The sequence below is a fragment of the Taudactylus pleione genome, unplaced genomic scaffold, assembly GCF_031769625.1.
Source record: "Taudactylus pleione unplaced genomic scaffold, aTauple2 ptg000087l, whole genome shotgun sequence".
Lineage (NCBI taxonomy): Eukaryota > Metazoa > Chordata > Amphibia > Anura > Myobatrachidae > Taudactylus > Taudactylus pleione.
Window position 1 is genome coordinate 4,956,884 of NW_028284489.1, and position 144,179 is coordinate 5,101,062.

At 42.9% G+C, this 144,179-nt stretch overlaps 1 protein-coding gene across 1 annotated transcript; it reads left to right on the plus strand.

Moving 5' to 3' along the window:
- The first annotated feature begins 24,560 nt into the window (after nucleotides 1-24,560).
- On the plus strand, nucleotides 24,561-88,907 carry TMEM59L (transmembrane protein 59 like). Its single transcript, XM_088469002.1, has 8 exons — nucleotides 24,561-24,757; nucleotides 49,522-49,627; nucleotides 52,890-52,984; nucleotides 63,846-63,995; nucleotides 67,290-67,398; nucleotides 81,066-81,177; nucleotides 83,676-83,793; nucleotides 87,919-88,907. The coding sequence occupies exons 1-8, from the start codon at nucleotides 24,593-24,595 to the stop codon at nucleotides 88,078-88,080; spliced, it is 1,017 nt and encodes a 338-aa protein (XP_088325128.1). The 5' UTR covers nucleotides 24,561-24,592; the 3' UTR covers nucleotides 88,081-88,907.
- Nucleotides 88,908-144,179: the final 55,272 nt, after the last annotated feature.

Below are 144,179 nucleotides of genomic sequence, written 5' to 3' on the forward strand. Positions count from 1 at the left end.
TACATTGAGAGGACTTTCAAAATTGTCGTAGAAAAAAAACAGCAAAAAAATAATAAGCTAAATAGTTCGCATTTTTACAAGGGGGAAGAAGGAAACAAAAGTGCGCTAAATAGTTCGCATTTTTACAAGGGGGAAGAAGGAAACAAAAGTGCGCTAAATAGTTAGCATTTTTACAAGGGGGAAGAAGGAAACAAAAGTGCGCTAAATAGTTCGCATTTTTACAAGGGGGAAGAAGGAAACAAAAGTGCACTAAATAGTTCACATTTTTACAAGGGGGAAGAAGGAAACAGAAGTGCGCTAAATAGTTTGCATTTTTACAAGGGGGAAGAAGGAAACAAAAGTGCGCTAAATAGTTTGCATTTTTACAAGGGGGAAGAAGGAAACAAAAGTGCGCTAAATAGTTCGCATTTTTACAAGGGGGAAGAAGGAAACAAAAGTGCGCTAAATAGTTTGCATTTTTACGCTCTGAAAAAAGCCCAAAAAATCCTTACAGAGTCAAAAATATGCGAAGAACAATACATGAACATTTTATAAACCAGTTATAATCAAAACTTACCAATACACGATAAATAAGTCACAGTCCAAAAACTTCTTTGGGGCCCTGCCAAAAAAAACTAAAAAAACACATAAAGAATATTTATGGAATAATCAAAAACATTTTGTGGAGCCATAATTTAAAACAGGATAACGTAAAAAAACTTACTCCCAAAAGATATAAATTTCAGAAATAACCACAAAAAAAAAAATGCGAACGGAAATTTAGGATAAAAAATGCGCCTCGAAACCACTCCAAAAGAACGCCTCCAAACAGCAATCCCTCCAACAATACACTCCTACACATGAAACCTCCAACAATCAACACCAGCCACCTCGTCTCGAGTCGCAAAAAGCCATAAATAGTGTTTCGTTTCCCGCTCAAATTAAGGACGAATCATAGGAATGCACAATCAATGATGCGGTCGAAAAATAAGGACGCATGTATAAATACGTCACTGAAAAACACAAACCGTCTGGTGTAGTTCAAGCTTTTACAAGCAAAATGGCTACAGACCAGCCAAACAATGGCCAAGAGGCGGCCGGTAAGTATTTCTCTCTTTTGTAATCAAGGATTATTAAGAACCAGAATATATTGAAAGTTTTACATCCAAAATTCTTTTAATTTAATGTAAATAGGTGTTGAGGATGATATGGAAGAGGCTGCTGGTCCCAGTGTTCCAGCCAAAGCTGCAAAAAAGAAAAGGCAGCCACAATTCACAAGAAAGGAGATGGAGGTTTTGGTTCAGAAGTGTGTGGACATCCTGCCACAGGCAGACAGGAATATGGGTGTAAGCCAGAAGTGGAGAATGTGGGAGGAGATAGCCAGTGCTGTCACTAGGGTGGGTGATTATGTCCGTCTAGCCCGGGATGTCAAACGACGTTAAGTAAAAACTTTAACCCCAAAAAAAAAACAGGGTCAAAAAATGCAGGAATAATGCCTACTTTTTCACCCACAGATGGCAAGACTTCAAATATTGCCTGAAGCAAAAAATGGCTGACAGGGCGAGGCATGCAAGGGGGACAGGTGGGGGTCCCACTCCTGTGTCATTGGAGTTGAATGATTTGGAAGAGCTGGCACAGGGGTGTGTGCAGGATGTGGAGGTGTTTGGCGTGTCCAACATGGATACGGACATGCCAGACTTTGCGGCTCCTCATGTTATCCCAGGTAAATGTTGTGATGTAACCAACTCTGAAATGTTATTGTGACAATATGTAGATTGTAATGTTCCTCTTTTCTCTTTTATCTCACAGAGACACAGGCGGATGAGTCTGCTCCAGAGGGGAGCCTTGGCCGCAGAATTTCTGCTGGCTCTGCAGGGGAGGAACCAGTACATCCGGCTGAGGACCCTGCAGAAGCCAGTCCAGGGCAATCCCCCTCGCAGGCAGTGGCACTCCTCACAGAGCTCAATTTTAAATCGGATTACCATACGGAGATTCTGCAGAGGATGGACGCCAGTCTGCTACGGGTGGCTGAGGCCCTGGAGCAAAATGCTGCTGCCAACGTGACCATTGGTCAGGCCCTGGGCCAACATCAGAATCGCCAATGCCCTGGAGCAGCTCGTTCGCCAGCACATGGTGGAGCCGACCTCCCTTCCTGCCGGAACATCTGGATCCTCCACCTCTGGCACAACAACAGCCATTCCTCCAAATGTGCCTAGCCCTGTGCCTAGTCCAGAGGCCACAACATCTGCCTCTGGACAGGCCAGCAAGAGGACATCCCGGACCCGGTCTGGCGCCCACCCTACCCCAGCCAAACGGGGAAAGAAACAATGACAGCACTGGCTACTTTTCCCACATTCCTTCTGTGCTTGCCCCATATTCCTTAAGGGCCAAAACTTCCCTCTCCTCTCTTGTGAATTGTTTTTAATTTGTTGTTTATTTTTGCCCAAAACTGGCATTTTTTATTATAAAAATGAAAAAAATATTAGTGGGTAACAATGACCCCAAACTTTTAAGGCAAAATGCACATGATTTGTGCAAAAATGTGTTGAGTAAATAAAAAAAATTACAAATGTTCTCAACTGTATTGTGACATTATTTGAAAAATGGTTTAGAGTTAATCCTGTACAACAAGCCAAAAACTAAAATCTTATCAAAATAAAAAAGGTTTTAAAAAAAAAGTTAAAAAAAAAAGGTTTAAAACAAAAAATTGAAACAAAAAGGTTTAAAAAAAAATGTTTCTTTAAGGAACACTTTGAAAATAAAAAAAAAATGCAAATTCTCCAGGCCAATGCAAAAGGTTACAATACACACAAACATGATGACAATATTGTTACAATATCACAAAACCCCCCAAAAATTGTAAAGAACATACCTTAAAATATACGCTAATTGATTGTGTAATCCTGAAATTAGCAGCTGAGATTTTCACCTGCGTACGGTTTTGTGCTAACCCAAAAAAAAATTTTCAAAACACATTACAAGCTGGTTTTCAATCAAAAGTTGATTGTTTTTCGGAGAAGCCATGATAAATCGAAGAAACATCGAGAAGGCCCGGACCAGAGGACAAGACCATCACAATTGTGGTCGAGTAATCCACACCCCAAGCTGTGCGAGCAGTTTGAACGGAAAGAGGATCAGCCAGTGACGTATGACTTGGTACGAACACATTTGACGTTCGCATGAGCTAATTTATGTACGCCCCAAAAATGCCTCGCCACGCCTGCGTTTTCCCATCTCCACCCCCGTCAACGCCCAAAAACAGCCTGTTCTGTCAATCACATTTGACATGTCACTTCCTGTTCGCAATTTGCCGAACGAGTGAAAAAAAGCACGCAAACTGCCGTACGCACATGCGCAGTGTTACACCGATGCATGCGCGGTTTCTCAACATCGGAATGCAACGAGCGTACTGCTGCTAACGAGCGGCTCTGAATGAGGGCCTTAGTCCTCTGAAGCTGGGGCTCCAGGAGCAATGCTCCTGGACCCCAGCATTGAGCCCTCCGAGGCTCCTTAACAGACCACACAGGTGAAACAAATGAAAAAACTTTTTTCCACACCCGATGCCTAGCGCCGTTAACATATTTACAATGGGCGCCTAGCTCCTATACATTTTAAATATGGCATGCGCCATGGGTTAACCTCTTCAGTGCCGGGGCCACCATTTACCATGTGAGGCCGGAATGGGTATGAAGTGCCGATGGCTGAATAGCCAGCAGACCAAAGGAAGAAGATCCTGACAGGGCAGACAGTACTCTATCCCTACCCCTCTCCCCCCTAACCCTAATGGTGGGTACACACTGGGCGATTTTAATGAAAGATCAAGCGATTACGATATTGTAATCGCTTGATCATTCATAAATCGTTCAAATATCATTCAACCCAATGTCAAAAACGACCAGCGATGCGTGCTCCCGCAGTTCGTTTTCGACATTGATCATCGCGGCTACTTGCAGCACGATTAGGACGATATCGTTATCGTTATCGTTTAATTGCTCGGCATGTAGTACATGTTTTTTACCAAACGATCAAACGATAATGATAGAGATAACGATTAGGCACCGCGCGGAGAGCCAGACACAACCATGACTACTATTAAAGAAGAAGGAAGTTTGCTGCGCGTGGTCCTGCCTAAAAAAATGGTAAGTAAAGTCCCCCACTGTCCACCAATGTTTTTGGGGTCATTGCTAGAGAGGCATAAGGGGCAGCATAAGTACTGGGGGCATTGCAGCAGCAAAGGGGACTCTGCATAAGGGGCTTCAAAACTTTTGGGGGCATTGCACAGCATGTGGGGTGGGGCAGCATTAGTACTGGGGCCATTGCACAGTATGTGCGGGGCGGGGCTGCAGTAATACTGGGGGTATTGCACAGCATGGGTGGGGGAGCTGCAGTAATACTGGGGGCATTGCACAGCATGGGAGGGGGAAGGGGGGGCAGCATTACTACTGGGGCCATTGCACAGCATGTGCTGGGGGGACCGCAGTAATACTGGGGGCATTGCACAGCATGTGGGGGGGGGCAGCATTATTACTGGGGCAATTGTACAGCATGTGCTGGGGGGGACTGCAATAATACTGGGGGCATTGCACAGCATGTGAGGGGGGAGGGGGGCAGCATTACTACTGGGGCCATTGCACAGCATGTGCTGGTGGGGGGACTGCAGTAATACTGGGGGCATTGCACAGCATGTGGGGGGGAGGGGAGGCAGCATTACTACTGGGGCCATTGCACAGCATGTGCGGGGGGGACTGCAGTAATACTGGGGGCATTGCACAGCATGTGGGGGGGGAGGGGGGGGCAGCATTACTACTGGGGCCATTGCACAGCATGTGCTGGGGGGGACTGCAGTAATACTGGGGGCATTGCACAGCATGTGGGGGGAGAGGGGGGTGGAGCAGCATTACTACTGGGGCCACTGCACAGCATGTGCTGGGGGGGACTGCAGTAATACTGGGGGCATTGCACAGCATGTGGGGAGGGAGGGGGGGCAACATTACTACTGGGGCCATTGCACAGCATGTGGGGGGGAGGGGGGAGCAGCATTACTTCTGGGGCCATTGCACAGTATGTACTGGGGGGGGACTGCAGTAATACTGGGGGCATCGCACAGCATGCGGGGGGAGAGAGGGGGCAGCATTACTCCTGGGGCCATTGCACAGCATGTAGGGGGGAGGGGGGTGGAGCAGCATTACTACTGGGGCCATTGCACAGCATGTGCTGGGGGGGACTGCAGTAATACTGGGGACATTGTACAGCATGTGGGGAGAGGGGGGGCAGCATTACTACTGGGGCCATTGCACAGCATGTGCTGGTGGGGGGACTGCAGTAATACTGGGGGCATTGCACAGCATGGGAGGGGGGAGGGGGGGCAGCATTACTACTGGGGCCATTGCAAAGCATGTGCTGTGAGGGGCTGCAGTAATACTGGGGGCATTGCACAGCATGTGGGGAGGAGGGGGGGGAGCAGCATTACTACTGGGGCCATTGCACAGCATGTGCTGGAGGGGGACTGCAGTAATACTGGGGGCATTCCACAGCATGTGGGGGGAGGGGGCAGCATTACTACTGGGGCCAATGCACAGCATGTGCTGGTGGGGGGACTGCAGTAATACTGGGGGCATTGCACAGCATGTGGTGGGGGAGGGGGGGCAGCATTACTACTGGGGCCATTGCACAGCATGTGCTGGGGGGGGATTGCACAGCATGTGGGGGGGAGGGGGGGGCAGATTTACTACTGGGGCCATTGCACAGCATGTGCTGGGTGGGGGACTGAAGTAATACTGGGGGCATTGCTCAGCATGTGGGGGGGAGGGGGGTCAGCATTACTACTGGGGCCATTGCACAGCATGTGCTGGGGGGGACTGCAGTAATACTGGGGCATTGCACAGCATGTGGGAGGTGGAGGGGGGTGGAGCAGCATTACTACTGGGGCCATTGCACAGCATGTGCTGGGGGGACTGCAGTAATACTGGGGGCATTGCACAGCATGTGGGGGGAGGGGTGGCAGCTTTACTACTGGGGCCATTGCACAGCATGTGCTGGTGGGGGGACTGCAGTAATACTGGGGGCATTGCACAGCATGTGGGGGGGAGGGGGAGCAGCATTACTACTGGGGCCATTGCACAGCATGTGCTGTTGGGGGGACTGCAGTAATACTGGGGGCATTGCACAGCATGTGGGGGGGAGGGGGGGCAGATTTACTGCTGGGGCCATTGCACAGCATGTGCTTGGTGGGGGACTGAAGTAATACTGGGGGCATTGCTCAGCATGTGGGGGGGGAGGGGGGGCAGCATTACTACTGGGGCCATTGCACAGCATGTGCTGGGGGGGACTGCAGTAATACTGGGGCATTGCACAGCATGTGGAGGGGGAGGGGGGTGGAGCAGCATTACTACTGGGGCCATTGCACAGCATGTGCTGGGGGGGACTGCAGTAATACTGGGGGCATTGCACAGCATGTGGGGGGAGGGGGGGCAGCTTTACTACTGGGGCCATTGCACAGCATGTGCTGGTGGGGGGACTGCAGTAATACTGGGGGCATTGCACAGCATGTGGGGGGGAGGGGGAGCAGCATTACTACTGGGGCCATTGCACAGCATGTGCTGTTGGGGGGACTGCAGTAATACTGGGGGCATTGCACAGCATGTGGGGGCGAGGGGGGGCAGCATTACTACTGGGGCCAATGCACAGCATGTGCTGGTGGGGGGACTGCAGTAATACTGGGGGCATTGCACAGCATGTGGGGTGGGAGGGGGGGCAGCATTACTACTGGGGCCATTGCACAGCATGTGGGGGGGAGGGGGGAGCAGCATTACTTCTGGGGCCATTGCACAGTATGTGCTGGGGGGGGACTGCAGTAATACTGGGGGCATTGCACAGCATGTGGGGGGGAGGGGGGGCAGCATTACTAAGGGGGCCATTGCACAGCATGTGCTGGGGGGGCTGTAGTAATACTGGGGGCATTGCACATCATGTGGGGGGGAGGGGGGGAGCAGCATTACTACTGGGGCCATTGCACAGCATGTGCTGGGGGGGACTGCAATAATACTGGGGGCATTGCACAGCATGTGGGGGGGAGGGGGTGGAGCAGCATTACTACTGGGGCCATTGCACAGCATGTGCTGGGGGGGACTGCAGTAATACTGGGGGCATTGCATAGCATGTGGGGGGGAGGGGGGGGCAGCATTACTAAGGGGGCCATTGCACAGCATGTGCTGGGGGGGTCTGCAGTAATACTGGGGGCATTGCACAGCATGTAGGGGGGAGGGGGGGCAGCATTACTAAGGGGGCATATCTTTATTTTGTGTTAAAAAAAATATATATCTTTTTTTTTATTCTTATATAATTTTCAGATACGCCTTCTTCAAAAGACACAGTTTTTTGGACAGGATTAATTGAGCTATATCAAGCTAATGAGTGCCTCTGGAGAAGGGTAAAGACTACATGAATAGAGTGATGAAAAATGTGGCATTTGAGAAACTACACCAATACAGTACAGAATATAAGCGTGATGTGACCATTGAATGGGTCAAGAACAGAATCCAGGGTCTGCGAACCGTGTTTTTGAAGGAACACAAAAAATACTTGGAATCGCAAAGATCAGGAGCAGGGGTAGCTGAGGTGCGAAAGCCATCGCTATGGTACTACGACCTGCTGCTGTTTACCTTGGATAAAGAGCCAAGTCAAAGTTCCCGGAGCTCGCTGGTGCCACAGTCACCAGATGTGGTACCACAGGACACCGTGAGTCAGGATGCTGTAAGTTTTTTATTAAAATTTATTTTTTAAAAATGTAACATTTTTTAATAAATCTAAATTTATTCACATTTTTTAAATATAAATCAGACGGGAAGCCGATGGTTGGAATGCCAACCATCGCCTTTCCAAATGTTTAAACCCTGCAGTGGATAAAAGCCAGGCGTCGTAATCCCGATGCCTGACCTACGCATGAGTCCAGACGCATGGTATCCCGGTCACTGCTAAGCCGGACAGGGATAGTTGTGGGGGGGAATGATTGTTTAAGGGTTCCTGGGGGGAGGGGGATTGGGCTCTTAGAGCACTGCCCTGGGAGGTATAGGGTAAGGCTGGGGAAAGGGGGAGCTTCAGGTTAGGCACCCTAAAGGAATGGTAAGGTGGGGTAATTGTAAAGGGTTTCTTACAACTACAAACATTTGACTTTTTAATCCCTGTTTTTTTGGATTTTTTATTGTTTATGGCACCAGAAATGCGGGAGTGGGTCATTTATGTTTGAATATAATTTAAGCATGTGCTAACCATAACATTAAGTATGTAATATTTTTTATTGCCATTTATTCGCGTTTTTTTGACCAGAGAGTTTTATATTTTGCAGGTTTGTGAGTTTTTATTGGTAAAAAAAAATTTTTTGAAATAAACCTTGCCTTTTTATTACAACTTTTTTTTTTAATGTTTAAATGGTTGATGTAATTTTTTTTTTTATCATTTCTTTTAAGTTACTGCTGGCGGTAGAGGACCCGGTGTCCTGCGAGCCCCAACAAGTGGAAGTCCCTGTGCGTGTGGCCGAGACGCCATCCAAGGCGCCCGCTAAGAAGCGGAAAGGGACAACACAAGCATCCACTTCGGGAACGTCAAGGAGTGATAAGTTTCTAAAACATGCGGAGGAGGTTCTTTCCAAACCCCCGGATGAAAATCAAATATTTGGCCTAAATCTCGCCAATGAAATGCTGACCATTCCTCCGGAACAGGTCAAGCCTTTCAAGCGTCTGGTTTATAAGGTATTGGTACATGCTATTGAGGGGGACTTGAGTATGGCAAGTACCATTGTTTTAAATAACAGACAGCAGCCAACCCCAACGGCCACCTCACCATTCCAGAAGAAACTTACGCAGATCCACAACATGAAAACCCTTCTCCGTTACAGTCCCACCCCTTTTCTTTGTCGCATACCCCCTCGCCCCCTTCTGCCTTTCCCAGTACTTCATCCAGTGGTGTTCACGCAGCACTGGGCAGTGCTCGCACCACTGTATTTGGCGAAGATGAATTTTTAAATATGTAAATTGTTATAAATGTGGCAGTTATTTTTTTCCATTTTTTAAAAACTTATCACTCCTTGTATTGATTTGGTTCTTTGTTTCATGGTGGACTGTAGCATGGTCGTAGTACAATAGCGATGGCTACTCCACCTCATGTGCCCCTGGTTTCTTGTTCTTTGTGATTCTAAAGTATTTTTTGTGTTCCCTCAAAACCGGGGCCCAGATCCTGGATTCTGATCTTGAACCTGTTGCAATGTTCACATCAGGAATATTGTTCTGTACTGTATTGGTCTATTGTTCAAATGCCTTATTTTTCACACTCTATTTGTGTAATCTTGTCTCCAGAGGCACTTAAAGTCTTGATTACACTCAATGAATCCTGTCCAAAAAGTAAAAATTTTTTTTTTACTAAAGTTAAAAATTTGTGTGGTCTCTTATTTAACGGCTTATTAAAATCGTAATGTAATAATGTGTTATTTAGGGTACTTAGGCTTATTGAACACATAGATATTTTTATATTACCTAAGGGCCTGATTCAGAGCCGCTCATAAGCGGCCGCTCGTTTGCTCCGAGCGATGTTTGCCCAACTGCGCATGCGTACGGATCGTAATACGCATGCGCGAACCAGTCAGTGCGGTCCGAAAATCGTTTGTTCGCTAAATAGCGAATGCCTGCTATTTTGAGTGACAGAATGAGGCGTATGTGGGTGGTAACAGGGGAAGGTGCTTGAAAACGGGGAGTGGAGATCAGAACGCAGGCGTACTTAAAGGTCAATACGGGTGTTTTATGGGTGTGCATAATTAATACAGCAGCGTCATTGACCACGTCACTGGGTTATTTTATAGCCAGAACTGCTTGCAAAATTGTGGTAGCAAAAACCAACCACAAGAATAGTGAGCAGTTCATACCCTGGTCGATGTACTCGATTAATCTAATAAATAGCGGACATGACGTAGGATGCGAGCTGCCAGGGGGCGTAATTTTTTAAAACGACCGCAAGTTTTGTTCGCTCGTTCAGACATAGAGGCGTGAACAGATCGCAAAGAGCGAACGGTTCATTTGAATAGCCACCCCTATTTTCTGAACGAGCGAGCGCAAATAGCGTCCAGCTCTGAATCAGGCCCTAAGTGTATGATTAGGTGTATTTTTGGTTTTTCCTTTGACATTTAACAACTGTGTACTCAAGAAGTTAAACATGCCAGCAGTTTTTTTTTTTTTAATTGACTGGTAAAGAATTTTAAATTTACATGAATTTTTACAGACACAATTAGATTACCTATATAATATAATGTAGATTTGTTAACACCTTACAGTCCCAAATCTCCCATCTACTGTGTAACTTTGTCAAATTGCTTTTGAGGTAAATTCCCCGAAAACATTTACCTCGAATACTATGTATCCCCCGAATGTATAAAGGAGGGACCGCAGCAGGTATCGCCGATACCTGCTGCGGTCCCTCATTGCCGCCAGCAGCCGCCTCCCCCATAGGTTTCTATGGGGGATGCGATGCTGCCAAATGTATCAATATCGGGAATGCTTCGCATTCCCAATATTGGCAACAGCAGCTACCGCCATCTGAAGATGGCGTTAGCCGCTGTGTCCTATGGGCTCTTACCATCATTTTAGCCGGCGGAGGGATCTTCCTGCCTGAACGCTTGCCGTTTGTAGGCAGCCCCACTGACATCATCAGTAATGTCACTGGGGAGCTTCCTGCTCTGGGGCTTAAGGTTGATGAGACCCTACCTTAGGGTGTTGTCATTAGCCCCAAAGGTCGCGATGGTCTTGACCATTGCAACCATCACCAATAGCGGCCGTTACAGCGGTGGGTGTTGACCCACAGCCTAACCGGCGACATGGAGGTGGCCGTTCAGGGTGCAAGCGGCCGCCCTGTTTCAAAATGAAAGCTTGCATCCTACGACCGCCTCTGAATTTGGCCCTAAAACTGAATACTTAACTTTCATGATTAAAATTCGTTTTAATGGCCACTATAGTATTTCTTATTCTAAATTTGCAAAAAGTTATGTTACAAAATTAACATGCAAAAAAAAACACAAGGTGAAATTTTTTTTATAAGTTTTCAGTTTTTAAAAACATCAAGAAACCTAATTCCAGATTATATTTAAACCTGCCATGAAACGGCACCTTCTCCATTTAAATAATTCAAGTATTTCTCTCTGACCTCTTTTGCCCAGGCAGAGGCAGCAGAGGGAAATCTTGGGGGATTTAGAGATGTTAGGACAATATTTTCCTCACTATGGTCAATATTTTCAGGCAATGAGTTTGTGGCAGGCGGTTGTCCAATTTTTTGGCACGAAGCAAATTATGTAGGGCACAACATGCCAAGACAAGCCACTCGATTTTGTCTAGCCTGAAATTTATACAAGTATGGAAAATGCGAAACCTATTCGCCATTATGCCAAAGGCATTCTCAACAGTGCGCCTCGCATGCGATAGTCTGTAGTTAAAAATTCTCTTTTCAGGTGTTAATGTCCTTTGAGGAAATGGCCTCATTAAATTTTCATTAATGCCAAATGCCTCATCGGCAACGAATACAAAATTCAAACCATATTTGGTTTGCGAACCTGAAGGTATGTTTAACTGATTGTTCATTAATCTAAAAAAAGACGGTCTCTCGGAAAGAGCCACCGTCTGAAGACCTTCCATTTTTGCCAACGTCAACAAATAAAAATTGATAATTGGCATCCACGACCGCCATCATAACCATACTAAAGAATCCTTTGTAATTGAAGTACAAAGATCCAGTGTTTGCTGGTTGTGTTATCCGGATGTGTTTCCCATCTATGGCGCAGCCACAATTTGGGAAGTTCCACTGGGTCTCAAAATCGTTGGCAATAGCTTGCCATTCCTCGACAGTCGAAGGGAACTAGAAATAGAGAAAAAAAATCATAACATATTTTAAACATTACATTTATACATTTACAGGGGTATTCATTTTGGTGCGAAAAGTTCTCTTATGTTAAAATTTTGAATTGAAGACATCTTTGTCGCTAGTTTTGCTATAACACCGTATTCAGGCCCTGATTCAGAGCCGGACGCTCTGACCAGAGCGCTCGTTCTGAATCAGGGCCGTCCTAGCTAAAAATGGAGCGGCCTCGTGGACGCTCGCATAGCTGTTACCACCCACAGCTTATGCTAGCGTCCATGATGATGGTCGCGATGGTCAAGACCATCGTGACCATCAGGCTTGCGACGAGACCCTTGTGGTAGGGTCTCATTGCCGCAAGCCCAGGAGTGCTTTTGGCTCTATCAGAGCCAAAATCACTCCCACTGACATCACTACTGATGTCAGTGGGGCCGGCTTCAGACGGTAGGCATTCCCATTGGAACGCCTCCATCTGGCAGCTACGCCCCCGGCACGCCCACCAAAGGGGGCGTGCTGTCACTCAACATCGACAGCACGCCCCCTTTGGTGCAAGACCCGGAGCGACAGCTTGGCTGTCGCTATCTGAGTCTCGCGCATGCGTACGACGGAGCTCCCTCCATCGTGCGCATGCGCATTTGGGTACCATCGACCCGCTTGCGAGCGTCTTGCGCTCGCAAGAGGGTCTGAATGAGACCTTCAATTCAATAGATTTTTCTCAGGTTACAAAAGTATTTGAAAAAAAACGGGGATAAATTTTCACCATTGAATATGTGATGAAAATTATTTCACAATTTGGTTTAAGGGGTGCAGGTTTAAAAAAATTAGCCAGCACCCTTTTGAATGACCCCTTGAAACCATCTGTGTCAAAAAGAATTAAAAAAAATTAGGGATACCACAAACAAATCAGTTTAAATTTGAGGGGACTTAAATAAAACTTTTTGAGGGACAAAGTTTCAAAATTTCTTAAATTTACTGTGGGGGGTTCCTAAGTTTGTCTCAGCTGTTTTTTTTCATTGCAGGTGCTTGTGTCAGGTATTTTTTTTACTAAATTTTTTAAAAGTAGTTTAATATATTTTTATAATATACTCAACTCCATTTTCAAGTAGCCCTAATTTGATGAGCATAGTAGTTTTTCTCTAAAAAGAATTCTAAATGCTCTTGACCTTAGTAAAAGCTGAATTTATGCACCTGCCGTGGCTATTAGAAACCACAACTTCCTTCAGTAGTTTAAATTTGGGGGTCCCCATAGTGATCCCCTTTGCCTACACGTCTTGTCGGGGGTCCCATAGAATATTTACCTCAAATTCACTTTTTTTAAACCTGTTAAATAAAAACTTGAAATATGGTGCTAAAAAAATGACATAAGGTCCCCACCCAAAAGACAAACCAGCCCCAGGCTTGCCAGCCAGTGGTGGTTTATAAAAATACGGGGAAAAAAATGTGTAGGATTCCACCGTATTTTTAAAACCACCACCAGGCTGCATGGACTAGTGCTGATTTTAAATATAGGGGGCAAAAAATATGTGGGGTACCCCCTATATTTAAGACCAGCACCAGACCCAAACGACTGGGGTTTAATGCCACAGGCCGGAGACCCAATCACCAGAGCTCCAGGTCCAAAACATTACACCCCAAGTTGGTCAGCGCAAGCCGGTGAGCTCGGGGGAGTCAGGGACCCCCCCAAAAATTGGCCCCCCTCTCAGGGTCCTGGGCGAGTCACACCATGTTGGAACTGTCAGTTGCCGGAGACAATCAGCGGGCGCTCTACAGTCAGCGCTGGCGCTGATTGGCTCACAAGACTGCTATGCCCCGTTAAGTGACAGTAGCTGCCATTTGGGAGGTTTCTGTATGTGTGGCAACACACATACAGATAGCTGCGTTCCGTGGGTCATGTAAGGATTTTTTTTGGTTTTAACAAAACCAAGGATTACTGCGGAGACCAGCGCTGGATGTAGGTGAGTATGAAATCTTTCTTGCAGGGCCATGGTTTTGGGAAATCCTACGTGGACAAGGGTACCAAACATCTGGTATAGGTAAGTATGTGTGAATGGGTAGGTGTGTGTAATAAAATCTAAGTTGACACGGTGTGTGTTTTTTGACTTTTTTTAACTATTGTACTTTACAGTGAAGTTACAGGTGCCGCATGTCTGCTTGCACTTGTAGTTCCACAAGTGCAAAATGGCAGGCATGCTGGCACTTGTAGCTCCACTGTAAAGTACAATAGTGTGACATTATTTTGGCCCCATTACCGCCATACCCACCACTCCAGGGGTATGGGGATGAGCCCCAGGCTTCAGCATAAGCCTGTGGTACTCGGGAGAGGGGGGAACCTTTTTTGGGGGTTATATAATCGGGATATAATTTGGGAGCAGCAACAGCAAAGGCAGAGGATGGATAAACAGCTATTTATATAGATTTGGGAGTAGATATAGTAGGGAGCAGTAGCAGGGATATACGACTGGCATGCACCTATTTAAACACATTTTAGAAGACATATAGAAAGAAGTAACAGATTTAGGAGATTTGTGACAGGGTTATTAAAATTTAAATACCTTAAAGTACTCCGGCTTGAGGACGTAAAAGATGGCTTTGCAGGTCTCCGGAATAATAAGACCCAAAGCCTGCGGTGAGATGAGTGTCCCAAATTTCAGGTCGGCCAAAGATCTCCCTGTAGCCAGGAAACGCAGTGTCGCAATGAGCCTCTCCTCTGCAGGAATGGCTCTACGCAACCTGGTGTCCTGCCTTATGTATGTACGGAGTCACCAAGGCCAGTATTTCTTGAAATGTTGAATCGTCCATTCGCAAGAAGTTCCGGAAGTCATCCGGGTTGTTCTCGCGAATCTGCATGAGCAGCGGCATATGAGAGAACGAATCCCTCTGCTGCAACCACTCCTTCGTCCAGCATGAATGAAGCCTTCTCCTCTTCTCATTCCTCTCCTGGTCACTTATCACCACCACTCCTGCATAAGCAACCATCAATCGATAACGGTACGTATCCATCACGACAGATAGTACAGACAGTTTGTTTAAAGCCAAAGCAATAACAAACCACAGCAATTAGCTAAGCAACAGCGTTCAGCAAGGAATACACCAAACCAAACTAGCCACAGAGCATAAATGCAGTAATTTAAAATGGCCGACACAATTTTATCACCTCATGATAGCCCTGCCCACATTTTTTTACATTAAAAATAATAAAGCCTCATAAATACAACCAAAGAGACCATAATATTATTAATCTGAACTATATCGCTGATCGTTGATAAAATCGTTTGAAAATCGTTTGCATAAAGTCGTTTAACGATCAAAGAAAGATCATCCAAATCATTCAGCGATATCGTTCAGGCTGAAAATCATTCATTCTCCCTTAGTGGTGCTTAACCCTAACCTCCCCCATAGTGCCTCACCCTAGCCTCTCCCTGGAGGTGCCTAACCCTGACTCCCCCGCTTACAACACCCTAAACCTAACCCTCCTGGGAGGGTCCCTAACCATAACTTCCCCCCGTGGATGCCTAACCATAATCCTCTCCCTTGGAGTGCCTAACCCTAACCTCCTCCCTGCTCCCTAAAGCTAACCCTCACCTCCCCCCCCCCCCGCAGGGGCGCCTTGACTTACCACATTCAGTCCGGCGTTGGGATTAAGATAGGCATTGGTATTTTGACGTCTATTGTAAAAACCTTGTCGGGATTCGGATGTCGGTATTGAGACCTCTCACAACTACATCTCATGTGGCCGGCCTCCGGCTACAGAATTGCATAAAGATGGGGAATAAAACAGCTATCATTCCGTAGTAAGTGCCCGTCATTCCACATTATGTGACATGTATAGTAGATTACAGGTATATGGGGACGCATATAGAAAGGAAAAAGTGTGTGCGCTTATTATTATCCTTTATTTATATGGCGCCACAAGTGTTCCGCAACGCCTTACGTAGCACATAGAACTAATAGGTGAACAAGAAACAAGTAACTTACAGTACATTACAGTGCAGGACAAGGACACGACTTATATACATTGCTGAAATAGTGATTAAAGCACTCACAATAAGCTGCCAGGAGTTGGCAGTCCCGTGTTAGGTGCCCTAATGGGGAGTAGAGAGTAAAAGAAAATGTAAAGAGAAGCACATGAGGGAAGATGTCCCTGCTCATGAGAGCTTACATTCTAAGGGGAGGGGCAGACAGACAGGCGTGACACAGAAGGGGAAGATAGGAAGGAAAGAGCATGAGGTGGGTTAGGATGAGTGCTGAAAGGCCTTGATGAAGTAGTGGGTCTTGAGAGCCCGTTTGAAGATTTGTAGAGAGGTGGAGAGTCTGATAGGGAGAGAGAGAGCATTCCAAAGGTAGGGAGCAGCACGGGCAAAATCTCGGATGCGGGAGTGGGAGGAAGTAATCAGTTGGGAAGAGAGATGGCATGCATTAGTTGAGCGAAGTGGACAGGCGGGAGTGTGAAGGGAGAGAAGGTCAGAAATGTATGCAGGAGAGGATTTGGTGAGGGCTTTGTAGGCGAATGTAAAAACCTTGAATTGGCATCTGAAGGGGAAGGGGAGCCAGTGTAGGGCTTGAAGGAGAGGGGAAGCAGATGTAGAACGTCTGGAGAGGAAGATGAGTCGAGCAGCAGCCTTGAGAACAGATTGTAGTGGAGAGAGGTGAGAGACTGGGAGGCCTGCTAGGAGAAGGTTACAGTAGTCCAATCTGGATATGACCAGTGAGTGGATGAGGGTTTTGTGGCATCCTGGGTGAGGAAGGGTCTTATCCTGGAGATATTTTTTAGGTGAAAACGGCAGGACTGCGAGAGGTGCTGAATGAGCGGTTTAAAGGAGAGGGAGGAGTCTAGGATAACTCCAAGACAGCGCACTTTGGGGCTAGAGGAGATAGTTGTGCCATCAATAGATAATGAAATTGTGGGAAGTGATGTAGTGGAAGAGGGTGGGAAGATGATCAGCTCAGTTTTAGACATGTTAAGTTTAAGAAAGCGCTGGGACATCCACGAAGAGACAGCAGAGAGACAGTTGGAGATGCAGGTAAGGAGCAAAGGGGAGAGCTCAGAGGTGGAAAGGTAAATTTGAGCATCATCTGCATAGAGATGATATTGGAGGTCAAAGGAGTTAATGAGTTCACCTAAAGAGGATGTATATAGGGAAAAAAGGAGAGGCCCAAGAACAGAACCTTGGGGAACTCCTACTGTTAGTGGAAGTGGAGGGGAAGAGGAGTCATGAGAGGACACAGCAAAGGAACGATCAGAGAGGTAGGAGGACAGCCAGGAGAGGGCAGTGCCACGTAAACCAAAAGAGTAAAGGATTTGCAGAGAGAGGGTGGTCTACAGTGTCAAATGCAGCAGAGAGGTCAAGGAGAATGAGCAGAGAGTAGTAGCCCTTAGATTTGGCAGCAAGGAGGTCGTTGCTGACTTTCATGAGGGCAGTTTCAGTGGAGTGGAGAGAATGGAAGCCAGATTGAAATGAGTCAAGGAGGGAGTGGGAGGAAAGAAAGGTGGTAAGGCGGTTGTAGACAATACGCTCAAGGAGTTTGGGAGCAAAAGGGAGAAGAGATATGGGTCGATAGTTGGAAAGTATGTTAGGATCAAGGGTAGGTTTTTTAAGAATGGGGAGACAAGAGCATGTTTGAATGCAGAAGGGACAGTGCCAGATGACATGGAGAGATTAAGGAGGTGAGCCAGATGGGAACAGACAGAAGGAGACAGGTGGGAGAGGAGACAGGAAGGGATAGGGTCAAGAGGGGAGGTGGAAGGAGGGGAGGACCGGATGAGGGCCATGACTTCCTCTCCAGAAGCAGGGGAGAAGGATGTCAGAGTTGGTGAGACAGAAGGGGTGGGGTGGTAAGGGCAAGGAGGGGGAGGAGTGCTGAGGGTCTGATGGGATATGATGTCCTCACGTATAGAGTCAATTTTAGATGTAAAGTAGGTGGCAAAGTCGAGGGCAGAGAGCGAGTAGGGGAAGGGCAGAGTAGGGAGTTGAAAGTGGCAAAGAGACGCCAGGGGTTTGAGGACTGGGAGGAGATGAGGTTCTTGAAATATGTTTGCTTGGAGACAGGGCAGAACAGTAGGAAGAGAGAATAAATTTGAAATGGAGGAAGTCAGCCTTAGAGCGTGACTTTCTCCACTGACGCTCTGCAATTCTTGAACACTTTTGTAGGTATCTGGTGCATTTGGAATGCCAGGGTTGTGGTGTGGATCTGCGAGGGTGAGTAGTTATTGCTGGAGCAACAGAATCAAGAGCAGAAGGGAGGAATTGTACAGGGAAGTAGCTTGCTCAGGACAGGAGAGAGAAATGATAGGGGAGAGAAGAGAGTCCAGCAGGGAGGAACAAGCAACAGTGTCAATAGCCTCAATATTACACTTAGTAATGGTAGCCTTGGGAGTTAAAGGAGGGGAAGGAGAGCGGGATAGGTTAAAAGAGAGAAGGTGATGGTCAGAGAGGGGGAATGGGCAATTGGAGTAACCAGAAATATCTCAACGGTGAGTAAAGACCAGGTCAAGTGAGTGCCCACTCACATGGGAGGGTGATAAGGTCCATTGGGCGAGACCAAATGAAGAGGTGAGGGTAAGGAGTTTAGCTGCAGAGGATTCTGTGGGAATTTCAATAGGAATATTAAAATCACCTAGGATAATGGAGGGAAGATCTGAGGAGAGAAAGTGAGGGAGCCAGGAAGCGAAGTTGTCAAGGAATTTGGAGGGAGAGCCAGGGGGACAGTAAATGACAGCTACTCTGAGGTTTACTGGTTGGAAGAGGCGTATAGCATGAACCTCAAATGTGGGGAATGTAAGGGATGGTTCAGAGGGTATTAGCTGGTAAGAATAACTGGTGGCTAGAAGGACCCCAACACCACCACCATGGCGACCCCTAGGCCGGGGGATCTGCTTAGGGGAACATAGAAAAATCAGCATCTAAATGTGGAACATATGCACTGTTTTGATGCCATTTTTGCCTGGGATGGTGAATAAAACAGCTGTCATTCCATAGTAAACGGCTGTCATTCCGCATTATGTGACATGTATAGTAGGGTACAGGTATAGGCAGATGTATATGGAAAGGGAAAAGTGTGTGAGCTTAGGGGAACATTGAAAAATTGGTGTATTTATGTGGGACATACAGTATGCACTTTTTTAATGACAGATTTGCATGGGGATGGCAAATAAAACAGCTGTCATTCCGTAGTCGCGCCAGTCATTCTGCATCATGTGACATCAGGGCCGGACTGGGACTAAAAATAGGCCCTGGCATATAAAGAGCACACAGGCCCACATCGCATCAGCATATGTCTCCTGGCACTTCTTAGTCTATGCTCTTACAAATATAATTAATATTAGAATATACAAGTACACATCATTCTCTGTATTAAAATACATACAACAGAGCTCAACCTGCAGGGGATTCAAGCATGTGCCATAGTCAAACATTTGGTATTGTGTTGGTTCTGTTATTAAGCTGTGTACACACCTAAAGATAGATACATCTGTCCAATCCGTGTGGTGGAACAGAAAATCTGGTAATGTATAGGAGCAAATAACAATAGAAATTTGCTCCCAGATACTGGAAAGTGGACCAGATTTTCCTTCCCACCAGACAGATTGAACAGATATCTATAGGTGTGTACACAATTAGGTAAAGCTGGTACTTCACTGGTGTAGGTCACACACAAAGAAAGGGGAATTTTCCAAATTGACGAAGCCCTAGTTTAGCAGTTGTAGAAGATTAGATAGTGTTCACTGTAGGAAATTTTAGGGCAAAGGTGCTGAATGCAAAGGGCCCATCTGTGTACACCAAAGCAGAGCTGTAACTACTGTACATATTTTGAAAAAATAGCATTTCTGCGGCCAACCACAGGTGAAGCAGGGAGATCCAGGTGTGGTGGTCTCGTCGGGAAGGGGCGTAACCACATAATAGTACTCCCAATTCAAATTATGCCACACAGTAGTGCCTCTTAGTGACATTATTATTATCTTCTCTTCACTTTATAAGTGTTTCGCAGCGCCTTACAATGCACATAAACAAATAAGTAAACAAGAAACCAGTGACTTACAGTACAATACAGGACAAGAATATGCTGCATTAGCGAACATAGCACTCAAAATAAGCATCAGTAAGTCAGCAATCAAGAAAAGGGAAGAGGGCACTGCTCATGAGAGCTTACAATCTAAAGAAATTACACCGCACAGTAGTGCCCCTTCATCAAATTACACTGCCACAGTAGTGTCCCTTATTCACATTACGTCACACAGTAGTGTCCCTTTTTCACATTACATTACACAGTAGTGTCCTTTTTTCACATTACGTCACACAGTAGTGTCCCTTTTTAATGTTACATCACACAGTAGTGTTCCTTTTTCACATTACGTCACAGAGTAGTGTCCCTTATTCATGGTACATCAGTGTCCCTTTTTCACATTACATCGCACAGTAGTATCCCTTATTCACGTTACATCAGTGTCCCTTTTTCACATTACATCACGCAGTAGAGCCCATTCACGTTATGCCACCCAGAACCTATTCACGTTAGTAGTGCCCCTTTTACATTATGCTACACAGCAATGCCCCTTATACATTATGACGCACAATAATGCCCCTTATAACACATTATGCCACACACACAGTAATACCCTGGCATCTGCAGATGATGTCTGTTAGCAGATCATGAGGTGTCAGAAGATGGCGTCCAGTCCATCTAGTCAGCTTCAAACCCACCCCTGCCGCTCTTTTCATCCCTGGGCTGGCCGCATCATGAAGTCACCGCGGCTGCACATGACACTCCAGTGACTCCACCCTGTCCTCAGCACGGTGCCGCCGGGCAGTCCTGCTAGCAGCTCACAGGAGCTGTCAAATTACCACCCAGCCATTCCTCCCAGACTACTCACGGACCCCACCCTACCACGCATCTCATGCCCGACCGTGTCATGACCATAAGCAAAACTAGACGTTTGGTAATGGGTGGTCCCAGTTCCAGCCACTCGCCAGAACTTGTGTTACTTTGGAAGTTTGGCACTTTGTTTCATACCCCTTTTACACCAGAGCAAAAACCTGGGTTATTGCTGGGTCTACCCAGAACCTCCCCGAACTACTATAGCACTGTGAACTTAATACAAATGCTGTGAATGCCTAGGGCCATGGCACCTATGAGGTCGGGGCACTGTACTTGCATTCTCCTCATGTCACTGGGACTATTGCAGCACACTGGTAACTCCTCCCTTACAGGTGTATCAGTTGCGCTGTGATGAGCACCCCCTCTCACTTACTGCAGAGTTCTAGGAAGTGGCAGCCGTTCCCCAAACTCCACAAGCCGTGGGCTGCAGTACTCCTTGGGACAGATTCAGAGATGTATGGTAACCTGTTGGTTAGCATACATCTCCAATGGTGTGAGGACTGTGCATGCGCAGGATGTGTACTGTGCATGTGCAGACCTCCATCTGCAAGTTTGCTTGTAGTGTCTCCCAGCTGCAGCCTGACTGACAGGCTGTAGCATTTGGTACGCGGAGCAGGGGCGCTCCTGGCAACTGGGACATGTCGCCCCCTGTTTTCCAGGAAGGACAAGGCCAGGGAGATTTCTTGGCCACGCAAGTTACCAGGACCATGTCAGGTTAAGTAAATCCCAGCTTACAAAACCTGACCAAAGGGGCAACCATTGCAACTGATGGTTGCGATCAGTAGTGGTTCCAGAGGTGGTGCTGCAGCACAGTCCAAACTTCAAATAGGGGAGCCACACCAACTGTCTTTCCAAACACAGCTAATCATCACCTGCCGAGACTCGTTGGAAGTAGGTGTGGCTCCCCTATTTGAATTTTGGACTGTGCTGCAGCCCCACCTCTGGAGCCGCCACTGGTCGCAATGGTGATCCGAGGCAGCACAAACGGATGCTGCACTAGGATCTCTCAGGTGCAGAAAGGAGGTGCCCATTTCCGGTATTGCACAGCTGCTTCCTTGCGGCTATGTAATACCATCTGACATCACATGCACACGTGTGACTATCTCTAACAGGCTTCAGTTTTTTATAAGAAATATCGAACCAGTGAGTGCTGGACTTGCGCTATATATATATATATATATACACAGCCAAAGGTAAATAGACAGCGGCACTCGTTGCTATGGAAGAGGTTAAAGTCTATTGAAATACTCCATATATTAGGGCCTTTATATGAAGTATTGCAATACACTTTTTTTCAAAGCAACGAGTGCCACTGCTTTTGTTTACCTTTAACTGTTCAACTGTTTCAGCGGACACCATTGTAAATCACCAAGATTAGGGAGTGCTGGGCCGTTGGCTTTATATTTATATATATATACTGTATAATCAAAAAAATCCCTAATCTGCAGACTATACTCCCTTTTCTGTAGCAGCCAATATTTACTGTCACTTACCTCATAATAGCTTTGTGTAGTGTCCCCTCTCCTCTTCTCAAGGGACAAGCAGCTGTCACACTGGGTCTGAGGTCTTTACAGTTTACACATATAACTGGGGCTACCTGTGAAATGCTGATTCGGAGTCTTCCTGGTGATTGTGCAGTGCTCCTCCTCACTCAGCTCTTCTTCTTCCTTCGTGGAGCGTGGGTACACTGCACATACTAAGACTAAGGCCCTCATTCAGAGCCGTACGCTCTGAGCAGAGCGCACGCTCTGAATGAGGGCCGCCCTCCATAATTATGGAGCGTCCTCCTGGACGCTCGTATAGCTGTGGGTCACCACCCACAGCCTATACGAGCGTGCAGTTTGATGGCCGCGATGGTCTTGACCATCGCGACCATCGCCACTGCGAGCCGGAGCCTGCGGTTGAGTTTTTCAACCGCAAGGCCCGGAGTGATTTTGGCTCTATCAGAGCCAAAATCACTCCCACTGACATCACTAGTGATGTCAGTGGGCCGGCTTCTGACGGTAGGCGTTCCCTTGGGAACGCCCCCGTCAGGGTGGCACGCCCCCGGCACGCCCACCAAAGGGGGCATGCTGTCAATCAACATCGACAGCACGCCCCCTTTGATCAGACACAACGAGCGAAGGAAAGTCCTTCGCTCGTCACGTCTGGCGCATGCGCACGACGGAGCTCCCGCCGTCGTGCGCATGCGCAGTGCACAACATCGACCCACTTGTGCCCTAAGAGCACAATGTGACGTAGTCACGTTGCGCGCGTAATTGTGGGGAAAAGAAGATAGCTGTCAGGGGACATGCAGCTCGGGACAGGAGGTGGAAATACTAGTCTCAGTCCTCCCGGTCCTGACCAGAAGGGTCACGGCGGAGGCGAAGGTCAATTCAGTGGTCGCACTGTCGCATATAGAGTTGCCAGCTCACAGGAGCTGTCTGCATAGCGCCCGCCCAGATTCCCATTGCCATGGGGCTTGGCTGCGTCATGATGCGACAGTGTCATGACGTCATTACGCTATGCCGCGGCCGCTCATTAGTGCAAACCCCTTGCTGAGCATGGCACCACCTGGGAGGTAGTACTGCCGGGCCGGGTAAGCCTGAGCTCAGCCAAACCAGCCATCGGCCCTTCTGGCATTTGCCAGAAGCGCCCGATGGCCAGTCCGGCCCTGTGTGACATGTATAGTAGGTTACAGGTACAGGGTGACACATATAAAGGGAAAAATGTGTGCGCTTAGGGGATCATAGAAAAATTGGTGTATATATAGGGGACAAATGCATTGTTTTAATTACATTTTTGCCTGGGGATGGCGAATAAAACAGCTGTCATTCCATAGTAAGCGGCTGTCATTCCACATTAGGAGACATGTATAGTAGGGTATAGGTATAGGCGGATGTATATTGAAAGGAAAAAGTGTGTGAGCTTAGGGAAACATAGAAAAATTTGTGTATTCATGTGGGACATATGCACTTTTTTAATGACAGATTTGCCTGGGGATGGTGAATAAAACAGCTATCATTCCGTAGTAAGCGGCCGTCATTCCACATTATGTGACATGTATAGTAGGGTACAGGTATAGGGGGACACATATAGAAAGGGAAAAGTGTGTGCACTTAGGGGAACGTAGAAAAATCAGTGTATTTATATGGGACATATGTACTGTTTTGATTACATTTTTGCCTGAGGATGGCGAATAAAACAGCTATCATTCCGTAGTAAGCGGCCGTCATTCCGCATTACCTGACATGTATAGTAGGTTACAGGTATAGGGGGACACATATAGACAGGGAAAAGTGTGCGCTTAGGGGAACATAGAAAAATTGGTGTATGTATATTGGACATATGCACTGTTTTGATGCCATTTTTGCATAGGGATGGCGAATAAAACAGCTGTCATTCCGTAGTAAGCAGCCGTCAATCCATGTCATTCCACATGTAAAATATGTGAAATCATCTTAGCAAGAAGTGTGCTGAAGATACAGTTCATAGGTTTAAGATTTTTTTAAATATACAAAAAGGTTCAGTCTGCTCCCATTATAGTCAATTGGCATTCCGTTCATGCAGACCAGGCTGTCATTCCTTTTAGTACGTCCCGAATACGGCTGCTTTGTTGTGGAAAAAGGATTTAAAGTTACAAAAGCATACTGCATTGCATTACACACGTGATATGCTCCAGCTCTCTTACAATGATTCCATCTTCCCCAATTTGTACACTGTCATTGTACACCCCTCCTCCTCTCTCCCATAGTCCCTTTCACTAAACAGATGACGTCAAAATAGCTCTGACAGTGCACAGCAGTGCTGCTCTCCCTGTATCTCTACGGCTGGTGACTTGCCTCTGGATCCCTATATAAAGTACTGCAGGATGGGAGCCCCAGAATATTGGAGCTGCGACCTCAGCCTTCTCTTATCGCTAATAGTGGTAGTATCTGCAGTGAGTGCAGGAGATCCATTTGACGCCCAGCTAGGAGACATCACCTCCTGCAGCCAGCAGTGTCAGCTCACCTTCAAGCTTAAGATCTCGACACAAGTAAGTACTCTAGAAGCACAATAATTAACGCTGTGATGTTGCACAGTTGCACTCAGACATCCATGTTAAACTACAGTCGCACTATACATAGATGGTTAAATTCTGCGTGTTCGATTTATTTTGTTATGCTATTTTTCCTATTCTATCCTTCCATGCTTAAATTAGATCATATCTGAATTAACCTTTAATATACGCATGCCATTTTAGGATTGCGATTAAGATGGAGGTTATTGGCATATACCAGTTTTCATTGTAATTAGCAGGTAGATTAATAAATGTAACGTCTGTCTGAATAAGGTGTTTTGCTTTATTGCACGTACATACTGGTATTGTGTTTAAATCTCCTGAATATATGCCATGGCTTCCAGAGTGTCATGTTATTTCCTGCTTCTCTCATGTCTACACATTCTCAGTGGGTGTTTAATTGTACATCCTTAGGTTGAATATCACAGCAATCTCTTACCTACAAAAACGGTTTTGTACAAAATACCACTGAGGATAGATTTTATTACTTATGTAGACTTGATGTGCTTGATATTTTATACTGCAAAACAAAGTTGTTCTGCAGATTGCAATCATCCCGATCATCCTTTTCTGTGATCATCCTTTTAGTACATCCCTATTGCTTGGTTTGGGCATATGCCTACTAGATAATGCAATAGTTTATGGTATATGATGTATAGATATATTCTATAGTGATTAAAAAGCTAGGCATTAGAACAACCATGTTCTATGAAATGTCATTACTGGTCATTTTATTTCCTACACAGAAAACAAATGTACATTATTTAGTCCTTGATATTAATCTATTTATGTAGCTAGCCCACTTGCATCACGAATTCAGCAAAGATAGTACATGCATATAGCGATTGGCTAGGAACATAAAATAATTTGTTTAAATAATGGAATTGGTGTATAAACAATCAAAGCTATTGCCTGCCATTGCTGGACTATATTAGTCTATGTATGTAGGTCACGGATGTCTGATGTTTTTATAGTGTACAGTAGTTCTATTTGTTTCCTAGGTTTGTCATAAACAGAAAATTGCTTAAATATAGGTTATACTGTTTTATGTGTTAATATTAGTGCATATGAAAACAACCTAGTCACTGTCATTTTAGAAATTGTACAATGTCACTCTTCCTTGCTGTATATGTGCATTACCAATGTGATGTTTACATTATTTTAATACTTAGATATGAATGAATAGATCCCCCTCTGTGTCCAATGACAGGCCTTCAAACCTCCCCAAAAAGTCCTATGCACCCCTCACCCTCTCCAACCAGCTCCAGACTCTTCTCTATTTTGTATTGTGCTTGGACCATTGACATGACAAATACCACTTCCAAAAATGATGGTATGAAATTGCTTAATGTGGAAGCATACTTGTTAGCAGGACTCATTTGCAACATTGACATGGAACCTTAATACAAAGATAAACATTGGGCATATTAAACATAATCTCATGTAATTCACTGTCCAGAAGAGCAGTGATAACATTCTGAGATGAGATGTTTCCCCAGGTGCAATCTATAATACTCCATGCACAACCTACTTTTAAAATCCTTCCCACTCAGTATTAGAGATGGCTAGTGAGTGAGTGTCTCAACACACTGACTCGAATCATTCAGATGAGTGAATGATTCGAGTCACTCAGTGTTTGGTGAGTCGAGACACCCACCTCCCCTAGCCTCTCTGTCAGTGGTAGCTAGTGAATGGCAGCTCCGCCCCCTACACTGCTGATCCGACCTGATCATACTTCTACACTGTGTCAGATCAGCAGTGTAGGGGGCGAAGCTGTCAGCGACTCACTCTGCGTCGTGCAGCTACTGCCAGGGCTCAGGGCAGTGCACTGACTCTCCTGAGTCAGTGCAGAGGCTTGAGCTGGGCTGCGGGGGGCGGAGCTGTCAGCGACTCACTGAGTCACGCAGCTGCAGCCAGGGCTCAGGGGAGTTCACTGACTCAGGAGAGTCAGTGAGAACCCTGAGCTGTAGTGCTGGGCTGCGGGGGGGCGGAACTGTCAGCGATTCACTCTGAGTCGCTGGCTCCCCTGCTGGCTACAGCGCTGCTCTATCTAAAGAGCCGTGTCTCGAGACACTTCACTGAGTTGAGCCATGAGGCTCAACTCAGTGCAGTGAATTGATCTGCCCATCCCTACTCAGTATACTGCCACTCATCACATTGTACAAACTTCAGAAGTCAGTCCATCCCAAATAATACAAGTAGTAATATATGTAATGATTATCAACATTTAAATAGGTTACTGTTACATTTAATGTCCCCTAATTTAGAAATAGTGTGTGTGTGTGTGTGTGTGTATACATACATACATACACAAAACGGAAGAATGTGGGGGCGCCATATCGTGCATTAGCAAGATAACATTTATTGGCAAGTAAAAACAAGCAGAGCATGCGAACCACAACAAGCGGTTAACCACCGCAGAGTTTGACAGCAGAATAATGGAAAGGTGCTCCCGGCTGGCATCCTGAACATCTCCAGGACCCCTTCACCAGAGCACTAACCACAGAAAGACAGATCACCAGGCCACCCCCCTATGCATTTCATCACTAGGACTTCATCAGGAGGCTGGCTGGTGATCTGTAGAGGGCAGTTAAATAGGACTCATGAACCAATAAAAAATATGCAGCACAGCATTATCTCATTACATTAAATTAATTCATGAAATTCTTCATTAATACATATAAGCACATATAAAAACATATGCATGCATATAAACGCATATAAAAATACAATTACAGTGACATAATCCATACAATATCATATGAACATAATATTAGGAATAGTAATAAAATTAATAATAAAATTAAAAAGGACATATTATGCGGGACACTTTTAGAAAATTAGATGGTATGAATAATGCACTAGGTATAAAAAAGAACATGGAATCATTTATTCCAGGGATTTCTCCTCACATAATTAGTCTATCTGGAACATAACAAAATGAATTGGTACAATAAAAATTGGTGCAATAAAAATTGGTACCATAAAAACTGGTACAATAAAAAGCGTAACATAATACATTGATACAATTTACAACTGAGTGTAAAAAAGAACATAGAATCATCTGTTCCAGGGATTCTTCTCATGTAATTAGTCTATCTGGAACATAGCAACATTAATTGAATTGTAATATATATATATATATATATTTATTATATACAGTATATCAATGTTACAAATTCTTCACACTCCAGGGGAAAATGTATCAATCCTTGGAGAGAGATAAAAGTGAAGATGCCCAAAGCATCCAATTAGCTCCTAACTGTCATTTCATTTCATAGAATGTGCTAGATGAATGGTATCTCTCCTTGAGAAATTGAGTGAGTTGTGAGGTGTGCAGTCTCTTCAGCTGCTAGCTTACTTCCCTTCTGTTTCTTTTTCTGGTTTCCCACTTTGTTTTTTCTCTCTCCCTGCTGTTTGTCCTGCCGCATGCTCCTTTCAATATTCCTGTTCACTTTTCTTTAATTTATACTTGCCTACTGCTCATCTTATTGGGGTAAAGTTACTAACCATCGGTTTTGGTTCTATTGTTGCTGTGTAAAAAAAAGTAGTATTTACAATCTGTTGGCTTCAATTGAAAGTTAAAAACAGAATAAAAAAGAAAAAAATCCATAATTAGCTCCGGGACTTTTCGCCTAGGCTGGTATTGGAAAATATTGGAAAAAAATGGCATTGGGTTCCCCTTTCCAATAACCAGCACTAGGCTGAACCATCCAGCGGATATCACTATAGCAGGACACACACAGAATGATGCTCTCCTTCCTATAACATTAACCAGCCCCACACTGGTCAGCCCAGGGATGGAATCCCTAGGGAATTGGGGACCTTCCAAAAATGGGGTTCCCTATCCATGCACCCCTGGTGCCAGTGGTTGCAGGGGTAATGGTAATTAAAGTTAACTAATATTATTATTGACAGTAAAATGACCAAATACTCAAAATTGACCTTTTAGTAAACTTACCCCATTATCTCTAAACACAATGCTCCATTTCACTAGACTAGACTTTCCTGCAATCTATTCCTGAAAATAGTGATCTCTGTGGTCCTTACCAGCCTTTTAGAAGGACTAAGATGTCTATTTTGCCAGGCTGCAACAAAATGTTCACCGGAGCCCACAGCTGTGCACTAATACTGACCATTCTTTTGTTGCTGTAGTGATCAACAGCTGTAAGACAGAATATGTAGGTGAATTTATGAGCCAATTATATTTAGTGGTGCTAAATGCACAGAAGATTCAGGTTTTGAAGATTCAACAGGAAAGGACAGCTCCCTGGATTACAAGAAATGTGCAGTTTTAAGCATAATGAGATACTACCTAGGCTTCGTGAAGAACTTTGCCCAACTAAATCTCCATTTCAGCAGCTCCTTTGGTCATGACTGGTAACAGCCAAGGTGGACATGATAGACACCTTGCGAGTCATCGTGGCAACAGTCACACTTTACAACAGCCCGAACTCGCACAAAAGTGTTAGCAGCTCCATAGGGCTCCGAGCGAAATTGTGCAAATTCAAGCTTGGAGAGGGGTGCATGTTGAGCTGCCGGCATTTTAACGCCGCGGCAACGGCAACTTGCACTCTTCGCAGACAATTGGATTGACCCCTTTTTTTCTCATTTTTCCATTGGGCTGTTGCAGAAAATTCCAGCTACATCATAATGATTGAGATTGAGGTAATCACTACCAGCGACCTGTTGGATATTGAAACTATATTCAAACTTAAATAATATATTTCATGAAGCTTTTATTCTTTTTGAGGCACAGCACAATAAATTATAGTATTACAGATGCTTTAGATCAGTATGAAGGCATCATATAAATTAGTTTATTGAATGAACAGAACTCTTTATAAATGTATTTAAAAAATTTGCCTTTTCTCCAAAGTCATTCTGGTGTAATATAATTTGTTAAGCTATTGCAGCATGTCTAAAAGGTACATTTAATATGAAGTAAGTAATTACCTGTGATTTGCTTACATAGGTTCTAACCATGTTACATTGATGGTCCTAGCCTCGATCCTCTTTTTACAAACATTCTGCCTATTTAACTAAAAGTACAGTAGAATTACTATAAAAAGTATTCTAAAAGAAAATCAAAACCCATTGTATAACACAATCCACTGGCGTTTGTCCATTTAACCTGACTGTGGATGTTGGAGTATTGAATGTTGACCCTACATTACTGGTACAGTATTTTACCATTCACCGATCAGACAAACAGCATGAGAACATGCACACTCTGGCCCTGATTCAGACCCGCTCGCTAGATGCGGCCGCTCGCTCTCAGCGTATGGAAATTTTGCAAAGTGACGTCAAGGCAGCCGCTCGCTCGGCAAGGCATAAGCACGTCCACTTTGTCTTGGCGAGCGATCACTTTGTGTTTACAGATGCCCACCAGCCTGTCTTTAGCTGCCCACTAGCGTACGTCATCTCCAGGAAGTATATTCAAACATCGGTACATTGGGTTACATCTGACCGCAGGCTTGTGGTTGACTGTACCCTACCGCAAGCACTGCGAGCATTTCAGTGTATTATTCAAGCAGGTGACATGTACTATGACATTGCCTGTTAATTATGCATGCCCCAGAAACGGTGTGGAAACACTCTGGCATGCCTGCGTCCGCAACTCCACCCCCCCGTTACTACTGCCCTGCCCCTGTTACCACCCATAAACGGTCTTTCCTGTCACTCATTCCACTTGGCTGTCTTTGCAGGGTGAGCAAGCAAAATCCGATCCCTCGTACTAGTTTGCGCACGCGCATTGCGAACTACACGCATGCGCACATTAGCGAACATTGTCTGCAACAAGCAGCCGCTTGCTAGCGAGCAGGTCTGAATCAGGCCCTCTGTCTTATGTCTCAAACAGTGTAGTATTGATTACACTGGCTATGTGGGATTCTATATTGTAAGGCACAATATATGTTGAGAAATTCCAGCTGTCCGAGTAGAATTCCAACTTATGGCTGTGATTATGTAGATGCTGAGTGAAAAAGTCACTTCAATGGGGAATATTTTTCCTTTCCAGTACTGCAACACCTGGTGGAGGAGAGGATCTGCCCAAGTGCTACATGTGCAATTCTCAAGGGCAAAGAACAAGAGGATGCTGTGGTCCCCATAGCTTCTGAAGATGTCTTAAACAGACTTCTTTTGTTACCTGAATCATGATGTGTGCATTCTGATAACCAAATGGGCGGCCATGGTGCCTAAAAAAGGTTCAAAGTATTGGACAACTGTGAATACCAACTGAGAAAACTATACGCCACTGAGTGTACTCCATGGTCCCTATTTGATCAGAGCATGAGTTTCGAGTTTACTATTTGTCTACAACAATTGTGTGCATCACGATACCATGTACATGCCATTCTTCAGAGGATTGGACACACTCTATAGGGGTTTGAGGGCTGCAATGAGAAATGTGGTGCCTCGGAATTTTGGCTTCATCAGGACCATTGCTGTGTCACTTTGTTAGTCCTGGTCTCTGGAGCTTTCTACCTCTCACCCTCCCTCTTGGCTTCCTTGAATAGGGATCTATACCCTATCCTGATTCAAAGTAATTCTCAGAAAATCAAGTAAATTTGCTGCCAGTGTAGGAGAATCAGCCCTTAGTTGTTTTATAGCTCCTAAATATACAGCAGCTGGTTTACGTAGTTGAAAGACTTTTTGTGTGAGCCTCATGCACTTCGGATGTTGAATGTACAGATGTGTTCTCACACACTGTGGCTTCAGTCGCACCAAACAGCCCTCCTCGGTAAGTTCCGTGTGACTTGGCTGCACCAATCGTCTTTCTTGTTGAAAATATGCATCTTACTCGCATAAATAAAACAACTGGAAGTGACAAAACAACTTTGCTAGATTACACTGATCATCTTGATGTGCTACATATGTACATCTGTGCAAAAAATTCATCTGTGCAAATGAGTCTGAATCTGTATATGAAGTGCTACGATGCAGCGTCCGTGGCTTTTGCTCATGCCAAGTTTTGTTGTGCGATTTGTTTTCTTTTTAATGTGCATGCGTCTAAGTTTTATTGCACATGCATCCCCACTGTGTTCATACAGAGTCGCAGTTGTGATTTCAGACCTATGCACGGTGAAGTACATTGGGTGGTGACTGGGATGTGGCTATTCAGAAACACGAAGATGGTCCATCTTATGGGTCTGTTCTAGGAGTGTCATGGGATGTGTCAGTGAAAGGGGTTGCATACACAGATGCTTCACCATAGGAGGCCGTACTCAGATGGAAAAACTGTACATACCATAGGGCTGGTGCAAGTGTTGATGGTGCAACCGATGGTGGCATCGAAACACTAATCAATTGGTATTTCAGGGTCTACAAGATGGCGTCTTAGTCCTTGCAAATTCAACCACATATATGTGCACCAGGGAAGGGCTTTGTAGTGGTATTTACATAAATTCGTAGATGTGCGACCACCAAAAGACGCAGACATGGACGTGGATATGTCCAACTCAGAATCAGCCTCTTTGTGTTTCCAAATTCAAAGAGGACAAATGGAGACCCGAGGATCTACTGAGGGAGACCTATTGTTAAACCATACTCGTGAAACAGCCAGCCAGTAACTGAGAGCTTGGAAATTACACCTGACAACACTGTGTGGGACGTTAAGCATCCTGAACAAGGAGAAACATGTCTTGTCATAACAATAGTAATACCAGTGATCTACAGTATCTCCTAAACCATTCCGGAGGAAAGGCATCGCACCTGCTGGATTATAATATAGAGAGGGCAAGGATTTATTGTACACAGTAACGTAAGTATTCTGTCTGTCTGAGCCAGGATATGCAATTATAATTACAGAGGACTGGACTCCCACATAGACTCTCTCCCAGTTGCTAAGTATTAATGCACCAAAACTGCCAGCGGTATTTGTATTAGTGTGTGCTCCAGTGACCATTTTGTTGAGGTAGACTACAAATATCACTATATATAGGGATAGAGTGGGTGTAGGAACAGTCTAGTGAAAAAGAAAAATGTGTCTAGAAGTAAAGAGCTACATTGCAAGCAAGCAAATAAAAATGTGGTAGCAGAAAAGTAAATAAGATCAGTTGGACTAAGGCTATATTGAAAGGAGCTAATGCAAACATAATGGAAAGAGGGCCTGATTCAGCAGGCCAATTGTTACCTACTGCACATGCATAGCAGTACACAAGGAGGGACACACTCCACTGCGATCAGGACTACGATCGCAGTGACTACGCAGACCCATCACAGAGTGACTGACAGGAAGTGACCATTTGGGGTGGTGACGTGGGGTGGTCGGTGAAATGCAGGCATGTCAGTGCATTTGAAAGCCGTTACTTAGGTTGTGCTGCGATGGAATAGGAATTGCAGTGGATTAGCATATGATCATAGTGAGACTGCGTGTGTAATCACCCCGAAACCATTCTCAAGTGTGTATATTTAAATAATTTCTTGGATGGTGCCAAAAATAAAACCAATCATGCATCAGTCAACAGAAGGGCAAGAGCTGCAAATGAATACTAATGCTGTGTTTGCTGCCAGTCATGATAGTAATCCAACATCTACTAAAGGTGGTCAAAGAGAAGAAGGTTTAATTAAGGGAGCCTCAAATCTAAACAATATTTCACAATGGTAAAGAAAAAAAACATCACCTATAACAATAACAGTAACATTTACTACAGAAAAATTTTAAATTGCCAGCATACCATACACCACACGCAGTGGCAAGGAAAGGCTCAGCCCATGGCCTTTCTTTGCGAGTGGTGGTCCTGCTACTGCATTTTAGAAAAACACACAACTCAGTTGTAGAAGGACTTGTCTATATTTATTGTTAAATTAGAGGGTATTCAGCATGTAAGAGGCAATTTACTTCTAGGTGATGTTACATCACCTCGACTTCACCTCGTTTTCATCTGAACTTCATATATTTTCCTATGCAACCCTATGGGGTCCAAAGTGATGTTATGTTGAAGTGGAGGTGAAGCTGAGGTGATGTAATATCACCTGGAATTAAATTACCCATGTAAACGATTAAATATCCCCTTTAAGGCACTATATAAAATGTTGGTGCTATTGAAATGCTTTACATAAATAACCTTTTTGAAGTTTGTTGAACATAAATTATTTGTTATTTTTATTTAGTGTGTTGGACTGATTGGTAAAATATATTTTGTCTGGCAAGTATTGAAAAGATCTGCAATATAGATGGGGCATGAATTGTCTTTGAATAATCTATTTTCAGCTGAAAACAAAAAGTAATAATAAAAAAATAATAGTCTATATGTAACCTACATCATATTCACTTAATTATACATCTGGCCAAATATACTGTAATTTTGAGCAGCATGCAATGATACAAGTGATAGTGTGTCACAATATATTATGCTATAGAACTGTATTCTGTAGCTTGTGAAATGGTAAACATCTCATGATAAGGTATGTATAAGCATATGTATGTACATCCCGAAAGATAGTTTATACCACCTTCGCACAAAAACCTCAAATACTCATTTTTTTACCCGGCATTTGATGCACTCGCTTTTTTGCTGGTCCTAGACAGTACCCCCCTTCACACAGAAAAGCAAATTGCCGGATCGAGCATTTGGATCCGAAAATTTGCAATAAAAACCAGGGTCGAAGTCCCGGGAATTTTGACCCAGGCTGACCCTTTTACACAGAATGTTGTTTCGTAATGGCCGGATCCAAATGCTTGACCCGCCAATTTGCTTTTCTATGTGAAAGGGGTATTAGTGATTTCTGTATTTCAGTGTGTCTGTGGGCTTTATTCAGAGGCGGCCGTACGGTCTATGACCGCACGGCCGCCTCGATGTTTGTCTAGTGCGCAAGCGCACGAGGGAGCCGGCTCCTTCGTGCGCATGCGTGAGACCCGCTACGACCGACAGCGCCGGTCGTAGCGGGTCTCTTTCCAAAGGGGGTGAGCTGTCGATGTTGATTGACAGCTCACCCCATTTGGAAGGCAGGCCGGGGGGGTGGCAGCCCAAATGGAGGCGTTCCCATGGGAACGCCTGCCGTTTGGGGGAGACCCCACTGACCTCACTAGTGATGTCAGTGGAGAGCTTCCGGCTCTGACAAAGCCAGAAGCTCTCCGGGGCTTACGACAAGTGAGACCCTACCCTAGGGTCTCGTCGTAAGCCCCGATGGTCGCGATGGTCAATGACCATCGCGACCATCACCCTAGCGGTCGTTAGAGCTGTGGGTGTTAACCCACAGCCTAACGACCGAAACAGAGGCAGCCGGTCAGGATGCAAGCGGCCGCCCAGTTTCTGAGCGACCGCTTGCACCCTCCGACCGCCTCTGAATGAGGGCCAGTGTGTGTTGTACTTCAGAGTGCGTGATTGTACATTGGAACATTTCACATTTTTCTGCTTTCTGAAACACTTCATCTCAGATACTTTGTGTGTCACCAGTGGCACGTGTATGCGGCACCCACTTACTGTTGTACTGTAAGTAGGACATACCTCCCATCTGTGCAAAGTCCTTAAGCTGGGTACACACCTGGCCGATGAGTCGGCTTGACCTAACGATTGGTAAACAGACATATCGGGTATACACACCCGCCGATGATAGAATGATACTTTATATTGTTTGTCGCTAGATCGAATGATATATTGTTCAAGTGTGTACCCGCTTTACTGTCAATATGGTAGGAGTGCCCTGTGTTAGTTAGGACAGTCAAAACGTATGCTGTAATTGGGAGGAGCTCCTGTAAATTGAGATCTGGCTCTTGTCACATATTCCTACCAGGGGACAAACAATTTAAACCATGGACTGCCCTTGGAAACTGGATGTATGGTATTGGTCATCCTATTGAAAATGAGGGTGATGCTTAAATATTTACAGATTGGGTATAATCAAATGAGGTCAAGTCTTAAGATGATCACGGTGTGACTTCTTGTGTCCCAAATTTGTGGCGTGGAACAATCTGTCTATACATACATATAAAGTGAGAATCCATCTACTCCTAGTACACCTCTGAAAACAGAAAAGTTTAGAGACTATTTGAAAAAAACCCAGTCAGCACGCACTCATTTTTTTGCCCTTACCATATTGTGATTTATTATTGTCTGACTAGATATATATATTTTTTTTTTAGTATCCCAAATACAGTGTTCCCTTCTCTGTTATTTTCTTTGTAGGACACTGAATATTCATACAGTGTGTCAAACATGGAAGTTCATTTATAGGAAGCAGGATATATGCTTTAATTAAACGTCTTTATTGCTTGGCAACATTATCTAACATCAGAGAATTTTAGCTTTTAAAATAAAAATTAAATAAAACTCCCTGCTGTCTGGTCAAGTAGGCTAATAAGTGTGAACAGTGGGAGGTGGTGTTTGAATTATTCTATCAGCTCTAAACCTGCCGTGTTAAAAGTGTAATAGATAACAAAAAAAGTTAATGCATTTTAATGCACTCAAAGTTAAATGAAACATAATTTACGTAATCCTAATGGTATCATTGAGAGTGAGTGAGACACTGCACATTCAAGTGCAATATTTCAGCCCATATACAGATATGTCCTTATACACTGTTGCTGTAGTTGTGCCAATCAGCCCCTCTCAGTATGCTAGGTACTGTATCTTATGTCTCTGCTTGCACCAAAAATGTGTCTTAGTAACAATGTGACTAAGATGCAACAGGACATTGCACTGATTAATTTGATATATATGGAGTGCTACAATGCCACAGTAATGGCTTTTTCCACGTCAACTTCCATTGTTCTTCATTTACAGACTCTGTGGCACACAGATATACAAGTATCACATATCAAATTAATCAGTGTTGTCTCCTAGTGTGTTTTAATTGCCTCACATTGCTACTAAGACACATTTGCAAGTGAAAGAGACACTCACAGAGTCGCACAGGACCTGGCTCACTCACGCCAGGCATCTTGCTCCGCATGGCGTATTGAGGCTAGGTGTATGTGGACACATCTATACTTGCAAACGTGGCTTGCCCTTGCATTTAATATTTCCCTATTTCTTGTAGACTGAGGTTTTTTTGTTTTACTCTATTTTTGAATAAATTCTTTAGAAGTGAGCAAAGTTTCTTAATTTATTTAATTGTGGTTTGTTTGTCGTTCTTGATCATCAATAAATATATAATGATTGATGTTAAGTGAACATTATGCCAGTTTGAGTAGCATACATTATATGATTTAATAAACTTTCAATCATCAGAGGGGTGCCCTGTATAACACCATGCGATAAAAAACCTTCTTAATAAATTAAACCCGGAGACATGAGATTTGGCAGAATAATTAGTTAGAAATTTATTAAAATTATCTAATGAGTATTAAATTAATCTAAACTGATTGAAGATATGGTGGCAAAGAAAGGATGGCAACATTTAGCTTACTCCAGACATGCAGCACACATACATGCATACCAAGCGGACACTGCCTAAGGTGCAGAGCAAACGGTAACTAAACAACTGTCAACAAAAAGGTATCCACTCAACCCTCTAACATGAATACCCACCCCGAAGGGTGATGACACTATCCCCTGCAGGGTGATCCAGCGAACTTAACAAGTCAAAGAGGGTGAGCACACCCAAAGACTATAATAATACAAACTGAAAGAGATTTGCACCCTAAGTGTCGACCTGCCGTTCTTTCCCGGCAATGCGAAGGTCTGGTTATTGGACCAATGCACCGCCACCATACCACAACTAAAACACTGAAGAAATAACCTGGAACAGATCCTCAACAAAAATCAAAACCCCCTCTTCAGTCAAAAGAACGCCATCTCTCCTATACAGATATGCATGCCGGAAACGTATCCCGTCATGCACCACGACACCACCATCAGAGGCTAACATATGCTTTGCAACTGCTGCATTCACCTTCTTTCTGGTTTCATCAATCGCCAGACCAGCTAAGGCACAATAAACAACCATATAATCTTGCAAGAAGGCCATGCTGACGAAATCCTAGCAATGTCGCCAGCCATGGAACTCCTCAACTCAAACCTAGTCATCTTACCAAGATCGTTTCCACCTAAATGAATCAGCAAAACCTCGGGAGTCCCAAAACGTTTTGCAGATTTTAAAAGTTTAGGACACATCCCTTTCACACCAATCCACCATACACAATCTGAGCAAGGAAAGGAAGGAGCACCACAAGCATCCGTGAACTTACCAGCCCAAAAAACACAATCAGAGCAAAGAAAAGAAGGAGCACCACAAGCATCCATGAACTTAGCAGACTAAAAAAAAAAAAAACATATGAATGGCCAACAATCCATACTTTGAGAGAGTCAAGCTTAACACCTGAAGGGGGAGAAAAATAATGCAAAAATGAAATGAATTTGCAATTATAATTAATTAGTGGAGGATCTGCCAAAAAGAAAAATAGTGGTGTAACCAGCTGCCAGGCTGAATTTTAGACAAGCTTCAGTGCCAATTCAAAGCAAACATAAAGATATATGAGGGTAAATGAGGAGCGGGAGGGGAGGGGGGGGGGAAGCAGGGAAACACGGATAACTCGGCCGGAGAAAAAAACAAAAAACCTGCTAAGGGACATATGAATTATAATTAGTGATGCCAATAAGCCGAATTAGGTCCTTCAGTTTAGGCAAAATAAAAGGCTAAATGCCTCCAGACTTCTGCTGCCACAGCGACAAGTAGGTAATCCCCGAGTCGAGTAGACAGGACAAACAAGACACACAAGACCATACATTGAAGGTAAACAAACAAATAACATAACAAACGAATAAGCTTAACATTATTTTATGCGAAATGCAATCAATGCAGAGGCCGAATGTAGCTGGAGGATTTCCAACAGCCTAAAGCCTTAATTTCAGATACAGAAAATCCTGCGAAAGCGGCGGAAGTTGCTGCCCCGATAAGAAAAGAATGCGTACCAAAATCCCGGGGGGAGAGGCCGACACAAGAGACGCAGTGCTTCAAAACCCATCCAAACTGATACTTTGTCAAAGGAGACCTATCCGTATGCAAAAGCCAGGAGCCCGCAGTAGCAGGCCTGACTTCAAGATATTGTGTGGCCAGTGCAATGGGGCAAATTTGCAGGTCCTCGGAAGGCACTAGCGAAATCCAATGGCCCCTACCCAGCTGATCAGTTTTGGAACGCCTGATCCTACCAGTACATCCGTCTGGAACAGAGCAGCATCAACCCTTTTGGAGGCTGCCACCAACTCCGAAATCCGAAAAGCTCCATGGAAGGCCATAGAGAATGCTAATTTAAACAAAAAAGTTTCAAAAACCGAATCCGCAATGTATGTATGCTACAGCTGCGAGGAGTAAAGAAAGGGGGGAAACATTGATAAGACGTTTTTTTTTGGGTGCTACCGGAACCACACGAGCCCAACCTTTCAAGGCCTTCTGAATCAGAAAGCTCTTGGTAAAGTCTGGAAGGCTTTTTAATTTACAGAAAAATGAAATACCAGCTAAATAATGAGATACCACCGCTCTGGATCTGCCAGAGACATAGAGATGCCAAATAAAAGAAAGCATCAACTGATGCCTGCTCTTACCTCCATGTCTGTGGCTACGGGAATACTCTACCCTCTCTTCCCAAGCATGGCGGTAATCTCTCAGAGTACCCAGGGCGAGAGACCTCTCTGCTAAGCCCATCATGCCAGCTTGATGACCTGCCAAACATAAGAGGGGCAAAGCACACCCATAGCATCAGCCTCAGGGGCCAAAGATTGAAAACCTAGGCTATTGAAACCGAGACAACGCATCAGCTATGTAGTTTTCTGCTCGAGAATATGCCACGCCCTAAATGAAATGTTGCAATGCAAGCATGTTAAGACAAACTGCGCCAAAACTCGCAACACTAGCACTGATTTAGCACGCTGATGGTTAATCCTATGCACAACACCAAGGTTGTCACACCTGAGCACTATACTGCGATTACACAAACGTTTGCCCCACACTTCCAATGGAACCATGATTGGAAAGAGTTCAAGAAGCAAAAGATCCCTTGTGAGACCCAAGCGTACCCATTCCTCAGGCCAAGGTGCCACACACCAGGAGCCGGCAAGGCAGCAACCAAAACCAGCGGAACCTACCGCATCAGTGAAAAGCTGTAACTGAAAACTGTTAACAGCTGGGGCCATCCAAATCAACACACCATTAAATTTCTCGAGAAAAGATGCCCAAACGGACAAATCCCTCTTGAATTCAGATGACAAACGAACCAAATGGTGCGGTCTGGATACCCAAGCCATGGACTGTTCCAGCTTTCGGCAAAAAAACCCTACCCATCAAGATAACCCTACAGGCAAAGTTCAACAGACCTAACAGCGATTGTGCTTGTTGCAAAACAATGCTACGAACAGCCAAACATGTAGCAATAGTGACGCGCAACTTCGAAACCTTGTCCTGAGGAAGCCTGCAAACCCATGCCAGGGTATCGATCTCGATACCCAGAAACAATAAGCAAGCGAGAGGACTCTCCATCTTCCCCTTGGCGACTGGTACCCCAAAATGGAAAAACTAAGCTCGCAATGAAAACAAAAGGAATGCACAATGCTCTGAATTGACAGGACCCACACACAGGAAACCATCAAGATAGTGAGCTATCCTGTGACCCCCGCAAGAAGTCTCCACGCACCAATGAAGATAGCTGCAACATTTTTCAAAAAAGGCACAAGAAACAGAGCATCCCATAGGCAAGCACTTGTCTATAAAATAGCCATTCCCAATGAAAAAATCCATGTACCTGAAGGACTCAGGATGCAGCAGCAGTAGACGAAATGCCAATTCCACATCTATCTTAGCCATGAGAGCTCCGGGCCATATGACCTAAACAACTCCAAAGCCTCGTCAAAAGACTGATACACTACCGAACAAAATTCCGGAGGTATAGCGACACTAACCTCGACCCTATTGGGCAGCCAAAAACCAACAGCAAAACCTGAATACAAAAATCGTGCATCCTCAAGGTTTGGATACCAAACACACTGGGGACGATGCCTTACTAGGCACCGGTATTCCCTGCTGGCTTTTAAGATTGCTGTCCAGCCGGCCGGGAACAATTGGAAATGATTAGGGCTCCGCCGCAACGCATACAGAGGTGTTGAAAACGACACCGCTGCCCCGTTTACAAGTGGCATTGTTACAAGCAAAACATTTGCCTTTATTCTGAGACTGAGCTTAAAGACAGCCCGGGCCTGGTAGCCGACGAACAGTAGGAGCGTCAACTGGAAGATGCTGAGGCTGTGTGACTCATAGCCACACCTCCACGTCCTTACCTCCAAACTCAATACTTCCCATCCTGCTTCCGACTAAATTCTTCGTAGTAAGTCCGCCATGTGAACTGCACTGCATGCTATTAATAAGGTGCAGATACTTGAGAACATTTAAATGTTCCTGAGGATGAGTTACCAAATAGCATGATGCAAACATGCAGAAACCCGCAATCCAATTACTAAAGGACTTGAAAGCGTCCAGGCCAACTCCCTCACCTTAAAATCCCTTTTTGTTTTGTCTGTGAGCACAAAAATGTCCACATACACCCCTTTAGTAATCTTGCGCTTACAGCATGGACATAAGCCACGCAAGACTGCCGTATTATTGCAGAAGACCCCTAGTGACCGTTTATAATGTTTGCGAGAGGCATCACTTGAGCGCAAGTATTTGCGCTTAGATGACTTACCACGTCGGTTGGCCTCACGTCTAGCATATTTAGCAACCTGCTTGCATGCCCTGGCAGAGCTGCTGGCATCTAACACCAGCGATGAAGAGGAACACCAGCTGCTACTGTCATCATCATCCACGCAAGAAGACCCACCTGACGTACTTGGCTGCTCGCCACACAAGGAATCGGCCAAAATTGCTTCCCCGTCCACAGCTGCCTCCTCTAGACTGTCGCTGGCATCGCCATCTGAAAAAGAAGGTAACACAGCATCTGGCTCCGTAGCTGCTGGCACAGTCAAAGGTGCTGAAGAAAGCGTAGCTGAAATGGCTGATACTGGGGAAGGGACCGCTCCTTGGTTACCTTTCGCTACTAAGGACCCGAATGCGCCCACTGCTGACAAAAATTGTTCGGGCATGGTCGCTGGAAACTGCGGGGTAGGAACTGCGGGGGGCACACCAGCTGAAGACCCGGGCCCAGGTAGTTGTGAGAATGCCGTTATAAAAGGGGCAAATAAAGTGGCCATGGAAGACATAATGTTTATGGAAGACATAATGTTTATAACCCCAGCAGAATCCCCATAGCCTGTGGGCATACCAATGGCATTTAGGTTTGAGGCCCCACACTGAAACTAGGCCCCTGTGACTATGGCCCTGCACTCTGAGAAGCCCCTGGAGCCGGATTATTCATTAGCACAGAACTGCTGGCAGAGCCCACCTGCAGCAAGCTCTGATCCTGATTACTAAAATGGCGACTAAGCCCCGTCCCCCCCGAAGCAGGCTCAGGGAGCTGAGCAGAGCCGCCATCTTCAATTTGGGCCTCAGCGCCTCTGCGCCTTATGCTGGCCCTGGAGGCACGAGCCGGGGCTTGAGACCAGGCTGGTCATGAACCTGTGGCCACCCCTAGTCTACTCGCGGGTGTCCCTGCCGAGACCCATGTGGGGACACGCACCTGAGTGCGTACGCAGATCTTAGCACTGCCGCGAGCCTGGACATGTGGGCGGGCAGGCACAGTAGCAGTAGCCAGCAACCGCAGCCCCCGGAGTAGAAGCCACTTCGGACCATCCAGGGTCAGGCGCCATCAAAAATGCGGCAGGCCCGCGCACCATGGCCTCCTGGGTGTTCCACTAGCAGGGGACCCGGCTCTATCCAGGTAATGCCGGGGGGAGGGGGGGGGGTTCTGAGAGCGGCGTGGGCGGGATATGACCAGGGAAAAAATAGATAGATGCAGGTAAAGAGAGGACACAGGAGGAGAGGGAAAGGAACGAAATGATGGAAATAAAATTGGGGGGAAAAAATGAAAAGAAACAGTGAGGGAAAATATAGACTGAAAGAGAGCTAAGAAAAAAGAGGAAGAAGGAAATAATACTCAAAAGCAATACATATTATATTATAACAGCACTTAATAAGACAGAGATCCTATACAGCACTTATCTCTTGTCAAGGTAGGAATAGCCCACACAGCCTCACTTTCCAAGTTAAAACACACACACCTATTCTAATAGGGCATGCTAAGTCACATGGTGTTACCTAAGCCAGCCCCCAGACTCGAAGTTTAACCCACTCCGTTGTCATTAAATCACTCTGTTTGCCTACTGTTCTGGGCATGCGCAGAAGACAAACTCAGTATAAAAGGACACATCTGTCGGTGGGATAGAGGCATTCCACATCCACTTCCTTAAGTTTTCGAACTACCCCTTTCATTAAATTAAACTTTTCAGTTCTTTTTCTAAAATACCACTCAATTTGGCATCATTTAGGATAACAGAGGGCTAAAATAAGCCTGGTGGCCTTTAAACACCAAGGCTAGGGTACATTGCTTAACTAAATGACAATTTCAGACCTTGTGGTCCCCATTTTGTGCGTTGATATGTTAAGTTTTGATTGTGCTGTAATGGGAGCTCAGTTGAGCTTGGGGTGTATTTTGTGAGCTTAGGATTGCATTAGTTTAGTTACATAGTTTTTTTAATTTGTCAGGGAAGTAATTTGTGTTCCTGTATGTGAACAGTGGTACATTGATGCAAGAGCACTGATGTACCTCATGGAATTTAAACTTATGATCTGCTGCATTGTGAATGCGTACTTTGCCATATCAGCCAGCACAATGGTTATTGACAGTATACTTGATCATTCAGAGTATGCTTTTAACAGGATGTAGTTATGAGAGCATCGACCGCAAGGCAGCCAGTCTCAATACCGATGTCAGAATCCCGACAAGGGCCTTAAGATAGGCGTTGAAATACCGATGCTTATCTTAATCCCGATGCCGGAATGCCGAAGGTCACCAGCCTGAATGAGGTAAGTTCGGGCGCCCTCATTGCTAGCCGCATGGGGGGTTAGGTTTAGGGAGTGTGATGGGTTAGAGTTAGGTTTTGGGAGGGAGGTTAGCATTAGACACCCTTAAGTGGGAGGGTTAGGCACCCCCGGGGGAAGGTTGGGGTTAGGCACTCCCACGAGAGGGTTAGGTTTAGGGTGCGATAAGGAGGGGCTAGGGTTAGGCACCCCTGGGGGGAGATTAGGGTTAGGCACTAGGGGGGGAGGTTAGGGTTAGGCACCACTAAGGGAGGGTTAGGGGGGGGAGAGAGGTAGGGATAGGGTACTTACCTTCCCTGTCGGGATCTTCTCCCTTCAGGCTGCTGGCGCTGGGATATGAACCGGCGGCTATTTAGCTGCGGGACTTCATACCCATTCTGTTTTTAACATCTGTTGCTACCTGGCCTCAACCAATCCATTGCAGGCTGTCGGGATATAAGGCAGGAAGTAAGGTTAAAACATTGCATGATTATTGATGTCTTCTGTAATCTAACTGTTCCTGCTCCTCTTTTACTCTATTGGCTCTGAAGACCTGGCTATGGTTTCTAACTTTGACTCTTTTTAAGCCTTTGTTTTCTTTTCTAAACCCGGCTTGATTTCCTGTCTACCAAACCCTTGGCTTTTGAACTTGTACTTTGGTTCTGTTTTGCCCATTGTTTTCAATAATTGGGATCCTGATCCCATAATATCACCCTGCAGCATTCTTGCTGTAGCTTCATGTGATCAACAGTTGCTCACTTGTGTTTTGTATTTTATCTGTGTATATATATCATTTCTAACTTACCTTTGCCTCATTGCAGTTTTGTCTATTCTGTTTTTTTTTCACTCTTTTTAGCTTTTGCTGCCTTTGTGTTTTGTTGCATGACCTACTTAGTTTCCTTTCTTTCACACTTATCCTGTCCTATTTGTCTTTGAATTGCTTGTCGGCTTTGCCACATTGCACCTCCTCCTGTCCACTTCCAGACCATTGCTGGGCATAGTACTGTATGCTGGCTATTCGCATCTCCCGGGCACTGGGCCATCTGCTGAATTAGTCTTAATGTCAGTCGAAGGCTTTTGGCATGTGTCAACTTATGTTTGGGAGAAGCCTATTGTAGTACATGCGCATTGTTACAGCACATGAGCACTTACACCTATTCCAGCTGCTGCATCAAGTAGCATGATGGCGGCCACAATGCAAGCAGTTAGGAGTGGGACTACCGGGGCCCCACATAGAGCTCCATAATGGGCATCACTTTTGGAAGTATTTTTGTAGCTTGCAATACTGTAGCTTCATAATCATACTGTAAACAGAAGAGGAGAGGACTTTAAAAGTTTGCTAGCTCACGACTATTTTTAGCCCAATGCATTCAACTGGCAATAGTAATGGTGCCTGTCACACTCTCCACTTGATACGTGTCTGTGCCGTTCCATAAAATTATGCAGTTGTTTAGCTCATTTTACATGAATCGTACCATCTTCATAGTGTATATCTACTCTTCATAGTCATGATAATCTTATGTTCGACAGCCCTTAATGACATGGATGATGAATATTTCTTTTTTTTTTTACTTATTCAATTCCCAAGCTCTAATTTTATGTTATGTGCAGCCAATTATTTCAGTTTATGATTGATGAGATAATTGAATCACATAGTTTCCAGCAAATAGTTTTTTTTTTTGTCATGCCATGTTCATTTCCATAGATCAGATTTATGAACTGTAACCCTAAATGGGACCAGGTAGTGAGTGTGGATGAGAGATACAGATCTTGCCTAGTGTGGAGGAGTCAAGCTGGGAAATATTTTGAAATAAGTGAAAAGATGTACCTTGGTGTAGTTAGAGTGTTTGCAGTATTTTTTGTGAGATATGGACATATTCTGGATATGATTTTTTAAAGGTTTGGAACATGATTTGGATACATATTGAATGTGTGGAGTAAAGGACATCAAGAATGATACCTAGGCAGTGGGAATGAGGGGTAAGGTTTATTGCGGTCTTGTCAACAGAATTAGAGATGTCCGGTTTGGGATGTAGTTGTGAGACCGGAGGCCGCAATGCCGCCGATCTCAATCCCGGCGCTGAATGTCTGACATGAGACTTAAGATAGGCATCGAAATACCTACGCCTATAATTATCCCAACACCGGAATCCAGAAGGACACCAGCCCAAATTAGGTAAGTCCAGGACGCCCTTACTGTTAGCCGCAGGGGGGAGGTAGGGTCAGGTTTAGGTTACATAACGGGGTTAGCGTTAGGTTTTGGGGGGAGTGGTTAGGGTTAGGCATCCCTAGGGGGGGGGCTAGGGTTAGGCACCACTGGAGGGGTTAGACACTAAGGGGGGAAGGTTAGGTTTAGGCACCAAGGGGGGAGTCTTAGGGTGCGGGGTGGGGAGGGTTAGGGATAGGCTGCAAGAAGGGAGGGTTAGGGAGAGAAGGGGGGAGGGTAAGTGTCAGGGTCCAGCCTAGGATCGTCCGTCTCTTTCCTCCGTGCCGGCTTCCCCTGACTTCTTGTGCGGTCAGATGTTTGATGCAGAGGCGGGTGATGCGCTGAGTATTCTGCCTTAGGCGCTCATGGACTTCCATGGTCTGCCCTCTGTCTTGGGGATCAGGTTTCTGTCATGGGCGCCGCCATGACAGTCCTTCTCACGTGACAGTGTCTCCAACCAATGGTAGTATTGTCTGAGTCAGCTGATGCTGTCCAACTGCTTCCCCTGGGTATATAACCGGCCCCAGAACACCAGGAAGTTGCTTGGACAAAGTTTGTCCTAATGTATACTAGTCAAGTTCTTGTACCAGGTTCCTCTGAGATCTCCTCTGTGTTCTCTCTATTGCATTTTTGACCACCCCTGCCAGAGTGCTACTCTGTGTTATCTGCAGTGCAACTGTGCGTCATTACATCTCAGCCTGTGTGCAACTCAGAAATACCATCTCTGCCAGTGAGCCAACTCCATGTTATCCTCAGTGCAGCAGTGCGTTTCAACATCTCAAGCCTGTGTGCAAACTCTGTGCTACCTTTAGCGCAACAGTGCATCATAACATCTCCGCCTGTGTACAAATTAGCCTCTCCTTTCGGAGCAACCGTTCGTCTTACCACCTCAGCCCGTGTACCTCTTAGCGTCTCCTTCTGGAGCTACTGTGCGTCATACCACCTTTGCCTGTGCTCAATACCAAGGAGTCATCCTTCAGTGCAATAGTGTATCTACACACGTCTATCTGTAGGTACCTCAAGGACCAATTTCTAGTGAAGTTGTGTCTCCTAGCGAGGCATAATCTTCGGGCCACCATCTGTGTGTTTCTCTATTCCTATGGGATTTGGATACCAGATCAAAGGACCGCTACCTGCCTACTGGGTGCAGCTAAAACCCATATCCCAATTGGTAGGGGTCACTGGTGAATACCTCCCAGCAGGTTAGACTCCGCACCATTGATAGGGTCTCGCTAACATCCAAGCCCTGTGGAGGAGGAGATCTTACATTCAGGCCCCTTGTCTCCGATTTCTCCCCCAACCTCAGACCTCAGCTTCCAACCCCTCAGTGGCAAGCATGACAGTAAGTATACATACCCAACCCCTGCTGGGATACCAACCATCGGAATGCCGCTGTTGGTATTTTGACAGGAGACATCCTGACAGCTGACTTTATATACCGATTCCATTAGACTGGTACAGTATCTTCTATTGGACAATAGAAATATAATTAACTATTTCTGAAAGATTGAGTGTGAAGAGGCAAGATGACGTCGAAGTTGAAATGACAGAAAGACATTCAGTACCATGGGCCAACACAGAGGGAGTGGACATTTAGAAAGGATAGGTAAAATAGTAGCACCAGTATATTTTAGGTACTTCTTTAGTACACTACAGTTCATTAATTGCATAACATCACCCAAATTGTAAATTGTTTGGAAAGTAATGAGCTTGTGCTCACCTGCCGCACAATAAACTAACTTGTGTCTCTTGGACCCAAACACCTCAAACTTCGATTTGTCTGTGAAAAGAATCAGGTCCAGCTCCTGTTCTTTTTTGGCCACAATGGCCTCTTATTTTTATTTATGGGCCTTTTGGGCTGCAATACATCCCTTTAAGCCACCGGCTACAAGGTGTTTCCATCAGAGCAGCACAGATTTGATGAGCTGTTTCGAATCTGTTCCATTTGTAACACATTCTAATAAATTTGTCATTCTGATTTTTGGTCACTCGAGGTTGTCCAGGTCAGGAAAACCTTCTCCAGACAAGTAATTTCACTCCAATTATGCCCTGCATTTCTCACAGTGACTATGGAAGATCGCTTTTCACTTGATAACTGCTTCCTTCACACACATCCCACTGAGTGCCCAAATTCTTCCCATTCATTCACCACAACAAACCCACTGGGTTCCAACATCCTTCTCACTCCATACATCCATCTCATTCTGAATAAAACTGATAACTCACGCCAGGCAAGACACTCGGCATGGCGTATTGAGACTAGATGTATGAGGACACATCTGTACCTAACTTGAAGAGTGCTTGGAAGATTGGTAGTATGGGGTAACTTTATTGCAAACTATGGTGTTGTTTCAGAGGTGGACGCAGTAGTGCCTCCGGCTTTTATGATAATGCCATGGCTGAAGGACATCCAACTTATTTGCCGACCAGCTGCGGTGCGAATCCGTCGATGTCCGTACATAGGCGCACAATCGGACAGAGTGACCTTGGGCGCCTTTGTCAATGCAACTGTGTCTTTGGATGCAGTCACTGACATGCCCATGACTGTGAGCCACCCCTCCAATTACCGCCCAGAAACGCCCATTGAAATTGCATGGCTCTCCGTGTAATTTCAATTTGCTTCTCCTGTCGGTAAACATCATGCGCAGTGCATCTTGGATACATGTTCAGATGTCAAATATCAGGTACCTGCGTCCACCTCTGAATCACCCCTTATGAGAAATGCCAAAGTGTAAATTAGTGTGTATTTCACAAGGTGTGCTTCCACAAACAGTTCAGTAAAGCGCTGTCGAATATTTGTACGCTATATAAATAACTGTTAATAAATAAATAGCTTGTAGTTTGGGTAGCTGTTCAACAACCCACACAATTGACAGTGAAAATGGCCATAGTATCCAATTCAGAAAGGATAAAAAGCATGTTGGCATAAATGGAACTAATCTCCTGCATCACAGAAGTGTCTCCTGAATCTGAGGGAAGAATAATTTTTTCGCAAAATCACCCACATTACCGGTGGTGGTACTTTCACCACGACGGGAGGTGCGGCCACTGAGTGACCCAGAGGTGAGGAGGCTGACAGTGCTGGCTCCTCATCCCGAGGTTTCAGCTCTGCTCTTTGGGCTATCACATGCTCAGAAAAGACTCCTGCTCAGTGCCTCACAAAAATGTTACTTTGAGGTCCAGGGATATAGAATTCTGCCCCAGCACATTGATACTTAACAACTAGGTGTCACTGAAGAATATCACTCTAATAGTTAAGTTCACATACTTAAAATCATACTGTAAATCTTTCTAGTGAAAGCCCTGATTTGTAAAATACTGTAAATGTTACAGAAGATCTGTCACACTGGTAATAGATTGTGCTGGAAAGTGGCCTGGAAATCATGAACATAGTACAGACAGACATGAAATCTGCAACCCCATATAATCATGGGGCTATCGCGTAGTATAAAATCACTATTGCAGAAATTAGTACTTATTATTATGTCATTACTGGGGATCAATGAAAATGACTATGCTTCCTTTTTATTTATCCTGTCAATATAGAATACAATTGTGTTACAAATCAAAAGGTATATTTGAAAATTCTTGAAATTGAATGAATTTGGGCTTTAAATAAATAAATGTGAATATATTAATCCCCTGACAGGATGATGTCCTTGGTGCCTGTTACAGAGGATGCAGACTCTTCTCCATCTGTCACTTTGTGGATGTCACTGCTGATTTCAACACCACAAGAGCAGAATGCGAGTCAGGTAAGATAGTAGTATACTTAATAAAAATACAATAAAGGGATACAGTTTGTTGGTAGACTATGACTAGGTATCTTTGAATATACAGTTCTTTAGATTTTTGTTTTAAAGTACATTTGCCACAGCATATAGCAGCTGGATAAATACTTATTTATCTATTTTATTAAATACAGTCAAATACCGATTTTAGGTTTTCCAGTGGTATAATGTCTAGGAAAGTCTAAAGCTAAGGAAAAGGTTAAAAACACCCCAACAAACATACAGGTTTAGCTCTCATTCACTCAATAACAATATCTGCACACACACACACAGACAACTCATCACCATCATACTGACCCCACACGCAATACATCACACTGTCACCACATACAGGGCCTGATTCAGAGCCGCTCACTGCTGGCGAGCGCACGCTCTGAATCAGGGCTCTTTTTTTTTTTTTTTTCTTCAGGCCGCTCACTAAGCTGTGGGTGACCCACAGCTTTTGCGAGCGGCCTGGAGCCCATCGCAATTATCGCGACCATCGGGCTTGCGAGGAGACCCTGTGGTAGGGTCTCAGCTTTCGCAAGCCTGAGTGGACTCCTTGCTCTAATAGAGCAGGAAGTCCACTACTGACATCACTAGTGATGTCAGTAGGGCCGCCCACAAACGCCAGGTACTCCTAAGGGAACACCTGCGTTTGTGCAGCCACCCCCCTCCCCGCCTACAAAACGGGGCGAGCTATCAATCATCGACAGCCACCCTGTTTTGTAGCGAGACCCATAGCGACTGAGCAGCCGTCGCTGGACGGGTCTCGCGCATGCGCACACTGGAGGCGGCGCATGCACTGTGGGACCATCGACCCGCTTGCGAGCGGGTCTGAATCAGGCCCACAGTCCACAAAAAGATTACCATACTACTATATTTCGGTGCTTTACTCTTATTGCAAATAGAGTACAATATGTCTGTTATAGCTCTTTCCACAGAATGTTGACTCTGAATATAGTATGCTGTGTGCTTTTTCTTTAAACACAAATTTCCTTGTGCATTTAAATAAAATGGTTATCTTAGCATGACACAGCAGCAGCAAGTTGAATAAATTGAATCTTTTTTTCTTAGATAGAAGAGAAAAGAAAAAAAAAATACTTTTAGAAATACCTCTTTTGATTATTAAGGGGTCTATTTACTAAGCAGTGTTAGGAGACAGAGGCCCTGATTCAGAGCCGGACGCTCTGACAGAGCGCTCGCTCTGAATCAGGGCCGTCCCTCCTAGCTTTTGGAGCGGCCTCCTGGCCGCTCGCATAGCTGTGGGTGACCACCCACATCTATAGCGAGCGGCCATGTGATGATGGTCGCGATGGTAAAGACCATCGCGACCATCGGGCTTGTGACGAGACCCTGCGGTAGGGTCTCGCTACCGCAAGCCCAGGAGTGCTTTTGGCTCTATCAGAGCCAAAAGTACTCCCACTGACATCACTAGTGATGTCAGTGGGGCCGGACCCAGACGGTAGGCGTTCCCATGAGAACGCCTCCGTCTGGGCAGCCATGTCCCCGGCACGCCCACCAAAGGGGGTGTGCTGTCAATCACCATCGACAGCACGCCCCCTTTGGTGAGAGACCCTTAACAACGGCTTGGCCGTCGTTATTCGGGTCTCGCGCACGCGCACGACGGAGCCGCCTCCGTCGTGCGCACTTGGGCACCATCGACCCGCTTTCGAGCGATCCGCGCTCGCGAGCGGGTCTGAATCAGGCCCAGACTGAAAAGTGATAAGAAAGTGATAAGGTGCCAAGCAATCAGCTCCCAACTGTCATATTTCAAACACAGCCTGTGAGATAACAGTTGGGAGCTGATTGGCTGGCACCTTATCACTTTCTTTTCACTCTGTCTACTATCATTGCTTAGTAAATAAACCCCTAGGTGTTTATTACACAGTTATTTATATCAACACTAAAAAAGGTAAACATATAAAACAGTACCAAAGCTATGTAATTGGTTTTTGCAGGCACCTTATAGGCTGTAGATATACAATATATAGGCTCTCATGTCATATAGATGGCGCCCATAGCATACATATAATAATTAATTTCACTTTCCGATCAATAGTGAAAAATGTAAACAATGTATCTTACGGAACCCTTTCCAGCTGATGGCAGCCTCAGACAGGCATCAGAGTTCCCACTGAGTTCCACAGTTGTGCACAAAAAAAGTATTCTTGTATCCAAAAGTGCCATAGGAGTGGTCCAATGAAACAAGGGTGACGCTGTTTATAGGAAGTGCTGTATCGATATAGCTCGGAGCTGTCACTGATTTTCCTGACAATTAGGATAGGGTATTGGGCCTAACAATGGTAAGTGGAGAATGGGCAATTAGGAGTATCAATCCATACTCAAGGATCCTGATGTGTTTTTTTAGTTTCCTTACACTTTTATAAAAGAATTAAAGAGCTTTGGTACAGTTTTATATCTATACTTTTTTATTGTTGCTATATATAACCGTGTAATAAGTTAATACTTAATAATAACCAAATTAGGCACTTCTAAAGGTGTTTTTCTACACTTTTTTTTTTTACAACTTTATTAATTCTATATTAAGGTGACACGGATAAAAATATGTGGATTTTGCAGATGAAAAGCCCAATGATGTAGATCGATTTTAAAAGGACCTTTTAGTAAATTGACCCTTTAATGTTAGAATTTGGAGAAAAACATCACTGGATAGTGGTATATTGTTGGCCTTAATGGATGTGTTTAGTTGTTGGAAAAATAATTAAGTACAGTAGCTACTGTTCCCTAAAATTACGTGTAAGAAATGGGCATAAAGAGGATTAGCCTAAAATAAATGCCTGAAATGTTTTAATGCTTTTATCTCTTCTCTCATAAAAATATTTCCCTTAATAAACTGTTTTTCCTTTATTTCATATTAAACTGAAGTGCATTAATTATTAAGATTCCATGCATGATCTGTGTATGCTTTTTTGAAAGTTAGCTGGTTACATACAGCATGGTGACTATTAATAAAGTGTTGGGAATGTCCAATACCTTATGTATAACATTAAAAGGCAGTCTCTTGCCTGTGCATTTTTTTATTTTGTTGTCGACTACATGCAATACTTGTTTTGTATGATCTAATTGTCTTTTAGCAATAATTCAATGACTACTATTGTGTGACATCACTTCATTTTCAGATATGCTAATATTCACTTAAACTGATAATGGTCGAAGCCACTTAAATCATGTCCCATTTAAATCATGTGCCACTTGAATCATGTCCCCATTTTCTCTTTTCTAGCCTGTGTTGAAGCCTATGCCAAAACAGATGAACAATATGCCTGTACCAGTGGGTGCAGAAAACAACATGCTGAAGTGGAAAATCACAAGGACAAGGTATGTGTAGGCATACTTGGTATATGTAAAAATGAACCTATGGATTAGCTTAAAGAAGAGTAGAAATGTAGTTTGACTTTATCTCTTTGGTTGGTTTATTTTTCTTCTGCCTAATGACCATTATGAGTTTGGGGGTGTGCGTTAGTTGTTTGTTCTTTGTTCTTGGCATAAGCAATTAGTACTTAAATTCAAAAAACAAACTCAATGAAATGCTTCGAAATAAAAAGCCAAATATGTAGTGCTATCATCAGGCTAACTAATACATACATACAACTATATACAATTAAGTGTGTCACTATTGGAATGAGCAAAAATTAAAATCCAATATAAAGTTCACGATTATGTGCTGGATTTCAGCTGTGCATTTAATATGTCTAACATTCATTGGCCCCTGTTCACATACATGGATGGTTTCCTTTAGATTGTGAAATTACGAGTAAGGGCCCCCTTTCTGTTTTTTTTTTTTTTATTACCCAGTCTTGTTTTATTACTGTTTTGTTTCCAATTGTGAAGCAAAACTGAATATCCTTGCACTATATAAGTAAATGCTAATAAATAAAATACAATTTTTATATGGTAAGTGAAACATAGTGACAATTTAGGGTAGAGCAAAATGATTTTCCTAACACACATCCAGGTGTGTTCCTGCTACATGCATGACTCCTATTTCATCCACATTCATAAACATCATGACTGATTAGACTTGAAACTTAATCAAATTAGAGTGCTGTTGCTTATACACTCATAGTATAAAACTTATTCAGGTGTCGTATAATAAGTGGAGCATCCTTAATCCTCAAACATAAACTAAATAAGTAAATTTGGTATCCCAAAACACCAGAAACTCTTACTGCAATACAGAGCACAGAATATAAATGAGTTAACTGGGCTACTCACTTGCCAGATGAGAAATTGTTACAAGTAAAGGCCCCCATACATCAGAGATTGATTGCAGCAATCGTGCAATTTGCAATCGATTGTGTATAAAAATCTTTCCCTTTTTCAATCGATTGCAGAATTGCCACAATCGATTGAAAAAGGGAAAGATTTTTATACACAATCAATCTCTGATGTATGGGGGCCTTAATGCAGCAGACAGAGGCCCTCATTCAGAGCCGCTCGTAAGCGGCCGCTCGTTCGCTCCGAGCGATGTTCGAACAACTGCGCATGCGTATGGGTTGTAATACGCATGCGCGAACCAGTCATAGAGGTCGGAAATTGTGTGCTCGCAAAATAGCGAATGCCTGCTAATTTGAGTGACAGAATGAGGCGTTTGTGGGTGGTAACAGGGGAAGGTGCTTGTAAACGGGGAGTGGAGATCCGAACGCAGGCGTGCCAAAAGGTCAAAACGGGCGTTTTAAGGGTGTGCATAATTAACAAAGCAGCGTCATCGACCACGTCACTTGGTTGTTTCTTAGCCTGAACTGGTCGCATGATTGCGGTAGGAAAATCCAACCACAAGCACTGCGAGCAGTTCAGATGCCTTTCGATGTACTCGATTAATCTAATAAATAGCGGAGATGACGTAGGATGCGAGCGGCCAGGGGGCGTCTTTACAAAATAGCGAGCGCATATTTCGTTAGCTCGCTCAGACATAGAGGCGTCAACAGACAGCAAAGATCGAGCGCTCAATTTAAATAGCCGGCCCCTTTTTCTAAACGAGCGCGCGCAAATAGCGTCCGGCTCTGAATCAGGCCCAGAATACACAACCAAATTTTCATCTTTCTGCCATTTCTGTTTTTTATATCTATATATTGTGATATTAAAGCGTTTTAAAAGGAATCTACACCATGAGAGATCTTTTCCTTTTTTGTATGAGCTCTACACTACATTGATCATTTACATGGATGAAAAGAAACCCAGATGTGCATGTTCTTCCTGATTAGAAGTAAGTCTAAAGCTGCGCATACACGGCCATATAAAAATGTCTGTTGGTCTGATGGGCATTTATCTGGCAGCATGCCAGTCGCAGATGTCCAGGGCATACACTGTGAGATATCTCTCACAGTGTACCAGCCCAACATCTGTGCTCCGCTCCCCGGGGGAGGAGACATTTCCCTGTTCCTTCCATGGGAAGGAACACAGGAAATGTCTGTCTGTCGGCCATAGCTGGGCATACACTGCCCAATGCGACCGACAGTTTACCCCGTAAATATCGCATCGGATGGGCATGCTGGACAATCCGGCATGCCCGACAGAGCAATATTTAACCCTCGGTCGCCTGCATACATGCTACAATTACCGGGGCAATCAGCGGATATCGGGCGGATCGCCCTGATAATTGTAGCGTGTATGGCCAGCTTTAGTGTGAGCATCATTTATAACCCTGCATCCTAAAGTGTACATATAAGGAGAGTGGGTTTCGTGTGTAAAGAAACCTCTACATGTTTATGTAAGCTTAAAGTAAGCATTCTGCTACTTTGTAGTTTACACACTGGTGATTGAAAGTGTTCTTATTATCACCTTTGCGGAGTGAGTTCTCTGTGGGGCATTCATCTGCATGCTTTTCACCTACACTCAGGGTGTGCTACAGTGACTATCAATCAAGTATAATTTTCTAATACAATTATTAGATAATTTTGTTCCATATTCTCCAAGTGATGAACATTTGGCGTATCTGAGTGTACAATGTCCATTTAATTCTGGATCAAGACACATCACTTTGGCTGAAACAAGTTTGGCGCAGGATTTATTGCCCTTTTTTCCTTGTTGTACAAAATACCAACCAATCAGCTCCTGTCATTCTTCAAACACATCCTGTAAAGTGACATTTAGAAGCTGATTGGTTAGTACTTTATCTATGTCCACTTTATCTCTCTCCAAGGGTTAGTACATAGACCCCTCAGATGTTTTCATTGCTCACAGCCAGGCAAAAGTGTCGACTGATACCTTTAACGGGTTGTTTACCAGACTTTTATGCACATGGCTCAAGGAAAAAGATTTCATTGAATTCCATTTTGCTAAATTTTGATATCACAAATGTATGAAGTTTTTATTTAGCTTGAACATGTCTGCAGTATTTGTTCCCTCCATTTATGAACTTTAGTAACTGACTGTAGACATGAGTCCTTTAGACATCCAAAATCTATTAATATAGTCTGCGCCATTATAATAAGTTTGGCCACAGAAAGGTAGAAAAAGGTGCCTACTTACTAAATCCAAAATCTGATAAAAAGACAACTCTGAAAGGTGATCTCAGAATTATCCTTAAGTAAAAATCCAAACTAGCATAGCAATAACAAACTTTATCAACATTTTAAAAAAAACATATTAAAATTCATAATGTATCACTATAGATAAACTTCCACCTAAGAGGTTAAATGGTAGTTGGCACACTAAGAATTAAAGGGCCACTGAAAAAGTTCGCTCTGCTAGGATATACAGTATTTGCTAAGGACATAGCACAAAAATCATTGCCCGGGCAGACCAATTTGCCTTAGCAATGATTGTTTTATCTACTGTATGCTTGTTTGGATTTTGGGTTATAGATAATTTACCAGCATTATTTACTTATGTTATTAGCGAGTATTTTGTCTAACCAGTTGTAATCTGGCGTCTTGTAGAAGACTCACACCTTACGAAAATAAAAATAAATGGTGGGTTTGTATTTTTTTGAAAAGATACTTAGAAATGTTTTAGGTTATTTTGTGTCAGATAGAGAAATTGCCCTTTGGTCTGTTGCCTTAACATGTATGGTGTATAATTGTATATATTCCCAATAGCTTATTTTGCTACACTCAATTATTTATAGTGTTTTTAAATAGCAAAATTGTAGCAAAAAGCTGTGGGGAAAAATAGTAAATTTCTGCATGTCAGCTTAAATACTTTGGCAAAGTCACTGGGCATTTCTTTACATTGGGTGCTTTATACTGCACTGAATCTGTATTCAGAGCAGAGCTGACATTGAACATGAGGGAAAACTACATACTATTAGCAACTGTCAATAGCAAGCCTAGGGTTTCTCTTGGCAAATTACAATGGGTAAACTGCTGGAGTGTGAGAGTCCGCAATTCATCAATGTGAGTGACAAATCAGAATGCAGACTTTGACATTCCCTGTGAACAATGGTTCTGTATTACTCAGCTCTGTGTAGGCAGCTTTGCAGTGCTGACATATACGAATGGTGAGCGGTGTATTTTAGATATTTCTGCGTAGGATGAGTATTTCTGTAACTGCTGTAGATTTTCATTTTCCTCACATTCCTTTAAGAAACCATTGTGAAGTTAGCTGAAGATAGTTACAGGAATAAAGATTGGATGGATTAGTTTAAAATATTAGGTATGTGCTCAGGGTTATATCCATAATGGGTGCAGGGTGTGCGGTGCACACTGGCCCCTGGGTCCAGGAGGGACCACACTGCACACCCTGCACCCATAGTCTTATACTTACTTGTCCATGGGGCTGATCTGCAGCGCCGAGCCGGCACTGCAGAGCAGCAAAATTCACTGTAAAAATGGCACGGGCGCCATTTTCCCGGAGACCCGCGCATGTGCTGTAGTTGCCGGCACTAAGCCAGAATCTACTGCACCACAGGACCGCCGGAGAGAGGAGGGGGCCCACACTGAGTCTACACACAGGCCCCCTTCTCTCTTAAAACGCCCCTGTATGTGCTATTGTATTAAGCTGGTTACACATCTATGCAATTATCGGACTGATATCGGCTGATCTGCCCGATATTTACATAGGTGTGTTCTCAGGAGAGTAGCCTAAAAACCGCTTCAAATGCGCCTGCAACAGTTGGATCAGGAAGTCGCATCTTATGAGCTGTTTACAAACTGAGGGCCTGATTCAGCAGTGCACGCAAGTGCGCAGGACCCATTCTGTGAGTGTGCAGAATGGGTCCTGCTAAGACGCATTCAAGCTCTTGAATGCCTCTGCCTCATTGACAGGCAGAGGCATTTAAGTGGGGGTGGGGGCAGCTGGTGTTCCCGGAAACAGGGTGTGTCCGCCCCATTTTCCGGGAGTGGCCAGCCCAGGGACTGCATAGACGTACGCAGTCTGCTGGGCTCTCAAGGCTGCCAGCCTGAGTAAGCTGAGGCTTACTCAGCTGACTGTCTACCTGGCACCATCCACCATCGTGACCATCGACCACAGATGATCACGATGGTGATCCCAGCCTGCAACCTCCGTCGCAGTGCTGCGATTGCAAATGCAGTAGGGGGTGTCATACACCTCCTGCTGCATTTGCAGTATTGCAAGGATCACAATTGCATAGCTGCCTGCGTGCATACATCATATCTATAGCCTGCGTGCAGCTTTGCAATTGCGATCCTTGCTGAGTCAGGCCCTGAGATGTCTGACCTCCCGATCCCATAGAAGAAAGTATACACTGATCAGATAACCACTCCGAGGATCAGAGCGTTTATATGATCTGCAGAGAGATCTGCAGTGTGTACCAGGCTTTACACAGATATAGTGGCCTAATCCAGAGATGCATGCTAATGTCGCCAGTGCTGTGAATTTGTACACAGCGCTTGTGCGAAAATATGCAAATGTCGCTGCTTCCGGGATTTGTATTAAAACACCCACTGGCAGCTTCTACCATCCAAGCGACTGCATACAAAGATGCAGCATCGGACACTGATCAGTTTATTATCGGACTTCAGAGTACCCCTATGGAGCAGAATGGCTGCTGTAACTGCAGTCGGAGACACACCCGAAAACAGACGTGACACGCCTGCTTTTATCTCTGTACATTACCACCCAGAAATTGTCCATGTCTGTCAATCACTTTGCAAAAAAATCCACAGCCACAGTAAATGCTCAGCTAGGTAAATCTAGCAATGCACCCATCTCTGAATCAGGCCCAAGGATCCGTCAGCATATCTATGCGTCTGCTAAAATCCTTTCACTTCTGCTAACTTTTTGTCTTACTTTTGAAGTATCATGGTTTTAGAAAGGGTCATCCACACAGGATAAAGTCATTTAGTCTGACCTCATCTCCCTTCACACTCCCGCCCATCCACTTCACTCAACAAATGCACGCCGTCTCTCCTGCCAACTGATTTCTTCCTCCCACTCCCACCTCCAAGATTTTGCTCGTGCTGCTCCCTACCTTTGGAATTCTCTCCCTATCAGACTCTCCTCCTCTCTACAAATCTTCAAACAGGCTCTCAAGTCCTACTACTTCATGATGGCCTTCCAGCTCTCATCCTAACAGACTTCATGTTCTTTCCTCCCTATCTACCCCTTCTGTGTCACGCCTGTCTGTCTGCCCCTCCCCTTTAGAATGTAAGCTCTCATGAGCAGGGACCTCTACCCTCATGTGCTTCTCCTTACACTTTCTTCTACTTCTTACTCCCCACAAGGGCACCTAATACTTGACTGCTAACTCCCTGCTGCATATTGTGAGTATTTTAATAGCTATTGCAGCAATGTGTATCAACCATGTCCGTGTCCTGCACTGTAATGTACTGTAAGTTACTCGTTACTTGTTCACTTATTAGTTTATGTACTCTGTAAGGAGCTGCGGAACACTTGTGGTGCCATATAAATAAAGGATAATAATAATAATTTATTATTATTAGTCGCACCACACAGTGTAACTCAGTAACACTGAGCGTATTTCCGTGTGTCTTTTTACCTTCAAAAGCATCTTATTCGCACAGCGATGTAAATAGCACAAGCAGCTTCTGCTGATTAAAATGATATGCAGCATGCCTATGTTCTGTGTGTGACTGCGGGAGTATTTGCATGCAAAATACTACGTTACAGTGTTACAGTCGCTGACACTGTAATGTAGCGTTTCACATGCAGATACACCCGCAGACGCACAGAGAACATAGGCATGCTGAATATCATTTTAATCAGCAGAAGCTGCTTGTGCTATCTAGTCACATAGTTTTTTGCGAATAAGACGCATTTGAATGTAAAAGACGCTCAAGAAGACACTAGGCGCTACCGAGTCACGCCACGGCATGGCGTGACTAGAAGGTCTGTTTAACACGCCAGAAGGCTAAATATATGTGGACCCATCTGTAATACAATAGTACATTATTCAGGAGGCACTGCAAGGATCAGATAATATATTATGGTTCTTGTCAGGTTAATCGCTCAACTAGGTAAATATTACATTGCATCCATCTCTGGATCAGGCCAAGGATACTTGAGCAGATCTTTGTGTCTGCTGAAATCCTTTCACTTCTGCTAACTTTCTTACTTATGAAGTATCATGTCAGGAAAAATTACAGTCACCTCTCATGTTTAAGTACAGCATGTACTGGGTAAATCCTATACAGACAAAAGACATTAAACATTACATCCTAGTAATCTATATTGGTTTTAGCTTCTATTGTGAAATGCATTTTATGGCCTTAGTAGTAAGTCAGGATGTGTTTCTGTAGAGCAAACCCAGTTTGGAATATATTTTGAATGTAAGAGAGTTTATATGCATATGAAATAAAATGAAAGGTTAGGGTCGAACTATACTACACTGTAGGATATACAGAAGCTGACACCTTGGCTTTCATTGTACAGTAATTTCTCTAAAGGAAGGAAGTGTCAAAAGCCTATGTAATATATAGAGATAATGCAACTGTCCTTGTTTTCAGTCCACATTGAAGTTTATTGCAGATTGTATATGTGGTTCTTACTGTGGTCAAGTCAGTTTGAAGTAGATGCTGCAAATCTGTTAAACCCTTTTTTTTTTTAGTTAACCCATTACTCGGATAATATAGATAATAAAGTCTGTAGTTTAAAGTAATGCTTCTATCTTACCTTTGTGATTCACGGTGACTATGCACATTTTCCATGCCTTGAGAATCTAACCATGTTCAGTTGCAACCTTGTCCTACCATGTTGCAGGTTATCAGGGGGTAAATTTACTAAAGCTCGATTTTGCTTTCTGTTCGATTTTGCATTCGATTTTTTTTTTTTTTTTTTTAATCAAAGGATTTACTAAAGGCATAATCAAATGTCAAATCAAACAGAAAAAGGAATTTGAAATTAAATCGAATTTCTAAAAAACATCAATGTTTTCACATAGAGGACAATAGGATCCTTTCATTTACTAACATTCGATTTGTAAATCGAATGAAAACTGAACTGAAACGCGAACTGCAAATCCCCAAATGAATAGAAGAACGTCATGCAATCGTTTTCAGCATGAGCAGTTCGATTTGACACAGATACATGCATACATCACTGAGATGCATGCATGTATCTTACTTTAAAAATCTTGGAAAGAATTAGTGTTAAAAAAAAAAAATTACATGGGGTCCCTCCATAAATAAACAACCAGCCCCGGACTTTTCATAGATAGTCCTGGTTTTGTAAGTACAGGAAAAAAATTGCGTAGGGTTCCCCTGTACTTAGCACAACCAGCACTGGCCTCTGATCCGGTCCTGATTCTGGAATTACAGGGGAAAACATACGTAGGGTTCCACTGTAATTTCCACAACCAGCACTGGACCCTTTCTAGCGAGGGGTAATCTCATAGCCAGGAAAACCCTATCAATGGGTTCCCCAGCCGAAACTTTACCCCTGACCGCTAGTCAGTCCAGGCCAGGGATCCCTGTGGAGGTGTGGATCCCCAAACAAAGAGGTCCCCCTCTACAGGGCACAACAGGCCTAGGCTGATAGCCCAGGGCTAACCCCGCCACCCCTAAGCGGTGGGTGGCGGGTTGATAGTGAAAGTGTAGTGTAAAAAAAGATAAGTGTAAACATTGTCTTTGCAAGTAGAACTGCAGGTCCTAGCAAGCCTCCCCTGCATGCTGGTACTTGGAGAACCACAAGTACCAGCATGTGGGGCATTAAGGGCCCACTGGTACCTGTAGTTCACCTGTAAAGAAATGTATAAATAAGCACAATACACACACACACACACACACCATAGATGCCTCCAGAGAGAAGGGGACCAGTCCAGGTACTGTAGGTGAGTATGTGTGAGTGTGTATGTATGTATTAAAACTTTACTTTATAAGTACCAGTATGCGGGGGAGGCTTGCTGGGACCTGCAGTTCTACTCGTAAAGACAATGTTTACACTTATCTTTTTTTTCACTACACTTACACTATCAACCCGCCACCCACCACCTAGGCCTGGGGTGCCCTGGAAAGGGGGACCCATTTATTGCATGACAAAAGGGAGCCAAGCAGTGACTATTTTAGTGAAGCAAGTCCATGAAAAAACTGATATCCGAGTAGTCTCTTGGCTTACGCTGCCTAAACCGTTAAAGATATATCACAATGGAATTTATTTTATACTATGTAGAGATTGATACATATTATCCAGTTTCTCCAGAAAATTTGATGTAAGCCCTGATTACTGATACAAAATTTCAGTTTTTCCCTTTTTTACCGTTTCTATTTCATTTATGTGAAAAACTATTCTTTCATTTTAATTGAGTCCAATTCCTGGTAAGAGTCGGCTTTGGCATGACAGTAAATAATACACAGGGAAAGATGCTTAATGTGGCTGGAGTTGACCTCATTAGGGTGTATTAGCACCAATCCCCGGGGCAGCTTAAAAGAGGTAGGGTCCCTGTGAGCAATCTCCCTGCACCTCGCCTCTCTTACTGGCGCAGTTGAACATGGCACCCGTTCCGTGTTCACAGTGATTTCTCTATTGCGCACGAGCAAATCTTTTGGAAAATGGTGGTAGCACCAATTTACCTGTGATTTCAGTGGCACTGATGCTGGACAGGTAAGTATAGTGTATTGGGGTATAGTGTATGGGTGTAGGGTGTGCGGTGTAGGCCTCCTTGCATCCAGGGGCCCATATGCACTGCAAACCCTGAACCCATTATAGATTCGCCTATGACCAGCCCCCAGTCACTCATAAGGGAAATGGCTAATAGGTGTATGTGTTTCAAGTAAGCAATCAGGCCCTTACTGTACTCTGTGCTTGCCCGCCTTCTCTTCTCCCGATCCAAGTGTAATGAGACATAATAAAAACCTTATATGGACTTAAGGTTACACTTGTTTTTGTGCGTATACATTGTGAAATAATACATATTTTATGTTAAGCAGATGGACATATGTTCAACTCCGTATGAGCTACAAATGAAGGAAAATTAATTTTAAATATGAATTATAAAAAACTTATTGTCACTGTATGTAAGCCAGATGAAAAGGGTTGAGCACCTCTTCAGCAGGAGCTAAGAAGTGTCACGAAAGAAAAATTTTAAATGCCAGATTCCTTGCGACCGTTTCGTAGGCATGTTTCTGCCTGTGACTGCATCTCAACCACAGAGTTGCTCAGATGTTTGATGTTGAGTACGCAAGTGGCGTATTTCAGATGCAGCAGAGGACGTCTCTGTACAAATCCCAGGCCTGCAGCAGTTCCATATTTTTGCTGAACCAATAGGTACAAAGTCGTAGCCGCAACGGGATTAGCATTCACCTCTGAATCAGGCCCTAAGGGGTAAATTTACTAAAGGGAGAGTTTTTGAAGTGAGTTTGAGAAGAGATGTTGCCCATAGCAACCAATCAGATTCTATTTAACATTTAACTAGCACCTTCCAGAAGATAATAGCTAGAATCTGATTGGTTGTCTTCTAAAACTTACTTCGAAAAACTCTCACTTTAGTAAAATTACCCCAAGTGTCCCACTGCTTTGGTGTCTTTTGACCAATGGCATATTTTCTGGAAGAAGTCCAATCCCATTAATAAAGAGGCTATGACATAGCATGGGAAAATAAACAAAGGGCTAGATTTCATTTGCTATAAATGAAATACAAGGAAAACTATTTTTTTAACAAAAAAAGTTTTTCTTCTTTCCCCTCCCCCATTTTTTTTTAGCTCTGTAATACAGCACATATTCCCACACTTCCATGGTTTTAAAAATGCTTTTGTATAAGTATCATCACATATCTTAATTAATAATCTTTATCTGACTGTATCATTTCTCCATACAATGCTAGATGCTGGACCTCCGACTTCCTTCTTCTTTTTCCATGTTTGACCTGATTTCTGGCTTCTGCAGTGACATTGTCAGCTCAGCTCAAAGCTTCATTTCTTCCACCTGGACTTTCTACCTGCAGTCTGATGATGGGAAAGTGGTGGTGTTCCAAGTGAGTGCGGATAGGGAGCAATAGTTTAATACATAAATGTATGTAACAAGTGGATGCCCTTATCTGTTTAATATATATGAGGGTGGTTCAATAAATAAGATAACAAGACCTTTCATTGCATAAATTTATAAAATTTGTACATATATGTATAATCAATAGTATGGCCATTGTACAGATTATTTTTCCACATAGTCCCAGTACTTGTCTAAGCCTTTGTTGCAACGGTACACCAAGGCATCTATCCCAGTATAGAAGAAATCAAGGTCAAGCGCCTGAAGCCAGGACATGCCTGGATGCTGAACTTTACCATTGGTTGCAAATCGCTTTCAATCCAGGTGCTTCTTCAAAGAGATGGAAATCACTTGGTGCCAGGTCAGGGCTGTAGGGAGGATGGTCCAGTACTTCCCAATGGTAGCACCGTAACAACTGACGTGTGCAGTTGGCTGAGTGTGGCCTGCCATTATCGTGCAGCAATACAACACCTGTATATTGCAACCCAGATCGTTTTCAATGACTTGCCCTCACACACGGCTCAATGTGTCACAATAGTGGACAGCTTTTACGGTATCTCCCTTGGTGATGAAATCAACAAGAAGCACACCCTTGTGGTCCCAAAACACGGTCCCCATTTGAAGGTGGGGATGATGCATGTTTCCATGTCATGGATGCTTGCTTCATCTTCGGTGTCACATGATGCACCCACATTTCATCGCCTGTAACAATCCGCTCCCGGAACTACACTCCCTCCTCCTCCTTCCTCATGGTACCGCATCAAGTGCACAAGAGACAATCCCATCCTATTGGTTTTGTGAACTTCTGTGAGTTGCTTCAATACCCAGTGTGAACACTTTTTTTTTTCCCTGTACACCAGTTGCTCATGAACGATGTTGTACATGGTACCCACTGAGATGTTAATTTCATCAGCAATTTTACTAACTCAAAAGTGTCTGTCCTCCTGAATCATCTCTTCAATGTGGCACAAATTGTCATCTGTGGTGGAAGTGCTTGGCTGGCCAGATCGATGCCCATTTTGAATATCTGTCCTAACGTTATCAAAGGCATTGCACCAAACCCAAACCTGTTTCGGTGATATGACACCTCGGCAAGTTGGCAATGAATTTCAGCTGTTTATGTGACATTTAGATGCAGAAATATGATCACAGTACGCACCTCAATGTTTGACCATGTTTCCGCCAAGCCTGCCATCTTAAGGTTGGGACAGGATGACTGATATGAGGTGCAGTCTAATGGGGGAAGCAGTAGTCTACCTACTCTGGCCTGGCCTGGCAGGAAATTAGAATGAAGTAGAGAACATTACACACGTGAGAGGTCTTGTTACCTTACTTATTGAACCACCCTTGCATATTTCCTTCTAAAATATGCTTAAACCAGAGTTTTTCAGGTAAAAGAAATGCATTTCTTAGACTCTACAGTTGCCTGACCTGTCTCAGACTGCATTTATTTTTCTGAACATTTTAGCACTTTTCAGCTTGTGTGCCGCCATTGTGTCAAGTTTAATACACAGAGCTGTAGCAGGTTCCAGTCTATTATGGAAAGCCATGTATGATGTTATATTTGGTGTCCATTTACTGTCTCTCACTGATCTCTCTGCTATCTCTACAGTATGTACAGTGTATCTCTCCCATCAAAATAGAAAATGGCCTGCCCCACACACCGCTCCAGCAGCCAATCAGAATTCAGTATAGTATAAGCCAATGATAAATCAGGACTCTGAAAACAAGAGAGAGAGCATAATGTTAGGGGGAGGATGGGCAGGAAATACTATGTGTGACTTGGGGGTTCCTTGTAGTTGTCCAGTTTGGCACACTAAGCTCTGGCACTGAACAATTTTATTCTACCTATACTGTAATAGTTAAATTGTAAAGAAGCACCCCATATACAATAGCTCTATAATTTGTAAATAGACTGGGCTGCTAGTGTTCCAACAGAGAAGTACAAATTCATTACCCCAACCAATGCAGAAAATTAAAACACTTTCATTGACCAATTGCATTAAAACAAGTTTTTGTGTTTTTTTTTTTTTTTATCAAACTAAAGGAATAATTGTCAGGAAGGTGGCCTTTTACATGTTTTAACATTTTGTCTTTCAAATATAAGAAATGCATTCTGAAACGTTTAAATAATGCCAAAATATGTGCATTGAGGTTCTCCTTTCACCTTTTTATTAAATAGTGGTTTGGATGTTTAGTATTAATCAAAATAATGTTGGTAGCAACATACCACTACTGTATATACTGTACATAGTTAACAGCTATGTGGTTTAGATTGTTAAAATTCAATAAATCCTTTACATTTAGAGCATTCCTGGTATATTAGTCCCCTGTCCACTGACCACCAGAGTCAGAAATAGACAATTGAGGCCTTTCCTTTGTCTGGATGCTGAGGGGAACCTGACAGGAACCCTGAATGCCTTCCTGCTGACACCCACACCCCACTCCTTTTCCCCCAGCCACCCCACTTACACATCTTATCTCTCTAACCTACTTTGTATTATCATGTGTGCATAGTTTTTCTTTTCCTGTTTATGTTCTGTTGTTTAAAGAAAAGATAACATTTGACTACTGATATGTAATTTATATGCTTTTGTTATTTCATTTCTCAAAATATATTCCTACATATAGCACCAATCTAGCTTTTGACTTTGCAGTCAGGCTTCCACCCCAGTATTTCTAGGGGTTTGGTATCAGGCAAACAGGGTTTCTCTAATATTGAGGGAGGAGGTGGGATAAAAGTTTGTTTTAAATCTTTTTGTTAAGAGTTTTGTGTTAATAATATACAAATATTACAAAAGTAAAATGGCATGAATGGAGAACAGAGTTGGTTAGAATTATTAATTGGATACTACATGTTAGGGATGGCCATCGGTGGGGTGTTCATCGATGGTTACCATAGATGGGTCCATCGATGGCACAAAAACCATCTTTGGTTTACCATTGATGTTTTGCACCTCCCGAAGGCCAGAGCTGATGGGGGGAACGGCGAACTACAGACCAATCAACAAAGGTGAGGGGCTTAGCAGGCATCAGGGGGCGGGAGTAAGCTCCGTCCTGTCAAGAAAACAAAAATCCATCTCGTCTATCGATGGCAGAGAACCACTGGTTCTTTGCCATCAATGGCAAAATCATCGACAGTTAACCAGCGATGATTGCTATCTATCGATGGTCGATGGCCATCCCTACTACATGTAAGGTGACGATCACTTAGCAATTGTATATGTAGTACAGCTTTGTTGATTCATGGAAGTTAACCAGTTTTCATTTATGCGTATTTCAGTCTCAGCCAGAGGTAGAGTACCCAGTGCTAGAGCTGCAAGCTCCAAGATCAGAGGTCACAGATAAGACTTGGCTTTCTTCCCGATTTAACACCCTAAAGCCGCACGCAGGTATAGGACAAATATATACTCTCATTGTTACATTTGAACACATGATGCTGTGTTTTTCATTATTGTGATATGCATAAAATTCCTGAATATCTTTTGACTGTATTTAATGTGATATAATGTGATATATGATCACATAACCTGCAAGCTACAGTATGTGTGTCTCTCTCTCTCTCTCTATATATATATTATATATATAATAAAGGGGATGCAGTTATGATGCGGCTGCCGGTCTCAATCCCGACAGCAGAATCATAGGTGTCGAAATACTTGTAATGACGCCTATTATAATCCCGACAAGGATACCAGTCCGAAAGAAGGTAAGTCCAGGGCGCCCTTAGCATTAGCCGCAGGGGGGTCGTACAGTTAGGATTAGGGAGCCTAGCGGGGTTAGAGTTAGATTTTGGGGGGCGGATTAGGGTTAGGCATCCCTAGGGGGGAGGGTTAGGGTTAGGCACCCCCCAGGGAGAGGTTAGGTTTAGGGAGCGGTAAGGGTGGGTTAGGGATAGGCATCCCTGGGGGGTAGGTTAGGGTTAGGCACCCCCCAGGGAGAGGTTAGGTTTAGGGAGCGGTAAGGGTGGGTTAGGGATAGGCATCCCGGGGGGGTAGGTTAGGGTTAGGCACTATTGGGGGAGGTTAGGTAACATTAAGGGAGGGTTAGGGTTGGGGGGAGGACAGCGGAGGAATAGAGTACTTACCTGCCCCAGTCGGGATCTTCATCCTGTCGGGTATCTGCTGTCGGGATTTGAATGCCATTTCAAAATAAAGTCCCCGGTTTAGGGGACTGTTTGTTTGGGCTAATCTCTTGAACCACTGGACGATTTTGATGGGGATTTCACTATTCTATACAGTATTGGTCGAGGTAGGTTTAGGTGTATTAACCATTCATCTGTGACAAAAGGGAGCCGAGCAGTGACTATTTTACTGAAGCAAGTAACAGAAAAAACTGTTGTGCTTTGTGAGTGACTGACTGATGCTTTTGCAGGGGCAAGGGTTGTGCTGTGACTGGCTCTCTGAGATAAATATAGCAATGTGCCCTGTTGTTTAGCAGTAGCCTAGAGAGGGGAGGGAGTCAGGGACTAAGCAGGGTCATGTCTGTGCCAGGCAGAGAGTGAGAGACAGACTCCAACTAACCCATGAAGATGCCCTGATGCAGACACAGTAGCCAGGAAGAAGCCAGGGGAGGCATAGCTATCAGGAATTAAAAAATCATACATCCATCAGAACACCATCAGTAATTACTTCCTTTCGATGATGGCAAACATCGGGCTGCTACCATCAAATGGTAAAACTACTACCATTGAAACAAAAACATCGATAGTAACCATCGGATTCCAATGTCCATCCCTACGCTGAACCTGCAGATGGACTCCGGCTACCACTTCACCGTGAAGTGCTCACTCTTCAGTGTGATGTTCCTGCTCAGTCACATGCCATCGATGGACAGGAGGCACCTCCCATGAAAGTCAGCATTGTTCTCGGACAGGGGCACAACAACGAGGAAGCTCAACAGGAAGACCAGGAAATATAGGGTACATTGTGTAAAGAGGGCATTGCCCATCACCATTTTCGGCAGCTGGGGTGGAGTGCACATGGAGGCTGCGGAAGTATGTGTATATAAGTCCATGTCAGCCAGCACTCCACTGAATACACGTTTACACTTGCCCTGGTGCCCTCTGAGGTATGGTGACCTTTGCTACAAGAAGAAAAATTACAGCGGCACCCACGGGACTTGCAAAAAACTCTGGACACAAGTACACTGTGTCCAGAGTCTTTTTTGCAAGTCCCGTGAGTGCCGCTGTAATTTTTCTTTATATATATATTTATATATATATATATATATGTGTGTCACAACCCTGGCTAGTTTTTTACTTTTTGCCTTGAGACTTACCTCTGCCAGCTGCTCCATGGATCTGTGTGTACAATTTGCCTGGGAGATCTGCTCTAAATCATACTGGCTGTAACACTTCTGTGTGTGCATTTGGACTGTGCTCTCTTTTCCACGGCGATTATTCACCTGGGCCCTCCTCTGTCTGTGAACACTGCTAGCCTTGATTGAAATTGCAGGTGTAGTTCTGACTCTCAGTACTGCAGAGATGATTGCTCCCTCTGCATATTGTGCCCTCCACCACTCAGAGTGCTACTACCAGACCACCTGACCGTATCCACCAATTCCTGCAAGACCCAGATTATAAACATCCTCCTCTGATAGCATTCTGGGCCTGAACATCTCGTTACTTCCCGTGGTGTACAGATTGTGCTATATCTGTTTCTCTGTGTACAAGTGTATCGCAGGCTCCTGCTGGCAGCAACCCCTGGTGCATTTGGAAAATCTGTTGGTTCTCAGACCAGTCATCCTGCTAACAGCAATACCTGGCAAATCCAGAAATCCTGCTTACAGCAATACCTGGCAAATCCAGAAATCATGCTTACAGCGATACCTAGCAAATCCAGGAATCCTGCTTACAGCAATACCTGGCATACCCAGAAATTCTGCTAACAGCAATACCTGGCATACCCAGAAAACCTGTTGGTTCCCCGACCAGTTCATCTAGCAGTCCTGCTAATAGCTATACCTGGCGCATTTTGAAATCCTACTTGTTCACACCAGTGAACCAGCCGTCCTCCAATTACGTGGAGTCCAGTTTACCTGCCGGTCCTATCCGGTGATAATCCAGTCGTCCTCCATTACACCTGGAGTCCAGTTACCCTCCGGTCCTAACCTGAGTTACAGTCGTCCTCCATTATACCTGGAGTCCAGTTATCTACCCATTCTCCATACAGCTTCCCAGCCGCATCAAGTAGCTCCCGTGCTACCACCATTCTCCATACGGCTCCTAGCCGCATCAAGTAGCTCCCGTGCTACCATCATTCTCCATACAACTTCCCAGCCGCACCAAGTAGCTCCTGTGCTACTACCATTCTCCTTATGGCTTCCCAGCCGCACCAAGTCTACCTACTGGTACCCCATCCAGCTCAGCAAGCCTTCCTGCCGGTTCCTCCAAATGTGCTACTGGTCCCACTCCAACGTTTCAAGTTTCTAGATCCTGTCATTTATCATCAAAGGCAGTTCTCACTGCTACACAATTTTTATGCAATAGAGATATTAACGCCATCCATGATTCCAGTCAAGCCAGTCTCCTCTGAATCCAGTTCTTCACCTAAGTCAGGTATCTACCAGACACCAATCGAATATATATATATATATATATATATATATATATAATTTGATATGTGACACTTGTATATCTATGTGTGACTGAGTCTGTAAATGACGCATACGGAACTTGGCATGGAAAAAAGCTGCAGTCGCTGTATCGTACCACTTTGTATACAAATCTAGATTTAGTTGCACCCAGATATACAAATGTCACATATCAAAAGAATCAGTGCAGTCTACTGGTGTCGAATTGCATTGTGACTAAGATTAATTTGACACTCAAGTGCAAGCAGTCATACAGGAACTGGCACGCTGAGAGGGGCTGTTTGGCATGACTGCAGCAATAGTGTATAATACTCATCTGTATCCAACAGTAATAGTTATTAGCGCTACACCATATAAAGTCTGTTTTGTCCTTTTGTTACTGTTCTATTGTTGTGTAACCCATAATCCTTTTTTATATACACTCCTACTCCTCTTTATAGAGAGAGCTACTCATTCTCTGGGTTAACTTTTATTCTTTAAAGTCAATGTAATATGGTGAGAAGATGGCGCCATCTAGTGTAGCAAATTTATACATAAATAGGAAAACACCCAACCAAATATCTCATATGGATGTAAATGTACCAGAACAATATAGATAAATCACTCAACTATAAATTACTTTCCAGAGATAGAATTCCTCTTTGTCGCCGAGTTCCATAGATTATATAAAATAATTAACACACAATAATATAACTCTGTATGGATATTTAAAAGTGCTCAAGTGTCCAAAAACAAACCATACTGATATATGTGTATAGAAAATGTCTATGGAAAACACCAATCTACTCTATGTTTAAGACATACACTGCTGTCGTTTATACACACTGAACGGCCATCATCTGCTTGTGCCCTCGAGTCCCAGCGGCCGGAGGGTGGGACCTGGTGGGAGGGTCCTACCCCCCTCCTCGTGGCTGCTGCTGTGTGTGTGTTTACGGGCGGTCGGCTGACCACCCGTAGACACCTGCCGATGGACAGATATGATTGCAGACATATCTGTCCATCGGCTGTGCAGCACAGCCAATGCGATATGTCGGTGAACGATGACGTTCACCGACATATCGCGGGTACACACTGGCCGATGTGCAGCATATATATTGGCCAAGCAATTGATCGGCCAATGTATCTGTCAGTGTGTACCCAGCATTATAACTCTTATATTGTCTACATAGCACTTTGAAGTGCTTTTATATGTTTAGTTTGTAATCAGTAAATAAGTTCCAATTTATTTTTTCTCTCATAGTGATTGTGGTTCATCAGATATTTTTTGCACTCTGTCACATATGCACCTTACATGTTCACATGTTGCTTTTACTCACTGACTATATCTTAGATTAATTTGCTCTTTAAAGTACTTTTTAGGTGCTCATAATACATTCCTCCATCGTTGCTGCGCTAGTGGTCCATGGTCCTCATTCGGGGGCTTCATTCTCCTGATCTGACAGCCGTGGCAGGTCTTGGCTGTGTGCTCTCATCCCCCGGGTGGTATCTGTGGTGGTTGACCAGCGTGCTGCTGAAGTGCCCTATAGATGCAGGCGTGCAGCACTGCACTTAGTAAATATCCATGCTTGTTATAGTATTACCGAACACCCACCCAACGCAGGCTACATGAAGCATGGAGCACCTAAGCCGAACTCTTGTAAGCGGACCCAGGGCTACAGTGGAGTGTGAAATTATCCCCTACCTTAGAGGTGGTCTCCAAACACCCCACAACAGGCTTGTGAGAAAACTCCTTATGGAAGGGTATCATATGTTTTGCCCCAACACCTTTCTTTTGGGAGAGTCTAAGATTTGATTTTTCTCATACTCCTCTTGATTACCCACCAACATGGCTGTGGGAGCAGATTTAATAGAAGAGAACCAATTAAAAACTAAAGGATTTAAGACAGGAGACATGACGTTAAGAACCCGATAATTAACATTCTGACTCGCCGCAGCTACAGGAGCAATTCATCATTGATGCAATATCAGCTGTCCCCGCAGCCGCTTCACTGCTCTGTCGGAGCAGTGAGGATCCCTCATTGCAACCCAGCTGGAGAAGCAGCATTTGCCATCTGGAGATGGCGAATGCTCCCAAAGTCAAGCTTTGAAAATATTATATTTTCGTAGCCTAATTAATTCTGTCCCCATACTAGTGTATGGGGACAGCAGGCCATTCCGCAAGAGGAAGGTAAGTGGGAGATATCTGTGATATCTCCTTGTGACCGGACGCCTTTCGCCTAGGCCGTCCCTGGTCACGGGTTAGCGCTCTTGGACTCCCACTCACCGTCAGTGACCGCCTGTCACTGACTCCGCCCACTACGCCGTGGGCATGTAACGATGCTGCCACCACCAAACTCTACCATCGGCGTTTGGAACCGCTTATTAGGTACACTTAGGCTCCTGCCTCGGAACCTGGAACCGCTTCTGCTGCGTATGATTAACTGCGGACACACCTCCTGTTTGGTGTCGGCTGTTCCCACCTGATCCCTCGCAATGGACCAGGTCTGCACGGTAGCTTGGCAGAGGACTTGAACTTGGAGACGGAGCTCTTACCCAGAACAGCAGGAGAGCGGAATAGTGTTTTGGCGCAATTCTGTTGGTCGCAGGATTGAGTCAATTGGTAAAGGCAAACTGTGTTTATTTGCTCAATGTCTTAAAGAAGACCTTCCCTTCCGTCTGAAGGGGAATATCACACAGAAATCAAACAGCAATTCTCCACAAAGGATTTTCAAAGATGTACCACATACAGGAATCTTATCAGCAGGTCTCCTCCACACAGAAGTTACAGGGTTGTACACATACAGGGCTCACAAGCCCTCTTTTTATGTCATTCTAACACACACTTCCACAGGGGGTAAGTCTGCCCTGTGGTTTCCAACCAATCACCTTAAGTGCATGACCTGTGCATGTGCTGGCCACATGCACATTTAACATTGTCCCCTATGGACAGTGGGGAGTGGTCACTTCCCTGAGCCTGAGACTACCTGGTGTTTTGGTCACCACCCAGGAGTCAGCTCGTCTAGGGCCGGGGGAGGTTTTCCTAAAAAACCATACTTCCAGGAATCTGCTAAGGGACCAGCCAAGCCACCTTTGCCTGAATCTGAGCTCCAGAGGTGGGGAAGCATGGTCCCCGGGCACGCTTTCCTGGCCACGGAAGGGAGGCTATTTTGAAGCTCCCTGAAATGGTTAGCTGGCTGCCTTAGCCAGCTCCCTATGCACCCCCTCATACCACTTCCAGGCATGAGGCTGCATAGGGGAACATTTTATTTCCCCTGGAAGGGGCTGGGGGTTCCAGCAGCCCACAGAGGACTCTGGATCCCCTGGCTGTCCAGAGCATAACCGTTAAGTGCACTTTACTTAAATTATACATTTAAGCACTTTAAATACATTCACCGTTTGTGCCTGTGCCCAGCATCAGCCCAGGACCTCATGTTCTGGCTCAGTGCTGCACATACATTTTAAATACATTTTGTGTTTAAACACTCGGCGCCTAGCACCCGTAATACATTTAAACATGGCGCCAAGCGCCCTTTGTCTCTTTAAATATGACGCCGCAGCACAGGGGGTTAACCCTTTCAGCGCCGTGGCAAACATTTTAAGCACATGTGGTATGCCTCCGGCCACACTCCTGCTTTACCGTCTTGATGAATGATAACTTCATTTTTACAATTGCAGGTGAAAATGTGCATTTTTCACCTGCTTTTGTGAAAATTAAATGATAATGAATAGACCCCTGTATCTCTAAGCGACAAGTTTAAAGACTTGTAGGATCTTAATTGGACTAATAAACCATAAGACAAACTTCATGATCAGAACTTTTAATCTTAGAGCTTGGCTTTCCACTCTTCATCTGTCTCCAGGAACTAACATAGGAACATTCCATCTTTTTTGTCTGCTATGATTTTATAATGGAAAGAAGTCTTAACCAGGTTTTCTTTACTTTGATTCAAATTTACTAGAAATGTTTTGATCGGCTGTTGAATAGCAGGAAGTGAAACTGATGGACAGGTTGTAATTCCTGGCAGAACAAAATAAAAAACATATTGGATAAAAAACGTACAGTAAGCTGTAGATTCCTGGACCATGGTATTATGAGCAAATTTGGTCCATGGTAGTAGAGCCAGCCAATTATCCTGACTGACAAATGTATGTATCCTGATGAACTTTTCTAAATCTTGGTTTACCCGCTCTGTCTTTCCTTTACTTTGGAAATCATAAGCTGAGGAAAGACTGAGTTTAATACTGAAAGTCTTGCAAAGCACCCTCCAGAATTAGAAGTGAATTGCACCCACACTCAAAGACAATATCTTTTGGAAAACTGTGTAATCTGAATTTCTACTGACAAATAAGTTTGGTAACTGAAGGGCAGAAGGTAGACCCTTTAAAGGAACGAAGTGTGCTGATTTAGAAAAATAATTCACAATGACCCAAATTGTGTTGTAACTTAGACACAGAGGAAGGTCAGTGATAAAGTCTATGGAGACATGGGCCCATGGATGGTCAGGTACTGCAAGAGGGTGGAATTGACTTAAATGAGCCCTAGATGGAGTTTTGTGTTGAGCACAAACTGAATCCACAGTCGCATAGTCTTTCACATTAGAGTAAAGTGACAGCAACCAGAAGTTTCTTTGAATAAGTTCCAATACATTCCTGACCTCAGAATGATCTGAATACTGAGAATCATAAACCCCAATTCAATAACTTATTGTGTTGCTCAGTGGCCACAAATGATTTTCTTGGAGCAATTTTCTCTGAAATGGTAATTGAAATAAAACAAGGATGGGCTTGATTTTACCTGGTACTTTTTTTCTGAAGAATCAAAAGATCTGGATACAGCATCCACCTTTTTGTTTTTAGCACCTGGCATGTATTATCAACAGGTTAAATCAATTGAAGAACAATGACCACCTAGCCTGTATTGGATACAGGCACTGGGCTAATTGTAGATAAGAAAGATCTTGGTGACCAGTATTCACTGTGACTAGGAATTGTGCTTCCTATAAAATGTTATGCCACCCTTGCCGGTATACATTTATGAAGCCGGCAGACGGAATCCCGACCGCCGGCTTCTAGACTACTTAATCTCAGTGAGGGTTAAATGACAGGCATCTAAATCTAGACGCCTGTCATTTTACCGATGCCGGGAGGCGACGCCCTGCCATCCAGATCGAAGGGATGCCGGGCGCGGATTGCCGCGGAGGGGGAGGGTTAGGTTTAGGGCTCCCAGGGGGGACTTTAGGGTAAGGCACCCCCCAGGAGGTTAGGGTTAGGCTAGGGGGAGGGAGGGTTAGGGTTAGGCACCCCCGGGGGGAGGTTAGGGTTAGGCACCCCCCCGGTGGACTTAGGTGTAGACGGCGGGGAAGGGGGGGTTAGGTTTAGGCACAGAGGGGGGATTAGGGTTAGGCACAGGGAGGGAGGATAGGGTTAGGCACCCTAAAGGAGGGTTAGGGGGTTAAATTAGATTAGTTTATACTTACCTGTGGACGATTGGGATTTCCTCCTCTGTCGGGCTGCCGCTGCCGGGATTTGAACTGCCGGTCATGCGGCCGGCGGTGAATCATATTGATTCCCTCTTACCAGCTAAATAGCAAGGAGCTCTTTATCCTTGCATACTGTAGTTTTCTCCACAGCTTGAAACTTGTGTGGAAAGAAGCCACAAAGAAGCTTTTTTTCCATGAATGTCCCTTTAGAAAAGTACAGCTCCAAAATCCTGGGTGGAAGGGAGAATTTCCATTTGGCTGTATCAGAAAAGGAGCGGTTGGTAGTTGTTTTTAAAGTTGAAAGGTTGCTTCAGCTTCTTGTGACCAATTTCTGGAGTTTTTAATTTTCTAATTAGGACTGTGATGACATCACAGTAAAATAATACTTTCTAATGAATTGCAGATAATAATTACAGAATCCTAGGAAACATTTATATGGTTTTTAAACCACACGGACTTGGCTGGTTGATAACTACAGACAATCTGTCAGGATCCATACGAAGTCCAGAACCAGAATAATGTACTTTTGAAAGGGGATCTCGGGCAGTTCAGATATACATTTCCCCAGCTCACGATACATATGGTTGGAGTGAAGACTTGACAAAATCTCACATACCTGTTTCCGATGGGTCTCTAAATCTTTGGAAAAAAGTTAAATGTCATCCAGATATGAGTACACATACATACAGGAAATATTTAATTTATTAGTTTTTGGAACACTGCCAGAGCATTACTGAGACTGAATGGCATGACTAAATATTCGTAATGACTATCTTGAGTGTTGAATGTAGCCTTCTAATCTCCCATTTGTCTGATTCTGATGAAATTATGGGCACCACAAAGGTCCAGTTTAGTAAATATCTTGGACCCTTTTATTCTGTCAAATACCTCTGAAATCAATCAAACCAAAGATAACGATATTTATTGGTGATAGAGTTTAATCCATGATCTATGTACAGTGGGGTCTGAGCCCACTGTCCCTTTTCGTGACAAAGAAGAAACCTCCTACAGGGTAGTGTAATTTTCAAATAAATCTCTGTTCAAGGTTTTACAAAATGTACCTGTTGACATTCAAAAGACTGTCAGGAACGTGGAGGTATGTGGTGGTAAGTTAAAGTTCTTTCACACTTAGTCTATGTAGACTTTCAAAGGTGTGATTCCCTCAGGAGTTGTAAATGGGCTGTGACTAAAAAGCATTCCTGGAACTTAGATTTGGGTGAGTATAGACCTGTACATAACAAGACCTCTCATGTTCTGTTTGGCTCTTGGAGCTAGAGGTCTGGGCTTCCCGCAGGTTCAGACAGAGATTGTTTTATTTTTTTTTGGAGAGAGACAAGATGTCTTAACTTGCACAAGCTCTTCTAATGATAGAAAGAGAAAACCAAGGAGCCAACTTCAGAGGACAGGCGTGTTTGTTCCTTATCTTGCAAGCATTCTCTAAACATTAGATTCTCCTTCACACTAAGAGAAATATGGTATACTAAAGACAAAGCCAAGTCTCTATAGGCCCACACACAAATTTCTATATAACCTTTTACCTGTTCTGCTACGCCCAAAAGGTAGCAACAAGTGCCTCATTGTTCCAGTGCAATTGGAAGTTAGTGTCCTAAATGGGATGCAGTTGGAATCCCAGCTCCAGAATCCCGACCGCTGACATACAAACGGTATTAGGGAGAGGGTTATGGTTAGGGTTAGGCACTAGAGGGGAGGATTAGGGTTAAGCTGCAGGGGGGGAGGATTAGGCAGTGAGGGGGTTAGGGTTAGACTGCAGAAGGGGAGTGTTAGGGTTACGTAGGCTGTGAAAAAAGTGGTTTAGGATTAGGGGGAGGGTTAGGATACCTACCTAATCCTGTCAGGATTCTAAAAAGTGACCAATGAATGTTTCTCCGCGCTTAATCTACCAAATTGTAATAAATAAAAGAATTTCCTGGTGTTATAACATAATATATTGTGAAGTGAATTATTTGAGCAGCGCTTCTTTATATTATCGGTCAGGATTCTGACTGTCGGAATGCCGCTGACGGGATCCCAAATCTCCTAAATTGTACTGCATATTGCCCCACGTTATGGGCCCCTTGTTTGAGACATAGAAGAGCAGATGCTGTTGATGTCACTTGGCCAAGCTCATCTAATTGTAAATCTAACTTTATGAAAGGCGTCCAAAAAATCTGCACAATTATGGCACTTTTTTAGTCCTTAAGTTCCCATAAAGGTGAGGCCCATGCTAGAATTTCTCTGGATAGTAGAGAAATTATGTAAGCCACCTGTGCCTTGTCCGATGGAAAATGTGTAACTCTAAATGAATGGAGCACTGATTAATGATTCCCTTTAGATAAGCATCATACTGTACCTAATTAGTCAGGTGATCAGGTGTGCAGAGGGAGCAAGAAGTGGTAGCAGGAACTGCTTGAACAACTGGGATAGTGGATGTGTAGAACCACCAAATTTGTGCTCAAATAGGGGTCCTCCAATATTTTTTTTTATTGTGTGTGTGTGTATATATAGATATTACTGCTTTATTCACATAGGCAGGGACACTGAACTTATGTTGACCCCTGCTGTCCCTAGCCTCACTGAGCATGTGCAGCCCATTGAGAAGATTGTACAGCTGGCCAGCAACCCGGGAAAATGGCCCCCAACTGATTGGCCCCTTAGGTTGCAGGGCAGAGGGACCTGTGGGTGGACTGCTAATGGGTCCCCTGGTCCAATGATTAATGCTGGACCGTGACGGGGAGGAGGGCCTGAGACAGGACCTAGGTGTTAAATAATGGCTCCCCGTAGGCTGCAGAGGAGGGCTGAATGTGGACAGCGCTGCTGTCACTGACAGAGGAGATTGGTGCTGCCGGATTGCTGGTGGTCTTCGCCAGGGTTCCCCACAAGGATATTTGAGTTTTGCTGCTCCTAACACATAGGTCACAGTTCTCGGAGTGGGTACCTAATGTAACAGGCTGGCAACCAGAACCAATACAGGAGAATAGTCAAGCAAGCCGGAACTGGAGAAGCAAGTACCAGGGGAGTGTCCAGGAGAGTCGTCAAATAACAAGCCAAAGTCAAATACCGGAATCCATAAGTATCCAAAGCAGATGGGAAGCAAAGACAGAAATCAAGCTGGATCAAAACACAGAGAATCAATTATAAACTAGCAGTAGTAACGCTGGAGCACAGGGAAATGAGCCTGACACTCTGTAACTGATATAGTGCCAGAGTGGGGTTTATATAGAAAGTAGGGTTTCAATTTGGGCCTAAGTGCTGCTTCACTGGTTAAATTAATGCACTTCCTAAATGCAGAAGCAAGCCATACGCACACTCCTGTGTGGAAAGCGAAGATGCCAACAGGTCAGAGCTGAGTGCCTGCCTGTCTGCAGGATGGCAGCTCAAGTAAGCACGACTAAACACCCGCCTCCCATGGATTACAGGAAGCATGACCACTGCCGCTGAGCGAACCCAGGGCTCTGGTGCTGTGTGACAGAGTATTCCCAGCATCTGTCAATCACTGTAGAGTGCTCACAAAGTAAAGTGTATCCATGACTTGTGTAACTATAACAGTAAGCATGAAGAAACCATTCTGCATAGTCTATGCAATTCTGCAGAACCATGCAGTGTTTACAAGATAATTTGATACTTGCAACATCTGCAGTGACACCACCGCATGTGCCTTTTTTATCCTGGTTTGTTTTTTTTTTGATTGATTTACAGCGTTCCAAGTCATTATGTGACAATTAAGAGTCTGATTTTATTATTTTCTGCATGCCAATTCTTAGTATGGCAGCTCAGCTCCCTGTTATCGACAATTTCACTAATTCAACAAAATTGTGTCTGCAGAATTGTGCATAGAAAGAGATTTAAGTGAATACACATTGTATATTATACGGGTGGAAGGAAAGGAGGACACTTCTAGTTAAGTAGATGACACTTTTATTTGATCTCTGATCTCTTTAAATGAATAAAAAAATCCATTGAGAAATGGATTGGGGCAGGGATGGGGCATATAAGTTAAGTTACCATGTGTAAAAAACTAATAAAGTTAGCTTGAAGTACAGAATTATGCAGAAGTCATCATTTTGTAAATGAGTAACCCATATTGGATTCTGAGTCACGCGCATGTCGCAATGCACATTGAAGAAAGAAATCTGCTTCTGCACATGCTCTGGATCAGATACTGTATTGGCACACAGACGGAGATTACTAGTGCATATGCAAAGAGCCATTCATTGATGGATCGCACTATCCGTGAAATGGCTATTTCTGGGAGGTAATCGGCTGGTGACCATGCAATCACATGGAACTGGTCATGTTGGTCAACTTCCATGCTCATTTGCAACGAGTGGGCGAAGATAGGACGTCTGTTTCAGTTAGATATTTTACACCCAGAATGTTGCTTGTGTAAGTCCTGATACTAATGGTGACGGCTGCGGCAACAGACATAACAACAGTGGGCGGGATAAGCTTCCACATGCAGTCACACTGATATTTACTATACACTGTAAAGGCGAATTCTAGCATTACCATAATGTAGTAAGCAGACATTCGTGGTCAGACGGAAAAGTGGCCAGGGATGTTTTGTGACTCAGTATTACCCCCATTATGTACACTATACATTCAGGAGACTGGAGAATAAAAATAGATATGACATTCATTTGACATTGAAAAATAAATTGTTCTTCCTGCTGAAGCCGATATCTGACATTGGTTTTATAAGTGAAGTCCAATCTGCCACCACATATGAAAAGATTGTGTCTATTTTGCAAGTCTAACTATTACAATTTTACAACTTTTTTTTTCTTAAGAAATGCTGACCTGCCTTTAAGGATTTGCTAGGAGGACATGTTTGCTAGGTAACTTGCAGTCTATGTTGTTTTATCAATATCACAATAGGGACAAGATTTGCATAACCTCTTTGTTACTCGTATTGTGATGACAATATTTCATGTAAAAATACAGGTGGCAAATGTATACAGCATATGTGCTATTTCATCAGTGAGATGACTTCTTTGAACATTTTATAGGTTTTCGAGAAAAAATGGAGAAGAGTTCAGGAAAGGAGTCCAAGGTGAAACACAAGCTATCTCATATGGAAGCTCCACAGTCAGAGCATGATATTCTGGGTTGTATGTCCAAGTAAGGAGATAAGCAATTTGTCACAAATACACACACAGAACTCTCTCTATCGGCATATTTTAGAACTATTGTTTTTTTTCCCATGTAATCCTTAATCCCATGCCTTGAATAGGGTTGGGTACAGGAGGTCGACTGGGACTATACCAGCACTGGGATCCGAGCAAGGCTAAAATTCTACTCAGAGCATTTAATCTGTTCAGTTGTTAGAACTTTATACATACCGGAAAGCGGCGTGTTTAAAGTTATAACATCTGCACTGGTGAAATGCTCTATTTCAGCCATATCAGAATCCCGATGCCGGCATACTGAGGTTGACATAATGACTGGTGAAATTGTCAGTGTTGACCTTGTGACCGCACACCTTGATTATGTGGCTACTCAATTTGGTGGTGTTTTGCTATTCAGTTAGAGCTACAGTACAGACAGCTCTGAATAGGAAAACTTTTTCTGGCCAGACTGTATATATCTATGTACAGTATATAAGTATGGATGGATGCTTGTAGCTATGTAGATGTGGGCAGTATGACTTGCACTTTAAGAAAGAGCATGGCAATCACAGGTGGTAAATTATCTGCTCTAAATACTGGACAAACAGTTAAGTTTATGGCCTGAAACCTTTTGGGACAACAGCAACCACTAGTCTCCTTGAAGTACATAGTGATTGACTTTGTGCCCTCTTGTATCTGTGGAGGTGATCGAAAAGGACTGCTCTTACAGAAATAGAATAGGTAAGTATACAGGTTGCACACAGTGTAAAGGTTTGAATGCGAACAACCAATTTAGATACTTCCTATATTGATTGCCATGTAGAGGGGATGGTGGATCTGCCAGTTTACTGCTTCCTTGCTTGCTTATAATATGGATTTATGGTTATATGTACTTCATTTAGGGTAGGTTTGCATTTTTCTTTATTTGTATTTTTTGTTTTATATTACTTTACTTGTTTGTACTTGTCTGTATCTATATATTTTATCTGTTCAACTCTCTTATAACCCTCTCGGTGATGAATTTAGGAACAGCAAGGAAAATTAGGTTTTTGCTACTGTAACACGGGGTGTTGAAATGAGGACTCCAGACAGACAATTACTCAGTGAAGCAGTGCCTTTTTAATGGCAGCAAACACTGTACCTTAGCATACGTGAGCATAGGCCTGGATACACACAGGCACATAACAGAAAATAAGCAAATAAACATAAAAGTAAATGTCCCAGCAATCCTTGTGCTTAACAGTCAGCAGTTAAAATATCTGTGGACCTTCCAGGTCCTGGCACCCTAATGCTAACCACCACTCCCATCCTATCGCCTGCCCAGCTTGTCCAGCATCAGGAGCAAGGAGCATAAGGTGTGTGAGAGTTTTAAACCGTTCCTATGCTCCAGTGATTATTCCAGCTGGGTCTGTGTAAATGTGAATACCTGGAATTCCACACCTCCACTGCTAATGCAGAATGCACTGGTTTCACTTTAGCCTCCCCTGGAGTGAGCTGATCCCACAGGAATGTGGGCAGTTCAGGTAAGAGACAACCCCTCTCACCACCCTACAGAATGTAGAGGCATGGCAAAATCCATTTTCTCTTTTTTTTTCTCTTTCATTTAATTGAAGGCCATGCTATGAAGGACACCACACTAGGGGTATGTGGACTTGGAAAATAACATCTGCTGTACTGTAATATTAAGGTATGTTCAATTAGCCACAAGGGGAAATGCCACCAATGGCACCTCAGCTCACCCCCCCTTGTGGTTTTATACTGGATACTCAATAAATTCCGGTTTCTGTATATGGCATTACAGGTGAGATCCATACAGGTATATAACAAAGGTTTCGGTTAAATAGAGTTGATCATTTCGGATAACAGGGTAGAGGCCAAATTGTCTTCTGGTGTGTGGTGAGTAGAAGGAAACATGGGGGGTATATTTACTAAAGTGAGAGTTTTTACATTTGGATATGTAGCCCATAGCAACCAATCAGATTCTACTTAACATTTAACTAGCACCTTCTTGAATATAATAGCTAGAATGTGATTGGTTGCTATGGGCAACATCTCCACTTTAGTAAATACATCCCAAAGTCTTTGTGTGGTGTGTGAGTGCGCAATAAAGGATGTGTTTAGCAAGTGTGTGTATAAAATATGTCTCTTTAGTGTGTGCATGTAATAATAAGGAAATATGAGGTTAATGTGGAAAACAAAGTATTGACTCAGAAAGGCAGGAGGTGGACTGATGTGCTTGTTGGGGTGTATGCTGGATTGCTTTTGTGGGTTCATTTCAGGGGTCATCCTTATTCATAGTCAGCTGTTTTTCAACAGACATGCTGTGTCCTGGCTTTGGTATTAGGATATTAATCATAAGGGTAGCAGTCATAAATTATAATCCAATGGCATGGATTGGCAGTGATTTGCAATTAATTAACAACACTGTATTCATGATTGCCACTTGAGGTATATTTTAAAAATGACAGACCAATTTAAGCTGAAAACTTTCTTTTGAATCCATCTATGTAGACGCTCAGGATTACCACGCTGGATCCTGGCTGCATGCCTGTTCCTGTCTATTATGGTGATGCTCTGGCTCAGCTGTGCTAGCTTGGTGACTGCCCCTGATCAACACATAAAGGCTCAGGTAGTGTACAGCACTCTCATATCTGCTAGGCTGCTTGGGTAATGTTATACCAAAGAATAATGCTTGAGCTTTTATAGGTCTGACGAATGATTCATGATCACTCCATCTATTTTTTCTATATTTATCATTCATATTTCATGTCTAAAATATAATAAACAGTTGAATTATTAAAAAAGGGTACAGTAACACATTTTATGTCATAATTATTCTTAAAAGGAAACATTTTGGAAAGATACTTCTACATTGCAAATTTTCTTTTTCTATATATTAAGTTCTATACTGCATTTTACAGATGTGTCCTTATACATTTAGGGGTAAATTTACTAAGATTCGAGTTTTTTATTTTTTTTTATTTTACTCGATTTGCATCAGCGAACTCTCGGGTGATTTTCCTGTTTTTAAACTCGCAAATTTACTAAGAAGTGAGTTTAGCTGAAAGTGAGTTGGTCGATGGTGAAGCAGATCGAGATATCTCCCCCGAGTTGCAAGTTTAGATGAGATTGCTCACCCGAGTGTTTTCTCTCTGCAAAACTCTCCTGAGCTAGCAGCCTGCACATATCAGTGAGATATGTGAAGGATGCTTGTGTGTTATACCTGTCAAAGAAGGGTTAAAGCTTTAAAAAAATTATGTAGGGTCCCGCCCCCAAAATTATAACTAGCCCCGGACTGGTCAGCCAGTCCTGGTTTTAAAAATTACGGGGAACAAAATGTGTAGTGTTCCCCGGCAGTTTAGGAACCAACACCTGGCTGCAGCACCAGTGCTGGTTTTGAATATAGGGTGAAAAAAATGAGTAGGGGTCCCTATATTTAAAACCAGCTCCGGACCCAAACCGTCCGGGGTGTAATGCCACAGCCGGGAGACCCTATTACCTATGGCCTATTACTCTATGGCCAAAGCATTCTCACCCCAAGCCAGTCAGGCCAAGCTGGGAATCTCAGGTGAGGTGGGGACCCCCCAAAAAAGGGGTCCCCCCTCTTCCCAAAACTCCAGGCTTGGTCTGAAGCCCGGGGGTCTTCCCTACACCCCTGGGCTGTGGGAACCAGGGTAATAAAGTGTAAAATAGTAGAAAACTATTGTATTTTTTTACAGTGGAACTACAGGTGCCAGCATGCTTGCCCTTTTGGCACTTGTGGAACTACAAGTGCCAGCAGGCGGCCGGCACCCATACCACCACAGGTGCAAGTATATGTAGTGACATAATACTTTCACCTCGCGAAATGACAGTTGACCGTAATCATCTGTTATTTCCCATGGCCCTCTAGCCAATCAGCAGCTGCTTTACATGTAGTGGCCGCTCATTGACTGGGACCCACGTGTAACTAGCCAATGAGCGGCCGCTATATGTAAAGAAGCCGCTGATTGGCTACCGGCCCATGGGAAATAACAGATGATTACAGTCATCTGTCGTTTTGTGAGGTGAAAGTATTATGTCACAACATATACTTGCACCTGTTCATACTGTATGGTTCGCGTAAGTCATTTTTCTTATTTTGCCAAGTACGTGGATGCTACAGAGAGAGGCACCACTATGGAGGTGAGTATGGGATCTTTTTACAGGTACATCCATGGAATCTGCATGGCAGAAGAGGACAGACCAGCTGGTACAAGTAAATATGTGTGAGTGGGTTAGTTGTATGTAATAAAGTTTTACTGGATACGGTGTGTGTGTGTGTACTGTGGTTTTTCAACTATTTATTTAACAGTGAGGGTACGGGTGCCTGCCGTCTGCTGGCACTTATAGTTCCACAAGTGCCAAAGGGCAGGCATGCTGGCACCTGATGTTCCACTGTAAAAAAAAATACAATAGTTTTCTACTATTTTACACTTTATTACCCCCATACCCACAGCCCAGGGGTGCGGGGAAGAGACCCGGGCTTCAGAACAAGCCTGGGGTTTCAGGAGAGGGGAAACCCATTTTTTGGGGGTCCCCACCTCCCCTTAGATCCTCAGCTTGGCCTGACCAGCTTGGGTTGAGAATGGTTTAGCCATGGAGACCCGGTAGTTGGGTCTCCTGGCTGTAGCATTACACCCCGGTCGGTTTGGGTCCAGTGCTGGTTTTAAATATATGCATTTTCCCCCTATATTTAAAACCAGCACTGACCCTACAGCCAGGTGCTGGTTCCTAAATTACAGGGGAACCCTACATCATTTTTTTTATATAAACACTATACATTAACTATGCATGCAGAAACGTACACAAATCACAATGATCTGTGTATGTTTCTGGCAAACTCGCAGCTCAGTAGGTTGAGTGTTTGAACCTTCAATTTCTCTGCAAGTTTGCTCTAATTTCACCCGAGATTCTTTTACATGAAAAGTACCTTCGAGTTTGCTTGATGGTGAGAAGATTCGAGTTTGCGATCTCATCCAAGTTTTATGAGTGAGATTAAAGAACTCTCTCCCAAACTCACACGAGTTTGCCTTTAGTAAATTTGTGAAATGAAAAACATGCCTAAACTCACCCGAGATTGTCTTCTCAACCAAACTTGAATCTTAGTAAATTTACCCCTTAGCCTCAATACACAATGCAGCGCTAGATGCCTGGCGCGAGTGAGCCACCAGGTCCAATGCGACTCTGCTAGCGCCTAGCATCTTTTTTGCCCGAAAATGCAATGCGACTAAAGATGCACCAGGAAAACTGCGCTGATTAATTTGATATGCAACACTTGTATATCTGTGTGCTACTGAGTCTGTAAACAAAGCACAACAGAACTTAACGTGATAAAAAGCCAAAGCCGCTGCATCATAGCACTTCATATACAGATTCAGGGGGAGATGTTCTAAGGTCAGGAGAGAGAGAAATTGGAGAGCAATAAAGTACCAACCCATCAGCTCCTAACTGCCATTTTACCGGCTGTGTTTGAAAAATGACAGTTAGGTTCTGATTGGTTGGTACTTTATCTCTCTCTAAGGTTTGTACATCTCCCCCTATGACTCAGTCACACATAGCTATACAAGTGTCACATATCAAATCAATAAGTGTAGTCTCCTGGTGCATCTTATTCACATCGACTGAGATGCATCCTCAGGCGAAAAAGACTCTTGGTGCAGGTAAAGCCGCACAGGGCCTGGGAGCTCATTACGACCAGCTCGCTAGATGCGTACGTTCGCTCCCAGCATATGCAAATTTGGATAAGTTACAGCATGGCAGGCGATCGCACGGCAAGACATAAGCACACCCACTATGTCGTGGCGTGCGATCAATTTGTGTATGTAGACGCCCACCAGCCACTCATACAACGCCCACTTGCGCACGTCATCTCTTGGAAGTGCTTGTAACCATTGGTACATCGAGCACCATCTGATGCGATTTCAGCGCTTAAGGTCGCCTTTACCCTGCTGCAAGCACTGCGATCATGTCAGAGTGAAATTCCACCAAGTGACATGTACTATGATGCTGCCTTTTAATTATGTATGCCTCTGAAATGGCGTTGAGGCACTCAGGCACACCTGCGTTCGCACCTCCACTCCCCCGTTTCCAGTGGTCAGCCCGTCACCATCCACAAACTGCCTCTCCTGTCAATCACTCTACTGGACAGTGTATACGCAGCAAGCGAACGCATCCCGATCTCGTGCATTGCTTTGCAGTTAGCGACTATTGGCCAGCTACGAGCGTTCATATCGTAGCGAATGGGTCTGAATCAGCCCCCTGGTGTGCTGAGAGGGGCTGTTTGCTATGACTGCAGCAAAAGTACATGAGGACATATCTGTACATTTATTTATTAAACAAAAAAAATATATGCTTATTGTGGCAGGGGTATATCTAGGAGCCACTGGGGCTCTATTTATAATTTGTACAGTGATCAAATAGAAAGCCAGTATGTAGATAAAAAGAAAAAAAAATGGCTAAATATTTGGTTTGTAAAGTATGCATTATTTTCATTATATAGAACTTATGTGTTAGATTTAAGATCCCTCTCAGTCATACAGTGCAAGCTGCCATGCAGTGTTATCTTTTTTTAAGGGGAAATTTTATTATTAGTCAATATACCATATTTTGCACTGTAGGGTACAATGAACTTCAGAAGTAATGTAGTGTTATGGTTCTGAAACTTATATCTTTCGCAAAAGTGGTGCTGTAAGAGAAATCTAAAGTCATGTTTTTCCATCTTGCTCCCTGATAGCCACTGAGTATAAATGGCGACAAGGAATATCTGGAAGACATGGAAAAACCAGACAGCTATCCTCTGCCACCTGTCGTTGCTGTTACCATCTGTCCTACTGAAGAGAGTGAGGAGGCCGGACCACTGCCATTGAAAGTTGACCTAGACAAAACCATAATCTAAAACAGTCTTTTATACACCTATTAGTGCTAGAGGGGGTGCACCACAATCTATTAAAAGGGATCATTGTCTCGATATACTGGTTTATGAACTATGCCCTTTTCTGCTTCCTATAATTTATGAATTATAGCAAAGAAAATAGAATGATTGAGCTACAGATGATATACCACCACGCTTTGCAGGAACCCTGTTGTGTCTGCTGTGGAGAGTGATAGGTTCCATGTTAAATTTGATCAAGATGATATTCTTTCACAAGCTTAAAAGTGTTTTCATGAATATATAATTTGCCCACAATGCTATAAAACAACAAGTGTTTTCTTGTATATGAACACAGATTATTTTGCAGTGCTGTGCAGTATGTAGGCTCTTTATAAGCAAGATATCATCAATAAATAAGATGTCAGTTACAGCTATGAGACACACTCAGGTTGATTCATTCACAAGCACCATGTTAAAGAAAACTTCTCTACATTGCATCAGAGTCCTTGTGTTTCTCGTAAGATACTCATGGTACTGCATGAATCTTGTCAGTAAGCTTCTATGCTAGTAATGATTTATTTTTTTGCTGAAAACAAATTTAAAGCAATGGCTTTTTATATAAAGCACAATGCTGCACCAACAAAAGATTTTTTTTACAAGTTGAACTTTTTTTCTGTACAGTGGGTCTTTGTAAATACTACAGTAAGTAGGCTGCTAAGTTGTTTATTTTTATTTAGCTTTGGCGTGACATGTTCTGTAGCCATTGATCATCTATCATTTACCACTCAAAATTGCAATTAATTGTTACATTTCTGTGAATGGAAAGCAGTTTTTAAGATGGCAGCTTAAAGCAGGAGAAACATTATGGCAGATGCAGTCTTGTGTTTGCTGCTTACAGATGTGTATATTTATACACCTATCCCTGTTGCACCATATGACATGATCCATCTGCTGTGTACTCCTTCCTCAATTTAGCTACTTCCTCAGCCTTTCTACTTTTTCCTCAATCTTGCATATAGTGCGTTAAGTTTTTTGTTGCAGACATTGGTATAAAGAAGCAGATTAAACATAATTATGCATGGTGAGGGTCACTCGTATTGGACCTGCCTTGTGTACTTTTTCATCAACTTTTCTACTTTTTCCTGATACTTTTTCCTCAATATTGTGTCTTATGCTGCATACACACGGTCAGATTTTGTTAAAAGATCTGAACGACACCGATTGTAAAAATCGTTCATATATTTGACATGTTGGGCATGCATTGACCAACGATGCGCGTTCCCCCATGTCAGATAACAATATCTGACATCGACTGTGTTTGCAGTAAGATTTGGATGATTTAATTTATTTTAATACTGTCAGAAATCATTCAATCATTCACAAAATCATTCAAACTGTTGATGAAATCGTTCATCGATATCGTTCAACGAAATCGATGATTTGACAAATCTGACCATGTGTATGCACCATTAGTTTGCAAATACTATACTAGTTTTTTTTTGTTGCAGAGGAATCAGTATAAAGTTGCAGATTATGCAAATTTATGGACTTTCCTTCTATCCTTTTTTCTCAACTTTGCTACTTCTTCCTCAACCTTTCTACTTTTTACTGTTACCTTTTTTTCCAATCTTGCATCTTAGTTCACAGATAGCGTACTAGTTTTTTTTTTTGTTGCAAATAAATTGGTATACAATTGCAGACTAAGCATAATTATGCATGGTGAGGGTTACTGATATCGGACCAGCCTTGTGTATTTTTTCATCAACTTTCCTACTTTTTCCTTCATAGTGCTACTTTTTCCTTCATAGTGCTACTTTTTCCTTCATAGTGCTACTTTTTCCTTCATAGTGCTACTTTTTCCTTCATAGTGCTACTTTTTCCTTCATAGTGCTACTTTTTCCTTCATAGTGCTACTTTTTTCTTCATAGTGCTACTTTTTCCTTCATAGTGCTACTTTTTCCTTCATAGTGCTACTTTTTCCTTCATAGTGCTACTTTTTCCTTCATAGTGCTACTTTTTTCTTCATAGTGCTACTTTTTCCTTCATAGTGCTACTTTTTCCTTCATAGTGCTACTTTTTTCTTCATAGTGCTACTTTTTCCTTCATAGTGCTACTTTTTCCTTCATAGTGCTACTTTTTCCTTCATAGTGCTACTTTTTCCTTCATAGTGCTACTTTTTCCTTCATAGTGCTACTTTTTTCTTCAAACTTGCGTTTTTGCTCACAAACAATACACTAGGCAATTAGGATTAGTGTTTTCACCTGTCTGAGTAGCAAAGTCTGTGACATGATAAATGGGGCTCTTTGTAAATAGCATACAGATATGTTCACACATAGTTATCCTCAAACATGGTTATATCCACCTACTAAACATATCTGGGCTCAGCTTGTTCCTCTTCAATCTACTTAAAATTATATCATTATAAGTAAATCTCATGATTGAAAGTGTTTTGACAAACACTAAAAGTAATATATCAGACAGTAGTGATCCAATAGAAAAGAAGCTCATGATTATGTTCAGGTTACTTTAAATATATCTCATTTGAGTTATTGAACAAAATATGTTGAGCACATCTTCATACTGTACCTTTTACACATACATGGCTGACATGATATCCTTGGAAGCCCTTCAACATTTGTATCAGAAAGACTTTCTGATGCAGTGTTTATACTTAGAAATCAAGTTAGATAAGTTTTCTTGAGTAAGCTCAGAAACCAAATGTAAAAGTACAGTGTAACAATAGATAAATGCACATAGCCTCTTCTACTGTATCTGCCATCCTACAACAGAATTGCTGCCTACATCCAAATTGGATAGTGTTTGTATGTGGAATTACAGAAAATGTAGAAATTTTAGTAATATTGTACTAATTACAAAGGTCCTACTGCATGTTAGTCTTTTGCAATGTTTTGGGGAACCGAGAGGGGTGTGGGGCGGGTACTAATTACCCAGGCCTGGGCTTGTCTGAGGCGCCAGGGCATCATGGAGGTTTTAGCAAGCGAGAGTGGCCTACAATTTTGGCCACGCCACCCTCTTGCACTGAGACCTGCTGCATGTCTCAGCGGCCTTGGGAATGTGTGGCTGGAAACGTTACAGTTCTTAATCTCTCTCCACTCACTGTTCACTGTTTAGTTCTGTGTGAGTAGTTTTTATCTTTGTAAAAAGAAACATTTTATTCACCCAAAAGAAAATTGTCCTTGTTATCGGAAAAATCATGTTTTTCTTTTAGTTTAGTTACAGAAGACTTGGCATAAGGAAAAATATAGTTAATTCTTCAGCACTATTTGTATTGTTAAGGATTTTTGCTGTAACAGTTTCAAGAATGACTCACTTGAAACCATCTGTCTATTTGTCATGCTGCCTTTTATTTGCCTGAATATTACAATTGTAAGTTTTTTTTTTATTTAAAGCTGCTGCTTAGTTTTTTTGCAGTTATAAATTGCCTTTGAAATTGCTTGTAGAAATGTACTTCTATGTCAGCTCCTTGTTAGTGCATGGGGGAGTTAGCCACGCTAATTGCTCGTACCGGCTAATTCAATTAACGTGGTTTACCCTGTGCGTTACTACCCAGATGTGGACTTTTACACGCAGCTTCAGGAGTTTTAGAGAAAAGTCAGCAAGAAAAGGTACCCTCTGGGGTTTAACTCAGCAGGAAAACCTATTGATTCCGCATTTTATGTGGAATCAAAGGGTTAGCGCATTTGTTAACCCCTGGTAAAAATGCTATTTAAATAGTATTTTCCGCGGCTGCACGATCAATTAGCTGCAGAGCATATTCTGCGGATAATTGAAACCCCCATTACAATATGTGTTCATTCCTCCCATAAACCCAGTTTCTACACTATTATATACATTTACTGATGTGTGAAATAGCAAATTAGTATTCCTTACACATTTTCAATTATTTACCTTTTAAAGAAAATCTCTTTAATCTCATTTTCTGCCCACAGGTTGCATGATGCACAAACATTAAGCTGAATTTCACAAGGAATTGGAACTTATTAATACTAAAAGCTTTACTTTATGCGTCCTTCTCTGAAGCTGCCTCTGATTGCTATTCTTGATGTTCCCCCTAAAAATGCACTACCAAATAGTTATAATAACAGCTACTTTATGCATTATTCTTATTATATTAAGTATAACACCCAAAAAGCTCAGAGGGAAATATTTCTTACTCAACTGCCCCTAGAATTATTATTAAAGAATATTTACTTCTGCTGCTTTGCCAAGCTACTCAATTTTAATCATCATCTCATGACTTCAGTTGTTTTTTTATCTCTTATATAATATACAATTTATATTTGTAATACATTTTATTTTAGGTGTTCATAACTGCTACAATTTCTGACATTTTGAAAATAATTTTATTTAGTAATTTCCTTTTTCTAACAGCAAATATATTAACCTAGTATTTCATTCTCTAGCTTCTATTTCAAACAATTTATCAGGTTGATAATAATTGATCTGAGTAAATGTATAAGATACTAACATTGCTAATAAATAACATTATATACTTCAAGTGCTGTTGTCAGACACAGAACATCATCAATATAGGGAGAGGAGACTAAAGGTCTCTAATATTTCGCATAGTCAGTGTAGCGTACTGCAACCACACCAAGTGGAGACAATTGGCAGTAAAAGTATATCAAATTGCTTGATGAATGGCCCTTGGGTTCCAAGTATTTTGTACTGTAATGTAGCATAACTGAGCAGAAGTAAATGTGTATGAACTGATTTTAATCTTTTGGCGTGTTACTGTGTGTTTTCATTTACTGTGCTTTCTTTCAAGTAACATTTTCATGTGCCATAGACATAATAACATATCACTCTGTACTTGAATCATATATTTCATGGTTGTTTATTATTACATTGACCATTTATCTTCCTTTTTTGTTATAGTTAATATACCCAAAATAATAATTAGGATCTTTTATATGCTTGTAATATCATAAAATCACTGTAACAGGCATAATGTATAATATAAACAGTGCTACAAGGGGAGCAGGTGGCATCAATTCTGATGGCAGTAACTGCGAGAAGGGAATAGCGTAAAAAAAGACTGCAGTCCGTAAAAATACACAAACAAGTCCCACTGAAACATTTATCTTACATGAATTAAAAGGAACAAAGGTGTTTTTTACATAGGCGCTATGTTGAACACCAATTATTCTGCTTCAAACATCTTTGCTTGTGAATGTTAATTCATCCACATAAAACATAAAATTCAAAAATAAAGTATATTTCATATATAAATATCACCCTTCAAGCTGATACGTTGAAAGAGTGTATGTAATCCAGAGAATATTCTTTACTAGACCACGATGTTCAAATTGCATTGAATATCATCTTGAAACTCCTCACATCCATGAAATTATCTCCTTTAATTATAATTCAAATATATACCCAGAAGATAAAACTAAATATTATCTGTCATACAGTAGAACCTTCTTATGAAGCTTTGCACTGTAATAGAAATATATTTACAAAATTGAAAATGTTTTTCAAAACCCATTATACTTTGGGGTGCTATTACAAACTCTGTTATACTCGTATAATCTATATACTTGGGCATGAAAAGTTCCTAAATGCAGTGCACTATTGAGACCACACAGTGATTCTTAACATTTGCTTTATATATTCTAAAATAAGTAATCTTTAGTTCACTCAACATAAAATAATTAATATTGTAGGGAATCTCAAATAAAGGTGAAGAAATAATTACTGTAGATGTTTTTAGAAATGTAATTTTGGGTTTAAAAATAATTTTGTCCTGTAGCCACCAGCTATTAATTTACAGTACATACAATATTTCACTTATACAGTGTGTACTGTTTGATAGATGTATAATATAGATGATTCTTTCATGATGAACATTTATATTATACACCTACCAAACTGCAAGAATTAAAAACAACAAAAGTGACACAAATAATTAATAAATATTAGATATGCTGTAAATTAATAGCAGGGGTGTGTTTTTATAACAATATATTTCACACCATAAAGTATTGGTGGATGTTGGAAAAAATGGCATATCTTCCAACAAGAACCCAGACTCCTGGACCTTATCATGCACCATTTGTTTACATAAAGGCATTGAATTTAAAGAATCAATTAGTTAGGTTAAGCATACAGAAGAAGGTTTTAGGACTGTTGAATATTCATGAATAATAAATTCAATAACAACAAAACCAGTAACAAAATATTTAAAACCTATATATCAGACATCTGATGAATTATGGTAAATCGCATAACAAAAAATAGTCACTGGTACATATTTAACTGAGCATTAGAATTCCTCGATGTGCTCCCAAATAAATACAAAGTGTAGTAGCTAGGAAAGGTTCTATGCCAGATATATTATTCTTGCCTCTTGGTATACGTTTGAATGAGAATTGAACATAATTGTGTGGAGTCTCAAAATACTACATTCCTCACTTAACGACCAAGTTCCGTTCCTACGACTTGGTCGTAAAACAAACCGGTCGTTAAGCGAGGATATATAGTGGCCAGGAAGCAGCAGGACCCGGGCAGAGGGTGACACATGCATGTGAGGGCCCCACCTCCTTGAGCACACTGCATCCCCGTCCGTCCTTTCCTTCATGGGAGGCAGGGTCTCCTGTGTGTCCCACGCCGCAGCCACACCCCCTCTCGCGGCAGGGTCCATCTTTTAATGTCATTTCAATGCTGCAAAGTGCAATTCAAGCTACAGTTTGCTGGTCGGGGCGTGGTTGTAAGTCCGATCAGTCGCTAATTAGGTAGGTCATTAAATGAGGAACATCTGTAATGCAATTTAAACATTGTTGTCTAGTAGGACATATTTCTAATCTATCCTCAGGATATGTGGATTACAGTACATGGCCTTTTTTCACAGCTCAAAAGGTGAAATTTGTGATTAAAATACTACATTATATGTTCTTGTATTTTCCTTTTTTTATTAAGATAAAAAAAACATTTATAAGCAATAAAGAATTGGGGGCCTATTCATGATATTAATTCCGATTAACATTCTAATTCGCCGCGGCCACCAGAGGAATTCATCATTGCTCTGGCGCGGTGGCAGCTGATGTGAAATCTGCTGCCCCCGCGAGCGGCTTCACTGCTCCTTTTCGGAGCAGTGAATCTTTTCACTGCTCTTGTCGGAGCAGTGACGGCGGTGCGCATGCGCGACCTACATGTCATGCATGCGCACAAGATCCCCGACGTCCAGCGGAAGGAGTCGGACAGGGGCAGAGGGATCCGAAAGGATCCCTTCTCGCAACCCAGACCTACTTCCCATAGGGAAGAGCGGGTTGCGAACCCCAAGCAGGGCTATTCGCCATCTGAAGATGGCAAATGCCCTCGCAGTCAAGCTCCGAAAATATAATATTCTGTCCCCATACTAGTGTATGGGGACAGCGGGCCATTCCGCAAACAGAATGTAAGTAGGTGATATCTGTGATATCTCCTGCTTCACCTTCTTAATGAATGGCCCGAATACATAATTGTCACAATTGCAGGTGAATATGTGCTTTTTCACCTACTTTTGTGACAATTAAGTGATGATGAATAGGCCCCTTGGTGTTCAAATTAGCACCTACAGTATGTAAAACCACATTTGTTCCTTTTATAAACTGTGATAGGCCATACACCATTATCTGGCTTTACATATATGATTTTGCTCCAGTGTGATTAAGTTAATAATTGTTTTTCACTTACTGTAATATGTCTGGCAGTATCAACTCCTATCTTTAAAATTAGATTATAATGTCAGTAAACTCTGTCTAAGTAACACTTATAGTCTTTTTTTAGGGGGTTAAATGTGTTACATATACCCAAGATGTTATATTGCACATCTATCTCCTAAAAAAAATAGTAAGCCACCCTGGGTAGCCTTTTTCATTAAGTCTTTTACCTGTGCTTGTTTTAGGTTAATCATAGCTGTCGAATGCATTGGTGTTGGAAAATGAACATATCTGATGTGTAACTCATAAGGCCCAGTAAATGTATTTCTATAAATGGATTGTCTTTATTTTTTAAATGCTGCTTTCATTTATATTAATCTTTGAAATTGTTGATATGTTTGGCGTACCTATATAATGCCTATTTGACCGCGCTTCCATGTTAAACCTTGAATTTATTTTTCAGTACCACTTTTCCTTCTATAATTTCCGTTACTTTGGAACATATGCAGAAAAGTTATACATTTTGGTAAGCTCTATACTTATTGAATTTTTGTCTTTAATGTGACTAAATGCTGCTGCTGTATTTTTCTTATTGCTATGACTGTAGTTTTTGTCAGTGGTTACTCTACTTAATACTGCAGTTTAATTTATAACACTAATTTATGAAGGATCTAAGGGCATCTATTTTGTCTGTTTATTTCATAGATTAATTTTTAACTTCCCGCTTATTCCTGTAATAAATTAGATGTAGGTGATGTAATTATGTGGTATAAACATTAAATGCATATTATGTAGAAATGCTTAATAATGATAAAGTTGCTTTCAGAAAAGATATATATATATATATATATATATATATATATATATATATATTGTTTCAATGCAAAATGTTTGTTTAAACTTTGGGCCAAAGCATTAGAGAGCCATAATCTTGTATATTCTGAAATAATATGTAAAGAATGCATTGCTGTTTTTTATGTGAATACATCATGCAACTGTTGTCAAGAAGAAAAAATAAAAGTTTAGAAATGATATCGTTTCCTTAGGTCCTTTACATGAAAATAGCACTACTAACACTACAGTACTTGCAATAATTCATACTGTACATAATCCATATATCTATTATTCTGAAAATACAAGAACCCATTCTGACTTGAAATTGTAAAGAGGGTTTTATACAGTATATACAATTTATCATTAATTGATTTATTCCAAACAAATATGTTTTTAAATGCAGCTTTACACTATATTGCTGTATTATGAACATAAAAAAGTATGTAGCCTACTTCCGAAATGAAGTACATAAGAGCTTCCAATTGAATAGAATAATAAATAGGCTCTGGGTATACACCTGAAAGATATATCTGCAGATCGATCTTTAGATGACGGTCGTTCATACACACTGAATGGCCATCATCTATCTGGCAGCCGTGGGTCCCGCTGGCAGAGAGGGCCACAACTTACCTGCATCACCAAACATCGAACTGAAGTCTTCACCCTCCACAGCCACATTCCATCTACACCTCCTGCCTCCGAGTCCCGACACCTTGCTCAAAAAGAGCTATAGATATTATACCATTTTTGTTTGTTTATTAATACAAAACTCTTCTTCTTTTTTAAGTATTTGTATGTGTTTTCAGCATTGCACACACCTATTACAAGCGCTCCATATACACTTATTGATCTCTTCTTTTTTAATGGAGCAGCTATAATTTACTTAGCGCGGAGCACATATCATCTCACTGTTATCTTATTAGTGAACCACAGCTCTAGTATTACACAACAATGACCTTTCACATTACACATGAAAATAGAAACATTTTGAGCAACATTTTTTCCACAACTCAAAACCCACAATCACTCCAGTGGAAGATGATAGATTTTGTTGACAATTCCTCAAATTGAAAAAACACTACCTACAAGAATCCAAACAATCGTGGGAAGTTACCACGTTAACGAAATACCTCGATAACAACATGATCCCAAAAGGTTTAATAATTCAAAAAATCCCACTTTTGAACCATGTAGTGCAGATTTCTTCACAAAATGGAATGAAGAACTTGATAACTGCTCAAAAAACCTCATCAAATTAATCATTGCAGATAGAAAATCATCATTCGAATAAACATATGCATCTATAAAGATCATTGAGAAAAAAATTTGAACCACTTCACAACATGGAAGATTTTAAAAATCTAATGACAATGACAAATGAAAAAATTGGACAAATAGAAGAAAAAATCATACAACAGAAACAAAAAAAGTTTCAAAGAGACATACAAGAGAATATCCACCCATCAACCACAAAACACACAAGAAGAACAACGGTATAGAATCAAGAACAGACAAATAAAAAAACACAAACCAAATGCAAACTGATGGAAGCATAATGCCATGGACAACAGAACACAAAAAGAACCTCTTATCAAAAACAAACCAACTGCACCAGGACAAAATAGACAATATCAGCCATACAATACAAAACATTTCATATACTCCAAAGAAAATAACCCCTATAAACTAATAAAAGATTTGTTTAGAATGGGAGCACAGTCCACTCAAAAAGAAGAACAACAACAAATCCAAACACTAATAGACAACATAGCATTTTAAAATTCACCAATGGAATCAAAAGGGAATAGAAATCCAAGAAAAGGAAACAAAAGGGAAAATCCAATCCATAACGAAAATGAAGATGATTTATTAGAGTTGATACGGGGAGAAGAGAAACCCCCAGACAGAATAAAAACACCATACAACAAAAAATTAAGATAAATGCAAACTTAGAAAGAGAGGCACAAGACGAGGAAAAAAGAGCACAGCAATAATAAATGAGAACCTCATTGGACAAAAATAAATAGTCGTCAATTTAAGCAGTAAACCTCTAACTACAGAATAAACTAATCTTCTAAAAAAGGGATTGAAATTTGCCCCCCCATTCCATTGCCAACAAATTTGATGTATACATAGATCTACAAAAATTCATAAGAAAACTCTGCCTGAAAAAGTATTTCAGTAAAAATTCATACAGTGGAACAATCAATCCAACACATGAATACCAGCACACTCAATACAATCCAACCGCAACTTTTTATCCAGCTCACATAAAAGGTGCCCAGCTGGAAACATTTCAAAGGCTAATGGAAGAAGACATATTGCAAGACGTCCAGACAAACTCAATACAAACATCAACCTCACATCTTCAGTAAAAAGCATTAAAAGAATTAAAAACAGATAAATCTCTCATATTCAAACCAGCGGATAAAGGGGGAGGGCTGGTAATTCTTGACAAAGTACAGTATGAATAAGAAGCTGACAAAATGCTATCTGACAATGCAACATACAAAAAACTATCAACAGACCACACTAAAAAAATCCAAGAACAACTGATGGAAGAACTAGATGAGGGATTAAGATCGGGAATTGTCAACCAAAAGGAATATGACTATATCCTTCCTATAAATATGCACCATAAACAGGAAAGGGTATCCTTGACAAAGTGCCTGTCAACACGAAACGCGTTTGATACTGGGATCCAAGACATCCGCCGAAACCAAAAGTACCGTGCTACACCACGTCAGGTACTCCAAACAAGCTCCAGCGGGAGAGAGAAGAATGCTGCAACACAGAGGATGTGACTACTGCCAGGGGATAGGTAGGATTAGGGAAAGTTAGTGAGTAACTTAACTGCATCTCCAAACATCGAGCGAAGTCTTCACCATCCACAGCCCATTCAATCTACAGCTCCCACATCCGGGTCATCACACCTTGCTCAAAATGAGCTATAAACATACCATTTTTGTTTGTTTATTAATACAAAGCTCTACTATTTTTTAAGTATTTTTATGTGTTTTCAGCATTGCACACACCTATTACAAGCGCTCCATTTCACACTTGGTTAAATCAAATTGACTGAGGTAATAAATAAGCCATCTGTGCTCAACCATGGATATTTCTAAAACCTGAACTGTTGGGGAGCCTTGAGAACCGCGTTTGGGAACCTCTGCACTAGATATATGTGCAATCTGCAATGAAAGTGGACTGCTGGTAGAGACAGGTACTGCACACAAGTGACCGCAGAAAATAACAGGCTGAAGTATGAGAGCAGTATTAGCACACAGGATGGTATGTAGTCTGTATTGAATACTGCACAATTGTGAGCAGTCTGGAGCTAGCAGCACACAATGGTAATGCAGGTGGTAGCTTGAAGCAACGACGGTTGAAGCAGATGGTAGCTGATAGCAGATGGTAATGCAGGCTGGCAGCAGAGAGCACACTGGTGTAAATGGAGTGGTGTAGTATATGGAACTGATAGCAGTGGGTGACTGGAGATAGACCAGACCTCTTGTACCAGTAATACTGAGCACAGGATCAATAGTGCATAATGGAAGGCACACTTGTAGAGTGTAATAGGTACTGCAAGCTGGTAATGATGTGCACTAGGTAAAGCAGGGAACTGGAATCCAAATGAGTCAGTTACACTGATGTGCACAATGGAGTGTGCACAGAGCAGACAGCAGTGAGTAACTGTAGATGGAGCAGATTTCTGAGCTAGAGAGTACATGCAGGATAAACATTGGAACGTACACCCAGGAGAGGCAGAAGTCAGAGAGCAAGCTACTGACACAGGAATGTATAGAAAACAAGTTGAACTGGCCCTGAGCAAGTGCCAGTGAAATGTGTTTATAGGGCACTCTGACTGTTCATAAGCTGACTGGCTCATTTGAGCAACCAGGCTAAGTGCAATTGACCGCAAAATGTGAACAGCGGAAGGATACTTAATGCTAAGAACCACAATGTGTGACACCTGCTCATTGGGCTGCTCACTATAATGACAGAGTCTGATTAGGTCCATAGCATTGCACAGGACAACTGAAAAGGCAGCTCTCCAATACAACTGTATCACCAGCTTCTAAACCAGAGGTGAAAAGTAAGAAAGTGCAGCTGACACAAAATACCAGCTCTGCATTTGAGCCTCAAAGGGAAGCTGGTGCTGCAGTTTCCTCATCACTATATATGACCCTAATACATTCTTGCCTACCCTCCCGATTTGGTCGGGAGCCTCCCGAAAATTGGGTGGCCCTCCCGGGAAGGCAGGCAATCCTCCCGGCTGCCGCCCACCCCTCCTATCCCCCCACGATAAACCCCTGCAACTCCCGCAGCAGGGGGGCCAGTGACGCAATTCGCATCATTTTGGCCCCGCCCCCTGCTTCACAATGCCTATATTATCGGCATTGTGGGGCCAAACTGTTGTGATCACGTGGCCCCACCTCCGCCACCCCCACAAGTACCTGTCACCCACCCGGGCATTCCCCCTTGTCCTGGCCACGCCCCCCCTGCCCCGATTTGGCTGCTCCCTCCCGGAAGAAGCGGCCAGAAAATCGGCAGGTACGCCCTAATAGAATCTACCATCCACAAGGCAGTCTAATGTGCATGTTTTAAGTAAAACAAGGTTATTCAATCTGCCCAGTAATGCAACAGTATATGGAAAAGGGGCCCTAGACTGCACACCCTGAATATATTTATAAAAAGGTTCCCAAGCATTAAGCTTAATATTAGAGGTTTTATTAGCGAATACTTATGTTGTGAAATGTAAGGTATATGATAATTAAGGTACATAAGCTTAGTAGACATATGTTTGGTACCATTCTAAATCACTGTTTATTTGCAGATCTCTGGTTCTATCGGCAAGGAGATCGCATTATGCATCTGCAAGTTATGAACTATATGAGATTAATGGTTAGAATGTAAAGTTGTATGTAGTGTCTTTTGACTAGTTTAAACCAGTTCTTTGGCGGGAAAACCACACGAAGCAACATCTGAGGGACTGGGACATACCACCAGTGATGCTGTATGAACTGTCCAATGACCTGCATCGTACCAGAATGTCCAGGAGCAAGACCCAATGGAAACCTGTTAACTAGTTTCTTTGTTCTGTAAGGTATATAGCCTGCTCACTGGTTATAGTATACAGCCATTCTTCTTGGATGACCACAGGCTTCTGAAGAGACGACTGTAAACTGGGACCAGTGCGCAAGCATATGTATCGGCTTGTACCTTTTGTATTTAATTTTCTTTTGTGCTAATTGTGTTAGATCAAAGCGTGTAACTTTCTTTTATTGCAATAAGAACTTTTGTTCTTTGGAACCACAATATAAGTCTGGAAAGCAATTCTTTCTTATGCGACTTGTAGCGCTAAACAGCGACATTTTGGGTATATAGATGTAGGGGTATCAATAGTATATAGATAAAAAGTGAGCCCCACATACCAATGACCAGAAGTCTAAAGATACACCACTCCCAAACTATAATTTTAACACTGGAGAACTGAAGACCAAGCAAAAACATGCACCCCACTAATGCACGTTCATAGAGCAAGATATTTAGGAAGCAGATTAAGTGCTTACCACTTAGGTAAATCAGTTACCAGTAAGCAAGAAGTCATAAATTAAATGGCATTAAGTGCAACTGAAAACCAACTACTTGAGACTGCTGTTGGTTTAGGAATTCTGGAACTCTGCAAAGAATTAAACCTTTCACATCTCCTGTTAAATTCCAAAGATGAGGTCAGAAGGGTTGTAAAGGTTTTCACAAAACCAAACATCTAACACTCCAGTGGGAAATGCCAAACCAGTTGATGAAGCTGCAGTAAATGAAAATTAGAGAATAATTATGGTGTAATACCTTCCAAGCATCATGGACATGGCAACCCTATCAATAGATCACTGTAATGTAAAGTAGAAATTAATGGATATGGTATTGGATGGTGACCACAGAGAATAATTTACATGGTGCATACAATAGCACTAAAAACAACCATTATTAGGTCCGAACAACACCTGAAAGATAGCCTGAGTCTGCAGTGGCATAAAAGATCTGTCTAAGAAAGCCTCAATCTGAACATGCTCAGTAGAGACACAGCTGCACTCTGAGCATGCTGCATGGAGCCCCAACCTAAACATAGAGCTGCAATCTGACCATGAACTGTAGAACCTCAGTCTGAGCATGCTCATTAGAGCCATAAGCTAAACATAGAGCTGTAGTCATAATGTGATCAGTAGAGCCCCAGTGTGACCATGCTGTGTTGCCCTACTCTGAGCATGCTCAATAGAACCCCAGTCTGAGCATGCTTTGTAGAGCCCTAATCTCAACATGCTCATTTAGAGCCCTTAGACTGAGCAGTTCAATGAATATTATCCTATCTAGGTAAGCATGCTCAATAGAGCAGTTTACTTCAAAATAATTCTTGAAATGTAGAAGAAAAGAGAGTGGTTATATATATTAGGCGCACAAGAGCCACATTAAGTAAAACTTCACTTTTAATTGAATATGTTTGAAATTGTTATCCCATTTCCACTGGGTAAGGTAAAGTCAACAGTGAAATATTAAAGTTAACATTGAAGAAAAAAACAAAGATATATGCATATATATTGTGCTCAAAGAACAAAAATAGTGTATAAAACAAGTGCCTGTCTACTGTGTCTTATTCATAGGTTGGTTTATCAATATGTAGCTGTTTGCTGGATATAATTTTCCTTCTGTATTACAATCGGTTCACCTGATCTAGAGTCAAGCTGTGAATATACGTAGAGAATCTTTATTAATGCAGTTATATTTGTTTCGTCGGAGCGCTACACCCCTGATGGCCTGTATCATATAATTTGGTTGATAAGTCTAAGTGCCTTCGGAAAACCACAATGTTTCTGCAAACAGTACATAGGTGTATAATGCGATACTTTCTATATTTAGAAAGTATCGCAGGTGTATTAATGAATTTTGAGCTGTAACCAAGTATCATTAGTCCTTTACTAAGAATTATTAAGTGAAATCCCATGTACAAGTAAAATAAGCAAAATACAGTGAATGAAGCACATGAGAAAAGAATGTCGAAACATAAAAGATATCTACATGTTGCAATGGGTGGTGCTCCTACACTGCAGGTAGGTCACACTGACCACATCGGGTCACCCATACAAACTACATCAGATAAAGTAATCAAAATGAAACAAATAGCATAAGCAAAACAAAGCAAAATAAATGGCCAGTCTCCTATGGCCACACAGCAGTTGATCTCACAATATTACTCATCCCCCATGGGGTTACCGAGCGCAAACACTGAGAGCCGTGTCACACTTAGTAATGGTGGTGTGTTCTTTCAGTACTGTACTGGAGGTATTAATCACTGTGGGTAAATGTTTGTGAGTCACAGGAGGGTGAGGAGTAATGACCTCAAAGTAGTCAAACCTGCGGCAACCCGTTGGTCAGAAGGGATGGAAGGGTTGAAGGGAAAACAGAGGAATCTATGACACTAGGGTGATCTTCAGGGGGTAGGAGTACGGCTGATACTCTGATTATGCAGGGAGAGCTCTCGACATGAGTGTCCTCCATCTGGGCACAATCCGGTGTTTGCGCTGAATGACGGTAATTATTACTGGTGAGTAATGGAGATAAGACCTAACAATAGGCTATTTCTCCCCTATTGTTAGAGTATATTTTCATACATCCTTTTTAATTATACCACATCTGTTGAGATATTCAGTTTTACATTGGCCTTAGCTGTAGAATAAACTGATGGATAATTCATACAATGTGATCCCCCAAATGTTATGTGTATTCAGCTTTAGTTGCAAAAATCAATTTAATGGATAATTGGTACAATGCCATCTTCCAAATTTACAAATCCGGAGTGTAGTGACACAAATAATGTATGAGCAGTTTTATTGCCTTATTTTTTACACATCATTACACTGTGGTATAGGATTAGGGAGTTTCTTAATTGCATACAGAGGATGCTTTAAACAGTATATTAGAAGATGGGTATATAAATACCCCTTAACAGTATGTCAGTAGTTGTAACAATTGGTTATAATTGAAACAATTATATCTTTGTTAAAATAAACTGTCTCCTGTTTATTTCACATTGTAAGGATTCATTAATGTCTGGGCCAGAAAGAAAAGTTCCCATTTCTGTCTCCACTTAAATATGTAGTCAAAACAATTTAATATAATATGTATCAGTCATCTAAAAAGCCATATTATATTCGGTGTAGCAAAAAATAAATATCAATCTCATGGAGTGTATCACCGATATTACAATTATTAATCAGAGTCAATTTGCGTTTATTGACTTTTGCTGCATTGCAGTTTATATGACTACATATAAGTTTCACACTGTCACATTCGGGATATGGTGGTCCCCTGTAGAGAGATTAGAAGACGTGGACCCAGGTGGAGAAAGGAATCTGAGACGAGAGGCCTGGATATATGTCTTCTTCATTCACAAGTACCGGATGTTGGCTAGACCTGACCAAAGGCGCAGAGTCTAATTTACTGGGAGGTGTTCACCAGTGACCCCTCCAAGTGGGATTTGGGCTTAAGCTGCACCCAGCAACCAGGTCGTGGCCCTTTTGTCAGGTATCCAGCACAAGTGGAGAATGAAAACGCTATCACAGGGAAAGCACAGGATAATGATACTGGAAGTTTTGCACTTGTGTGATGTACTGGGTACACACCCTGTTGATCCAGACGCAGGGCTGACACAGTAGAATGGCACTAGGAGATTGTACTCAGATCATGTATTAAGTACATACACTTTGGCTTCAGATGCAGGACTGGCACAGGAGAATGGCACTAGGAGTTTGTACTTGGATGATGTACTAAGTGCACATGCTGTGGCTTCAGACGCACAACTGGCACACGAGAATGGCACTAGGAATTTGTACTTAGATGACGTAATAAGTACACACAATGTGGTTCCAGACACAGAACTGGCACAGGATGAATACACCTCGGAGATAGTACTCGGATGATGTACTGAGTACACACACACACACCATGGTTAACACTAGGAGAGTATGACTGGAAGAAAGGAGCTTGGAACCTGGAATGCTGCAACAGCAAGTACACATTGAAAGAAACAACGTTGTACAGGCAACTTACTGTTGTCTGGAGCCCGGCTAAATACCCTAAGGTAGCAGTTCATTGGAGGATAGTGTCAGCTGACAGTAACCAATACTACCGTTGGGTAAAGGGCAATCAGATGATGTAGACTGTCATGGCTGCGCCCTTGACGGTAACCACAGGAACCAAATCACGGAGCGAGCACATGGATCTACTAGAAGACCCCAGGTATAATCCTCAGAGCATCACTCAACACCGCACTTGGCATCTAACCACTTGAGATGTCAGGAGAAGCCGGCGCTGAGGTGAGTAACGGCCGAACCTAGGCCACAACCTGACACACACACTCTATGTAATTTCAAAGTGACTGTGTCTCTTTCAATTATAAGATAATTTCATCCACAACTGTCATTATTAGTAATAGGTCTCTGTTTTACACAGGATCATCTATAGCAGCAAAACTGGATCACCTGAATCATTCATATTGAATTCATTTAACAGCATACATTGATCCTATTCATTTTTTATATAGACACTTTTAGTGCAGGCACAGATCCACCACCAACATGCATGTTTCACTGTGTAAACAGATTTTTCAAGGTGCAGATATTAGTTATTCTCAAAATTTTCTTCAAAATAATTCTATCAGACTGCACCTCAAGCTCAGTTGGCATGGTGGTTAACATTACCGTATAACAGCGCTAATGTCATGTGTTCAATTAACAGTCAGGTTATCTAGCAGGCTAACAGTACTGAGTAGATCTAGTATTGTCTACTCTGAACATGCTCAGTAGAGCCCCAGTCTGAGGATGCTCAATATTGTCTCAGTTTCAGCACACCCAGTACTGCCCCAATCAAAACATAGATCTGCATTCTGAACATGCTCAATAGAACCCCAGTCTGAGCATGTTCAGTTAAGCCCCAAGCCAAACAAATAGCAGCAGTCTAAGTACTGTATGGTAGCGTCTAGATGCCCTTCACCGAATGGACCCTGACGTCATCAGTTACTATCCACATGGACATAGGGAATAGTAACCTGTGGTAAGCGAAGCAAGGCTGCAAATTTCTACTAATGGTGGTCAGATACTACAGTTGAGACAAAATAACAGTGCTGTCAGGGCATGGAACCGCACTTACACCCTCACTGATTATACGTCCAGGTCCTTAAGCTGAGGCGCAAATAGGATCAACTATCTGAGTATGCTTAGTAGAGCCCCAAGCTAAACATAGAGCTTCAATCTAAGCGTATGCAGTAGAGTCACAAGCTAAACATAAAGCTGCAGTCTATGCTCAGTAGAGCCATAGGCTAAACATGGAGCTGCAGTCTGAGCATGCTCAGTACAGTCACAAGCTAAACATAGAGCTTCAATCTAAACATGCTCAGTAGAGCCCCAGCCTGAGCATGTTCAGTAGAGCTCCAAGCTAAGCAAAGATCTGATGCCTGATCATGCTCAGTAGAGCCATAAGGTAAACACAGAGCTGTAATCTAAGCATACTTAATAGAGCCTCAATTGAATATGTTTGAAATTGTTATCCCATTTCCACTGGGTAAGGTAAAGTCAACAGTGAAATATTAAAGTTAACATTGAAGAAAAAAACAAAGATATATGCATATATATTGTGCTCAAAGAACAAAAATAGTGTATAAAACAAGTGCCTGTCTACTGTGTCTTATTCATAGGTTGGTTTATCAATATGTAGCTGTTTGCTGGATATAATTTTCCTTCTGTATTACAATCGGTTCACCTGATCTAGAGTCAAGCTGTGAGTATACGTAGAGAATCTTTATTAATGCAGTTATATTTGTTTCGTCGGAGCGCTACACCCCTGATGGCCTGTATCATATAATTTGGTTGATAAGTCTAAGTGCCTTCGGAAAACCACAATGTTTCTGCAAACAGTACATAGGTGTATAATGCGATACTTTCTATATTTAGAAAGTATCGCAGGTGTATTAATGAATTTTGAGCTGTAACCAAGTATCATTAGTCCTTTACTAAGAATTATTAAGTGAAATCCCATGTACAAGTAAAATAAGCAAAATACAGTGAATGAAGCACATGAGAAAAGAATGTCGAAACATAAAAGATATCTACATGTTGCAATGGGTGGTGCTCCTACACTGCAGGTAGGTCACACTGACCACATCGGGTCACCCATACAAACTACATCAGATAAAGTAATCAAAATGAAACAAATAGCATAAGCAAAACAAAGCAAAATAAATGGCCAGTCTCCTATGGCCACACAGCAGTTGATCTCACAATATTACTCATCCCCCATGGGGTTACCGAGCGCAAACACTGAGAGCCGTGTCACACTTAGTAATGGTGGTGTGTTCTTTCAGTACTGTACTGGAGGTATTAATCACTGTGGGTAAATGTTTGTGAGTCACAGGAGGGTGAGGAGTAATGACCTCAAAGTAGTCAAACCTGCGGCAACCCGTTGGTCAGAAGGGATGGAAGGGTTGAAGGGAAAACAGAGGAATCTATGACACTAGGGTGATCTTCAGGGGGTAGGAGTACGGCTGATACTCTGATTATGCAGGGAGAGCTCTCGACATGAGTGTCCTCCATCTGGGCACAATCCGGTGTTTGCGCTGAATGACGGTAATTATTACTGGTGAGTAATGGAGATAAGACCTAACAATAGGCTATTTCTCCCCTATTGTTAGAGTATATTTTCATACATCCTTTTTAATTATACCACATCTGTTGAGATATTCAGTTTTACATTGGCCTTAGCTGTAGAATAAACTGATGGATAATTCATACAATGTGATCCCCCAAATGTTATGTGTATTCAGCTTTAGTTGCAAAAATCAATTTAATGGATAATTGGTACAATGCCATCTTCCAAATTTACAAATCCGGAGTGTAGTGACACAAATAATGTATGAGCAGTTTTATTGCCTTATTTTTTACACATCATTACACTGTGGTATAGGATTAGGGAGTTTCTTAATTGCATACAGAGGATGCTTTAAACAGTATATTAGAAGATGGGTATATAAATACCCCTTAACAGTATGTCAGTAGTTGTAACAATTGGTTATAATTGAAACAATTATATCTTTGTTAAAATAAACTGTCTCCTGTTTATTTCACATTGTAAGGATTCATTAATGTCTGGGCCAGAAAGAAAAGTTCCCATTTCTGTCTCCACTTAAATATGTAGTCAAAACAATTTAATATAATATGTATCAGTCATCTAAAAAGCCATATTATATTCGGTGTAGCAAAAAATAAATATCAATCTCATGGAGTGTATCACCGATATTACAATTATTAATCAGAGTCAATTTGCGTTTATTGACTTTTGCTGCATTGCAGTTTATATGACTACATATAAGTTTCACACTGTCACATTCGGGATATGGTGGTCCCCTGTAGAGAGATTAGAAGACGTGGACCCAGGTGGAGAAAGGAATCTGAGACGAGAGGCCTGGATATATGTCTTCTTCATTCACAAGTACCGGATGTTGGCTAGACCTGACCAAAGGCGCAGAGTCTAATTTACTGGGAGGTGTTCACCAGTGACCCCTCCAAGTGGGATTTGGGCTTAAGCTGCACCCAGCAACCAGGTCGTGGCCCTTTTGTCAGGTATCCAGCACAAGTGGAGAATGAAAACGCTATCACAGGGAAAGCACAGGATAATGATACTGGAAGTTTTGCACTTGTGTGATGTACTGGGTACACACCCTGTTGATCCAGACGCAGGGCTGACACAGTAGAATGGCACTAGGAGATTGTACTCAGATCATGTATTAAGTACATACACTTTGGCTTCAGATGCAGGACTGGCACAGGAGAATGGCACTAGGAGTTTGTACTTGGATGATGTACTAAGTGCACATGCTGTGGCTTCAGACGCACAACTGGCACACGAGAATGGCACTAGGAATTTGTACTTAGATGACGTAATAAGTACACACAATGTGGTTCCAGACACAGAACTGGCACAGGATGAATACACCTCGGAGATAGTACTCGGATGATGTACTGAGTACACACACACACACCATGGTTAACACTAGGAGAGTATGACTGGAAGAAAGGAGCTTGGAACCTGGAATGCTGCAACAGCAAGTACACATTGAAAGAAACAACGTTGTACAGGCAACTTACTGTTGTCTGGAGCCCGGCTAAATACCCTAAGGTAGCAGTTCATTGGAGGATAGTGTCAGCTGACAGTAACCAATACTACCGTTGGGTAAAGGGCAATCAGATGATGTAGACTGTCATGGCTGCGCCCTTGACGGTAACCACAGGAACCAAATCACGGAGCGAGCACATGGATCTACTAGAAGACCCCAGGTATAATCCTCAGAGCATCACTCAACACCGCACTTGGCATCTAACCACTTGAGATGTCAGGAGAAGCCGGCGCTGAGGTGAGTAACGGCCGAACCTAGGCCACAACCTGACACACACACTCTATGTAATTTCAAAGTGACTGTGTCTCTTTCAATTATAAGATAATTTCATCCACAACTGTCATTATTAGTAATAGGTCTCTGTTTTACACAGGATCATCTATAGCAGCAAAACTGGATCACCTGAATCATTCATATTGAATTCATTTAACAGCATACATTGATCCTATTCATTTTTTATATAGACACTTTTAGTGCAGGCACAGATCCACCACCAACATGCATGTTTCACTGTGTAAACAGATTTTTCAAGGTGCAGATATTAGTTATTCTCAAAATTTTCTTCAAAATAATTCTATCAGACTGCACCTCAAGCTCAGTTGGCATGGTGGTTAACATTACCGTATAACAGCGCTAATGTCATGTGTTCAATTAACAGTCAGGTTATCTAGCAGGCTAACAGTACTGAGTAGATCTAGTATTGTCTACTCTGAACATGCTCAGTAGAGCCCCAGTCTGAGGATGCTCAATATTGTCTCAGTTTCAGCACACCCAGTACTGCCCCAATCAAAACATAGATCTGCATTCTGAACATGCTCAATAGAACCCCAGTCTGAGCATGTTCAGTTAAGCCCCAAGCCAAACAAATAGCAGCAGTCTAAGTACTGTATGGTAGCGTCTAGATGCCCTTCACCGAATGGACCCTGACGTCATCAGTTACTATCCACATGGACATAGGGAATAGTAACCTGTGGTAAGCGAAGCAAGGCTGCAAATTTCTACTAATGGTGGTCAGATACTACAGTTGAGACAAAATAACAGTGCTGTCAGGGCATGGAACCGCACTTACACCCTCACTGATTATACGTCCAGGTCCTTAAGCTGAGGCGCAAATAGGATCAACTATCTGAGTATGCTTAGTAGAGCCCCAAGCTAAACATAGAGCTTCAATCTAAGCGTATGCAGTAGAGTCACAAGCTAAACATAAAGCTGCAGTCTATGCTCAGTAGAGCCATAGGCTAAACATGGAGCTGCAGTCTGAGCATGCTCAGTACAGTCACAAGCTAAACATAGAGCTTCAATCTAAACATGCTCAGTAGAGCCCCAGCCTGAGCATGTTCAGTAGAGCTCCAAGCTAAGCAAAGATCTGATGCCTGATCATGCTCAGTAGAGCCATAAGGTAAACACAGAGCTGTAATCTAAGCATACTTAATAGAGCCTCAATTGAATATGTTTGAAATTGTTATCCCATTTCCACTGGGTAAGGTAAAGTCAACAGTGAAATATTAAAGTTAACATTGAAGAAAAAAACAAAGATATATGCATATATATTGTGCTCAAAGAACAAAAATAGTGTATAAAACAAGTGCCTGTCTACTGTGTCTTATTCATAGGTTGGTTTATCAATATGTAGCTGTTTGCTGGATATAATTTTCCTTCTGTATTACAATCGGTTCACCTGATCTAGAGTCAAGCTGTGAGTATACGTAGAGAATCTTTATTAATGCAGTTATATTTGTTTCGTCGGAGCGCTACACCCCTGATGGCCTGTATCATATAATTTGGTTGATAAGTCTAAGTGCCTTCGGAAAACCACAATGTTTCTGCAAACAGTACATAGGTGTATAATGCGATACTTTCTATATTTAGAAAGTATCGCAGGTGTATTAATGAATTTTGAGCTGTAACCAAGTATCATTAGTCCTTTACTAAGAATTATTAAGTGAAATCCCATGTACAAGTAAAATAAGCAAAATACAGTGAATGAAGCACATGAGAAAAGAATGTCGAAACATAAAAGATATCTACATGTTGCAATGGGTGGTGCTCCTACACTGCAGGTAGGTCACACTGACCACATCGGGTCACCCATACAAACTACATCAGATAAAGTAATCAAAATGAAACAAATAGCATAAGCAAAACAAAGCAAAATAAATGGCCAGTCTCCTATGGCCACACAGCAGTTGATCTCACAATATTACTCATCCCCCATGGGGTTACCGAGCGCAAACACTGAGAGCCGTGTCACACTTAGTAATGGTGGTGTGTTCTTTCAGTACTGTACTGGAGGTATTAATCACTGTGGGTAAATGTTTGTGAGTCACAGGAGGGTGAGGAGTAATGACCTCAAAGTAGTCAAACCTGCGGCAACCCGTTGGTCAGAAGGGATGGAAGGGTTGAAGGGAAAACAGAGGAATCTATGACACTAGGGTGATCTTCAGGGGGTAGGAGTACGGCTGATACTCTGATTATGCAGGGAGAGCTCTCGACATGAGTGTCCTCCATCTGGGCACAATCCGGTGTTTGCGCTGAATGACGGTAATTATTACTGGTGAGTAATGGAGATAAGACCTAACAATAGGCTATTTCTCCCCTATTGTTAGAGTATATTTTCATACATCCTTTTTAATTATACCACATCTGTTGAGATATTCAGTTTTACATTGGCCTTAGCTGTAGAATAAACTGATGGATAATTCATACAATGTGATCCCCCAAATGTTATGTGTATTCAGCTTTAGTTGCAAAAATCAATTTAATGGATAATTGGTACAATGCCATCTTCCAAATTTACAAATCCGGAGTGTAGTGACACAAATAATGTATGAGCAGTTTTATTGCCTTATTTTTTACACATCATTACACTGTGGTATAGGATTAGGGAGTTTCTTAATTGCATACAGAGGATGCTTTAAACAGTATATTAGAAGATGGGTATATAAATACCCCTTAACAGTATGTCAGTAGTTGTAACAATTGGTTATAATTGAAACAATTATATCTTTGTTAAAATAAACTGTCTCCTGTTTATTTCACATTGTAAGGATTCATTAATGTCTGGGCCAGAAAGAAAAGTTCCCATTTCTGTCTCCACTTAAATATGTAGTCAAAACAATTTAATATAATATGTATCAGTCATCTAAAAAGCCATATTATATTCGGTGTAGCAAAAAATAAATATCAATCTCATGGAGTGTATCACCGATATTACAATTATTAATCAGAGTCAATTTGCGTTTATTGACTTTTGCTGCATTGCAGTTTATATGACTACATATAAGTTTCACACTGTCACATTCGGGATATGGTGGTCCCCTGTAGAGAGATTAGAAGACGTGGACCCAGGTGGAGAAAGGAATCTGAGACGAGAGGCCTGGATATATGTCTTCTTCATTCACAAGTACCGGATGTTGGCTAGACCTGACCAAAGGCGCAGAGTCTAATTTACTGGGAGGTGTTCACCAGTGACCCCTCCAAGTGGGATTTGGGCTTAAGCTGCACCCAGCAACCAGGTCGTGGCCCTTTTGTCAGGTATCCAGCACAAGTGGAGAATGAAAACGCTATCACAGGGAAAGCACAGGATAATGATACTGGAAGTTTTGCACTTGTGTGATGTACTGGGTACACACCCTGTTGATCCAGACGCAGGGCTGACACAGTAGAATGGCACTAGGAGATTGTACTCAGATCATGTATTAAGTACATACACTTTGGCTTCAGATGCAGGACTGGCACAGGAGAATGGCACTAGGAGTTTGTACTTGGATGATGTACTAAGTGCACATGCTGTGGCTTCAGACGCACAACTGGCACACGAGAATGGCACTAGGAATTTGTACTTAGATGACGTAATAAGTACACACAATGTGGTTCCAGACACAGAACTGGCACAGGATGAATACACCTCGGAGATAGTACTCGGATGATGTACTGAGTACACACACACACACCATGGTTAACACTAGGAGAGTATGACTGGAAGAAAGGAGCTTGGAACCTGGAATGCTGCAACAGCAAGTACACATTGAAAGAAACAACGTTGTACAGGCAACTTACTGTTGTCTGGAGCCCGGCTAAATACCCTAAGGTAGCAGTTCATTGGAGGATAGTGTCAGCTGACAGTAACCAATACTACCGTTGGGTAAAGGGCAATCAGATGATGTAGACTGTCATGGCTGCGCCCTTGACGGTAACCACAGGAACCAAATCACGGAGCGAGCACATGGATCTACTAGAAGACCCCAGGTATAATCCTCAGAGCATCACTCAACACCGCACTTGGCATCTAACCACTTGAGATGTCAGGAGAAGCCGGCGCTGAGGTGAGTAACGGCCGAACCTAGGCCACAACCTGACACACACACTCTATGTAATTTCAAAGTGACTGTGTCTCTTTCAATTATAAGATAATTTCATCCACAACTGTCATTATTAGTAATAGGTCTCTGTTTTACACAGGATCATCTATAGCAGCAAAACTGGATCACCTGAATCATTCATATTGAATTCATTTAACAGCATACATTGATCCTATTCATTTTTTATATAGACACTTTTAGTGCAGGCACAGATCCACCACCAACATGCATGTTTCACTGTGTAAACAGATTTTTCAAGGTGCAGATATTAGTTATTCTCAAAATTTTCTTCAAAATAATTCTATCAGACTGCACCTCAAGCTCAGTTGGCATGGTGGTTAACATTACCGTATAACAGCGCTAATGTCATGTGTTCAATTAACAGTCAGGTTATCTAGCAGGCTAACAGTACTGAGTAGATCTAGTATTGTCTACTCTGAACATGCTCAGTAGAGCCCCAGTCTGAGGATGCTCAATATTGTCTCAGTTTCAGCACACCCAGTACTGCCCCAATCAAAACATAGATCTGCATTCTGAACATGCTCAATAGAACCCCAGTCTGAGCATGTTCAGTTAAGCCCCAAGCCAAACAAATAGCAGCAGTCTAAGTACTGTATGGTAGCGTCTAGATGCCCTTCACCGAATGGACCCTGACGTCATCAGTTACTATCCACATGGACATAGGGAATAGTAACCTGTGGTAAGCGAAGCAAGGCTGCAAATTTCTACTAATGGTGGTCAGATACTACAGTTGAGACAAAATAACAGTGCTGTCAGGGCATGGAACCGCACTTACACCCTCACTGATTATACGTCCAGGTCCTTAAGCTGAGGCGCAAATAGGATCAACTATCTGAGTATGCTTAGTAGAGCCCCAAGCTAAACATAGAGCTTCAATCTAAGCGTATGCAGTAGAGTCACAAGCTAAACATAAAGCTGCAGTCTATGCTCAGTAGAGCCATAGGCTAAACATGGAGCTGCAGTCTGAGCATGCTCAGTACAGTCACAAGCTAAACATAGAGCTTCAATCTAAACATGCTCAGTAGAGCCCCAGCCTGAGCATGTTCAGTAGAGCTCCAAGCTAAGCAAAGATCTGATGCCTGATCATGCTCAGTAGAGCCATAAGGTAAACACAGAGCTGTAATCTAAGCATACTTAATAGAGCCTCAATCTGAGCACATTCAGTAGAGCTCAAAGCTAAAAATATAGCTGCAGTCTAAGCACGTTCAGTAGAGCTACAAGCTAAACATAAAGCTGCTATCTGAAAATGGTCAGTAGAGTTGCAAGCTAAACATACTGTACATCTGCAGTCTGAGCATGCTCAGTAAAGCCTTAAGCTGGCCACACACTAGACCAACTTACTTCCAACCAGCCAACTTGTTGATTGGTTGGAATGAAAATCTGGTAAGGAATGGGAGTAAATGATGATCAGCAATTTGCTCCTAAATGCCAGAAAACATGATAATGGTCGTCAGACATGTTTGTTAAATGTTTGATCTAAACTATTTGTTCAAACAACAGTATTTGTCCATTTTCCAGCATTTAGGAGCAAATTGCTGATTGTCAGTTGCTTCCATACCTTACCAGATTTTCATTCCAACCGATCAACTAGTTGGCTGGTTGGACAGATAATCTTTAGATGTGTGGCCAGCTTTATTCTTAACATCCTCAGTGGGGGCCCAGTCTGAACACACTCAGTAGAATCCCAGAATGAGCATGCAGAAGCAATTTTGATGGGTGTTCCTGTCAGGTAACAAGGTAGTGCTGGTCAGATGCAGGTGTATCACAGCCAACAAATGCATATTTTTTGCAGTTGCACTGGCGGCTATGTTCAGACGGCTATTCTCAGCAACCATAGGGCTGATCTAATATTTGATAGTGTGACTTTTTGTGCAAAGCAGCTGGTAGGCAACTCTGTATGAATTCTGTTGTGGCATTAGCATAAAGTCTCACTACATTAAATACGCAGTTGTGGCTGCATTAGTGTCCAACTCTGAATTAGGCCGAAAGCCATAATCTGAGCATGCTCACTGGATCCTCAGTTTGATAATGCTTAGAGTTAAACTAAACATAGAGTCACAGTCTGAGCATGCTCAATAGAGCCAGATCAATGAACATAGGGCCTGATTCAGAGCGGCTCGCGAGCGCACATCGCTCACAAGCGGCTCGATGTTTGGCCCCTGCGCATGCGCCGCACCCGGCGTGTGCATGCGCGAGCCCCGTCAAGCGACTGAACTTCAGTCACTCCGGGGCTCGCTACAAGATCGGGCGGCTGTCAATGGTGAGTGACAGCTCGCCCCGTTTTGTAGGCGGGTTGTGGGGGTGGCTGCACAAATGCAGGCGTTCCCTTAGGAACGCCTGGCATTTGTGGGAGGACCTACTGACATCACTAGCGGCCTGGAGACCAAAAAAAATGCCCACAGACCCTGCTGCAGCGAGCGGGTCTGAATCAGGGCCATAATCCTATCAGGCTAAGCATGCTCAGTATAGCATTTTACCAGAAAAATAAGCATAGCAAGTTTCAAGCTGAGTTGGCATAGTGGTTAACATCATTGCCTCACAGCTCTGAGGTAATCAGTTCAATTCTGAGTCTGGCCAATCAGGCTAGGTATACTGAGTAGAACCAGTTCCTTCTGTAATTCTATCAATCTGAGCACTCTCTGTAAAGCCATAAACTATACAGTCTGAACATGATCAGTATGTCTTTAGGTTAAGCATGTTCAGTATAGCAGTTTACCTCAAAATAATCAGGCTATTTTTCTCCTAGTTTTAAATAATTATGCTGCAATATCAGGCATTAAAAATAGAAGTTGTTCCTTGGGTTATCTCTTTTCATTATTTAGAACACTTAACTATTATTGCACTCATATATATTAAACATTATATAAGTGAAGAGACCACATGCAAATTAGTAAGAACAACATGTAAGGCATAATAATTGAACCTTCTTACATTAAAAAACAAAAGACATAGAACAGGTCCACTCCCCACTGAGCCACCTGCCTATTCAAGTGTGTGATGCAACTTTTCTCAAAGTTGTAAACCACTGTTGTCTACTACTGTTTGCAGACATCTTTATTAGAAAACATGTAAGTCATAGGACACAAATATATGTACCCACAAATGTCAAAAGATAGAACATCAACAATAACCCATTAAGCCAACTGATTATTCGAGCACAAGAATGACCTTTTCCCATACTTTTAAACCTCTATGATGAAATATCAGAGATAAAAATGAAGCTGCCTCTTGTGTTTCACTATCTAGTGCATTGTAACTTATGAATATTATTGCTCTTTGATATACTATGGTTTACATAAAGAGACCCATAAATGAACATGAAAATTCATAACAAAACATTTCAGTCATAGGATTTGAACCAGTGACATTATAAACCAAAAACTATAATACATAATTACTAACCCAGTGAGCTTCCATATCATTCATTTGCATGATACATCTTTTCTCTTAGCTTTAAACCATTCTGCTTCAATATCTAAGGTATTAAAAAAGGAAGCTGGCTATTGGGTTTAACTAACAAGTCCAATGGAACACTTGACTACAATTGATTTTTGACATATTATACATTATATAAAAGAAGATATCCATAAATCAATATGCAAATTAGTATAAAAAAGATGTCAGGCATATGATTCAAATCTGTAACATCACAAACTAAAATTTATAGTACATGACTATTAATCCACTGAGACACCTGTCCATTCAAGCATATCATGTTAATTTTTTCATAGTTTTAAACCATTCTGCTGCTATAGCAGGTATTATAAAGGAGGCTGGATATGAGGTCTCACTAGCAAGCCAATTGGAACACTTGGCTACTACTGCTCTCAGTCATGTTAAAGATGACTGCAGTTGTGTCACACAGCCCCTCTCAGTGCACCAGGTCCAATGCTACTTTATGGTGAATCAAGACTAGATGTATGAGGGCACATCTGTATACCTTATATAAGTCGATTTAACACATAAACCATCAAGCAATTTAATTTAAAAAAATGACACACTTAGGATTTTAACCTATAATAATACAAGCCCTAAGGCATAGGACATCAAGACAAATCAAATGTGATAATACTTTTCTGATAGTTTTATACCATTCTGCTACATTATCCTAGACATTAAAAGTGAAGTTGTCTCCTGGGTTTTACTAACTAGTCCATTGGAAAACTTTACTGCTACTGCTCTCAGACATATTATACATTACATAAGTGAATAATTCTATAAAGCATCATGAAAACTTAGTAGAGATGTGCACTGGGACATTTTTGCTGGTTTTGGTTCTAATCCATCGCCCGGTTTTGGTTTTGCCAAAACGCTGTAACTGGTTTTGGTTTTGGAATTTTTCCAAAATTTGACAAAAAAGCTAAAATCACATAATTTGGACCTTTTTTGTTTCTAGAGTATTACTACAATAACATTAATTTCCAGTCATTTCCACTCAATTTTGACAAACTCACAGCTCACAGTATTGTTCACCAATATAAGCCACAGGTTGGCTGGCTAAACTAAGAAACAGAGCAGCGGCACAACTACACGGCAGTTATCTCTGTTTAAAAATGTTTTGCAAATTAGTTATGTGATCATTCAGCCTTTTTGTTGAGCAGCTCCCCGAAATCCCCCCAACCATAAAAACAGCTTTCCGTACCTGCGGGTTGGATACAGTCTAGGTTACAGTGCAAGCTGGATACAGTGCTGGTCTCATAGAGTGTGGGTTGAATACAGTTCGGGTCACATACAGTGCGGGATACAGTATGGATTGGATACAGTGTGGGTTGGATACAGTGTGAGATGAATACAGCATGGGTCGGATATAGCATGGGTTGCATACATTACTTGTCACATACAGTGCAAGATACAGTGTGGGTTGTATACAGTGCGGGTCACTTACAATCCTGGTCTCATACGGTGTGGGCTGGATACAATGCGGGTCCGATACAGTGTGGGTTGGATACAGCATGGGTCAGATACAGTGCAGGTTACAGTGCAGATCAAATACAGTGAGGGTTGGATACAGGGCAGGTTGGAAACAGCAATGGTGTACTTACTGTGACAGAGGGTGCTGGTGTTGTCCTCATTTTAAAGTGCCAACGATGTTGGCCATGCGGGGGCACCGATGGTGTTGGCCATGCGAGGGGGTGCGGCGGTGTCCTTAGTACGGGAGTGCTGGTGGTGTTGGTCGTATGGGGGTGCTGGCGATTTTGGCAGTTTGGAGGTGTCGGCAGTATCCTCAGTGCAGGAGTGCCGGCAGTGTTCTCAGTGTGGGGGGGTGCCAGCAGTGCAGGAGTGCTGGCAGTGCTGAGTGTGGAAGTGCCGGCGGTGTCGGCACTGTTGGGAGTGACGGCGGTGTTGGCACTGCTGGTTGAGGTGTCCTCGATGTGGTGGGGGCCGCCATCTTGCGTCCGTTTGTTCCATCGAAGTCTATGGGGTAGCGCTGATTGGCTGAGAGCCGTGACAGATGGCTCTCTCTCAGCGGTCAGCCCATTGATTTCAATGGGAATTTTTAAATTGGCACCCAAGGTATTGGCTCAGATAGGGATCCGAGGCAGACAGGGAGATCTGAGCTGTGTCTCGGATTGCCTCAGATCCTGGAAGTTTGGGCATGTTCGAGTTCCAAGGAATCAAACTGCTCATCTCTAAAATAGTGTAAGAAAAACAGGTCAAGTATATGATTCTGAACCTATGACTATACAAACCAAAATACACACTGCATGACAACTAATCCACTGAGCCACATGATCATTCAATAATGTAAGTCATCTTATCTACTACTGTTACTGTTTTTAGACATACTGTGCATTACTTAAGTGAAGAGACTCATAAACCATCATGCAAATTAGTAAAAAAAAAAGTCAAGCACAGGATTTGAAATAGAGACAACACACACCTTAAGGTATGACACATGAGCCCACTGAATCACATGATCATTAAAGGATGTACAGTAATAATACTTTTTGCATAATTTAAAACCACTATACTGCAATATACAAGTTACTAAGGAATAGTAACACTTGACTAATGCTGTCAGACATAATATTCATTACATATGTGAAGAGACCTATAAACCAAAATGAAATTTAATAAAAAAAAAAAGTGTCTGACATATGCTTCAAACAAGACAACACAAGATTTAAATTATAATACATTACTATGAACCCAGTGTAGCAGTTTACTTCAAAATAATTATATGAGGCTGAGCCTCATGCCTGACTATTCACCCGCTGAACACCCTGTCCATTCTAGCATGTGATGCTGCTTTTCTGGTTTAAAATCATTATGCTGCAATACCCAAGCTACAAACAAGGACGTTGGCTATTGAATTTACCAATAAAGCCAATTGGAACACTTGTGACTACTACTGCTCTTATAAATAATATTCATTACATAAGTGAAGAAACCATAAAGCTAAATGCAATTTAATAAATAAAAGTGTCATGCATAAGTTTCAAACTAGATATTAAAAATAAATGTATATCTTCAGTTTCACTATCTTGTCCATTGGAACACTAGAACATTCCTGTTCTCAAGCTTGCTGTTCCATAAGTGAGGACCCATAACCAACATGCTAATTAGTAAAAAACAAAAACATATTGGTCATAGGATTTGAACCACTGATATTAAAACCAAAAGGTGTAGCACATGACCACTAACCAACTGTGTCAGCTGATTGTTCAAGCATGTCATTCCACTTTACTTATAGATGAAACATATATGCTGCAATATCCAAAGTACTAAAATTAAGTTGAATAAGGGGGATTAATTAGCAAGCTTATTGTAACACTTGACTTTTAATGCTTAAATACATTATATATTACATAAGTGAACAAACCTCTAAAGCAACATGCAAATTAGTAAGAAAACATGTCAGGCACAAGATTCAAACCTGTGATATTACAAAACAAAACACATAGCTCATAACCAAGCACCCACTGAGCCACCTGTCCATGTATGTGACACTTCTTTTTCATAGTCTTAAACTATTATGTTGCACTATCCAAGGTATAGTACTAAAAAAGAATCTGGCTATGGGGTTTTACTAGCAAGTCCATTGGAACACTTAACTCCTAGGGGTAAATTTACTAAGAACCGAGTCTGGGAGAGTTTGCTTTTTTATCAACTCGATTAGCTTCACCTAAACTCGGGTGATTTGAAGCTCCTGAGACTCTCAAATTTGCAAAGAAGAGAGTTTTTCTGAGAGTGAGATGGCCGATGGTGAAGCAGAATGAGATTTCTCTGCAGAGTAGCAGGTTTTTCAGGAGATTTCTCCCCCGAGTAGCAGGATTGCAGGAGATGATTCACTCGAGATTGCAGTGTCTTCTCTGCAAAACTCTCCCGAGCAAGCAGCCTGCACATATCAGTGAGATATGTATAAGCTGCTTGTGTTGTACCTGTAGAAAAATGGGTTAAAAGTGACTTAAAAAAATGACATAGGGCCCCCCTCCCTAAAGCTTAACTAGCCCCAGGCTTGCCAGCCTGTCCTGGTTTCTAAGATTACAGGGAACAAAATGTGTATGGTTCCCCCGTAATTTAGAATACAACACCAGGCTGCAGGGACAGTCCTGATTTCACAGCTCCTGTTCTCAGACATATGCAATACATAAGTGAATAAACCCATATACCAATATGCAATTTAGTTAAAAACATATCAGTTTTGAGACTCGAACCTACCCACATAAACCTTCAGGTAGAAGACCTCAACAAAATCTGAAAGAGCCACCTGATCAATTAAGACAATTGTTCAAAACAATTATAGTTTTAATCCATTATGCTGCTATATCTAATATACTAAAAAGTAATACAGAAAAATGTGTAATACTCTGTGGCGCTCAAGAATACTAGAAGTGCATGATTCAAAGTAGTAACAAAATAATTTAATAGGTATATTAAATAATCCACAGATTAAATGACTCCCAGGAGTACGAGTAAAAATAAACAATAATACACATATCAATTAAAAATGAGAAAACATGATAAAAAACAATCAACTCCCTCACATAATAAAAGGGTTGCAATATTGGCAATAATTATACTGATACTTTGTAAGGGAGCTCAAAGTGAACAAAGTAACAATCTTAATAGTAACAAACCAGGAGCACAAAGATAAAAAGTCAGCCTTTTTTTAGTTTTCCATAAGTGCTAAACACACTTTAAAGGTGAAATGTGCTAATATATTCAATTAAGTCTCTGGACTCCGTTTTATTTAAATGCTGAGGTAGTGATTTCACAACTGCGAGAAAAGTATATAGGAATATCCAAATGTCCTCATTTATACTTATTGTCCTTAGATGCCAGGCTAGGAACGTGATAGCCGGTGGCAAGCGGGAGCCTGTCCTGATGACTTGCGCTGCCGTATAGCCTCACTGGTGAGACAGGAACTCACCCAGTGGTTAGTCAGAGGGCCGTGCCGCCTCAGAAGCAATCTGTATCCTCAGGCAGCAGACCTGTAATGTTGAAGCTGCGGCAAATAGAACTCTGACGGGTGCTCACGCTGATGTGTGATGTGGAGTCTCGCTCACAGGACAACTGAGCATTGCTGGAAAGCAGGCACACAATGACAGTGCTCCAGCTGGCGTGCAATTGTGGAGTAAATGTACAGAGCCAAGCTGAAGGGCTCATCCAGAGTGACACCGGTTCACGTTGTCTCAATCCAGGGCAATGAAAGTGAATAGAGCACCATGCAGCAAACACAGCACCTGTAAGGTTGGTTGTCAGTATAATTATTGCTAATATTGCAACCCTTTTATTATGTGAAGGAGTTGATTATTTTTTATCATGTTTTCTCTTTTTAAATTGATATGTGTATTATTGTTTATTTTTATTTGTACTCCTGGGAGTCATTTAATCTGTGGATTATTTAATATATCTATTAAATTATTTTGTTACTACTTGGAATCGTGCACTTCTAGTATTTTTGAGCACCACAGAGTATTACACATTTTTTGTATCAGTTTTCCTATTTGTGGAGATAGGCATTCTCCACGTGTTAGTGCTGGTTGGCTGCTAGAGATACTTGATTTTAGTCAAATCCCGGTGCCTCAGTAAGCTCAAGGTAATTTGTTATATCGTTGTTATATTAAAAATTAAGATGGCTATAGGGTTTCACCAGCAAGTGCATTTGAACACTTGACTACTTGTACACATAATATGTGTTGCATAAGTGAAGAGACCCATTAACCAACCTGCACATAAGTGAAAAAAATGGCAGGCATAGGATTCTAACCAGAGACAACAGAAGATCGAAAAGAAGAGAACATGGCTGTGAACCCACTGAACCACCTGATCATTCAAGTATACTTTTAGACCATTATAGTGCAATATCCAAGGTACATGCTAAAATTAAATTTGTTTTTGTGGTTTCACTATCAAGTCAAGTCCAATAAACTATTAAACTATATTTATAGGGTGCCCCAAGTGGTCTGCAGTGCCATACAGAAAAACAATAAGACAGTACAGGGTGAATCAGTACAGTATAATACAGTGGACAGGTAACAAATACAGCTCTCAACACAGCCACTGATGCAAGGGGTGCAATGGAAGTATTTAGCATTAGGAGGAGATTTTGTGATGGATTCCCTTGAGTTTGCAAGTTAAAAAGGAGGCAAAGTCAGTGGCAGTAAGGGATGGTGGGAGGAAAGGAGGAGAACTAAGGAGTGTGTTGCATGTGGCATAAAGGTGATGGGGATTGGAGGACTAAGAAGAGATGAGAAGAAAGATTGCTTATAGAGGGAGAGGGCAAAGCAGTAGGAAGAGAGGATGAATTTAAAGCTGAGGACATCCACCCAAGTTGTGTGTACATTTAAAAGAATATCCAAATATACAGAAGAGAAAGAATGTCTATTACAGGCGCACAAAGAATAGTTAAAACATAACTTTTATTTCATCTTACAATAAACATATATAACTGAAAAATCAACAGCGAAATATTAAAAAGAAACAGATGTTTCAAGACTATAAACAAACATATATAGTGAAGACTAGACAATAGAAAAAGTGTCAAAAATAAAACTGATGTCCCGCTGTGTGATAGATTAGAGATAAATGAATAATTCGTCTTCAATGGTGAGAGGGACTGTACATCAAATTCTATGTAATATATAATAATAGCAACAATGTTATCATGTGTCCAACTCTCAATATATGAATGTAACCAAATGTAAGCCTAAATGTAGCTCTTAATGTGGACCATTACCACATTATGGAGCATGGTATGCAGATACTATAAGTGATGGATATAATCCTGTCTGGATCTGAACCACTGGACAATATGACAAATAATGGGACAGAAATGGATGTATCAGTAAAGGTGTCCCTGCTTCATACATACAGCGCTGTATAAAATCAGAGCCGCTAAAAGCCCTATATGGTCTCTATCTCATAGGTCAAATGTTGTTGATGTATAGAGTGACTGTGTGTGTTCGATAATAAATAATATCACTGTGAGTAATTGCAGTCACACTCTGTTGAATATTGCGGAGCAGTATAGGAGAGATATTAGACACTTATATATATTATGTCCTCAATGGCATCACTGTGATATATCCCAACCTAATGCTCTCCTTTTAATGCAGGTAAGTATTATTGGGATATTAGACGGCTGTGTATACATCAATACTAAGTAGAGTGCCGCTTATTAAAAACGGCAAGCCATGTGCTCGATATGCACTACAGGATAAATAACATCCATATACTGATCAGCGTGTATATGCTGTAGGTATTATATCCTCAAACATTCCCATAAATAGATCCTAATGTTGCGCATGAATAGTGTGAATTAAAATTCTAAATAGTAATAATGATTGTATGATGCAGTAAATTAACCCTGGATAGTGAACAAGGAGGTAAGTATTGCCGGGACGCTATCAATGTCTATAAATTCCGCATTATAAATATGTTACATGGCTTAGAATATCAGCTGTTCTTAACACCTTGCTGTATTCCTATGTAACTGGTCACAGCAGTTATAACAATTAGACATCTCATATATGGTTATTCGTATTAAACATAAATAAACATAAGGTCACACAGCGGGACCTGCCGCCAACACACATTTCGCTGAGACTAGCTTTATCAAGGCTAACCAGATTGCCCTGTCTGATGTTCTGATATACGTAGGTATATCCAATCCAATTTCATTCTTTCAGTCACATGTCAATGTCTATCAGGTGCATGCCACTCGTACTAGTATGGACAAATTACCATTCGTAGAAATGCTACAGGTGCAAGGGATTTAGGACGTGCCAATTAAGGATATTCCCCATGAGAAATATAAAATATTGTCTGACAATTCAAATTAACAAATGATGGTTATTAAACAATGATATCAAATACTATTTTTATACTTTCCTCTATATATATTTTTTTTCAGATCAAATTAACCATACTCTTAAATCTGATATCCAACAACAAATGATATTAATCATATTATTTATAAGAAATATATAGTTGGATAAATCTTATTCTTCCAATATTAAATAAATACAAAATATATATGACTAAATCCATAATATAACAAAATGTATGTAATATTATTCCTATTATGTGTCTAAAATCTATGTATAAATAAATCAAATAAATCTACAGTGAGATGTAATGTATTGCTATAGAAATAAAAATATGTGTAAGAAAAAGTGCCAACCCAATATAGTGTACCAAAAATAATAATCAGTGTGTGCCCATACAAAGAATTATTCAGAGTGCAAAACTAAATAATATGTGAAGAATCCTATGATTAGTGACAAATATACACCAAAAATATATAAATAATAAATGTGCTACCGAAAATTTTACGAATGGCAATGAGATGCCATTTTGCAACTGGCCGCCCAGCGCCATTTTAGTGAATCATGCCATTATAAGTACATACAGCGATGTTATTATTTAGTGTTGTGCGATTCCCACAAAATAGAAAGAAGTTAAAAGTCCTCACCATATAAATACAGACAGTCACTAAAACATATAAAATGATTAACCCTGCAAAACACGTACCATGGTGTACTCCACAAACACATAGTCACACAGCGCTAACTAGTGTCTTTTGTCAATTCCCCAATACTTACACACTGCGCGCTTACATAAAAGGTTCCCTAGTATTAAAGTGTAATATTCAAGGTTTATTCAGTAATAATTAATGTTGTGAAATAAAGGTTATTTGGTATCTAAGGTTTAGTACATGGTAAGCAGACCGTGTTTGGTGTTGTACTGATCCACTGTGTCTCAACAGATTTCCGGTATCATCGGTGAGAAGATCGCAACATGCGTCTGCAAACTATGAACTATAGAGAGTTAAAACATTAAAATGTACTCTGTAATGTTACCAGCTTAGATTAGCATGCAACAGGAAAAAGGACAAAGGGTTGTTGGAGGCTGTTTGTGTCCATTCGAATTGACCTATGAACTATCCTGTAACAGAAGCACCATGAAGGGGAACCAATGGAATCATGCCAATCTGTTCTATTGTATTGCCTATCCCTGTAAGAGTATATATGTGTGCTCTCTAAACCCAGTCTGGAGTCTTCTTGCTGTGCTGTTGACGGAGGTTTCTATTGCTGATGCCAGTATCTGGGTCCAGAGCGCGTGTGTATGTAATAACTGTACCTTGGGTCTGTATGATTTACTTGCGCTAATTGTATTTAGATAACAGTGTGTAACCATCTGTTTTTATATTGAATAATATCTTTTTGTGCTTTGGAACCACACTCAAAGTCTGAAAGCATTTATTTCTTGTGCGACTCATAACGCTGAATGGCGACAATTGTTTAGAAGGTATAGGCAGGAATCAATTTTTAGAAAATTTAGACAGGCAGGAATCGATATATCAAACACCAGTCCAAAGGGCCGTGATGTGCCAGTTGGGTGCAGCTTAAACCCATATCCCGATTGGTGAGTCACTGGTGAACACCTCCCAGCTGGTTAGACTTCGTGCCTTTGGACTGGTCTCATGAATGTCTGACATCTGTGGATGAGGAGATCATATATACCGGCCCCACGCCTCCATTTCCTACTTCAACCTGGGACCTCAGCTTTCACTCCCTCCAAAGGAAAATTCTCCACAGAGGTCATGACACACTTCCTCAGCCTCCTATGATCTCCTTCAAGTCTGACAAGGGATCCATACTGTAGGACAGTACGTGGTCCAATTGCAAACAATTTCCTTTGAACTGAAATGGAATGAAAAAGCCATCAAGCGTGCTTTTCTTCACAGTCTTTCTGAAAAAAATGAAAGACGAATTAGTCTCTCGGGATCTTCCTGAATCTTTTGCGGAAATAATTTCCTTGTGTATCAATATTTATTTATGCCATAGAGAGTGGTTGGCAAGTAGAGGTCAAGAAGACCGCTTACTGGACCAATTTTTTTAGAGGTACATCAGCCTTCCACTGCTGCAAGTAAAGTAAAGCTCATGCAGGTCAACAAGGCTCAGCTAATGGTGGCTGAGCGTACCTGTCTGTTTCAGAACAAGCTCTGTCTTTACTGTGCAGCCTTGGATCATATCCTCAAATCTTGTCCTCTTCTTGCAGGAAATGCAAGACCCTAATTGGTCCTGGGGGCGTCCAGTTGGGGGTGATAGTCAAGCCATCCCATTTTATGGATAGTCTTTTATCAGTGATCATTTACCACAAGACAAGGACAAAAGAGGTGAAAGCCTTGATTGATTCAGGTGCTGCTGGAAATTTCATTTCCGAGTCTCTGGCCATGACCTTGGGTACAACGCTCACTCCTTTACCAAACAAAATTGATATCTCTGGTGTAGATGGCAATATTATTTGTGGAGACGCTATCTCATCCATTACTCTAGCAGTCTCTCTTCAAATAGGATGTCTTCACCACGAAGAATGGGAACTTCTAGTGCTTCCAAAAACTTCCTATGAGTTAGTCCTAGGTCTGTTGTGGCTTAAAAGACACAATCCCACACTGAACTGGGCCACTATGCAAATCCTAGCTTGGGATCCTGACTGCTTCCATCGATGTCTGACCCATGTACTTCCGGTGCATAGCCATCAAGTTTCAAGTAAGTCTCTTCTTCCTGATTGATCAAGTGTCCTCCCCGACTCCTGTTTACCTGCACCTTATCAAGATTTTTCTGATGTTTTTAATGAACAAGCTGCAGACCAGCTACCCCCCCCCCCATTGGTCCTGGGATTGTGGCATTGACTTCCTTCCTGAGAAAATGCTTTCCCAGGACTGTAATTACCTTTGAAGTCCGCCTTCACGTCTGCTTCGGTTCTCCAGGATCCCAATCCAGATGTTCCCTTCATCATCAACGTGGATGCTGCCAAGGTTGGTGTTTGTGCGGTCCTGTCTCAGAAAGACTCCAAAGATAATAAATTGCATCCCTGTGCTTTTCTCTCCCAGAAGTTCACCTCTGCTGAGAGGAACTATGACATTGGTAACTGGGAACTTCTGGCCATTAAGTGGGCTGTCAAAGATTGGAGGCACTGGCTGGAGGGGGCAAATCATGTTATTACTGTGTTGACTGATCATAAGAACCTGTACTAAATTGAGACCGCTAAGAGGTTGAACGCCAGACAGGCATGGTGGATGTTGTTTTTTACTCGCTGAAACTATGTTATCTCGTTTTGCCCTGGCCCCAAGAATATCAAAGCGGATGCACTGTCACGTAGCCATCCACTGTCCTGGAGAAGACCATTGTTCCTGCTTCCAAAATCCATTTTACCCTGACCAGATGTTTAGCAAATTCTCTTGATGGCTGTCAGTCTGAAGCTCCACAGGGGAAGCATCCAGTGGTGTTGTTTGTGACGGAGAGGTTTTGTAAGTCCGTCCTGTTGGACTACCATTCTTCTAAGGCAGTTGGTCATCCGGGCATCACCAAGACCATTGAGTTACTATGTCGCTCTGTCTGGTCGCAGTCCATGGTTCAAGATGTCCGTGAATTTGTGTTGGCTTGCAACCATTGCGCTCAGAACAAAGCTGTTAGGAAAGTGAGGGTAATTAAGTCTGCATAGACTCTGGTGATGACCTTGAGGGCTGATTCGCCTGGACTAGTAGTGGCCTGTGTGTGGTAAATTTTAGATGCAGCTTTTGGGCTGTGTAGAAGCCTGGAGGGCTGGAATGCCTTGGCTTGCTGCAGACTGAGGGCCGATGATGAGATGCAGCCTTGAGGGCTGGAAAGTCTTGGCCATCTGTGTTCCTGAGGGCCAAGGGTGAGATGCAGCCTTTGGGCTTTGTGGCAACCTTGATGGGATGGTTAGCTGTGGCCTGAGGGCCGAGGAAGAGATGTAGTCTTTGGGCTGGTGAAGCAGCCTTGAGGGCTGATCGGCCTTGGCTAGTTGTGGCCTGGGGGCCAAAGATGAGATGCAGCCTTTGGGCGGGTGAAGCAGCCTTGATGGCTGATTGGCCTTGGCTAGTTATGGCCTGGGGGCCAAAGGTGAGATGCAGCCTTTGGGCTGGTGAAGCAGTCTTGAGGGCTGGTTAGTTTTCGATGGAGTGTGCACACTGACTTGATGAGATTTACCAGTGGCGCCTGGTTGACACTGGTGGTGGTATACAGGGTGACGTACTTTGGACAATGAGTTGCTACCAGCACCGCCAGATTGACACTGGCGTTGGTGTGCCAGATGGCTCACTTTGGATGCTGAGTTGCTACCAATGCCCCTGGGTTGACACTGAGCAGCACAGGGCAGATGAAATGCAAAGCATGCCACCTGGATGGTGCAAACAGCAGAGAAATAACACAACAGACTGGACTCTGCAACTTGACTGTAGAACAGGAGACTGACACTACTGGAAGTACGAGATGGGTGAGATTCAGCCTTTGGGCTTTGTGGCAACCTTGATGGGATGTTAGCTGTGGCCTGAGGGCCGAGGAAGAGATGTAGTCTTTGGGCTGGTGAAGCAGCCTTGAGGGCTGATCGGCCTTGGCTAGTTGTGGCCTGGGGGCCAAAGATGAGATGCAGCCTTTGGGCGGGTGAAGCAGCCTTGATGGCTGATTGGCCTTGGCTAGTTATGGCCTGGGGGCCAAAGGTGAGATGCAGCCTTTGGGCTGGTGAAGCAGTCTTGAGGGCTGGTTAGTTTTCGATGGAGTGTGCACACTGACTTGATGAGATTTACCAGTGGCGCCTGGTTGACACTGGTGGTGGTATACAGGGTGACGTACTTTGGACAATGAGTTGCTACCAGCACCGCCAGATTGACACTGGCGTTGGTGTGCCAGATGGCTCACTTTGGATGCTGAGTTGCTACCAATGCCCCTGGGTTGACACTGAGCAGCACAGGGCAGATGAAATGCAAAGCATGCCACCTGGATGGTGCAAACAGCAGAGAAATAACACAACAGACTGGACTCTGCAACTTGACTGTAGAACAGGAGACTGACACTACTGGAAGTACGAGATGGGTGAGATTCAGCCTTTGGGCTTTGTGGCAACCTTGATGGGATGGTTAGCTGTGGCCTGAGGGCCGAGGAAGAGATGTAGTCTTTGGGCTGGTGAAGCAGCCTTGAGGGCTGATCGGCCTTGGCTAGTTGTGGCCTGGGGGCCAAAGATGAGATGCAGCCTTTGGGCGGGTGAAGCAGCCTTGATGGCTGATTGGCCTTGGCTAGTTATGGCCTGGGGGCCAAAGGTGAGATGCAGCCTTTGGGCTGGTGAAGCAGTCTTGAGGGCTGGTTAGTTTTCGATGGAGTGTGCACACTGACTTGATGAGATTTACCAGTGGCGCCTGGTTGACACTGGTGGTGGTATACAGGGTGACGTACTTTGGACAATGAGTTGCTACCAGCACCGCCAGATTGACACTGGCGTTGGTGTGCCAGATGGCTCACTTTGGATGCTGAGTTGCTACCAATGCCCCTGGGTTGACACTGAGCAGCACAGGGCAGATGAAATGCAAAGCATGCCACCTGGATGGTGCAAACAGCAGAGAAATAACACAACAGACTGGACTCTGCAACTCGACTGTAGAACAGGAGACTGACACTACTGGAAGTACGAGTAACTCTATCACCAGCATGAAGTGAAGGGCAAGCTGGAATTCAACAGAAACAGGGTCCAACCAGAGCAAGCCTCCTTTAATGACAGACTTGTGCCCCTGGGTTGTGCACAGACAGGAGAATCAATAGTGTGCACCTGATACTGCACACAGACTGGCAGTAATTAGTGCAGTGTCTCAGTAGCAACTAAGGCCAAAAACTGCAAATGATATGATCTGCTTAACATCAGATCTTAACAGTACACCCCTTGACAAGAGGTCAAGGACCCCTAAACTCTGGTTTATTTGGAAAGTCCAAGAAGAATCTTCTCTTCGGGGCAGGAGCATGCAATGACCTTTCCGGAATCCAGGAGCGCTCCTCTGGTCCATATCCCTTCCAGTGAATAAAAAACTGGAGATGTCCATGTGAAAATCTGGAGACCAATATCTTCTCCACAACAAACTCCTTGTGCCCCTGGATGAGTACTGGTGGAGGCCTGATTGGATGCCTAGGAGTAAACCTGGTGGAAAAGAACACTGGCTTTAGAAGAGAGCAATGAAATGTGTTGTTAATTTTAAGTCTTTGGTAACTTAAGCTGGAAGGCTACAGGATTAATTTGAGTGATGATGCAAAAATGCCCGATGAATTTAGGCCCCAGCTTCTGTGATCTATGATGCAGGTTGATGTTCTTGGTGGACAGCCAAACCAAGTCCCCCACTTTCAGACTGCAAGGCCTACGGTATCTGTCTGCCCAGAGCTTGAAACGACTAGATGCCTGCAGAAGGGATTGATGTACTTTCTTCCAAACCCATCAAAACCTGGAAATGGATGAAGAGGAAGGAGTTGTGGTTGATGTAGTTTCAAACAAATTACTCCTAGGATGGATACTGAGATTGGAGAAAAATGGGGATACTGAAGAAATGGAATGGCAGGAGTTGTTATAGGCAAACTCAGCAAATGGCAACAGAGATACCCAATTGTTCTGGCATTTGGCAACAAAGCAATGGAGATACTTTTCCAGTGACTGATTGACTCACTCTGTCTGCCCATTAGGCTGCAGATGATACTCCGATGACAGGCTGACAGTGATGCCCAGATCAGCACAAAAAAATCTTTTCTCTACTCTGGTCAGAGACAATGATCCTCATTAAGAGGCGCTCGCAAAATGCGAGCGCTCACTCAGAATGTGGGCGGCAGCTTGCCTTCTGAAGGGCGGCCTCCTGGTCACCAGCTAAGCTGTGGGTTGCCACCCACAGCACTAGTGCCCGACCAGGTTGATGGTCACGATGGTCAAGACCATCACGACCATCGGGGCTTGCGACGAGACGCTAAGGTTAACCACAAGCCCCAGGGAGCTTCCAGCTCTGAACCAGCAGGAAGCTCCCCACTGACATCACTGCTGATGTCAGTGCGGCCACCCACAAAACAGCAGGCATTCCTTAAGGAACGCCTCCGTTTGTGAAACCACCCCCCCACCATGCCTACCAAATGGGGCGAGCTGTTGATCAACATCGACAGCCGTCCCTTTTGTAGTGAGCTCTGGAGCGAGAGAATTTCTCTCTTGCTCCGGGACTTGTGCATGCACAGTGTGGCCACTGCACGTGCGCAGGGCCTAAACATCGACCCGCTTGCGAGCGCTCAGTGCTTGCGAGCAGGTCTGAATGAGGTCCAATGTCCACAGGAAGACCATGTGCCCTAAAACATGCTGAAAAAACACAACTGCCAGTTCTTGTGCTGAGGGTAACTTGCAAAGAGGAACGAAATGTACCATCTTGGAGAATCTGTCGACAATGGTCCAAACAAACCATACAGCAAGAAGAAGACAGAAGGTGCACCACAAAGTTCATTGCAATATGTGCCCACAGTTTCAAAGGAGTTGACAAAGAACACAACAGTCCAGCAAGAGATGAATGGAGAGTCTTGTTCCGAGAACAGAAGTCACAAGCTGCCACAAACTCATGAACATCACGGGACATGGATTGCCACCAAACAGAGCATGAAAGAAGTTCAAGAGTCTTGGCAACACCAGGATGACCCCCAGCCTTGGATGAGAGGAACTCCTTTAGGACTGCCTTGCGGGACCTTTCCAGAACAAACATTAACCCTCTGGGCATTTCTGGAGTAGCTTCAGCCTGACACTGTCTGAAAGAGTCTGCCAAGGTCCTAGTCAAAGCCAATAGGATCAGAGTGTAAGGGATGATGGTTTCCTCTACTTCCAAAGGACAATGATCTACCAGAAAACTGCGAGACAGTGCATCTGCCTTCACATTCTTAGACCCAGGCCAAAAGGAGATGGTGAAATTTAAATGGGTGAAGAACAAGGCCCATCGTGCTTCTCTGGCATTTAATCTTTTGTTGGACTCTATATATGCCAGGTTTTTATAATCAGTCAACACCGACACAATATGGTTAGCCCCTTCTAACCAGTATCGCCAATCCTCCAATGCCCACTTGACAGCCAGAAGCTGTTGGTTGCCCACGTCATAATCTCTCCCTGCTGCTTGAAACTTCCAAGAGAAGAAGGCACAAGGATGTAATTTATTGTCCATCACATCTAACAAAGGCCGCCTTGAGATGATTGAATGTCTGCACAGCTTTAGGAGACCAAATAAAGACATCCGCCCCTTTCTTGGTCAAATTCACAATAAGAGAGACAATAGTGGAGAAGGGCTTAAAAAAGCGGCGGTAATAGTTTGAGAACCCAAGGAACCGCTGTGCGGCTTTCAGGGACATTGGTTGTTCCTAATATAGAACTGCCTTCACCATACTCGGGTCCATGGAAAACCCTCGAGAGGAAATGATATAACCTACGATGGAGATTTTTTTCCACTTCAAATTTGCACATCTCCAGCCTAGCATAATAGGTTGTTCTCCAATAGTCTTCGCAACACCTGCCTCACATGCTGTCGATGTTGTTCCAAGGACTTGGAGTAGATGAGAATATCATCCAAGATCACCACAGCAAAGACCCCCAGGAAATCTCTCAGGGCATTGGACAAACCGAATGGCACCACCAAGTACTCAAAATGCCCTGAGTGAGTGTTGAAAGCTGTCTTCCACTCATCCCCCTTGCGGATTCGGATGAGATTGTAGGCTCCACACAAGTCAATCTTCGAGAAGATAGACGCCTCTCATAATTGGTCAAATAGGACCAAGATCAAGGGCAATGGGTCGGCATTCTTCACAGTTATCTTGTTGAGTCCTCAAAAATCAATGCAAGGCCAGAGGGACCCATATTTTTTCTGAACAAAAAAGAAACTTGCCCTTACTAGAGACTTGGATGGCCGAATGAATCTCTTTTCTAGAGCATCCTCGATGTATTCCTTCATAGCTCTACTTTCTGGGAATCATAAGGCATACAGCCTACCCTTAGGAAGTCTGGCATCAGGCAACAAGTCGATGGCACAATTGAAGGGCAATGAGGTGAAAAACCTCTGCCAGTTCATGGTACGGAGCAGGAATCTTAGGAGTGTCTGCTGACACGACTGCGGCAAGACAAACTAGATGAGACAAACATTGATCAAAACAAGGAGAACCCCACTGGAGAATCTCTCCAGTCTGCCATTGGATAACTGGGTTGTACTTCTTTAGCCAGGGTAAGCCCAACACCACGGGAGCCATAGGACATTGGAGGAGTAGAAAAGAAAGCTCTTCTTGATGCAGTGCCCCCACAGTCAATTGTATAGGCGGAGTTCAAAAAGAAATAGGCACTGAAGAAAGGCTCTTTCCATCAAAACCAATGACAGTAACCAGGTTATCTAGCAGTCTAGAAAATAATCCTAAGGTCTCGAAGAATGCCTGGTCCATGAAAATTTCTGCAGCCCCAGATTTGAGCGAGGTGGGGAAGAGGACTGAATTCCTTGGAGAAATGGATGCAAGGCCTAGATGCAACTCTCCACAAACATCTAGACCTTGTCCTTTCCTGACTTGTCAGGACAGTCTCAGGCCATACAGATGTGCCCAGCTAGTTTGTTGCTCCATACACTATGTAGTGCGCCATGCAAGGCGTGCCACAAACCACGCCATGAGTTGCGCAACACAGAAAGTTTTGTAATGTAGCATAGCGAATCGCTGAAATAAAGTCATAACGTGTAATACAAGTTTTTGTCCACCAGGTGTCACTTTTCCTAAACTACACAGTGCATGCATCTGATTTCCAATGCATGTTCTCTATCACCGCCCGATGATTGGCTGACAGAAGCAATGATTCAGTACACTATACAGTAGTACAGCGTTTTCCACATGGAATCAGGAATGTATAATAAAGCTGTAGAAGAATGTCTAATAAAGTTTGAAATCATTAAGCTCTGTATTACACACTGACTGTGTGGTTGAAATTGCATACAATGTAAGTACTTTCGGCACTGTCCCAGACTAAGACATTGTAGTGATTTCATTACTTTAGGAACTACTGTAATAACGGGATGAGGCATGTGGCCTAGGGGGCAAATGCCTAGTCTCACTGCTTCTCCCATCTTCTTGTCCCATGGGTTCGAGACCTTGAAAATATAGTTTTGTTTTGTTTTTAATATTCACTTATTCAGTATTCTATACATTATCCACAACTTTCCACCACCAGGCATTTCTATGCTACTTTATGCCACTGTGTGTGTGCTCAAGAAAGGGGTGTATGGCGCTCCAATACAGTACCCAGATAGCACAAAGTTAGATGCGCTACAGTATGATGTTTGGAGTGTATTTCTACTGCACATGCCCAGTGTGGGAGTCAAACGCAGCAAAAGTGGGATGTCTGTATTACAGTACATACTTTATAGTTCAAACTTGCATCAATATTGGCACTGTCCCAGACTTGGACACTACTGTATAGTGATTTCTCATGACCAGCAACTGGTAGTGGGCTCTGTTTGAGAGAGAGCTCTCTGCATTACAAACTGACTGTGCATTTAAAGCACAAACTTGCATCAATGTCAGCATGGTTGGCACTGTGGTGGCTGTCAGCCAGCTCTGAGGGGTTATAAATGGGATCTCCTGTGCATGCCCAGTGGAGGGGTTGCAATGGGATTTCTGGCACATGCACAGTGGAGCCAAGCCATACAGTATGCCATGTAGCTCTACTGTATGCCATGGCATATGGAAGATCACAGCACTGTGGATGCCCAGTGGGTCAGGAGTCAAATGCAGCGAAAGTGGGATGTCTTGCTGCGACAGGATTGTGGACAAGCAGTTAGGTGTTCTGTCTTTCTACCTGCCTGTCCTAGACCTTAATATTTTTTTTTATATTCTTCACTTGTTCAGTATTGTTATCCAACCCTTACTAAACTCAGTACATTACTGCATATATACTAGATGTGCCCAGCTACTTGTAGTGTGCAAGTCCCAACCGACAGAGTCAGCAATGCAGCATATGCCCTGACCTTTCCCTGCCCATGCTGTGAAGGGCATCTACAGTAGATGCTGCCATTAGGCATGTGTCCTCTCTATCAAAGCACACATGGTGCGAAATGTCACACTTCACTAAGGGGTCACGCGGTTGCCCAGCGCTACCAGATATTCACTCTGGGGGGTATTTAATTAGGCTGCGCAAAGTCAGAATTGGTGATTAATTTGTCACCGATGATGTCATTTTTGCCTCACAATTTGATTCGCACCACAATATTTTTTCACCTCCCGGACTTTCCGCCTATGCGGACCCGGCAAAACTGAAACAAGCGGAAAGTCATGTCAGATTTTGGGAAATCAGTGTAACACCCCCAAAAGATGCTCTGACAAGGGGGTTTCCTATGATACCCCCCAATTTGGCTTGCTGAAGGTATTTGGTGTTTTTAAATGGGATCAATAGCTGCTAAATAGTGTTTTTGCATAAGTGCTAAAGAATACTATTCCAGAGTTTTATTTGCAGAAAATAACTTATCCCAGCAAATTTGGGGTACTTGAAAATGGGGACCAGCATATTTAAAAGTTGTTTAAAAAATAATGTAAAATCCACCTTCTGCAAGCACCTGCAATGAAAAAAAACACCTGGGCCATACTTGGGGACCCCCCTCGAGTCTAGTTCGCTAGTTTTCATCTTTCTCCCCCCCCCAATTTTTTTTTCCGCCCCCAAAATTAAAGTGATTTTTTTGGGTGTTCTTAAGTGTTTTTCACATTTTTTTTCACGCAGTTTACCTCTGGGGGACTGTCTGAAGGCTGCATGGGTGTTCCCGCAGTTCTGCACTTTTTTCCACCTGCTATTCATAGGCAAAACTTTTTTGCCTATTACATAGCATTGACTTTCCGCCTAGGCGGAAAGTCTTTCATATTGAATACAGCGATACTTTTCCGCCTGGCGTAATGACGTCATCAGCGAAACGTTTTTAGACGATCTCGTCTTTTCGCTCCAAATTGAATACGGTCCTCAGTGTGTACAGTATATGTACTGTAAGTGCCAGGCAGCCGGGAAATCACTGGGACGGGCAACAGGGATATACAGTAACTGACTGCGGGTTACTGTGTCGAACCCACTACATTATTCACAACAACCCCAACTTGCACGTGTTGGGTCTCAGATGCACTTAAAGACTGAATTACCCACAAACATCAATTTTATAAATTAATTACAATTTTTACTTAACCTGTACTGTATGCAGTTAATCACACCTTTTTAATACTGTACATGCTTTTAGATAAGATGAAAACAAAATTGATTTGCCAATGGTCACTGCATGATGCCAACTAGAAAAAGTAAACAAATGATTGTACTGTACAGTCAAACACAGTAGTATACAGTAAATGAAAAATATATTCTTACACAGTAGTTTAACAGTATACAGTATGAATCTACTACAGTACTGTACTGTACTGTATATTGTGGCAGTATCACCAGAGTTGGCGATGGTGAGCAGCAGATTCTGTGTGGGATTGGAGAGATCCTCCCACACAGGGTTGAAATACTGAGTGGTGATACACCTGTGTTGCCTTGTGGAGAGAGTTCAGGTGTGAGCTAATGAGGAGGCAGACCAGTTGGAGAGCCCAGTGAAGCCACGCAAGCCATTGGAGCCATGAGGCCTGTGTCTGGACCTTGCAGGAGGCAAGGTGGGACCATTTAACTCTTTACTGTGTGACATTGAAGCAGCTGTGCTGCAGGCTGAGGAAGCCAGGGCCTGTACCTGGAGGATACAGGGAAGGCCACTCAGATGGACTGTGAGGCTGTGACAGCCAGCCAACTAAAGACCAGGCCAGAGCCTGGGTTAACCTGCAGGAAGCAGGGCTAAGCTGACCTTGGACTTTTATTTGTAGACTAGCTGTGCCTTAATAGAGAGGTTTGAAGAAGTGAGCTAGTGCCATAAACAAGGGCTAGGTTTGTTTGTTATTTTCTTTTTTCTGATTTCATATGCTGGAAGTAAAGCATCACCTCATTTATTTCACCTGAAAGCTGTGTGTGGACCCTCATTAAGCACCTAAACACTGCACCCATTCACCCTCTGCAAAGCTAATTAACCCCAAGACATCACAATATACATTACTGCAGTTTTACAGTAACTGTATGCTGCCCATCCACTAGATGTGCTGAAAAATGACTGATTGTGACATTGCAATCATGCAGTCATTTGTCAGTCTGCGATGCGCCTGTGAGGAGGAAGATAAACTCTGAAACCTGGAGGATGAGACCCCCAGAGATCACAAGAGTGTGTATGACCATGGATGCCGTGGATATACCTCACGAGGAAGTGAAGAGGGACATCGTCATGAGACTGCCTCGTTCCATGTCGCTGAACCCAGGGGTTTCAAGCTGGGGAGGGGGATATGTGGCAGTATAACCAGAGATGGCAATGGTGAGCAGTAGATTCTGTGTGGGTATGGAGAGATCCTCCCACACAGGGTTGAAATACTGAGTGGTGATACACCTGTGCTGCCTTGTGGAGAGAGCTCAAGTGTGAGCTAATGAGGAGGCAGACCAGTCAGAGAGCCCAGTGAAGCCAAGCGAGCCATTGTGGTGAGGAGGCCTGTGTCTGGACCTTGCCCGGAGGCAAGGTGGGACCATATAACGCTAGGACTGTGTGACATTGAAGTAGCTGTGCTGCAGGCTGAGGAAGCCAGGGCCTGTACCTGGAGGATACAGGGAAGGCCACTCGGATGGACTGTGAGGCTGTGGCAGACAGCCAACTAAAGACCAGGCCGGAACCTGGGTTAACCTGGAGGAAGCAGGGCTAAGCTGACCTTTTTATTTGCAGACTAGCTGCGCCTTAATAGAGAGGGTTGAAGAAGTGAGCTAGTGCCATAAACAAGGGCTAGGTTTGTTTGTTATTTTCTTTTTCCTGATTTCATATGCTGGAAGTAAAGCATCACCTCATTTATTTCACCTGAAAGCTGTGTGTGGACCCTCATTAAGCACCTAAACACTGCACCCATTCACCCTCTGCCAAGCTAATTAGCCCCAAGACATCACAATATACATTACTGTAGTTTTACAATAACTGTATGCTGCCCATCCACTAGATGCGCTGAAAAATGCCCGATTGTGACATTGCAATCATGCAGTCATTTGTCAGTCTGTGATGAGCCTGCACTGAACAAGCAGTCATTCAGTGCAGACTCATCAATTATCTGCAAACATTACTCAACCTGATGTTATCATCAGGTTGACCAGCCTGTTTGCATGATGATGGATGTCTAAATGATCAGTGGCCACGCACATCGCTGGTCTTTTTAGAAATTTTTGCAAATGATTTATGAATGATATCGTTCAATCGCTCACATAAATCATCTAGTGGATGGGCAATCGCTCAGAAATCATGCACGTTTTGAAAATCTACAGCATCATCGGGCAAACATGCTGAACAACCGGACGATATCGTCCGGTTCAGCATGTTGCCTAATGATTGATGAGCCTGCATTGAACGTCTGCTCGTTCAGTGTAGGCTCACCACAGACGGAGAAATGACAGCACGATTACAATGTCGTAATCTGGCTCTTGTTTCTTCATCAGCTAGTGGATGTGTGCCTCAAGTCTTTACTCAACAACTGTATTACACTATGACATTAGCATGCATTTCCATGAGGGGTACGGTGCCTGCTGCTGTGCAGTTGTACTTCCATAGCTTGCATCGCACTGTCTTGCCTTCAGTCCGTATGTTGCTCAGATGGTCCTTGAATTCCAAGCTGGACACGGACATGACTACTGTACAGTACCAAGGAGGAAGATGATGAAGTGAGAATAGTCCTTCCTCAATGCCGACCGATACACTTTACCGGAGCGAGGACTACACAAAAAAAATAAGAGTTATGGTATAACATACCTTTTGTTAACCTTTTTCTTCGAGGTCCATGGGGTCCACAGCTGAGCTCTCAGCTCCCAGGATGCACTGGGTCCTCCCCCCATATACCCCGCCCTGGCCATAGGTAGCCAGTTCATTACCAAGCCCAAGCAGGCAAAGAAAAAAGATAAGAAGGAAGAACAAATGTTCTCTAGACCACTCTCTCACAGAGAGAAATTATAGAGATACCCAAAACCACAGGTGCGTTAGGGTGGGTGTCCTGTGGATCCCATGGACCTTGAAGAAAAAGAGTTAATGAAGGTATGTTATACCATAACAGTTATTTTCTTCTTCAGGGTCCATGGGGTCCATAGCCAATACATTGGGGATATCTCTACGGGTGGGGACGCTCCTGTGTCTCGGAAGAAAGGAGAATATTGCACCCGAAGGAGGCATCCTGAGAGGCAAAAGTGTCAAACTTGACAAAAATATGGACGGAAGACTATGTGGCTGCCTTGCACAACTATTCAGCAGAGGCTCCCCAGCAAGCTGCCCACGAAGGTCCCACTGACTGTGTGGAATGTGCCATTACTGAGTCCGGCACCACCAGACTAGCCTGTGTGTAAGCCTGAGAAATTGTCATATGAATCCATCTGGCCAGCAACTGCTTATTGGCTGGCCAGCCATGCTTATGACAGCCACACAGTACAAAAAAGGAATCAGACTTCCTCATGCTGTTGGTGCGATCCACATAAATATGCAGCAAATGGACAACATCCAATGAAGCCTCACCTACCAAGAGGCTTGTAGTCTGAAAAGCTGGGACCACAATTTCTTCATTCATATGGAACCCAGATACCACTTTTGGAAGGTATTCCACCTTAGTATGAAGTACCGCTCTTTGACGAGGAATTATTAAAATAGGGGAGCGGAAGGATAGTGCTGCTAGATCAGAGACCCTATGGGCAGAAGTGATAGCCAGGAGAAACTGTCTTCGCTGTCAACCACGTTAGGTCTACTGATTTCAGGGGTTCAAATAAAAGGAGTCTACAAAGTCCTGAGAACCAATGTCAGTTGGGGGGACAAAGGGAGGCTGAACCCTCAGAACACCATGAAAAAAATGTCCTAACGTCAGGCCAAGGGGTGATCTTTTGCCAAACCAACTGAACGTGCAGGAGCTGAAACTCTCAGGGTGGTCTAAACCAGCCTGACGAAAGAACACACTCGAGAAACCCTAACACCTTAGGGTCACATTTTTTCCAGTTCACACCGCTGAACCTACGAGTGCCAAGTTTTGTAATAAATGCAGCCAGAGGTAGGTTTCTGTGTCCTCTGAATTACAGAATTGGAAAATCCTTTCCCTTTAAGATGGAGGTCTGAAGAGCCATGCTGTCCAAGACAGACTAGGAAGGTCTGGATATAGGAAGGGACCCTGTATTAACAGTTCTAACCTTGGTAGAAGAGGCCCGGAGTGTCTATGGAGAACTCTGTAGGTTGGTGAACCAACAGCCCGAACTTGGCCCGGATGCCATCAGTATTACTGTTGCACTCTCCTGTTAATCCTTATAAGAAGGGACAGTGGAAGAAGCAAATACACCAGTTTGAAGTTCTACTCTACTGCCAGAGCATCCACAAACTCTGCTGCAGGATCCCTGGTTCTGCCCATATGTGGGAACCCTGTGGTTGTGACTCAAGGTCATGAGGTCTACCTCTGGAAGACCCCATCCATCCACAAGGCTCTGAAATACCTGTGGATGATGAGCCCACACTCTCTTGTGCATATATCCTGCTGGCTTAGGAAGTCCACTTCCAAATTGAGGACTCCTGGTGTGAACACAGCCAATCTCGCTGTAAAATGAAGTTCTGCCTAAACAGAATGTTTGCCACTTTCACCATGGCAGCCTGGCTCCACGTGACTCCCTGGTGGATGAGGTAGTCTACTGCGGTGGTGTTGTTAGATTGTACCTAGACCGGCCTGCCCCTTTTGTATTTCCGGGCGCTCCATCACTCCGGGTCTCACACCAAAAGGGGGTGGCTGTCGATTGTGATTGACAGCTCTCACCGTTTTGGAGGTGTGGTGTGGGGGTGGCTTCACAAACTGAGGTGTTCCCATGCGAACGCCTGCCGTTTGTGGGCGGCCCCACTGACATCACCAGTGATGTAAGTGGGAGAGCTTCCGGCTCTATCAGAGCCAGAAGCTCTCTGGGGCTTGCAGCAACAAGACCCTAACGCAAGGGTCTCATCGCAAGCTGGATGGTCATGATGGTCTTGACCATCGCGACAATCATCCTGGCTGCTCGCAATAGCTGTGGGTGGTCGCTCCAAAAAAACAAAACGCCCTGATTCAGAGCGAGCCCTCTTTCAGAGCGTCCGGCTCTGAATCAGGGCCTAAGCTCACTAGTCAACTACCAAACACCAGGTAGGAGCTAGAGCTCTGTATGACCTGATCAACACATGGGAGGCATACAGGGACTACCCCAACCTCCTGAGCACACCAAAAGCCAGAGGGAGTGCTCTCTGGCTGACTCAAATAGAGGGAGGTTCTCTTCCCTTTTACATACATATATGCAATAAGTTTAGTCAATTCCGAACAGCCCACAAGGCTAAGTAGGACATCAAGCTCTGTATACCTGGCCATCCAAGGAGAGGTATACAGGGAGATGAACCACGCCTCCTGAGAATATTTGCAAGTAACCCACAACAAGTGTAAGGTTAAAAAAAATACCAAGTGACCACTTTCACAAAAAAATTACATGTGAAGCACTCTAACCCTTAAACCGCAATTTAGGGGGTTAGGAAGACAAAAGTCAAATAGGTTCTGAATCACAAGCAACAAAGTTGGTAGGATTCCAGTGTTATACACTTTATCAGTAACACAATGCATACCAAGTTCTGAGTACACATGTGATTTTTGTTTCACCCCAACTACCCACACACCTGTATTAAGGGTTATAGGGGAAAAACAGCAGTGATAGGTTATAATCGGACAGTTATACAGACATAAAAGGCAGTACCACACAGCAATTCAAATCACATGCAATGCATAAACACCCTTGTGGGCATATGCAATCTTAAGCTCTTGTCACTACGAACAGCCCTAGGTTTAGTAGGATAGAGAGCTCTGTAAAACCTGTCACCATAGGAGAGGTATACAGGGAGACTGATAAAGTCTTCTAAGTGTGCAGCGACTGAGAGCACCTGGAAGTGTTCTCTGACTGAATCATCTGCAGCTGAGCTTTCCTAATTAGGAGAGAGGGGGGATGGGCAGCACAGGCTTACACCAGTACATGTAAAATACAATTTAGCCCCTATAGCCTGCAGCTGGGGGCCAATTGGAGCACTTCCTTTACAAAGCAACAATGTAATGTGCTCACCTTCACACATCTAGTAAATGAGAAGTACCGTTATAACTGACAGTCTTTCCAGAAAACAAAGGCAGCATAACTCAGCAAACTTAATGCATTCAAGAATTTTTTTTGCCAAAGGCTCTTAATCAACTACAAAAGCACACCAGCTTAGTAGGATATTGAGCTCTGTACAACCTGGCCACTAAGCAGAGGTATTTTGGTCCATAATCTGGGAAAAAGGAAACCCAAGGGAGTTCCTGTCCAGAAGCTGGAAGGTTTGCCTGATGTGGTGACTCCTACACCGTGACCACATATTCAGATTTGTATGAAAACCTGTGGGGGACCCCACTTTGCAGGCCATACAACCAGCACAGGGGCCTCTGCCACCTGTCTTTCAGAATCTTTAGACATAAAAATGACAAGTTCTGAGTACACATGTGATCTTGTTTCACCCCAACTACCCACACACCTGTATTAGAGGGTTATAGGGAGAAAACAGCAGTGATAGGTTACAAAACTGACAGTTGTTCAGGCATAAAAGGCAGTACCATACACAGCAAATTC

What these genes read in the sequence shown, in the direction of transcription:
- TMEM59L (XM_088469002.1), top strand. Translation starts at nt 24,593, where the DNA reads ATGGGAGCCCCAGAATATTGGAGCTGCGACCTCAGCCTTCTCTTATCG. An exon ending in AAGAGCAGAATGCGAGTCAG is followed by an intron (nt 49,628 to 52,889) that starts GTAAGATAGTAG and finishes TCTCTTTTCTAG; the next exon opens with CCTGTGTTGAAGCCTATGCC. An exon ending in TGGAAAATCACAAGGACAAG is followed by an intron (nt 52,985 to 63,845) that starts GTATGTGTAGGC and finishes ATACAATGCTAG; the next exon opens with ATGCTGGACCTCCGACTTCC.